Here is a 127,214-nt window from a genome sequence, read left to right on the forward strand (position 1 = left end):
CCTCCAGGTGTCCTGGGATCCCAGGTATCACCTTCCTGTCACCAAAGCCTGCCAAGGCACCAGGCTCAGACCCTGACAATGACCCAGGGTGAGGGCTGCTCTCTCCATCTGTTGTGTTGGCTCCAAGGAGAGTCCAAGGAGGCTGATCAACCCTTTGGGGTTAGACAAACCTGGAACATCTCTCAGGAGCATGCATCCCTGCCCTGCCCTGCCCTGCCCTGCCAGGGAAGTTCCATGCCTGCTGCCAGGAGCAGGAATAGAGCATGTGCTCTGTCCTGTGCAGGGAGCTTGGAGACAAGAGACCAGACCTTGCTGTTTCAGTTGCTATATAGGCTGTGCTACAGAGGACCTGTAAGTATTTTGCTTATAATTCACTGTTTTTTGCCTTCGGACTCATAGCTGACACCCCACCTGCACTGGGAGCCTGCTGCCAGCAGCCAGCACAGCAGCCAGGCCCATTCCCGTGAGAAGGCACAAAATCCCAGGTTTCTGTGGTGAGCTCCTGGGGATCCCTGCCCAGCCTCTGGCGGCAGCTGGGTAAGGTGAACAGACCAGGCATTCACAGTGTGGAGAGGAGAGCTGGGAATCCTCCTGCCACCTTTGCAAACTGAGTCATCTCCACAGGGGCGCTGCTTATCTTATCAGTATGCAAGCGAGGACAGAAACCGCGGAGCAGCAGTGCCCCATCCTGTGGCACTGGTGAGCAGGGCTGCCAAACTCCCCTCTGCAGTCACAGTCTGAACCTGGCAGTGCCTGTGCTGCACAGAAGCCCGTCTTTGTCCTCTAGGTCTATTTATCACAGAGTATGCTGAGATGGAAGGGACCCACAGGGGTCATCGAGTACAACTCCTGGCCCTGCACAGCACCATCCCCAAAAGTCACACCATGAGAGCACTGTCCAAACGCTGCTGGCACTCTGTCAGGCTGGTGCCGTGACCGCTGCCCTGGGAGCCTGGCCCAGTGCCCAGCCACCCTCTGGGTGAAGAACCTCTTGCTGATGCTAAACCTAAACCTCCACTGGCACAGCTTCAGGCCATTCCCTCGTGTCCTGTCCCTGTCACCAGAGAGCAGGGATCGGTGCCTGCAGCTCCTCTTCCCCTCACAAGGAACCTGCAGTGAGGTCTCTCCTCAGTCCCCTCCAGGCCGAACAGACCAAGTGACTTCAGCCACTCCTCACATGGTTTCCCTTCACCATTCTTGTTGCCCTCATTTGATCAAGTTGGACACAGGCTGTGCCAGGAGCAGCCTTTGGTGGTGACTCAGGTCCACATCAGCCCTACAGGGGTGCAGCACAGGCGTGTAGGCGCTGGGGCAGCAGTCAGGTCAGAACCAGCAGCTCCACATCGCTGAAAGCACGGTTACTCACAGCACATTCCTTCTGCCTCCATTTTAATTGACATTTTTATGGGTAGTCTGGAGCCAAGAAAAGACATTTTTAGAAGGTTTTCTCTAAAAGCAAAGACTAATACTGGGCTAGAGGTTCAGGCGATGTTTCAGCAGAGCTCTACCAACATTCACCACAAAAAGAGAAAGAGGAGATACCTTAAAACAACACAACCAGAATTATCTGTAAGGCGCTCTGTGATCAAGATGGTGTCCTAAGAAAAAGGGACCAGGCACATCCAAGTCTTTAGGAGATAAAAGGGAGAAAAAATACCAACACCCCCACTCCTGAGGAGCAGCTGAGGTCTTTGGCAAAATAGAGGCAATGAGGAATACTTATGTAATTGCTCTTTAGACGGCAAACCAGGGCAGGTTTCAGGAGCTATAAAAGAAAAGCCAGTTGTGCTGCAGTGTGTGAGAGATGAGGCACAGGGTCATTGGCCTATGGGGCAGTTGGGTCCCAGGACTTTGACTGGTTCCCTGAAGCTGGAGACAGGCAGTTGGGAGGTCAGAGTATTCTCTGGAAAGCAGCAGGACTCTTGCCATGGCCCCTTGCAGTGCCCATCCCATTGGTGCGTCAGTATGAGCAAAAGAGTTGAGAGTTACGCAAGTTTCTACTGATAGATCTAGCACAGGGGCTGGTCGAGCTGTGCTTGGTCAGAAATCATCTTTGAACTGCCAGTTCTAGGGATTTTGTTTGATTCAAAACTGGCCATAAGCACGTGTATGGTTGGTTTGCAGTCACTGGATTTCTCACAGGCTCTCAAAGAGCTCTCAGCTGTGTCACTGCTGCAGCCACCAGGAAGGTGGCACAAGGTGGAACTTTCATTACACACAAGAGCAGCATTTTGCTTACCTACCTATGGGCAAGGGGAGGCTGCCCATAGGGAAGTTCAGGCTTGGCAGAGGGAATTATGAATTTGATTCTAGCAGCACTACAGAACCTGTTTGCCTAATCAAATGGAGGGGTCACCCAAGTTACCAGAGGATCCAGAAACAGAAATTCCTGGCCTTGACCAGGAAACCTTCAAGGTTTCCAACCAGGGTTTGTTGTTGAGATGTGTTTCAGTCCTGCCAGGGTGAACAGCAGGTACAGAGTTCAGGTTGGAATGCCATGTGCCCTGCCTGGGAGTACAGACACATCCTGTCCTCCTGCTCCTGCCTTCCCAGCACAGGATGCTCAGGGCAGGGCAGGAGTGCAGGACCTTGCACGCCTTCTGCACAGACAAAAGCAGAACATTACACAGGCTGCCCTCCAAGAAGGCACTCAAAAAAGAAAGGATTTTTTCCTCTGCCCACTCAGAAATGAAGAGATTAAGTGAGAAATCCTGACTCAAGGAAAATGAGCAGGACTTTGGCACTGATTTCAACAGGCCCAGCTTTTCACTCCGAGAGCCTGCTCTGCTGTTGAGTAAGGAGATAAGCTGCCAGCAGCAATAGTCTGGCCTCGGAAATCTGGAGGGGTTTGTTGGCTGATTGCAGAAACAGCAAATGCACAGCTCACCCACAGTGCAGATGTAATTTGCCTGCCTTCCACTTTCAGGAAAGCTGAGAGTTCTGTGTTGTTTGTTGTGCAATAGGAAGACATTAATAATCGTGCCTGATGATGTTTAAGAATGGAGATAAAATTCTCTATTATCATGGATTATCAGTTTGTCAAAGGGTACCCCGGCAGACAGAAGCTTTACTGGGATGAGGTTTGCATTTCAATGAGCAATCTGCATGGAGAGCTTTCAGCTCTTCTGCCATCAGATCCAGACAGAAGCAGATCTGAGCTGAAGCATCCTTCCAAGATGCCCTGAGAGAGGTCTGATTCCCACCAGGTCATGGTCAAGGCTGTCAAGGCTAAAAAGTTGAGACTACCTTAGCTGTAGGGGATGCTATGCTGCAGGGTGAGTAATCAGGGGTTTAGAATAGCACACTGGAAAGACCACTTTTCCTGTTATTTATAAAATGCCGCAGAAATACAAACTGGAAGCACTAACACAATGATTAAACCTCAGTGCTCCCTCAGACCCAAGGTGCTCAGATCCTTTCCTGAAGGGAGCAGTGGAAGCACTCAATCAGCTGCCTTGAAAATACTTTAGGAGCTTTGCTGCGAGTCAGAGGCAATCGTGGCAGTATGAAACTTTGCACAGATCTGAACTTAAAACCACAGCTCAGCATGACAAAGAGATTATCACCCTTTTGCACTTTGAAGTCTCTTTCTGCAAGCACAGGAGTTGGAGACATCCCTCATTTCCTCATCTCCCTTTACAAAAAAATACTTAGATTTCCCCTGCATCAAAGAGCTGTGTCTTTGCCAAGCTACCAAGTATCTTGAGAGTCACAACAGTCTCAAGAGCTGATAAAGCTGTGCTTGTGGCTGAGGAAGTTCTGGGAGATGAAAGGCAAGCCACATCCCTGCTTTGGGCCTTATTTCTACAATCCACAAGACTCACACAAGGGACAATATTGGCTGCATAAATTCTCATGGCCCCGAGGAGCTCCGTGCAGGAGTCGGCTGACAGCAAAATTAAATTATTCTTGTGTACAGCAGCAACCCTCTGCCACGCTTTAAAGCAGACCTGAGATGCCAGCAGCCAGAGTGACAGAGTCACAAGACAAAACACCGTCTGCTCTCCATTTGCTCAAGGAAGCAGCCACCAGCTTGTGTGGCTGTACGTGCAGGGAGCATCTGCTGTGTGCTGGGAGTGCCATCGGCTCGGGCACACACACACACACACACACACACACACACGCTCACCAACTACAGCCTCACAACATAAACACAAGCTGCTGCTCAAGTGTAACGCTTGGCTGGGCTCCCTGCCACCTCTAAGGCACTGGAGTGGTTCAGAAACAAGGAGATTGCCGGGATAAAAGCAAGCAGCCATTGCTCCTTATCCCCATTTCTTGGGTAAAGGAAGTCAGTGTGTTGCACTTACTATGGAGACCAGATTCCCTGAAGCAGAAAGGCAGCAGCGGAGCCCTGGCTCCTCCTGCCTCATGCCAACCCTTCTTGCTGTAGTTTTGGCCCCTTTCCTGGTATGTGGTCCGCCATGGGTCTGGGGGACAGACCCTAACTTCATTCCTGAAGCCTGTTCTCTGCTTCTTTAGCCCTTTGTTGGTTTAGGCTGGACAAGCCTTATTTCAGTTGTTCCATGCAGAACAGGATGTGGGAGGAGGAGTGCTGCTATTACTTCTGCATGGGTTTGCCATTATGACTTCTGCTGCTCATCTGTAGCGTGATCTGCCACTTTCCTCAACTACCGTGTACAAAGCCCAGATCCAGAATTCCAGCTGTAGCTGCACCTCTGCTGACCGTGGTCAGAGAACTCTTTGTCTGGCTCTTACTGGTTCCACGGCTGTCTGAGGCTGTGACGGTGCCCTCGCACAGTCCCCTGCTGTGGGAGGGGAACGTACAGCTTCACTGCATCCAGGCAAAGCAAAGGCAGCCGGGAGCTCAGGAAGGCAAGTGCAAGGAGCACTCCCTGACAATATCCCCATTTATCTCTGTGTCTGTTTCTACATGGCAGGGGAAGAGGAGGTTGGAAAAGCATTTCCCTTTGTAAGTCACGGTGACCTGAAAGCGCCCCAGCACGCTGAGCCCGGCAGAGCTGCCTGCACCAGACAAAGAGCAGCGATGACTGTGGCTGCACACAATGATTGGAGGCAGCAGAGCCTGCGTGCATTTGACAGACAAAACCCTAATAGACCAAGCACGCAGCGTGGGTTGACACAGCTGCCACCCTCTCGCCGTCTCTCTGCTCTCCACTGAAGTGCACAGTTTGTGCTTTGCTGTGAGGGCAGAGAAGATGTTCTGCTGGCTGGGTTGTACCTTCCCTCCTTCCCTCGCAGGGGCTGAGACTCCCCAGAGCAAAGGGGTGAGGTTTAACCTGCCCCTTCTCCACCTCCCCTCACTGCCCTGGGGCAGGGGTTGCTCTCCCCAACCATCATTCCTGGTTCAACCCCACTGGTACACTGCCAGCCTCCACAGATGGCCACGGAGCAGGGTTTTCAATACAAGAAACAGTTGAAACAACAAAAACCCTGCTGAGGCTGATTCAACTCGTGAGCCTGCATCCCATTAAGCAAGTAATTTTTTCCAGTTGTTCAGCACAGGAACCACATGGTCGGGCAAGGCTTCCCAGGCAGTGGCTGGCCACGCTGAATCAGCTCTCCCAGCCAGGCTGCCGGCAGCCAACTTACTCCAAACTGGACCAAAGTTGCTCCTTCTACTCTAGGAATCAAGTCCTTGTGAAAACAAGTCCTTATGACAAGGACTTCCAGCCAACTGAATACTGAAGTCACCCTGGCCGTCCTGTTCCACCCCCTAGCAGCCCTCTCAAGACCACGCTGCTGCTTTTCAGTGCCAATGGAGACCTGCCCAGTGCCAGAAGGAGGGAGTTTCTTAACATCCCCCAGTTGGCAGGCTCCAAACGTGGTCTGGAAAACAACAGAGGCATCTGTGAGGCTCTGTGGGGTCCAAGGGGCAGCACAGCTCCCGAGGAGTGTGAAGGGGGCAGCCAGCTCCTGCACACCATCATGCTCCAGAGCCAGGGCAGACACATTAACTCATCTTTTCCTCCTCTGTATCATGTCTTGGACTTTGATTGCCTCACAGACAACTTCACACAAATCTTGTCCTTTTGAGACAGACTAAGTCATAGTACGAAAAAAATTTCAAATGCTTGTAAAACCTACAGCTGGTGGAGCAGCTCTGAAACTGTTTGTCTCCTTGATGACTGCTGAGCTTGTTGCTGAAGTGATGCAGACTCCAGCCAGGATGTGGTTTGTGCCATTCTGCATCTGTGTCACCCACAGAAGATGCTAGACAGAAGGAGTCATCAGCTGGGAGACTTCAAGCAGGACTTTATAAGAAAAGAATATATTTTTTAAGGGGGTTACATATCCCTAGGAATTTAAAGACCACAAAGTAAATTAGGAACTCAATTCCCATCCAAAAGGATAGGTGATAGGATCTGTACGTAACTGCACCTTTCATGGACTGGCTGCCTTTGAAAATGTGTCCTTTAGTCATTTAGCTCAAGCCACAGTTGCTTTTAATTTAGCTTGGGAGGCTTTGACTCGCAATTACTACTGACGTACATACTGCTCTCTGAAGTGAGGCACACTGAATTGTGCCTTTTAGTAACAATAGGATAAATATTAACTGGGTAACCATTTTGCAACTGTTAAGCAAAGTCTAGAGATATGGGAGTTTGCTTAACAAAACTGCTCAGAGGAGTTTGCCATAGCCCTGGACATACTTTTACTTAAAAGTAATTACCAGATTGCACTGGAATCACATGAAGATGAGGATGGTAGAATTACCAAACTGTTTGAGGCTTTGACCTCTGAAGCAGACTGATGGACGGTTTTGGATTGAAAACGAAGGCTCTTCTGCCCCGTGCAAACACCTACTTGCTGGAAACACGAGGAGCCGTGTAACTGATAGTGCCAAATCTGATAGAGATCGCAGAGCTGATCCAGAGACGCAGACACAGGCAAGGTCCTGCCTCTGCTCTGACACAGTTTCAAATGTTAACTGTGAAGCTCTGGATGACCCTTGGGTGTTGGGCTAACTACTAACCTTTAGAGCAGCCCAAAATGTCCCTCTCACCTCCATGGGGCTCAGCCTCCATACTTACAGATTTCTGCTGCTTTTATTTTTTTATTTTCTTTCACGTCTGAGTTACCAAAAGCACCCATGTGACAAATGCTACAGCATTTCTGTACTGCTAACACAGTTCCCTGAAAGCACCAGCACTGGCCTGATGCTGCACTTCTGCTCGTGTGCTCAGGTGTTGTTGCCTTCCCTGGGAACTGTGAGGTACCCATGCCAGAGCAAAAAATTAAACACTGTGTTTGGGTGCACTTTGTTTTTGCCAGGTTATGATGTTTTGAATGTGGATAGTATCACATTACAGAATAGTGTCTGATCTAGATAATCTGAAGCCAGAGCAGTGCCAATCTTGCAGCGATCCATGTCAACATGCTTATTCATGTCTCCTGGGTTAGGGAATGAGGCACTTTCCCTTCAGCCTGAGGCTGGACCAAAAATACCAAAGGGGCGCGGGCAGAAGCTACAGTGATAAATGAAGACATCACAAAACCAGCCCTGCATAAAACCGAGATCATGCTCCAGGCTCGAGCTGACTGCTGCATTTAGAATTACTGAATAAAGCAAGTACAAAATTTAGCAATTTATCACTGGGAGATATTAGCCCTGCCACAAGCCATTATAACAAAGCTATAAAGTGTTACAGTATGTGGAGGACCATGACACAGTTAAAAAAAAAAAAAACAAAACCAAACCAAAACCGAGAAAACCTCAACAAGTCATACACACCCAGGACTTTTTACTGAAAGAAATTTAAAACTTGATTTTACCAATTTTCTGGAACAGGATAGGAAGTTTTTAGCCCACATGAAAATGCACATTTTTAATTTTAGCTATGAACTGCATAACATTTAAACACTGATATAAAAAGTGAATCATCTCAGATATTTTTCTTCCTTCAGACTAAGTATGTATTTTGGAGATGGGCCACTGGCTATCCAGTAAACAGTGTACTTCACTAAATGACCCATTTCCTCAGCTAGACCATTTAGAGGAGATATTCATTTGCTTCCTGTAAGTAAGACTTGTGGAAGAATTTTCCACTGTGAAGCAGGTCAAGAGCCAGCAAACAGCCCTGAAGCTCTGTGCAAAACCCACAGGGCAGAGCGAGTTAGAGAATGCTTGCACTGAAGCAGCAGAAATGGGAAAGCTGGAATGGCAGAGCCTGCCCAGAACTGGCTGGAAACATCTCCCTTGACAGGAGGCAGTAGAAGTGTCACAGAAAGGTGTTGAGAGAATCACGTTTTTGGCTAAAGCTCAGAGGCAGCAGACTGTACAAGTGCAGGGGCCCTGCTTTGGGACCTGTGTGCTGCACGGTGCTGTTCCACCAGGACAGCTCCTGCTCCTGCTGGCCTCCTCCCAGCAGCACTCCCACGCCTGCTCACTCCCTGGGGCCGTTTGCACCCTTCAATTCCTGCAGGGTTAGGTTCATGTTAAAGAGAAAAGCAACAAAAAGCCAGCCTCAAATCTTTCCAGCTCTCAAGTGTTACGATGCAAGGACTCCCAGCATGAGAGAAAAAGCTGCAACCTTCACAACACTGCAAGGAGAACCACCAGTGTGGGTCAGGCTGGATCAGCCAGTGTACCCCAGCCCTGTTCCTGACACGGGCCAGCACAGGGCAGCAAGGAAAAGAGCAGGAGAGGGTGAAATCAGGAGGAATTCAGCAGCATGTTCCTTCATTCCCTTGGAGATGCTAAAGAAGACCAGGACTGGACCACAGACAGAGGTATACGACAGGACTCTCTCCTGACATGCCAAATCCTCCACCTCCACTTCGCCTACATCCAGTGTTCTCTTTGCCACAGACAGCAAGGCACCTGCAGTTCACTGTCCTCATCCCCTGGACACTGAAACCCTGGTGAGCCCTCACACGTCCTGGACTTCCAGACATTCTGGATTCCCAACAAATGTGTAAAATGTCCTGCTTCCCCTTGGATAAGACCTGTTGGTGGAAGAAAGGTCTCCTACCTAGAGCAGGGTGGAATCTTGCTGTTAGACCTGACTGAAAAACGCCCAGCAGACATTGAACAATATCACCTCAGAACCCATTTGTGGAAAAGTTTTGACCAAATGATGATATGACACAAGACTTTAAGCCAATCTGAGGTGTAGGGAAACGTGACAAGTGGGTGCTATTGTGAGAAAGCTTAGGAACACTGTGAAATTCAATAGTACTCCTAAATTGCAGATGAAATTGGACAATTACAGCTTTCTACTTTCATCAAGGACTCTGTAGACTCTTCAGAGTGCTTTCTTCTGTCCCCAAAAATGCTCTCTGACTGCTTCTGGTTTTCCTCCATCAGCTGATCTCACGCAAGCTGTAACCTCACAGGGGTGGTGATGTGGTTAAACATAATGAAAAACAGCCACAGAAGTCTCTGTGATCCTACTGGCATTTGGGTGAAGATGTTCAGCTAGTGACTGATGGGAATGCTAAAAAGTAATAGCTTCTAGAGTCTTTGGTGTGAGAATGAGCTGGTAGGTACCTTAACAACATTTTAAAGGGACATATGCTAATTATTAAAGTCAAATTTTTTAAAGAAACATAACAAAAAAAAAAATAGATAACCAGTCATTAATGGCCACCCCCATGCCAAGGAGCTGGAACTTGACGATCACTAAAGTGCCTTACAACCCAAATCATTCTATGATTCTATGAAAACAAATGAGAAGAAAGCATTTTTAAAACTACTTGTATTCCACTGTAGTTATTGTTGAACACCAGAGCTCTTTCACAGCTTTGTTGTCTCAAACCCAGTGAGGTAAAGGTTATGCTGTGCTGTGTTTGTGCTTTGGGACATTATACTTTCTTTGAAAGATATAATCTTGAATGCTTATGAGGTGTTACTTACTTGAGAGGAGAAGGCACATGTAGTAGAGCCAGTCATGTGTTACAAATAATAAATAAATAGAGCTGAAGTGTTAGCAAAGACTTTCAGTACTACAAGAACAGGAGCTTAAATCTTGAAGTAATTTCTGAAAGGCTCCTAGAAGTATGCATATGGACAAGTCATTCAGGAATCTTATTCTCTGACTAGAATAAGATTTGGCTTCCTTAGATTTGGCTCCTAACCTCCTCTTCGCTGCCTTTTCCAGGTCTATTTTCTATGTAAAGTGTCTTTTTGAGCAGCCTCCTTCTGTATTTCTTTAAAAATAAACTTCAGGTAACCATTCAAGCCTCTGAAAGGTCTGTGAGTTGGAGATAATCCAGCTTTTTTGATCATCACAGGAGCAGTTCTAGTCAAAAGAAAATAAAAACAGAGCCTACCAATGTCTGATTGAAGTAAGATCCAGACTCACATTCACTGCACAGATGAGTTTTATCACTTTTTTATGTAGACCATTGTTGCCTAGTTTATTCACTCCCATTGCCTTCTGGAAGAGGACTAATCTGGAATATTTTTACAAAAATGCAGTGTTTACACAGTGGCTTCTCGATACAGTCTTTGAAGGCAGAGGATCCAGCTGGAAGTGTGCTGTGTGCGACATTTGCCATCCGTCGTTTGAGAGCCCCACATCAATCACAGGAACCTGCAGCTCCCAGCATCTCGCGTGGCCCTGGCTGAGCTGAAGGGCTCTGTCAGCTGGCAGGGCTTCAAAGCACTGTTTGAGCAACTTTAGAGCAAAACTAGCTAATTACCACAGTCTGCAGCCAAGATGGGCTCTCAGATATTATTATATTGTCAAGTAAGGAACTGTGGCATCCCTAAAGATCTGAAGAAATTCCCAAACTAATCACTGTTGTATATACCCAGTTACATAGCAGAACATTAAAACACTATGATATTTCAAAGCTGGGGGAAAAAAAAAATTAAAAACCAAAACCACTAAATACCTGACCTCACAAAAATTCATTATAATGGATCAAAAGCAGCTTTCAATCTGACACCACTTCACTGTCCTCCCACACACCCACCAAGCAGGAGCAGCCCCTCCACTGCCAGCCAGTGCTCCAGATCCACCATTTCCAAGTCCCTTCGTCCCGTGGCCAAGGCTTTGCTGAGGGAACACAATGCCAGCTATGGGGTGTAGCATTTACCCCAAGGTAATTCCCTTTAGGACAGTTATTCAATGCAGCATGTGAGAACAGCACTGGGGGAAGACATTCTCACTCCAGTCCTGACCATCCACAAGCCAGAATCAAACTTGAGCTGGCCGTTTGGGTGATGACCCAGCTCCGTGGAAGCACAGAGTCTCTCTGCCGCTCTGTCACCACCGAGCACGCACAACACACATCAACAGGACCCAACAAATCCTTCCCACCAACGTGCCCCAAATTTATGTGGTGATGTCTGTTAGGGTACCTTTTCATAAGTACCAGTTCTGGCAACCTTCTCACTGGGGCAGTGCCATCCAGCCCACCAGGGATCCTCGGGAGCCACAGCAATAACAGTGTCCCAGCACTAACAGAAGGAGGCAGAGATAACAGAAACTCAATTTAGATAAAGTGATGCAACAAATTGACATCAAACAGGGCCAGCACCTTTGTGTCTTGGTTCCTTGGTAAATACTTTTAAGCCGACACGTTCCTTGCCCTAATTTCCATCCCTCTGAAAATATTAATTTATTATTGCTTTCAAATCAACTTTCATGTGAGATTTTGAAGCACTTGGCAATAATTCCCGATGAAATTAATTTAATATTGTGCAAATCCTGAACTATGCACCAGGATACAGAATGGGTTATCTGCCAGCATCTGAAAGCACCTAGCTCAGCACAACTTAAAACTGGACACATGCAGCTGGGCAGGGAGCACACGTGAGAACCTCTGTACAGTCAGCCTTAGAGAAGTGTAGAGCTGAAGCCATGTAGCCAGCTCATCCTGTAGAGGATGGAGAGGAAAATATTGCCCAGACCTGATGAGCCAGAACTGGGAGAAGGACGGTGGTGCTACAGACAGACGGGTTTCTTCTTGCTTTTTCAATTTCATTCACAAGGTTAAGGATGCTTGGTACTCATATTTACTGGGAATATTGTCCAGTCGCTCCCTACCCAAGTGGTGAAACATTATTCTGTGAATCCAAATTAATCCTTCTTAGGAGGAAGCTGGAACAAGATTCTTATGTAAGGGATTTGCATTGCTACTCGCATTTCATGTAAAATGGGGCAAATTTATTTCTGCTTTTAAAAAGAAACAGAAGATGCCCTATAGCCCCAGTCTAAAAGCAAAGCAATACCAAACTGAAAAATTTGTTGTGCAGATCAGGGAATCCCCATAAATTATTCTGCTGGAGAGCAGAGTCACGGATTTGCATAGAGACCCTAGGAAGTCGTGGAACTAGGAGGAAATACTCCCTCTTTCATTGGGACAAATGCCAGCTATTGGTGCATATCTGTGAGCTGTGAGATGAAATGAGTCCTGAAGGACTGTGGGCCCATATTCAAGGTGCCCTGGGGAGGAAGTGACTTGCAGCAGCATTTGCTCCTCTGGGGAGAAGAACAACTCACAGTACAACCATGTAATAACAGTTTTTTCTTCAAGATTCCTTCAAAACAAACCAAATCCCCCACCAGGCTCAGACCTGCAGGGAAAAGGCTCTGATCTCACCTGTGCATGCCAGAGCAGGCTGGGACACAGACAGGGTTACAGCACAGTACCGTGGTGGGGTAAAGCTTCTGCTGGGAGGAGCTCTGAATGCTCCAGCTGCTTTCACATGGCAAATAGAGCACCAAGCCCAAGGACAATGGGATATTAATTTTCATCCTGACATGCGGCAGCCAAGCGAGAAGGGCAGTCAAAGCAGGCAGAGGGAAGAGCTGCTCAAAGATGACTTGGAGATGACTTGAAAGCCACTCACCACTGAGTGGCCATTCCCACCTACAGGGAACCAGAGGAGAAACAAACCCTGGGAGTTAACAGGGTGCCGGGGCAAGGCAGAGAACTGAAACAAGCTGCCTACAGCAGAAACCGGTCCTTCCAATTAAAGCCCAGATGAAGCTAAGTCTCGGTTTTAAAATGAGATTTATACCGTTTTTCTCCCATGTTTCTGAGCCTGCAGAAATCTTACCCCATAACACCGTGCTATTTCTTTATAAAGTGATTTATAGAGCTTAGCTTGCCTGAAAGGAGGAGGAAGACCAGCCTAGTTAGTTCAGAGAACCATGAAGGCTCCTGCGAGATCACATCAGCATTTCCCTCTTCAATTCCCTCACCAAACCCTGGAGAGCCGTGTGGACTTTAACAGCCACGGGCATTTATCGTGGTCACAGCTGTATCAGGTTGCCAAGGCCACAGGAGAGAGAGGGGAAGGCAACGTGATGCCTGGTGTCACATTGCGCTGCGGTTCAAAGGGAATCAGCTTCTGTGCAGGAGAAAGCCATTAGCTGGGAGCAGTGTGGATCTCTGTAATGGCAGCGTGGAGCAGGAGCCTTGGGCTGCCTCCAGTAGCGGCTGGGAGGGCCGAGTGAGCAGGTTAGTGCTCGGCTAGCCAGGACAGGAAAAACAAACTGCCTCGTTTTGTACTTCTACCTCTCACAGCATCTAAATGACACGTCTGCTCGTCTACGTTTTCTATTTAAACACAGTCAAAATAATAAGGAAAAAAAAGTAAGACAGCTACCAGAAAACAAACAAGCAAACAAGCAAACAAACAAACAAAAACATAGTGAATGAATCAGAGTTGTTAGAGAATGTTTTCAGGCACCAATTTAACTGGATGCAAAGACAAGTGCAAAAGCAGCAATCTGAAAACAGCAGTGTTTTACAGGTCATGATGCAGTTTCGCTCAGTTACACGGCTGTCAGCTCTCAGTGAAGCACAGCTGCTGGGGTTACAGCAGAAATTCACCTGCAGGGGTGTAAGGTGTTACCACGGGCTAAGTGTGTGTGTTCATTGATGAGCTGGGGTGCTGTCTCAGCTGCACTAACCAGCACAGAGCTGCCTGAGGTACGCCTGACATACCCAGCTGCCACGCTTCACATCTGCTGGCTTCCCAGAATACCAGTCCTTTATTTCCTTTTGCCTGCTCAGACGTGTTTTAAGCAACTTTCTGCATTTCATACCTCTTCAGATGGGTCTAACAGCAGAAGGAGGAACTTGAGTAATACCTGGGAGCGAAGACTACTCTCATCTCAGTGCAAAACTCCTTGCCTCATATATTATCTAAAAAGACTGTTCACAGCAGAGGAGTCAGAGATGAAGTGATTTTCCATTTCTTTCAATTTTTCTGAAGAGTTTCATGTGACTCCATCCCACAATGACAGTCTGTGCTCGCTGCTGCCTCCGAGCACGTCATTCTCCCCCAGAGAGATTCAGTGTGACAGCAAGGGAGGCAGCACAAACCATACTTTAGAGAAAGGGAAACCAGAACGTGGAGTCATAAGGTCTCTTCCCCAAGGCCATCTACTGAAACCAGTGACGGTTCTCCTGGCAGGAGTGGAGCTCCCAGCACACGCTGAGTCCCAGAGACAGCACAGGAAAAGCCATGCTGACAGCCCTCCTCTCAGACTGGACAACGCCCTCCAGAAAGGTTTTGTCAGAAAGCCTCACCCCTCTGCACTGTCCCTGAGGATGCTTCCCCTGCAGATGGCTGCAGCAGGGAGCTGGGTGCCAGGGCCAGGCTCGGGCACAAGGCTGGCTTTGAGCAGCAGGTCAGACACAAGCTCCGATAGCTCCTGCGGCACTGAGCAGGGAGCCTCACTCCAACAGCCAGAAACAAGGCGCTGAAGCACAGATTACAAAACCTGTTGCCACAAGAGAGGCCTCCAACATGTGGCCCTCCAAGCTGTGATATGATTAGGGGGCTGTGGAACACTTGTCAAGGGCTGGTCTTTGTTAGAAAAGCCTGCAAGCAACATTTATAGCAAAGCAGCTGCTGTAAGCTTTGCGAGTCCAGCTGCACACAGACGTTATAGGTATGAAGATACAAACAGTAGCTCCAAAAGAAGTTCATTTTGACTGGAGGAGGTTGTTCAGCTGCAGTGGCACATCTGAGGGAACCTCTGAAAAGCAGATGGCTCTGCTATGTAGGTAGGAGCTGGAAGAGGGCATTTGCCCGAGCCCCCCCCAGGACTAGCCAAACATGAGTATACCCGTTTTCAGTAGATGAGCAGCCAGAGAGGATTGGTGCTCTATTGGTTTGAAACCACTTCTTTGGCTACACTGGTGCAAAGCTGCTTGCAGGTCAAGCCTCAGAAAAAATGTTCCTGAAGCGCAGTTTCACTGGGAGAGCCAGAAACCGGCTTTAATTCTCTTCTCTCACTTGGAAGGGGGTACTCCTAATCCCTGAATCTCTGCTGCCTTATTTCTGTTATCAAGAGGTACCTTGGGGTACAGCTCTTGGGGTACAGCCTGCAGCTCCTCCACAGCAGCTTTCCCAAAGGCACCCAGGGCTGTGTGACACTGTGCAGAGGCTGGCACAGGCCCGTGGCTGCTGCCCTGCAGCTCAGGTGCACCCCAAAGGGTGAAGAGGTCTCTGCAGGTGTGCTCTGCTCCCCCAGGCAGCTCCCTGGGGAGGGTGAGCTCATCCAGGCTCTGTCTGCCTCCACTGCCAGGATTTCTTCTAATCTCAAACATCTGAATACCCGTGTCAAGCAGGTATGTGCAAGACAATCAACAACACAAGCCTTGCTGCTGATGCCAAGGTCATCCCAAGCCACACGATTTACATCTGTTAGCCAGAAAGCCTGCAGGTCATGTTTGCCTGGGGAAAAAAAGAGGCAAGAGTGGGGATGAATTGTGGGAAGGATTGCTGACCTGGCAGAGAGGAAAGTGCAATTCAGCACTAAAAACAATGGTAACATCAGGAGATCTTTGGAAAGGTTCTCCTGTTATGCCAGTGCGCACCGGAGAGGTGTCAAGAGAGATTCCTACAGGAGCAAAGCATGCCAGCACTTCATAGGAATTAATCCTATGGGCACAAACACAGCTGCTAAATGCAAAACGTTTGCAAAAATACAAGCTATGGCCCACAGGCTGATCTACCCAGCGTGTCACACAGCCTCTGCCACGCTGGGTTCACAGACTGGCTTCGTGCTGACAGCCTCAGCAGAGAGGTGACGGGTTACGGACACCTGCCCCACCTGATGTGCTTTGGGACAGCATTTCCCTGAAGCATCTCCTCAAAGAGAGAAATCTACAGCTGCAACACACATCTCTGTGGGCTCCTGCTGAGGGTGGAGGAGGCTGAGGAGGGGAACTTCAGTGGAAAGATGTAGCTTCCCGTGGTTAGTAGCACTCTTAGTCCAAAGGCAAGAATAACCTGGACTGGAATATCCTCTTGGACCACCATCTATCACCAGCAGCTGTCTGCACTGTTCTCTTCTCCAGGTCCCAATTCATCAGCTGAATTTACACATTTACTGAGTTATTTTTTGCCCTTTACATAACTCAGCAGCAGCTCTGGTGGCTCCTTGCTCTGAGGGAGAAGCCCTTTCCTTTTGTAAGACTCTGCACAACCCTTTCAAGGGCTCAAATAGGTCAGTGTTTTTCCTAAGCTCTAAACAGAAATGAAAACATAGACAAACTGCTATTTGACCAGCTATGCAAAACAAAACCTCCTTCAGCAGGGTATGATTTGTGGATTAAAGTTTTTTCCCTTGAGCTCAATGCAACCCAAAAAATCTCTTCCGGCAGCTTATCACAATTTAGCTAATTCCAATCCTTAAAAGACTTCTCTATCTCAGCACACCAAGGAAGGGCTTTGTCAGGGACTTTCCAAGAGCCCTTGGCAAACCTGCTGCACACATGGCACAGCACAGGCTACTGAGCTTCACAGAACGCCTGAGATGCCAGAGTGAGAACTCAAGGGGTTGATGTCAGGAACAGAACAAGCCTGGGCATTATTTCACTCTGAAACCCCTTTCCTGTCATCTGGAAACTCAGTGTGTTGTACCAGAGGCATGGAAAACAGGGGGCTTCAGCTGGAGCATGCTGCTCCTCACATCCAGGCTTTGGAGGGGTGACAGCCACTCCCTTGGGTAGAATGGAACTGGTCAGTGAAACAAAAATTACAGAAAATAGCTCATAGCATCTCTCCTGATTTCCAGTTGCTTCTTCACAGGCTACAGCTCTTTTACTGTCCAAGACATGCATGAACACGAGACTAAAATGCGTGCTGTGAATTTGTTGGGAGAAAGCAGGCTATGAGCCTGCAGTAATAAAAGACACAAACATTGCTATTAAACGCTGTCACAGTCTTCTTTGGTAATTTTTGTCTGTTCATAATAGTGCCATTTCATAGTCCTCTTAAAACCCAGAGACTATTATCATGATGTAATCTTACCAGTTTCACAAACAGGAATGAAAATACCTGCAAGTCTGGATAGGCAAATAGAATATTTTCATTATAATTAATCTAAAGAACAAGATAAACTCCACAACCAGCAGAAAACGGACTCACATTAACTTATTTTCAATAGAGCTACATATTGTTGAATGACCCAGAATTAGGAGCTTGAGTTCTCTGAAAACATACCTATGGCTCCTTGAAAAAGCAGAATATCACATGAAAGTACTCATAGCACACACAGAGTTAACCTTTGTGTGCTACCCTCTCAAAGAAAACTGGTTTTGAGATGTATTTGTTTAAACAAGTTAAGAGAAATGTCAGAGGCCATTTCACCAACAGCACATGACGACAGCCTCCTTCCTCCTCTATCAGCAGAGAACAATCACACACTGGGCACCGAGGGCTTACTGATGTTGAGTCAGAGCAGGAAAATCCATCCAGAAAATACATGCAAATGAAGGAAAGAAAAGTCAGGCTTTGTGTTCTGTTTTCCCCTCTTCCTCCTCTCTTCCCTCGAGCAGCGTGAGCCAAGCAGACACTGCCTGTCCCGCTGCTGCTGGAAGAGGCCCATGGAAGAATTTGGCACATCAGCAGCCTCCTCGGTTCCCACAGCTCCCATGTGGGTACCGCTGGTAAATCGGATGTGTGGACAAATCCCAGCGAAAGTTAACGGCTTCTGGTTATCTCAGGGCAGAAAACTGTTTTCCAGGAGTGGCAGGAAACTGTTTTCCAGGAGTGGCAGGAGCATCAGGAAACAGCACGCCATCCCAAGGACGGGCTTGTGCATAAAGCACAAGGGCTCTTATATCTACTCCAACACGAGATTTCCTATGACCACATGGACAAAGCATTCTGGAGTTTCCCCCCAGCCACAGGGGACACGGGAGGCTGCCTTCCTTCAGCTCACAAGGCTTGTTAGGTGGAGAGCATGATACGGGCTTGCAGTGAATTCCATAATTTTTTTTCCCCACTGCTGAAACTGCCAGTGGCTTTGCTCTGCCATCCTTTGACAGATGGATCCATTGCCTGTCGCAGGGGCTCTGCAGCACCTCTCCAGGCTGCAAATGGACAAACCACTCCAAGAACACCACCAGCCTCCTAACTCTCTCTAGTTTTTAAGAGCAGTGCTTACTCAAAACAAACTAACAAAAGAAACGCTACTTTTGAAATTTCTGATGACATGGTTAACTTTTTATTTTCAGGACAGGATAAATGCCAGGTGAGATGCAGTGAGCTATTCTGATGCAGTACCATTTAATTTCTTTCAAAAGACTTAGCCATAATAACTGAATCCTCCCACCTCTTCCAGGAACACCAGCATGGCTCCAGCCTCAAGAAAAGATGCCATGGGTCAAAAGATGCCACTGCTAAAGTCAGGAGAGTTCACCTGTCCTCATCAGGGAGAGTAGAGGATTCTGTTGAGTCAGTAGTGGTAATCAGAGAAGCTGATTAAAACAGATTTCTTCTCCCTGCCACTGCACTATTATCTCCTGTTAGTGTTTTTTATAGCCAATCCCTCTTTCCCATGTATTTTTTTTTAAACTTGCTCTCCTAAAATTATCACAGTTGCTATTCTTTATGTACAGCTTGTACTCCAGAAGGAAACCAGAGGCTGAGCAAGCTGTGTGTGACCCCGTCTGTACCATGAAATGAGCCAGGACGCTTTTCTCAGAACTGTGACCCCACCAAGATCCCCGGAACCCCGAGCTGCCTTCCCCTGGTGTGAGCACCAACCACCTTGCAGATGAAGCCCATTGAGTTAGTGTCAGGGCAAAGCAAGGGGAGATTTATTAACAAATGAATTCCTGCTATTACAAACCACTTCCACTGCCCTACCAGGGCTTTTAAGGGCTCATGACAGGATAAACCATCTCCATTCCCAAGAGTGCAGTTGAAGGCTGGATATTTGTGATTGCTGAGTTTTTACTGCAGCTCCCATTAGCTGCAGCAGAAGCTGTGAGTGTTTAGCTCCTCCAAAACAGCAGTTTGATGAGGGGAGGCAGGCTCCACACCCTGGCTCTGGCAGGAGGCTCCAGATGCAGTCAGTGAGCTTCAAACTCCCGATGTGAGGGGCAAGTGCCAGTAAATGCCCAGGGAGACCTATTCCAAAGTGTGGCCATGGGCCCTGAGCAGGGACAGGAACAGGCTGCACCTGCCAAAAAGAGGTTTGATTCCAGTTCTTCCCTGGTACCTGCAGTTAAGGGCAGCCAGGAGTGGGCAGAACATTCCAGGTCTGGGGTGCTGTGGGACATGTCTGATCACAGCTTTAGCTTGCACCAGCCCACAGCACAACTGGAGCAACAAGCTGATGTGCTTGTGAGGGCTGGACCTCCTCAAACTCCACAGAAGCAGCAGTTTCAGACCTAAATTTAATTGGCAAGAGGAAGATTCAATAGACATCTGCTTTCAGGCAGAAAGTGCTTTAGAGAGAGAACAAATACTTCAAAGTAACTCTCCTGCATCACCTACAATTCCTCCTTCTTATCTAAATGCAATATCAGCAACCCAGCTATTGATGCTCCACAGGGGGTTAATTATTTGCAAGAAATGACTGTTGGCTGCAGCCGGCAGCCAGTGCTGGGTAAGGTCCTCTGGGATCAGGCTACAGGCTGCTTTATGGCTTGACATCAGAAGAAAATCACCTGAAAATAAGCCTTCTTGTACATGATCAGATAAATGCACTTGTCAAGCACAAAGCTGAAATCTCTTCAGTGAAGAAGAAGTGGCATTATTTTTTTTTTTCCAAATGCTGATACAAATTATGAAGTCTAAATGAACTCATGAAACACTTTCCAAGCTCCTGTGTCTGCCAGACTCATACAGACTTCTGTGGGAGGTCTGTTTTGAAGAAGGCTATTTTCAGCTATCCACCTGAGGGAAAAAACCTCAACCAACCAAAAAAAAAGATTTTGTCTCAGTATGATCTAGTCCTACCATGTGATGCTGACTGGTGTGTGATAAAACTTCCAGAGCTCAGCAGGTGTTTGGGGGTGACTGCAGCCACCCATTCCTCGTAACAATACACAACCACAGGAGAAAGATCTGAAACAGCAGCCAGGGGAACAAGCGTGTAGGAAGGTAGGCGTGAAGATGAATGATGACAATAGATGAAACTTGTGCCAAACATGATTTACAGTAGAGAAACTGAATTCTCTTTCTGGGTGAGACTGGTCCCTGTTAGAAGTTCTCCTCCATCACGCTGATAGTGACACACACTGAGATGCCCTGGGACAACTGGTTGACCCCAGGAACCCCAGGCCAGAACACCCCTCACAGCACATTTTGTCCACCTACTTCTTGCACATCGTTGCTACTACATTTGGCAAAGGAAAGGGATTTTACTCCTTCTCTTTCACAGTTCCTGTTGTCACAGAGAAGCTAAAAATCAGCACCAGAGCCATGACTTAAATTCAAGCAGAACCAATTCTTTGGTGGTTGCACAGCCCAAACACTGATGACACAGGAGAAAGTTCCAGCTCACTGCTGGTACTCAAACACCAAAGCACTCGCAGCCCAGACCTTCTGGCTGTCAGATGTTTCAGAACCACGTCCTAAATATAGCCATGACCCTAAATATACCCCATGCACTCTCTGCAGAGAGTGGAACACCCTGCATGCACCAGCTAGACAGACCTATGGCAGTACTGGTGCCAGTGCAGGATAACCAACACCTGCTTATCCCAAACTGCTGCACCCCTGCACACCAGCTAGACAGACCTATGGCAGTACTGGTGCCATGTGCAGGATAACCAACACCTGCTTATCCCAAACTGCTGCACCCCTGCACAGGCTGCTTTCAGAGTTAACTACAGAGCACCAGGAGTTAGAGCAGCAAGGCTGCTTAGGGCTAACAAGTACAACGAAATGACATAAAGGAGATAACCTGGGATGGAGCTACCAGGCAGAGAAAAGGATGGATACAGAGTCCCTGCACGTAGCCTGGCTTCCCCTCAGGGAAGAGGGAAGGCACCATCTCACCCAGCTCCCTCCTGGCTCTCCTGGAGCGCCTTCCCAACAGCAGGCAGACAGGCTCGTGCAGCCCCGGGCAGCAGGCACAGCCCCACATTCCCAACGTGGGCAGCCAGCCTCCCCTCCTCCTGGGGGGATCTCAGACCAAATAAAACATTTCCCTGCAAGAGCTGCATGTACCAGGAACTTCATGGTCCAAGGAGCAGCACGCTAACCTCAGAGCTTTTTCCCCAGGAGCTGGGGACGGTGGGTTTATGAAAGCTCGGTCCTTTCACTGTCTGTGCAAGCTGGTTTAATTCTTGCAAACCCTACCCACTCTATTACTGAAATTGGAGCAGCCTGGGCCAGGAGAAGCACATGCTCAGCAGCACCAAGTCTTACTTCTATAAAGGGAAAGAGCAAAACCAAATCAAACTCCTTACTACTGAAAGTTGCACTTTGTCTGTGTATAGATATTAAATATTTTGGAGGATGTCTCTGTAAATTGGTGTGGGAAACTGGCAGTTGAAAAATACAATAATAATTTTATTACTTTTTTCTGAATCCTCAAATCTTGTGCTCTGCTCTGTTTTCTAGTACAAGGCAATAAGAAACTAGAAAAAGCCCACCACAAACAACCCAAAAGATCTGATGGGTGAGGCTTCTCCAAAGAGATCTGAAACAAAATGGTCTGACCAGCCCGTACGAGGGCTGCCCTAGCTGCTGCCATGACTTGCACATGCAAGGACTTTAAACCTGATTGCTGCCAAAATGACGAATCATTGCCTAACTGACCAGGCCTTGCAAACGAAGCGTCATTGGCAAAGGGATCACCCTCTACTGGTTTTTCAGTTCCCTGGTAATTTTTTCACTGCTGCAACTCCAGTCCCCAGAGAAGGGCCAGAAACACCCCAAGGTAATGACCCAGCTAAACATGTCTGTATTTATAGCACTATTATTTCCCCTTTAGTACATTTCAGAGTACAGAGAGAGCAATCAGACCCCTCGAGGATTATATTCCAACATTTGTACTATAAATATTTATCTGACTGACTTAATTTTAGCTTTACCTAGGTCTTTCAGGGACACAGAGTGGGCCTTAACTTGGGAAAGCAGAGGAGCAGCACAACATGACCTTCTCGTGTTGCAGGCAGTTTCCCCTTGCTCCAGCTGGGTTGCGTTACCTGAGCGCAGCCGGCCCGGCCCTGCCGTGTCACTGCTCTTCCCAGAACGGATCCCAGGACTCTCAGTCCCTGGGGGATGCTGCATTTACTGCTGAACCCGATCACAGGGAAGGTAGCGTGTTCCATCTTACTTAAGACCCTTTGCCATGACATTGAAAACCTGGCACCGCCCAAACTGGTATCGTTCCAAAGAGGGAACTCCTCTCTGACTAGTGCAGCACATTGTCCTGAGAGAAAAATGTGCCTTCAGCTACTAAAATCAAAGAGAAATAAAATCCCAGTCCCATCTTGGTAGTAAATTGCAAGTCAGGATAACAACGTACCTTCTGGAGCATGACTTGACTGTCCGCGGCGGTGCCTCACACCTTGTCCCGTGACCCACAGACTCACAAGCAGCTCCCTTCTCCAGCCTGGTTTCTCAGCAGATGCCAGATCCCACCCAGGAGTCTCCACCCCAGCTTACCCGGCACACCTGTGCTGCAGGAAGGCTTGTGGGAAGGTGGCCCAGGTTTCTAGAACCATCTTTCCCCAAAGAGGCGCAGCAGCTGCCCTACCCGACCGTGGCACGCGTGTGCTCCTGTCCTCCATGCCTCCTGTCCTCCGTGCCTCCTGCCCTCCTCCATGCCTCCATGCCTCCTGCCCTCCATGCCTCCATGCCTCCTGCCCTCCTCCATGTCTCCTGCCCTCCATGCCTCCTGCCCTCCATGCCTCCATGCCTCCTGCCCTCCTCCATGCCTCCTGCCCTCCATGCCTCCTGCCCTCCATGCCTCCTGCCCTCCATGCCTCCATGCCTCCTGCCCTCCATGCCTCCCGCTCGGCCCCGAGCCTGTGCTTTCAGGCGGCCCTTAGGGCTGGCACGGGCACCCTACTTGGAGGCAGGTGTGAGCAGGCAGCGCAAGCAGAGGAGGAGCCCTGCAGTGCCCACTGCCCGCTCTGCCAGCCGCAGCGGGGGACCCCGGCGCTGCAGGCTGGGACCAGCGCTCGCTGCAAAGGGGAGTTCAGAGACAGCTCCAAAACAGCGCTGCAGGAAGCAGGGCAGCAGCTCCAGCCCCGATGAACCACCTCGGGGCTCAGCTAAGCACACCCACCTCAGCCATCTCTCCCAAGGGTGGCCTGGTATCACAGCTGGCTTCTGGATGGTTTTCCCTCCTGCGGTTTCCCGGCCCAGTTAGTACCACTGCCCTGAGGATGCTGAGGCAGTCCAGCGTGGTCTCCTCAGCTGCTAACAACAAATTTACCCTAACAATGAACTCGTGACACGTATTTACACTGCTTCACTGCCAGGAGGAAAGATCAAACAGGAGTGTGATAAACTGAAAAAGTAAGCTATATACAAAACAGCCTCAGATCTGCATCCCCGTGCTGCGCTGCAAAGTTACCATGAGGCTGGATGAGGAAAAGAACCCCAAATTAACTGAATCACTCATGTTTGGCCATTACAGGCACTTCATCTCAGCAGAAAATGTAAACACACAAAGTAACCTGTGCCAAAAATACAGTTCCTCCTCTCCTCCCCCTGGTTTCAGGGTGGAGACGGATTCCTCAGACACACACTTGCAAGGCCAGTGTCCTCTCTACTGCTTTACAATCTCATCAGATGCTGAGGGACCCTGCAGCTCTCAAATGAAGGAGCCTAGTTCAGGAACAAAGTTTCCTCTGTTTAAAGAGATTTTTATTTTTTTTTAAATTTAACTCTGACCATTTCAGTACTCCCACTTACACTATGGTCCCACAGGTAAGTCAATGACAAGAGGAAAAACCCAGGCTGTGGGAGCAGGAACAGTTTTGTCAAGTGGCTTTGGCTTGTTTTGTCAGAAGGTTTTATTGCTAAAGAAAACATGGCACTGAGCTGCACCTTGAGTCACGTTTTGGTGCACGAAATACTCCCACAGGCTGCAGTTCCCACTTGCTCTCCCTGCACAGGCCAATGATGAGGAGCTGGCTGACTCCCACTGCACCAGAGCCGGGAGGAACGTGAGGGGTGGTGACTGCAGGCACTGAGGTAATGGCAGGAGACATTTCGCTCTTGACTTGGGACTTTAAAATCCTTCCTTCTCCAGACAATTTGCTGAATTCTCGGTGCTCAAGGTGGTATGAGCCACACAAATTGCCACAGAAACTCTCACTGTGAGTTTCACCTACCCTAGGGATGGTCATTGTCCAAGGAGGTAAAGTCCTGCCCGCTTCTGCAGCAAGGCTGGTTAACCCCAGCTGGGCAGCAGAAGGGGCTGGCACCTCCTCACCTCACCTCACAGCTGGCTGCTCCTTGAGCTCTCAGTGACTTTTTGTGGGGTTTCACTAACTCAGGAACAGATCTATGCCTTAAAATCAGTACTATTAAGAGCAAGTAACATAAAGTCAGCTTTGTGTTTCCTTTAAACGCGGAGCTGCAGAATCCCAACGTGCAGTTGTGTCACCACAAGCAGAGGCTCACTCAGTTCCAGAGCCCAGGATGAGAAGCCAAGGATTGGAGTGGAGGATATTGTCCCCAAAGTGCCCCCACCATGAGACTCCAGCCACGCCGACCCACTGCCAGGACAGCCCTGTCCCACCCCCCCAGGCTCCCAGGAGCTCCGTGGCAGCAGCAGCAGCCCTGAGCAGGCTGAGCAGCAGGAGCTGCTCCACACCAGAGACCCCCAGAGCCCCCCGGGCAGGGCAGGGAAGCAGAGCCTTCAGACCTCAGCACATCCCAGACCCCTTCAAGGGAAGGCTCCTCTCTCTTCCCTGTCCCACAGGAGCTGGTGGCTGTGGAGATGAGCAGCATTACGGGAGGAGATGCTGTGTCCCTGATCTGCACCGGCAGTGTCCTGCAGCACAGCCAGGGTCACAGCTTCACGGGCTGCTGCCACAGCCGGCACGGATCTAAGGGGACAAACTTACCCTTGAGGGCTCTTTCAAACAGGATGCAAGGATTTATCTAAAATACCGCAGAAAACAACATTTCCACCAGACACCGTGTGAGAGGCGTCTCAAGGCCGAGGGCAGGGCGCTGGGCTGGCAGGGCGGGGGTCATTGCCTGCTTCGGCCACTCAGCCCAAGCAGCCCTGGCTTACAGCGCTGCTTGAGGGACAAGGGCCCGACAGGCAGGGAGGGGTGTGGGATGCCTGGGGAGAGCAGCCTGCCTGCCAGCCCCTGGCTTGTGAGGAAACCACATCTGCAATGCAAATTGACCGTGCACGGGCAAGTTACAGTCCCAGACAGCCTTGCAGGCCTGATCTTCTCTCACTTCTGAAAGGGAAACGGGGGTTCTCACCACTGATGTTCTTACTGTAAATGCACTGCCAGCGGCCCACTAGCAGAGGAGGGATCACCTGACTATTCTAAATGCAATTAAAAACATAAAATAAAATAAAATAAAATAAAATAAAATAAAATAAAATAAAATAAAATAAAATAAAATAAAATAAAATAAAATAAATCCAAAGTCTTGGGTGTGCCCCTGTCACTCTCAGCCTGTCAACACCATAAGAAGATGTTTTGATGTTGCATATCCACAGTAAGTAGATTCTAGCCCCGTGGATGGGAGAAGTCTGCTCCTTTGGTGAGACCCAGTCAAATCACGCAGGTGTCAAGGTGGAAGATAACAAAGGATCTTTCTTAGGAGCAGTTTTACAATTGCCCTCAGCACTTGATACCTAAACCACTTGTCTGTGTCCTAGAAGGTTTATACTTGTGCAATGAACCCGAGCATTAAATGACTGATGCACCTGGTCCAGAAAACAAAAAGATGACCAAACCCCCCAAGTCCTCATAGAAATATAAATGTGTCACATCAGACAGCAACCAAACCTCCCGTGGAAAAACACACGACACGCAATCTCTCCAGGCGAACAAAAAGACCTTAATGCTGTTTGCTGCTGGCAGAGCTGCGTGCAGCCCTGTGCTGCTCAGAGCCAGGGACAGAGTGCTGCAAGCCACCCACCGAGGGACGCGCTGGCTCCTGCTGCAGGTTACCTGCCACTCCCACGGTCCCACCAGCCCCAAAGGTGGTGCAAGCCCAGCTTTGGGCGCGCTCAGTTGGGTTACCTGAGGTCACCACCCCGGGCACGTTCAATTAATTATCTGTTGTGCTGAAATAACTGCGGCGGCGTCGAAGGGTAACATCTTTAATACACAGAGCTAGCAGCCCAGCATCTTTAATACACAGAGTTAGCAGCCCTCAGAGGCTCTATCTGGCCTCGCTCCAACTGGGAATTGTTTGAAGAAGCCTTCAAGCCTCTACCAGACCTTCCAGACTCTCACCTCCCCTCTTGTATCGCCCACAAAAAGCACAGGAAACCTTTGTACCTGCACCAGAGGTGAGTGAAGCAGAAAAGCCCCCTCAGCAAGCTTGTGCACCGGAGCACACCAACCTCCAAGTGGTCAAACACATTATGTGATAAGAAACACCAACAGCCACTGAATAATTTATGTGGTAAACTATTTTTGGAGCATCCGATCGGCTCTATTGGCTCCCATCACTTTTGCTGAATCAACAGCCCCCATCAGAGCATATGCTGCAGTGAAAACAAGAGCGCTGTGACAGGTTAGCAGAGACATTTACTAAATTAAACGCTCGCTCCGCTGAGCCGTAGCGCGGCGCATCCGTGGAAATCCGGCAGCCGAACGCGCGCTGCCTCAAGCAGCGTCTGGGCACACACCGTCTGTCCCTGCAAGGCTTGCCATTAGCATAACCACGTGTGCAGCTATAAATCAAAGCGAGGGAGAGCAGAGCAGGCTGGCAGAAGAGCAACAGAAAGAAAATACATCGCAGGCCATTTTGCAAGAGGCGGCGATTAACTACTGTCGGCTAAAAGCGGCCACAGAGAGAAGGGCTCCGCGCCTCGGCGGCCTGCGGGAGCGGGAGGAGGCTGGGCACAAACAAGGGGTTCAGCTGCTCCTGAAAACGGGAACAAACACGACAACGTCGCTTTTTAAAGGTACTAAAACCGTTGCTAAATACACACTTCACGTCGGGATTTACCACAAGCAGAATGAAGCGGCCGGTGCTGAGTCCCGTAGAGGAGTCAGAGGATCCAAAGCCATGGGGAGATGCAGTCAGGAAGCACAGGAAGGGCCCTGCGGAGAGGCCACTCTGCACAGCTGCCCTGGTACCCCCCAGGGCACTCAAAAGCTGCTGTGCCCACATCCACACAGGGTGGAATTTCCATGAGCCACCCCTCCACTTCAGGAGGCAGTGCCTTGGATTTGCTAAGGGCGAAATGACCAGGTTTCACTAGAAACATTCTCCAGGGACACCCCTCACTCCTACAAAATCCTTCCTGCCACCACCTTCCTCTAAGTGGTGGCTGGGAACCACGCTTCTGGTTGTACAGAGTTGGCAGATTTTCAGAAAAAGAAAGAAAACCAGCCACGAAGTGCTGCCATTAGACAGGTGACAGCAGGATCAGCACTGGGGTTGGGAACTTCTCTTGCGGGTGGAAGAGCACAGAGGGCACACCAGCCCCCGTGCTTGTAGCCAGCTCCATGGAAGCACCTGTGGGATCACCTGGCAGGTCTGTCTAGAAACAGCCACTCTCGTTTCCCCAGGGTGCGTGGCTTTGGAGAAGAGGAATCCCGGCGTATGCCGGGGCCTGCAGCCCGGGCTGTGAATCCCCCTCATATTTGGTATTAAGAGAGCACCAGCGCTGCAGGGGGGAGTCTGTCTCGTTGTGTCCCCGATCACGCTGAGGCGCACGGGGCTCACAAGAACACCCTGGCCCTGCAGGTTATTTTGGGGCGGTGAATCAGCCCCGGAGCTCCTGCCAGCGCGCATGACGAGGCAGGAGAGCTGCCAGCTGCCCTTCAGCTGCCGGAGCAGCTCCTCTCTGCACAAACACGCTGGCACAACACCCACTCTCTATCTGGCATCAGTAGATTTGACACTGCTCGACACTGCCCTTAAGTACAGGAATCATTCTGGAGCACAACAACAAAGTCACACGCAACAGGTTTAACCGAAGCTGCGTATTTTCCTGCTATGGAAACCAGTCACAAGAACCAAAAAGCTGCCCAGTGACAAGAATTTTGTGTGCTGCTCTCTCCTAATCTGTCCTGTTCCCTTCTGAAACCCTAAAACTGATGAACAGCAACATGAACTAGTTAGAGCTGGCCCACAGCAGCAATCTCAGCTTTTCACGTCTAAGCTCTGCCAATGCATCATCAAGGTCACGCTAAAGCACAAGGGTATTTCATCTCCCACCTCCAAATGACCTCATGCAATGTGCAGCCTTGCTTCATCTTCACTAAACAGACTCCCCACATACAGACAGACAGCAGAACTTTCAGTTGTAAGGCCTAAAGGCACCTTTTTTTTCCCAGAAGGGGGAATAATCCAGGGATCTGAGCAAATGGGAGCTGACAAGTGCTTGGTGGTCCACAGCTGAATGAGAGAGACACCACCAGTTTAGGAAAATGCTCAAAAAGCATCTATGTAAATTGCAGCCCTTCCTTGTTTACAAAACGTAGAAAATGTTCTGACTGAAGCTGTAGCAAAAGGTGAGCTGAGACTCAGAAAACCTCTGGGAAACTGGAGACAGTTAAGCAGCACAATCAGCACTGTGACACCACAGGTTAAAATCTGTCAGAAAAGCTTACATCAAGTTTATCCTGACTGAGAAGACAGATGTCCATGTGCAAACCTATTTTTCTATGAACTTAAACCCGCTGGTGTTTCACGCCAAGCAACACGATGACCAAGGCACTCAGTACCCTGCACTGCAGAGTTTTGGCTTTAGAGATTTGCTGCTCTCTACATCTCAGCAAACATTTTCCTGCTTTCTAAACCATGAAAGGGCTTGTAAGGCAAGCTGCCATGTAACACCGGTCCTGCCATGCCACACCATGGCCCCACGCTCACCGCCTGAGCCCCAGAGAGCCTTCACACACAGGTGTCGTGGGCTGAAGCTGGGCCTGTCTGAATGTGGAGTTATTTACCAGCAAACGTGCTCAAAACCAGCAGAACAGGTGAAACCCCAGCTCTGCTCACAGCTCGCAGGACCCTTCCCACAAACCACCTTGGAGCCGAACGAAATCGCGCCTTGCCTGCGAAACGCTGCGCACGCCGTCACTCAGGCACCAGCCAAAGGCTTCAGGCTAGGAACAGCCCAGCCTGGCAGGAGCAGCAGCACGGGGCGAGCACACAGCCCCAGGTGGAAGGATGAAGCAGTGAGTAATGGGAGGCAGACACGTGTTGGAGCTGCACGGGCCCAGGAGCTCCTGACCCAGCCGGGCTCCAGCAGCACCGGCTGCGCCGCTGCCTCCCGAGCCGCCGGGCACGGCGCTCTGGGGACACGCACAGTCCTTGTGCCTTCCTTGATGAATACAGATTTTTATTTTTTTTTAGCCTAAATTGCATTAGTATGTATTCTTTCTTTTCTTTTGTTTATTTCATTTTTTTTTAATGCATGTTTTCAGTTTATTTTACAGCCGCCTTTGTTGCCAGTTTTAAAGCACATATATTTCTGTGGCTTGGAATGAACCATCTGGAATAAGGATTTGAAAAACACATCCTTCTGGCAGACAACTAGTGTACTTCTGAGTAATTAGGGTGTTTATAGAAAGCCAGGGCATGCCTGAGTTTTATTTTTTTATTTGTGAACCCACTCTTCATTAATTGCCACATTTCCCAAAGAGCAAGAAATAACATTCTGCCTCTGTGAGCCTTGGCTGCAGCAGCCCCCCGTGTGAGAGACCAGGATCTGACACAGCTCCAAAGGCAGGGACTCGCACCCCTCCTGCACCTCTGCGGGCTCTGCCCAGGGCAGGTGGGTCCTGCAGATGTTCAGACAGGCCCAGCTTCACCCAACAGAGCCCCTCGGTGAGCTTAAACCCCTGCAGGGCGTTCTGCTCCTTCCCTGCTCCCAAAACAACAAGGCTTTCCCCCCTCTGTTTAATTTCAGATTTCCTTTAATCTTAAAGCTTTTCAGGCTTTTGAAACAATGAGGTGTAAGAAAAACCTAAAAGCTGGACGTGTTCAAGAGCAAAGCCCTTTGAGAAGCCAATCTACCTAAAATCTCTAATAACTTTGGGAAGGGTGTATACTCTTTTAAAATTTTATAGTCACAGTCTGCTGGGGAAAAATAAAGAGTTTGCTCAGAGTTCAGCTGCACAGTGTGCAATGCACCAGTCCCAAACCACACCCAGAGATCCCCTCGCACAGCTCTAATGTGACACCTTAACTGTGTCAAAAAGCTGGAGAACTCATCTCTGGATCCCTGGCAACAGAGCTGAGCTGCCAGCACGCCTTGGATGATGTTGTGAAACAACAGAAACCTGCTTGGCCCAGGAAGGTCTGAAGGGATTTAATAAATTGTGAAAGGAAGGCAAGAAGGAGAACAAAAACAGGGGTAAAGAGAGACTCAAAAGGAGTCCATGACAATCAAAATAATTTCCCTAAACAAGCTTTCTTCCAGCTTATCTGGGAATTGTATTTCTGTGCAGGAAAGCGAGTGTCAGATGAAAACTACTGTCATATCCACAGCTATATCCAAACTATGAACTGTCCCAAGCGTCCAGCTCAGCATTCTCAACCTCTTCCAACTCACAGCCTCAATTCTTAACAGCAGCGTGAGCTCGTCTGCATTTCCAGCAGAAGCCTCTTCCCAGCCATCCAGCTCCTCTTAGTTACATGGTGTGGATCACTGGCAAGTAACTTCTGAGACAGAAATCAGACTGAAAAACGCTGCTCCACGCAGTGTGAGGTGTGAGTGTTTGTAAGGAACACACTGCAATCACAATGCTTTGCACATTTATGTAATTCCCATCATGGAAATCCAGAATGCCCTTAATAAATGTCATTGCACATGTATTAAGGACATTTAAATAGCTTGGAAAATCTCAGATAATCCAGCTTACTCAAAAATTTTGCTGGCTAACTGAAGGGAAAGTTGCCCCAAGAAAAACCAGGAGCAGAGGTAAATAGCTGAGAAACACAGCAGCCCTGAAGTCCAGCAAAGTACAAAAGTGACTCAAGTCTTCAAACTGGCAGTGCAGCACTCAGAAATTTATTTTCCCCAGTATCTAGCAATGTTGTGCTGTGGCAGGAATAACTCTTAGATAGACAACCACATACATGGTGCTGTCTGCTACATGCCAACAGCTGCTCAAGTTTAGTGTTTGAGAAAGTCTGAGAGCCAGAATAATCCTATTTATTTCTGAGAGATCAAACAGGATTTGCAAAAGGGTAACATATCCACAGATTAGTGAAATGTTCTCAGTTTAAATGTGGTCACTCTGCAATCATGTCCAGTAAGTATTTTCATCTGTAGATTTAAAGGAAGTTTTTGACCATGAGAGACGTGAGAAGTGGAAAATACACATTCATATGTATGGATATATGTGAGACAAACCTGGGAGTGGTATTCATAAAACACCAGTCCCTCCTTACCTACTCCTCATGAATTCTGACTCACTCATACAGGAAGGTTCTTCTGCTATGAGCAAAGGGAACACACCAACAGCTCACAGCATCTCCTTAGCACAGAAAGAATCAACATTCTCTAGGAACTGACTTTTCTAAACAAGGTTTTCTTTGGGAGGAGGAACTTCAGGACACTATCAAAGCAGCAGTTGTTTAGAAAGATACGGTCCAAGCTGGTATTACCTACAATTAATTTATAACGAATCTAAAATGATGCCCAGATGCAAGTGTCCCGCAGGCAGCAGAGCCATGGAGGGGAGCACTCTCTCCAGCTGCCTCGAGGGGCAGCGGGGCTGATCTCTGGGGAGCAGCCACGAGGAAATGTGGGGATCCTGTGTCAGGAAGGCTCAGCTTGGACATTAGGAGGAGGTTCTTCACCCACAGGGTGGCTGGGCACTGGAACAGGCTCCCCAGGGAAGTGGTCATGGCACCAAGCCTGACAGTTCAAAAGGTGTTTGAATGCTCTTAGGTCTAGTTTTAAGCAGCCCTGGGAGGAGCACCGAGTTGGACTCCCCAGTCCTTTTTCTCCCTTCCAGCCTGAGATACCCTGTGATTCCCTGTGCCAAACCACACCTGCAGCGACAGCAGCTCCCTGTTCCAAAGAGCTTCCCAGAGCTCACAAGGGTCTAAACAAGGGCTGAGGGGTGAAACTTCCCTGTCTTTGCTCTTTATTCTTCGTGCACTGACATACTGTGAAAGCAGCAGTATCAGTCACTCAGCTCACAACAGAAAAGCCTGCACCCAAGGCAACTCTGAACCCACTGCTTCCAAAGGAAAATGCAGCCCCCTTAGATGATGGGAAAACACAGCTCAGTTTACAGCATCAAACCCCTGACGTGAGCTGAAGGGCAGCAAGGAACCCTTCTGAAGGAGCTCTCTGCAACACTCATTCTGAAAACAAAAACCAGCCATTTGCAAGGGAGATCCTGGGAAAACATTACCTAACCAGTCACAGCAGGCACAAACCTAATTATCAACCAGACAAGCACCATAAATAACCTAAATAGATGCACAGATGTTACCTCTGTGATAAGAACAGGGGCAGTTCTGCAGCTCATTCAGTCACTGCAGGAAAACTCCTGAATATTCATTCCCCTGCCCCATATTTTTTTCATCCCACTGGAATTAAGGATATTTAAAATCAGATGTGGCTATTTTAATATCCATCAAACGCTTTTATTCACAGCAACATCCTACCCAGCATGTCTACAGTAAGGGCAGCCAGATCAAATTAGCTGGCTGTCAAGATAAAAGTCAATATATTCCCTATGTATTCCCACTATCCATGACTGCAAGAGAAGAAAGTGCCCTTGGGTTTATCTGAAGATGTAATTCCATAATGGAATGCTTTGGGTCCGTGGGTAGCAGTGCCTTCAGGGGGCTGTGCTCAGCTGGGCTGCTCTGCCCTGACCCGAAGGCTGCACAGGCTCCCAGAAGATGCCGGTGCCAGGGCTGCTCCCTGCGACATTCCCTGGGCTCTGACAGCCCCTATTCAAACCTGCCCTGAGGCAGCTGCGTTGCTGCTTCCTGGCTTGTTTGCAAACTTTCGGAAAGGTTTCAGTCCAGACCTGAAATGAACACACAGACAGTGACCAGGCACAGCCTGTAACTGCAGGCTGCACTGAGTGCTGAAATAAAGACCATTTTGTCCTGATAACTTTAGAGAACATCTAGTAATAAATCCCTGTACTTTTCACTGCTTGTCTTTCTTCCCAAAAAGCTTCATTTGCACATCCTACTCAGGAAGGAGAAAACTTATTTCCTCAGGGAATCTTCCCCCCTCCTACCTGAGTAGGAGTATTTTTCTTTCACAGCAGCGCCCACCGGCAGTGAGAGGTCGGGGCTGAGCTCTCTTGACGCCGTGCAACACACCTGAATCTTTTACCAACCTACCATAAGTACTCACCAGGCACTAGAGCAGAATTTATGCACCCTCATTGCACCAACAGACAGACTGAGAGGCTGGGAAAAGGGAGAGCAAAAACCGTCTTCAAGTTAAATAGAACCATACATTAGACCCACAGCTAAAAAAATACTGGGGATAAGGCTAAGTTCATCCAAGTGACTTTAATTACAAGATGATTGTTAAACCAATTTAAGCTGAGAAAACACTTTCTAAAAGTCCACATTTAAATAAGACTTTAAAAGAGCAATTTACAAAAGATGACAGTGTAAAAAATTACTTCTTTTCATCTTTGTAATCCACAAAAAGCCTCATTTTTGGAAGCTAAAGTGAACCACTTACTTAGTAAAGGCTTAGTCAGCATCAAACTTACGAAAGTGATTAAAATATTTTCACTCTTAGGAGTGTAATAAAAATAAAAATAGCCAACATCTCCATTAAACTGATATAAAAGTAAACCCATTACCAATGAAATGGTGCTGTGTTTCCATATGCCAAATTTGTCATTTTAGAGGTATCTGAGGCTTTTGTGTGAAGGTATAGCATGTTACATCCATATGGAATGAGTCCCTTCCTGAACAGCTGGCTTCTTCCTGAGCATGTTAGCAGTGGAGAGCAGGTAACCTCATGTAAGGAACCAATCTCCCAGCAGAGGTCTAAACTAAGAGGATTACAGGGTCAAAATTCCAGCAGCTGGAGGACTTTATCTACACATTAAAGAGGCACAGAATCTCTCAGATAACTAAGAAAAAAAAAATGTTTCTCAGGCACTCAGACTTCCAAGCAGAAGTTTTTCACTTTTCGTTACCTGCAGTCTCCCCTGCAGTCAGCTGCTCAGCAGAATGGACTGGCACGTGCAGAACGCTCCCGTGCCTTCCCCACAGGAGAAGGGGAGGCAGAGCATCGTGGCAACAACTGCCCTAGTTAGAGATGACAAAAGCAAGATGGCAAAGTTGAAAGCTCCAACTCAGCCAGGGAATGTCACAAGCAAAATGCTCACAATGAGGCACTTTCTCCCTTCTGTTTCAGGAAAAAGCCAGATTCAGTTTGGCAGGAGAGAGATGGGAACCAGTCCCTCTTCAATAACTACCAGCTACTTTATTTCAGCTTATGTAACACACATCCACAACGTAAACTTTGCACAGCATCACTCAGTGGTTTTGTTTATAGGGAGTTCATCTACTTCTGCTTTCTCAACTTCAAGTCACATTCAGGCTCTGCAGGACTGTGTGAGAAAAAAAGGGACCACGTCAGCCAAAAAAGCAGCACAGATAACATATGAATGCTCTCTCACCAGTGAGAAAAACTGCCCATGGGTATTTCATCTCTGAAAGAAAGAGTGGAAAAGTTCACTTATTTCTTTTACTGCACTACAGCTGGTATTGCATTGTCAAATAAGGTGTTTACAGAAAGTGTAAACGCAGCAATATTCTGGTTCTGTCCAGAATATTCTCCTCCAGCGACATCCCAGCTAAACAAAACCATTTATAAAACCTGCCAGAAACAAGAGGAAGTGGCACCGTAAGAATTACATGAGATTCTGAGACTGTATTGTCATGGTGCATTTTTTGCACTGTGATTCATTTCACCTTTTAAAGAAGACTTTCAGCTCTGCTTGCAGAAATGTCAGTTTTGTTGAAATAAGTGCTTTTACTCTGACATTTACATCACTAGCACATGACTATTATTATTGTTGTTGTTATTATTACTGCTCGGGCAAGATGCAGATGTTAATTCTGGACTTCAATGCATGAAAAATAAATGTCTTCTGTGATCAGTTAACTGTGAAGTTCATGCAGTTAAAATGATTTACTCAAATACGGCAAGAAATATTTTTAGTCAGCAAATTATACCAGCACAGCAATGTCCTGTCCACTAAACAGGAAATAAGGAATATCTAGGGAAGAAACAGAGTTGTACTGTACCACTGTATGTTCTTAGCAAGCTCTATCATCACACCCTTGTCAGGGAAACTTCTCATTTAAGCATTCCACAGAGATTAGCATGGCTTCTCCTAATGAACTCACTGAATTACTGACCAATTCACCTGGTAACCAGCTACTACAGTTCTCAAAACTGAAATGCACTGTGGCAGATAAAAATCAGCACTGCAATGATCCCTGGTGCAACATTTGCTGCAGTGAGACAAAACTCTCAGAGTCAAAGGAAGTCAAAAAATCTTTATTCACACCAGAAACGCAGACTTAGGAATTTTCCTTTATCAAAATAAGCCCCTTATGGTTACTTACATCTGTGCTCTAACAGAACTGTACAATATATATAAACATATATATAGAAAAAAACAACAACAAAAAAATCAACTGCTGCGCTTCCCTAATCATCATCATCTTCCTCTTCATCACTGATCACGTATTTCTTAGGCTTCTTACTTGCTTTGTCATCATCATCTGCTTTTCTCTTTCCAGAAGGTTCACCTTCCTAAAGGCAAAAAATGGACAAAAATAAACCACCACATTTCCAGCTAAAATAGAAAACACACAGAACAACAAAAAGACCTCAAAGTCTTTCTTGCGAGAAAAGCAAAATTACTGGTTCTAGTTTTTCCATTCTGTGCTACTGTGGAGCAGGGCCGGGTCCACAGGGCTGGTTCTGTGCCAGCCCCTACCCCCAGCACCGAGTGGCTGCTCCCAGTGCCACACCCCAGACCAGGAGGGAGCAGGAAGCTGCACTCCGTCCCCTCGCTGGCCCTGCATCCACACCTGCTCTGCCTGAGCAGGGCATGCACAGGAGCCTCTGCACCATCTGCATTTACAGCAGGAGCAGGGGCACTCTCAGCAGGCTTCACGAGCACAGACACCTCCTCGAATCTGCAGTGAATTTTCCAGCATACAGACACGTTCCCTTCAGGCAGCCCCTGCAGCTTTGCTATGTTCTCCAACTATTTATACCTGTATGGCCTGAATCAGAGCTGCTGAAGCAAAGAGGGAATTCAGGAAGTGGGCAGGCATTTCACTCATTAGAAAGACAAAACTAAACTAACCATTCGCTGGCATAAAGAAAAAAAAAAAATTAGGAGGAATCACTGGCACTCAGAATCAACACCAGTTTACAGTGCAAGACATGTAACAGTGTATGAGGCTTCAAAGAGCTGGTTAAAGAACTCAAATCACTGAGTTAATTACCTGCTAACAAGCAATACCATAAAGACTTTTATAGGGTTGATGTTCAGTTTTTAGTTCATGGAGTCAACAGTTGATTTTTGCTCCATGTATTTATTTCCACAAGTTCAGTTTGAATCGTCCTTCCACACAACATTTTAAATCACGAGTTGTTAATGCAAAACTCATCAATTGTGACATGAGGAACAAGTGGTAACTCAGCTGTTGTTGAAAAAGAAGAGTATACTCTCAGGTCTAAGTAGCCTCATCCCTTTTTCCATTTGTTGGTTTTGGAAGTGTGGGTTTGGTTTTTTCTTTTATTTTTTTAAAAGCAACTTGCTTGGATTTTAAGGAGGAAAGATTGAGTTCTAGAACTTTAGAGTCCCAGAACTCTAAGGAATAATTATTTATCCAAAAGCATTTGATCCTATATTAAGTAAGTACCAGGAGAATTGCAGTTACAAAGGAATTTCAAGCATGGAAAACAGAAATTAACAGGGGTGGGAATCTCAACGATAGCTTCTTCCTCAGAACAAACATTCTCTTGTAATCTAGCTGGGCTATTGTTCAGTGAGTCATCTTCCTGTTCAGCAGAATATCCCCTTTAACTGCAGCAACAGTGAAAGTACTTGCTGTGTGCTGATAAAGTGCTTTATTAATAACAGACATTTGCAGTAAGGGTAACAAATCGTTACCAGCACAAAGATTTGTGCTGTGCTGTTGACTGACAGCAGGTGAAAGCCAAAGGAAGCCAGAGCTCCACACGTGTGGGGAAGCACTGAACACTGCCCCTGTGGGGACTGAACACAACCACTCGAGCACCACTGGGGTTTTCTGTGACGCTGCAGCACCACTCCAAGGCCCCAGAGGAGCATTACCTTCCAGTCACTCTAAAATGGAGGCTGCTGCTCCTCAAGCAGCAGAGAAATGCTGCTTAGTCCTTTCCTTCTGAGAGAATGGAACTGCCAAGTCCTCACATTGCTGTATCATGAACTAACACACCTAGTAAGAGTCTTAAAAATAAACAATTCAATTTCTACTACAAATGCTCACAGGGCTCACAAAATTACAGTTTTCTCTACATGACTCACTACGGCTTTTTTATTTTCTGAAATATTAAAATTTCCTGATGTATAATAAAAAGCTACAATCGACATCTTTAGAAGACAATTTTTACTTCCACTTCACATTATGACTCCTGTTAATGCAAATAACTCAGCTGACTCTGTAGGAGCACTAAGAACCTGCATTCAGCACACAGAAAACACCCAAGGGGCTGGGGAGTGAGGCCTCCCAGGGACTTCACAGGAAGCACAGAAATGAAAATGAGAGCAGCTTACTCCTTGTGTAACACTGCAGTGCTGTATCAGCAGTGACAGGACTTGAACTAAACCTCAAAAGCAATGTTCTTCACAAAGACTCATTTAATAATACCCCGCAGTCATAAATTACAAAGCAATAAAACACCATTTTAGATTAGGAAACAGCACTACTGCTGTAGCTAACAGTTAATCTGATCAGGGCTCAATGTTTCAGATGATACTGGGGTGATGGAAAATGTATGTTTAGCAATGGACAGTAAGTCTTTTTAACTCGTTTTTTTACCTCTTTTATTTAAAAAGAGCATGTGAAAATGTCTCCACTATTTCCATAATAAACATGAGAGGACCTTGTAACTTGGGTAATGCTGCACTAGGATTCCAACATTAAGTCTTCTTACTCCTTGCATAATTTTGGTAGAGCCATTTTACATAACTCTGCATAAATTTTTCCATCTTTAAATCAGCAATAACAATAGTGTCCTCCTTTGGGAATCACTCAGGTCTGTGAACTAATGCAGTGCATAAGAAATTGGTGATTAATTACCAAGGAAAGCACGCCAAGTCAAATAACACATTCATCACGGCGTAAATGAAACCACAGAAGTCCCAAGTTTAAACAGCAGATTTCGTGAAGGAAATGTTCCTCATTAAAAATGAGCAGCTTAAGAACAAAGTCCTTCTCTTACCTCATCACTATTAAGTTTCTTTGCCTTGAGTAGTCTTTGGGTTTTATCTTCATCTGAACCTTCATCACTGTCAGAAGAGTAGATTCTAGCACGTTCCTCTGCACATTCCAGAAAAAAATAAAAAGACAAATATGTTTATCTGAAACTGGTGAGGAAGAGAGAATATTAACAATGTCTTACATTTAGTGCCACAAAATGTTGGCAGAACCTAAGTCCAGAGCGAACAAACAAACTTACACAAATCAACATCTCTTCATGTATCAAACGAACTGGCAAAATTCTGCCTAACCAGGGCCCCCTGTGCAATCACCCTATGTGAATCACACGGGCCTCAGTGGCGAGCTGTTCAGTTTGTGATTACCTCTGATGCCACCCTTGTATCTGTTTTTGATAGCTGCCAGGCTGATGGCATCATCCCCCTCGTCCTCCTCGTCGTAGCGGTCGGGCTCCAGGTAACTGGCGCTCAGCCCGCGCTGGTGCTGCTTCTCCCGCATGCGGCGCTGCTGCGACTCCCGGCGGATGGAAGCCCTCAGCCGCTCCTCCTCTTTCTGCCCAAACAGACAATGCACTGAGGGATAAAAACCAGCTCAGCAGCACCTTCTGAAATAATCTCACAGCAGCTGCAAATACTCTCCTTGTTTTGTCATCTGCAAGGTTAAGCGAGCCACACCCGTGGCCTGTAGCTCTTGTTTAAAACTCCAAAACATTACTGCTTTTCATACATCTTACAATATTAAAAAAAGTCCAGCTGTATTACACTTGTGATAATTCAGATTAAACCAGCAGACTGGAGAGTTCCATGCCACAATACCTTGATCATTTCTGTGCGCTGAGACTCTGGATCACGGCCTGCCATTGGCAAAATGCGAATTTTCTGCGTCTTTGAACATCTGTCTGCCAGGGACAGAGTCATCTTCCTGTGAGTGGCACTGTCAGTGGAGTGTGGCCTGGTAAAAAATTGCTAGGGGTTAAAAACTTCCTTAAGGAACATATCCATTTTCAAAAGACAATGGTAGGGCCAGCCAGCATACTTGAGAATTCAGAGATTCATCTGCACAGAAGTAAAAGCATCGACCCTTTTTAAAAAGTATTTATGTGCACTGTAAGAGCTACTGGAGACAGCAAATCTTCTCTCAGTAAAATCACCAGTCCAGCTATTAACAGTTGCACTCAAAGATTTCTAAGGCATTTCTTACTCTTAATGATGCTACAATCCTACAACCTTTGACCCTTATCAATGTCCTCACAGTTCACATCAATATCTCAAGAAGCAGTTGCCATACTGATAGCAACTGTACCTCAGACAAAAGATTAATTTCAGGGAGTAATAACATTTTTTCTGACTCAAATGAGGATTTGCATGTAAAAATGTAAACTAAAACATATATAGAAAAAACCTATATGTAGCCTACATAATGCACGAAATGGCGCATTAACATTCCCAACTTAGACACCTAATGTAGGACAAATCTTTCTGAAAAACTGAGTTTGGAAATAGCACATTGTTACTAACCAGTGAAGCTCTGAAGCTTTACACGCTGGTGTATCTAATCTTTATATACTAGTTACAACACTTAATTACAAAAACAGTATCAACATTTGATACAGAACAGCAATTTACCTGAAGGTTAACTTGGTCTTGAACACAGCCTGTCCTTGCAGACCTGTCCCTTGTCTGATGAACAAATGATTGTGATCTCCTTGTAGCGGCGCCTTGTACACGTCAAAGACCTCATTGCCCAAGTGGAGGGACATGCTTAAAAGAGATTCCCACATCAGTTACTTGATAAAGCCACTGCAGTCTACTTTTCTGCCTCATTTCTAAATGGACAAAGCCTTCATGTTCCCTTTCTATATCTAGCCAATAATTATATTTCAATCTAAACTAAGCAGAGTATAAACCTTTCAAAGCACTGAGATAAAATAATTTGTATCGTGCAGGACTGATGTCAAAGTTTGCTGACCTTCCAATTTTGCATGCCACTGCAAGAAGTGCTCATTACTTCAGTAACGAAGGGTGCAAACTAACCTTCCATCTGACCATTTAACTATCCGTGCATTACTTTCTCTGATCTCATTCCCTTCCTCATCTCGTCGCATCCGCCATCGTATTGTGTTCTCTACCTGTAGGGGGAAAAAAACCAAACAGTTTTTCTAGCCGATAAGGAATACTGTGGTAAAATATACTCTGTATAGGTCAAGAACTGCAGTTAGAAAGGCTTGATAATTTGTGGCATAATGCAAAGAAATAAAGGTGAAAATTACTGCTTTTTTAGGTGAAATGCAGCTGTCAAGCTTTTTAAAAATTTCTGATTAAAATAGACCAACTTTCCTCAGTGCCCACACTTTCATAATCTGAAAACTCAAAACACCATTCCAAGAGATCTGAAATAGACTTTGAAGGAAAGTGCCTAGGTGACTGTAAAAGACAAAAGGAAAATTAATAATATACCTTGAGTTTTAACCTAGTTCTACCCTCTTCATCAAGCATCTCCTCATCTTCAAATTCATCTTCATAATATTGGGGATCAAAAGGTCTGCAACAAATTTTACAACACATTCTTTACTCTTCTAAGAAAATTAATCCAGGTTATTGCAGAGTTGTGCAAGTTAACAGGTGCTGGAGAGGTTTATTCCCTGCCCACAACAGCAGGCCCTGCAGTGTGGGACAGCCCTTTCTGCAGCCAGGAAATTCACTGCACTGATTCCCAGCCTGGGGACCCGACCCAAGTGTCCTCCTACTATCAGCTACAGCTGGTAACATTCACACCCTTGGAATGGTTCCAGCTGAGGGAAACAAGTCTGCCTCAGAAAATTCTGTCACCTTATATCAGCTTGATGAGGTCAGGGTTAAGCGCGGAACAAAAAATACATGAGATCGTACAGGGAAAATAGAACGAAAGAAATATCTTATAAATTAGGTGAATTGGGGATTTTCTAAGAGTACAGTCTTTGTTGGTTTTTTCTTTCTGTTTGTTTTTCAGTCTCAAAACCAATCAAAGAGCAAGGAAGATGAGATTGTTTTTCCTCTCTTCCATCAAAAAATCTGATGACTGTGCTGGGAGTGAGTGGGGGGAACCCTTTCCCTAACCTCCTTCCCAATAGTTCCCAGGCCGCTGCAAGGGGAAAGTGATAAACAGATTCTGCTACTGTACAATTCTATTTTCAGTCCTGTCAGACCTCCAGAGATCACCAGGGCTTCTCTCACTGGCAGCAGCCACTACCCATGTTTTGCAGAGTTCTCCCCTGAAACAGCTTGGAGCCCCAAGCCAGGGAGAATGACTGAGCTGAGGAGTGACACCAGCAACGCTGTGCTGCCAGCTAAAACTGCACCTTGGGAACAGGGCAAGAAAACTGCTCAGCAGAACACCCAGATTCAACAGCATTGTGCTGCAAGTGCTGAAGGAGGCCTCTAATAATTGATTTTGCTGCTCCTTATGCATTCCAGTAAATGTCTTCAGTTCGGGTTAGGTGAATAGAACAAGTAACCAGCCTCTCCATAAATAGTACATTTAATATACACAAATAAAAAAGGCCTTATTCTGAAATTCAAAATGATTTTAATCACTGGAAAGAGCATAAAGGTTGTGTGCATTTGCCTTTCACATCTCTGAGAGCCTAAACTTATGCTTAAAATTCAACTTATAGCACGTGCTTTCAATTAACCACATTTTTGTCTGGTTTTTACAGACAATAAATTATTCCATCAAGCTGAAATCCAACCTCATAATAAGATTACCTGATTAGAAAACAACAGCCATTACTATTGACCAATCACAACCCAAACATGCATCTTAATGTCAACAACTTTAAATAGGGCAAACACATTTAACTGCATTACTAAACAAAAGCAATTCAGGGAAACACTAAAAGACTTTATCAATCCTGTATTTAACGTGTGATTACCTGGGCTCCACACTGAGGAAGTTGGGCAGCTTCACAAAATACAAATCATTCCCCAAGTCAGTGTTTACTTTTGGTATTTCTACCTCTATTCTGGTCTCTGGAATAGGCTCTTCTTCCTGCTGTTCTTGACTCAGTCCATTCTCATCCTAATGAAAAAAAAAGAACAGGAGCAAAAGTGAGAAAAATCTATCTGGCTACTGCTGCTCTAATAATTACATTTAACTTACAGAAAAGTCATTCATAGACACAGAGAGATCAGGAAGATATGGATAAAAGAATTCAGGCATTTTCACTGAAAGTAATTCAATCCAGCATTGTCATGTGGCACTCACTTCAAGTGACTTCAAGCACCAGTGTACACTCAAGAGACCAAAGACAATAAAGAACAGCAAAGGAGCCAACAGACTTTTCAGCTGAGCACTGGAGACTGGGGGACACCTTCTACAAGACTAAAGAAGGTGTTTTTATCTATTATCAACAAAAGATGAAAAATTATCCTAAAAATTAAAGTATTTCTCAAATAGCTGCAATAAGGAACTAAAGACAGCTATGGCCTTGTATTTTACTTGGTAGCAATCAAATTATTCTTCCTATTTTTTTAAGTACAAAAAGTGGAGCAGGGATGGAGGAAGGCAGATAAATCTGATATTGCTATGTATAAAACTGTAATAATTCTTTCAACTGCGACAAAATTAACTGTAACATTACTTAATGTCACTACTCTTTTTTCACTACGTATTACCCAACTCAATTGCTGTTCTGCATTTCAAAGTGGAACGGCATGTTAATTATCTCAGAAGTCAAGTCCACTCACAATGGGCTGTCCTGGGGTTGGTGGCTTGTCTTCTCCATCACTCCCTGAGGAAATGTCATCAGCACCTCCAAACAGATCCATGACATCTGCATGCTCTTCAGCAGAAAAATTACAATTTTAAACCACACATATATATGCACACACAGCCCTAATGCAAGATTTATCACATAAGGAAATCCAGTTGAAAAACGGCAACAGAAGAGTTAAGATAATTCCTATTCAAGTAACTGAAGAGAAGTAAAGAAATTTCATTACACACTGTAGAGGTTTTATTCTCAGAAAATAAATGCCTCTTCCTCAGCGGGCAAAACCATCACAAAACACAGTACAGGTTCCCTGGGCTGCTCTGATTAAAGGAACCATTTTTCACTATCTTTTAGTAAAAATGCATGAAAGAACATTTAGAGAAGAGAAAACTTGACAGAGCTAACTGGAGAGGATCAGCGTGTGCCTCCCACACAGAATTCCTGATGTCTGTTTTGTTTTTTCCGTGGCACCGTACAGCAAAGCTACCAATTCTATCAAGCCCTATGGCTGATGAATGGCACGCTCAAGAGGAAGATTAAAAGACCCAAATCCCCACAAATGCCCCCACCATTCACCTTTCTGCCCTTCTGTGTCACTCTCCGCTTCTGAATCTGATGCAATTGCTTTCTTCCGCTTCATTCGCAGAACTTCGTCCTCGCTATCGCTGCCCCTTGCAGACTCTGCTATGGAACATTATTATTCTCAGCAAATTAAAAATTTTGGTCCACAAATTTTAAAATTCCTCTCTATTAATAAGCTCTAAAAGCTTATTAATAATGCATAGGCTTTTAGCTTATTAATAAGCTTATTACAAGCTGCATTAAAAAAAAATTGCAAAGATGACTATAGCTAAAAGCTATGTAATTAATGCCTTTACACTGAAGTTTGAATCTTTTCAGGCCAATGTAAACAAAACAGTAAAGAGAGACCAAACCAGCAGCAAGTCATTATTTCTGTATTCAGTCCTACCAGATTTGTGCTCTTGCTCCTCCTCATCGGAGTGCTGGGCCCTTTCCTCATCATCAGAGTTCTGAATCTTCTCCTCGTCAGACCGCTGGGCCCTTTCATCATCGTCAGAGTTCTGCATCTTCTCCTCATCCGAGGCCTGTGGCCTTTCCTCATCATCAGAGTTCTGCATTTTCTCTTCATCCGAGTTCTGGAGTCTTTCCTCATCATCAGACACCTGTGGTCTTTCATCTTCATCCGAGTTCTGAGCTTTCTCCTCATCGTCAGAGTTCTGTTGCCTCTCCTCATCGTCAGAGTTCTGCTGCCTCTCCTCATCGTCTGACTGATCACTTTTGTCCTCCTTGCCCCATTTCTCATCCTCTGAGTGAGCTTTCTCAGAACCATCTCCCTCTGAATGATGGCTGCCTTCCTCTGAGCCACGCTCGCGCTCGTCCTCATCGTCGTCGTGCGCAGCCTCGGACGCGCTGTGCTGCTCCCCGTCCGACTGCTCGTTGTCCTCGTGCTCCGAGGCCTCTGAGCGGTTGTAGGATCTCTCAGAGTGGTTGTCACTCCCCGAGTGATGGGATGCCCCTTCATCCTCGCTGTCGTCTCCAAATAACTCCTTGTTACTGGGTTTTATTGCCTCCCTGTCATCGTCCTGGTCACTGTCGCTCCCAGAAGCATTGCTCCCAGAGCCAGCGTTCTCCTGGTCGGAATCTGAATCAGAGCCAGAATCGGAATCTGCAAAACAAACATCACCCTTTCAAGAGGCAGGATGTCCCTCTGAGGATGCACAAGAGATGATGTGCGCTGCTTTAACAAAACCCCCTGAAAACACAACCCAACCCCCAGACAGAACCTACAGAGAACTGTAATCAAGACCAACAAAGTTACCGAGAACACTAAAATAAAATGTCTGCTAATAAAAGTACAGCCAAAGAAAGGCACAATGAAAATGATGGATGTCACAGTAAATTTCAAAACACAAGCTGTGGTCTAGGATTCTAAAAGTGTAGAAGGAATAAAGAATTACACAAACGAAGATAGCAATTGGAATAGTGAGGGCTTAACCCAGTAACTATATAGACGCGGCTTATAAGATCTCACAAATCCAAAACTGTCACTGTATTTAATTCAAGTCATCCACCCAAGGAGGTTTATGACAATAGAGCTACTCCTCAGTGCCGAGGCTGCTAAATGCGGTTTCCAACCGGGAAACAAAAGAACACCTGCCTTTAAAAGTAATTTACAGGAACGCGGACATGCATTTTGAAAATGTCAAGGACTTAAACCAGGTGTTCCCCAGTTTCCAGAACTCAGCTGCAGGCGAACAACCTCCCCTGCAGGCACCGGTCCCCCGGCCCGCGGCTCCGCGCCGCTCCCTCCCTCCCTGCCGCCCGCACTCGGCCCGCGGCAGAGACGAGGCGGGGAGGACGGCGCAGCCCGCAGCGGGGGCATCCCGGGCGGAGGGAGGGGGAGAGAGAGAGAGAAGCGCTCCAGACCTTTGTGCTCGGGCTCCGAGTCCGCGTCGCTGCCGAACAGATCCGCCATGTCGGCCATGGCAGCAGCGCGGCCCCGCCGGCGCCGCGCAGTGACGTCACACTGAGCGCCGCCCGCGCGAGCCGCCCGCAGCCCGGCGGGGGCCGCTCCTAAAGGGGGCGCCTCCTCTTAAAGGAGCCGCGCCCGCGGCCGTGAGGGGACATGGCCCGGCCGGGGAGCGGCGCCGCGGGGCCACGAGCGGGGCCGGGGCCGGGGCCGCGGGTGCCCGGCTGCGGCTCCGCGCGCTCCCGGCGTGGCTGCAGCGCTCCGCACGAAGCAGCCGCCCCCGCGTCCCGGCGCCGCTGGCTCGGGCCCCACCGGGGCCGCTGCGGCGGCGCTGCTCCCGCGCTCTGCTGGCCCCGCCCTGTGCTGAGGGAAACCCGCCCCGCTCAGCGGCACCGGCTCGCTCCCGTCCCCGCCGGAGAAGGAAAGGTGTTGCTACAAAACACCAGGGTTTCAAACCAGTCAGTACGCTACTGGAAAAAGCAAACAAACAAAACCCCGAAGCCACAACAACAACAATACAGTACTTTAATCATCCAAAAATTAGTAACTGTTTTACAATCTGACAGCATATAGTGCTGATATGCTAAAATACTCAATACCTGTTTCCCCAACGGAAATTTAAATTGAACACTTGCTCGTTTGTAGCTTACAAACGCAGGATTACTCAAGCTGTAGAGAGAATGAGGCTATTTCTTTAAAATACAAGAGTAAATAGGTAACTGCTCTGAAATATTGGTTATGTTTCCACACTTAGCTTGGAACCAAGAGAATCAACATACGCGGTAATTTGATTTCTGCATTAAGCCAGAAGAATAATCAGTAAGAAAACAGTATCTCTTTCAGAAAAAAAGCCCTTGTGTTCACGGTAACTGGTAATCAAAGCAATACCACTCCTGCACCTACAATCAGTGAAGTCATATGCAGGATCTCACCACGCTCGATTGCATTACATCACTCTGTTTGTTGAGACTTTTGAAGATTCCTGGCTACGGACTGAATTTCTTCATTTATTCCAAAAAGGATACACACTGCAGGCACAAAAGTGATTGCTGTTAGCTGTTCCATGGGCCATGCCAAACGTCTTGCAACAATTTGGATGATTAAAACCCTTCTGGTTGAAAAAATTTGTTTTCCATGCCCAGCCTGTCAGGTGTCTGTCCTGAAAGTCACAAGCAGTGAAATTTTTAGCTGTTGTCTACAGAGCTAAACCATTTATTAGGGTCCAATACTATAATTTGTGGCAGGACACCTAAGAGCCGCAACTTAAATGGCCCTGCCTTTGATTGGAATATAAATAATTAAACAGCCAAACTTGATTTAGTAGAAGCAAGAAAAGGATTTGGGCTATTATATCCATAATCCAGCCTTTCACTTTTCTCCTTCATTTTCAAGTAGAAGATAATTGCCTAATCTTTTTAGGTAGTGATAAAATATCTCATGGTAGAATCCCAATACATGAACAGATTCTGTAAACATGCAGCCCTTCAACAAATGAAGGAAGACATTACAGTCTGTTTTTTGACACAAAATTATTATGGTGCCTAGCAAATAAAAAGTAAAGTACAGCTTTAGGCAACTCAGCACATGACATGCTTTGGCCATGTTTATATAGCAGTGTCTGCGTGTAAAAAGACACTTAACCTGTGACTGTATGCATATTGTATTAGAACTATTTCAAAGTTTATTTCAAAATCTAAAAAGTTCTTTGAAATTTACAAAAGCCCAAGCCAAAAGAAGCCCTTTTTGTTACTCATCAGAACAGTTCTGATGTTGTTGTGAGGTTACAGTAAGTGTAGTCTTTGGTTTTAACTGAATTAATTCTAATTTGTTTTTCAGAGCACATATTTATTTGTAATTCTAATAAAAGGCTGATTTAGAAATAGGGGAAAAAAGGTTCTTCCACAAGTATACACCAGTTATATACATCCTCACTGAAGGCACTATAGTTCAAAATTCTCTATAGAGCTGCAGCAAAATTTGAAGCCACTTCCAGAATAAAGTCTGTCTCTAAAGATCCAAACCAAGTTTTGCAGCAAATTACGATGTGGGTACAGTGTCAGAGCCTTGCTCTGTTTTTACAGTATATACAACCTGATGCAAAAATCTCAGTCCAGTATGTTTTCTACACATAAATTCTCACCACATTATGATCTTCGGATGAAAACAGTTGTCAGTTGAATTCTCTGTTGCTGTAAATACAGCCAAGCTGTCCTGTAGAAGATTTCTGTGATCTCAGAGCAAACTAGCACAAGACAGTCCAAACAAACCTACACCAAAAAGCTTCTAGATCTTCATATTTCCAAGTGTACTGTGATTATGTACAGAAGCTGAAGTGATCCTTGTTGCCTTACTAGTTTGCTTACAAAACTTTAAACACTTTAATAATGACTATGCCCCAGACATTTCACACTACATATTGGTTAGTTTTTGCATGTCTTAGGTAGTGTTTCAACATTAACATAGATATAGAATGGAAAAACCCTTTCTTAAAAGTGCTAATTCATTATAAAAAACTGTTAGATCTGTATGAAGTACAAATAGCTTAATGTAATGGAACTTAGGTCAGTGGTCTTACAGTTAAGGCTGCTTTTCCTGTACAGTTTTGCAGTATTTTAAATATGAATGTCCACTACTTCTAGAGAAATTGATACTTATGAATGTAGATAACAATTTTTAAACAAAAAATATAAACTAAATAATGGTGATGAACACATTAAATCAGTCTAAAAATGTATCCAATTCAGATACAGAGCAAGAGACAATTATGGGATCTTTTGAAAAAAGACTTTTAAGTATTTAGGTGTAACAGAAAAACTCTTATTTTGCAAGGCTCCTATTTTTTTTTTTTTCTTTTTCTGAAAGGCTTCCACTTTTGTATTAGTCCCTCTAATCTCTTGGGAGACGTCCTTAGCCAATTTATTTTTGTTTGGCTTAAAAGGATGTCTTTGAACCGGATCACAGTATCAAGAACTAGTAAAAAACAAAACAGTAGAATTACAAATAACATTGCTGTGAAAGATTTCTCTTCAGTGCACATGAACGAAGCTGAACAGCTCTACATGAGTCCAGCTGCTGGGTGAAGAATCCCTTCTCACTAACACATTGTTGTCAGGAATATACACACCCCTCCATGTAAATACACACCCCCAGATTTTCTTACAAACATTTCAGTTGGGTCAGTATCTGCCCAATGATCTCAAACATCCCATTCTTTGACTACAGACAATTATACCATTGATTTGCAACTACATTTTAAAAGTTTTAGATTTTTACATTTAGGAAGCACAGCCGAAGTCTTGAAATATAAAAAAAGTTCTTAAAAAAACCCGATCGAAACCTATAGTACAGAGACTGGCACAGTTACTGTGTCTCCATCCATCCCAAAACCGTGCTGCATACCAGCGGATGATTCTATTGCTTTGCTTTAAAAGGAATGGGATTTCCAGTCTTTTCCCTTCTAACCCAGGTCAATGTAGTCCAAGATTGCCAAAGCCCACGGTGCTGCCCGTGCTGACTCCACAGTTCTGGCATCAGCTTTGCTAATTGTCTCCTTCAACCCTTCTCTTCCGAACTGCAACAAGAGAGACAAAAAAGAGAAGTTTTGCTATATTAGTATTTTACCTATTTTTTGCGTTTCTATAACATGAACGGTTACTTTGTACCACAAATTAAGGCAGCTAACACGTAGCATTAGACAGCATTTTAAGCAAATAAGCTAAGCTTATTGTCTTATTCACCAGCAGTTGCAAATACTTACAAGGAAGGACTTGTGGGAAACATTAATCATCTTATGTCTGATAAGCAGATTTAGCCAGAATTCTTTTTTTACAGTTTTTGCAGTTTTTTAGAGGTGAATTTAATTTACATGGCTTCAAAAGAAACACATCAGGAGTTTCACAGTATAGCTAAGATAATTTATACACACACAGATGTTCCTTCCATTTACTAATAGAAACATTCAGTTGTCAGAAAATTCAAAAACAATAAAAAATTGTGAATAAAATAACTAAAAGCTCATATGCTATTAAGATTTGAGAATGTGTGATATTGATTGAATAACTGGAGTTTTCCTCAACATTTGTATTACTTTTGATGGGTTTTTTTTCACACTATCAAATTATGTTTTCCTTTTCTGTGCAGACTAAGCAAATGGCACTAAAGGTCTTAGAGGACATGTGAAGTACAAAATATAAAGGACATCTCCATTTTGTTTAAAAAAGTGAAGCAAGCACACCTATGAAAGAGTGAATCTGTTCTCAAATCCACTCCATGGAAGGCAGAGGGCAGAAGTTATTCATACCTGCTCCCATCAAACTGCAAGAACAGATGAAAAGAATTTCCAGCCCTACACTTCTCCAATCATGCAGTTAAAAGTACACAGACAAAGAACAGGGAAGTGGTACAATACAGTGCGAGCAAAGACAAAGAAGATGTAGATTTTTTTTTAGAAGAAACGTACAAAGACAGAAATGAGAGACTTCAAACATCTTGGTCTGAGTGCTCAATACCCAAGTGGGTATTCAGAGTAACCTTCTCTGTAGCTTCAGGGCTGGAGAGGTGAAAAGGTATTTGCAGAAACTTTTACTCGCATACTCCAGACTAAGAAAGCAAAGGAAAATAGTCAAGATATCAACAGAAGCATAGATTTTTGAACAGTCAAGCACTAATAAGAGATCTAGTGAGGAGGGGAAACCTTAAAAAGCTGTGAGACACCTGAAGCATTATGAAAAAAACCCCAACAGGTTTAGAATAGATTTTGAGAAACAGATATGCAGTGTCTGAGTGCCTTTCTTATCTCTCTGTGCTCTATTCTAGTTACTCATCCAGATCTTTCAGAGCTTTCTCCTCCACTCAACCTTTATTCAGAGGGGAATCACATCTTTAAACCAAATTCCAGTTTCCTGTGTTATTCCCTCTAATATATTCCTTAACTACTGCTACTATTACTAAACTGCCTGGCCCCTTTTCACACCGATGAGAGGTCACCATAAAGCACCTAAACCCAAAAGATTTAATTAAAGAGTTTTTAAATGCAGTTCTATTTTAATAGATGGACATTATTTTGTAGTTGAGTGCTTCAAGTATTTGACATTACTCTACGAATTATTTCCATTCATCTGCTCATGTACCTGAACACCCTGCAACTAAACAGAAAACATCAAGCAGCAACAAAAAAGTAGGAATAAAGCACAGGAGAAACCTGAAACTGATCTACTAATCTTGTGCTGTCCTGGTTTTACCAAGGGAGAAGGGGAATAACCAGGCACCTTTAAAGCCTGTGCCACACACCTGTTCAGTTAATAATGACAGGTCTTACCCAAATCATTGTTTTTTGTGATAGCTGCAGCTGCCCTGGCTCGAGGTCCCTGTTGTGTGAAATGGTATCCGAATTTGAGGATCTTGGTGTTTTCTTCAAGCATCTTGGCAATTTCTACTTCTGCAGCTGTGCCCAGCTGCTGCCTCTGTTAAAACAAAAGGTACACAAAGACAACAGAGCTTACGTGTGTTCATCCTGAAAGAGATCAAAATACTTTCCCTGTATCAGTCAATGAACACTCAGCTTCATTCTAGTTAATCAAATAGGCAGAAGGTCCTAAAATATGTTTGTACACTTTAAAGCACAAGATGGTGTTAAGATAATTAAACATAAAACACTTGAGGAGTTTATCACAAGCTGTCTTCTAAAAGTATTCAATTAGGATTGGCTAGGTTTAGCTATGGTATCACCACCTCACTTACCTGATTATCAATTTTGATCTCTGTCAATGTTTCATTGTCTTTCAGTGCATCAACCAATGCCAGAATTCCAACTCCAGTGATGAAGTTTGATTCTATGTTCAAACTTTTTAATTTTGTGTTTACTCTCAGCATATCTGCAAGAGCCTTTGAATATAAGAAAGTATCATTAAACTCTTGAATTTTGCAGCAGTACCTCACCAGGAATATCCACTTCCACCAATTAGTTCCATGTAAACAGCAAGTTCAGAGATGCAAGGTGTAACTTTGCAAGCTTTCACTTACTGAGACTGAGATGAGTCTTCAGACAGGCATTATCTACATACCCTTTTAAAATAGCACTCAGTCAAGAGAAAGCCTGTCTTTCTCTTGTTACAAACTAAAAAGCTACACAGAATATAAATTGTCTGAAATTAGCATATTGGACCAATTCCATTTTGTAAGCCTTCATAGCACACAATAAGCAATGCAGGCTGCCAAGCAAAGGCCAAAGAAAGGGCATTAGTCAACTGAGAGGAGAATTAGATATGGTTAATTTGTAAACAGGAGATCTGAGTTTGTAAATGCTTTTGTCTACAGATTTGGTAGGAAGAGGTATAATTCAAAGCTCTAGGCATAGTACCAGCATGTAGCTAAAGGCACTTTTATACCTGATGTTATTTCTGAGAAAGGGAGGAAGAAAACAGGAATGGCTAACTGCTGAGTTTACTGTCAGAAAATTTGTATCCTTTGCATTTTTTCTATCAAGTCCCCATACAAAAATACCCAACAAAACCACACCTGAGAAAAGAAGCCATTATAGATTTTTATTACATGTTTTAATACTGCTGAAAAGAAACTTTTTAATTGACTGAAACCCAAAGCTTTCAAATGGTCATTTGTTCATTTAATGGAGTCTTTCAAACTAGTTGCTTTTTTTTCTAATTTGAATTTAAAACAAGTGCAAAGGACTGTCCTGGCAAAACAATTAGTTTTGTTTTCTTACCTCTTTATTTGTAATTAAATAAGATACTGCTTTAATTCAACATCAAAAAAAATGACCTGGCAATAAATTATATTTAAGTTTCAATTGTATCAAGCTAGATACTTCAACTAATATTATGCTTTATATACCAATATTTTAAGACAATCTTTGGTAGCAGGAAGATAGAGAAACAGGTATTTTACAACTTCAACTAAAAGTCCAATTAGCTGAAAAATATTATGGGTGTTTTTAAGCCCTCAAATGTCCTTCTTGTAAATTGATTTTGAATAAACTATTAGCTACTGGAATGCACAGCAGGAACTAAGCAAGTAGGAAAGAAAGGAAAAAAGGAAGGAAGTTAGCAAAATGAAAAATCAGGGCAAGGGACTGGGATAAAGAATTCTTCCTCACACATCTGAGGCATTGCTGCATATTAAGTTACTAGTAATCATTTACCAACTTAGATACAAGAAAGGTTTGTTAAAGAAAACATACTTTACAGCGTAGCAGAACAGACACATTTTCATCCCTGAATATTTAAACTGGATTAAACTCAATCCCCCACTACTGCCTTTCCATCCTACCTTCCCTTGCAGCCCACTTAAAGCCGTTATCGTGAATACTTACAACAGCAACAGGATCATTGCTTCGGGTGGCTGCCAGGCTAAAATTCTTCACATGTGTGTTGGTTTCTAAGGCTTTTGCAAATTCTTTCAGCGTTGGAATTGGTATGTTCTTGAATTAAAAATAGCATTTCACTCTCTTGAGACAGACAAGTTTATCCCCTCCCCTCAACTTCTCCCACTCTTTCTCTCTTTCCAGCAAAATGTCCTACAATATTAACTACTGGCCTCCAGTAGTCTCACAGTGAAGACCTATCCTAGGATGCAATGGCTGTAAGAGTCACCAATTCTATAAAGCAATCATTTTTACAGTATAGTAGCAACCAAGCTTAAAAGGAATAATTTTAAAGAATTAATTAGGGTAGCAAATGTCTGAGTTGATTGTATCAAAAACTTTGATCTGTTGCCTTTTTAGGCAGTTGTTTTGGCTGGCATTTACCTGTTAAATAGTATTCTTAAATCATGGATTTTATTTCCCGCCTTCAAGTAAGGGGAACAAGCAGCCCTGGCTGCTGGCAAGGCTGTCCCTGGTGTCAGCACTGCAAGTCAGGGGTGCTGCAGTTCTGGTTTCTTTCAAGCAAATATACAAAAGCTTGTCACGTGTAAAAACACAACCGTTACACTTAGGAGCAGAACCTGCCCTAACTTCCACCAGCCCTTTTGTACAAGAATCAGAAGGATGTCAGGCACAAAAATCCCTCTGCTTGCAATACAAATTGAGAGCACATTGCTTCATGAAGGACAAAGGATTCAAAGTAGTTAACTCCATGATAATGAACTGCTGCCAGCTTGGCAGCAACAGAAATCTGGGCTGGCAGTGAGAAAGTCTAAGACTTTTTAAATAGACATTTGGCAAAAGAAACCAAGATGGCTTATCAGTTTAGCTGCAGGTTCTGAGCTCATACACACTACAACATTCAGCAGAAAGATTGCTGTACTTAGAATAAGCCTATCATATTCTCTTAGAGAGTTTTGCAGCTTGAAGTGTCTTCTACTGAGAAAAAGCAGCATTTTTACTGCAGCCTTCAGGTAATTACCTTGATGTTATTTAGATTAACTTCAACAAGACGAGAATCATTATCTTTAATCCTTTGCAGCGTCTCCTCCACGTTTGTGGGATTTGGTGGTTCATCAAAAACAGGCAACATTTTTTCACCTTTTACTATATCTGAAAAGTAAGGCATTGAAATGTAATCAAACAGGTTTCACACATTCATTGTGATTAAACATACTAAATATTTACTGTATTTAAAGATAATTTCATCAATCTTTACATCTCTCCCCCACCAAAACAGCGTACCATCATCTTCTGACCATATTTTCATAAAGTTTGGGTTTTTTTCAAAAGTCCTCACAGCCTTTCTGCTTTTTTTTCAGAAAGCACATAGGAGTTGAATTACCAACACAAATACAAAACCTAAGAACCAACACACACAATGCATGCTTATGCTTACTTCTGTCACCAAAAAGCGACTTAAATGCAGAGGATACTTTAGTGTAAGTATATTTTAATTCCACTCTTGCCAGAACTCTATTAGCAATGTTATAGGCATACACATTTCCAGACTAAAACTTAAGAGTCAAAAGGAATGTCGGTGTAACAGCAAAAAAAGTGAATGCTATAGTAACTGTGTGCAGTACAGAGAACTGATTTTCCTAGCACTCGTGTACACACTTACTTGAGAAGCTGTCTTTGTCAACCCCATTGCTGCTTCCTACTACATCACAGAACTGACTGTTTGTTATCAAGTTGGACATTCCCAGTATTGCTGAAAAAGGAGAAAAAGAAAAAAATAAGTTTTTATTGTTCCTGATTAATTCAGCTCAGATGCAAGGTTCCTTTAAATAACAAAAGCTGATGTTTGTACAATATAGTTAACAGTACAAAAAAGCCATTCAATATCTTAATAATTTGAAAAATGTAGAAAAAAAGTAATTATAGACATTTTATTTGACTTTCACATATTAGAAAGTTCTGACCTCACCAGGTTCAAGCACCAACTTTAAAAAAATGCAGCTTAATCACAAAATGAAGCTTTAGGAATATAGGCACATACAAACACATTGTTATACACAAGAAAAAGCAGTCACATACACATCAAAAACCAGCCAGTCTGAGGAATGGATTTAAAGGTTTTGAGTTTGAAAATCAGGTACCTTTGGCAGGCCAAAATAATTAACTTCCTCACAAATTATCACAAATCAGCAAAGGTGAAATGCTTCAAGCAAACTGGCAAACAACATTATCTAGTTTCTATCACAACTACAACATCAATACACCACCACATTAATTATACATCTTTCTTGTCTAAATATGTACCAGCCCATTCACCCTTCATAAACACCTCACCTGCAAGGTCACCTAATTCTGTGTCTGTGGCACTGGTCAAGGCTTCTTCCAGCTCTGGATCAAGAGAGAATTTTTCTTCTGCGAAAGACTGCACAGGTTTTTGCTTGGGGATAAATATTTTCCCTGGAGTAAACAAAATGGAAAGTCTGATGTTACTTTGTATTATAAAGCTAATTATTTTTCAAAGACTATGTACTTAAAGAATACATATTACATTTCGTGAATACTAGGACAACCACAGGCAACATAAAGGGTTCTTCTGTTGTTCCAAGTCAAAGATAAGGAAAGAGCATAAACAGGAATAAGTTTTCAGGAGTCTGGATCATTATTCCAACCTTATTTGCTTCTCCTAAGGATTAGAAAGTAACATATAAACCTCTATTACACATTTTGAACAGTCTAGAAAGAGTGTAAGAAAGATTTAGTATCACTAGAGAATGCTGAGTTTCGTCTCCAGGGAAAAAGGGACCCAGGCAGAACTGTGATCTGAATGTGTCAGAGAAAGACTATCACAAAGTTATCTGAAATCACACACCTGACTATTCACTGCAGTTTTTACAGCATACATGATACTTCTGATTTCAGATGTTAACCTCAGTTCTGAAGCAAAAAACCAAAGCTGCTTGAGAAAATCATGGTTTGTGAACAGCACAAAACATGGTAACAGATTTCTCTGCCAGTGACACCATTTCCTAAAATGATACTTAGAAAGGTCATTGAAGATTCAATGGCAAAATAAACAACAGTAAAATTACATTCTGCACCAACTTTTTGGTTATTACAGGCAGGTAACGGGAAAATTTCTTTTCGAAGATATGAATTAGGTAGAAGTCTGTGTAATTACCATGATTCCTGCATACACCTTTAGCTGGAAGGATAGGGTAGTAAATCAGAATATAAGAAAGCCTAACAGTCCAGCTGTGAATGGTTTAGAACTGGTCCTTCAGAACAAAGAAGACAGGTAAGGGGTGCTTAGGTTCAGGACAAATTAACACGGCAAACAAAAGCTCTTGTACTGATGCATTTGAGAGAAACGGCTCACAACTACACAACCATGAATCAAATCTTAGCTATTTAAGGTTCAAGTTTTTCAAACTTTCCAAGCTGCCCGAGCTATCAGCAGAAAGAGCAAGGAGAAAAGAGTTCCAATTTCCTTTTGTTATTTCCTGGGGTAGGAATTGGCATTGATAATCATCCTATGAAGTCTCAGTCCTAATTCAGGAGCCCACCCTCTGCCATTTCCATAGCTATAAAAAGTATTTCCACAGAGGAATCATCCTCATCACAGTTCAGTGAAAGTAGGTGGAGTTTAGCATCACTAAACCCAAAATCATGTATTCCATATCTTCTCTAAATTACAGGACTTTGTGGCAATTTTCCTTTTAGAGGAAGTCAGTGCACTCCCACTAGTACAGATTACAGAGAAGCACATCAGGTTTTTCTCTGTCAACACAGTCTGATGAACAAGAGCTGTTGCTAGCAACGTGGTATTTCTGTTCCTGGGTTGCTATCTCTTTGAAAATGTGTATAAATGGTCATTATCCATATTTAGAAGCAGAAAATAATCCTCCTTACATAACTATTGATTCCAAACAGTAGTTAAGTGCAGCTGACATGCATTACCACCCATACCTCAGCTTTGATGGACAGTGCAAAAGAAACTGTTGGTGATTCAGGATTAAAAGAAAACCTTCATAAATTGAAGGCTTATGTAGCAATTGTTTCAGGTTGTTTTGATATAAATGACACAATACATTTCTATCATTTTACCAGCATCACCTACTGGGGAGAGATTAACCTTTAACTTAAACTGTAGTTTATAGAAGAGATGCAAGAATGTTTGACAAACTTTTCATTAATCATAAAACACTCTGAACAGCATACACATGATCTGAAGCCTTTCAGCAGCTATGTTTGTGTTACTTTCCCCCAGTAATATGGGCTAGTAGAAATGTCAGGATTTTGGAGGACAAGGAAGGACAGCGAGATTCGAGTAACTGAGCCTTTGTCAGGCATCCCATTTGCAGCATCAGTGCAGCAGGAAGAGACCAAGAAAAAGAAATTGATCTCAATTAAAAGCAACTTGGCAAAAATGTATTTTAACCTAGTTCAGCCTTCTGACTGGTACACCCCACAGTGCCCACAAAAAAAGAATTACTTTTCCTGATGCTATTTTTCAGTAATTCTTAAATTCATAGGTTAGAAACGGCTGGTTCAAATATTTGCTTCCTAAGAGTAATACTAAACTTATCCATACGTGCCTGAGTCTTTAGAAAACCTAAAGAGAATAAGAAGCACAATCAGTTTTTAATAAAGTAAAAATGTTAAAAGCCACTGCCCTCCAGAAATGTTCACTGCAGCCAACTCCAGTCTCATGAGCTGGGTCAGGAGCAGTATTTGTTATAAAACAAGTCACACCCTTGAGTACATCATTTCTCATTCATTGGCTTCATCTCATCCTAGACCAGAAATCAGAGGTTTACAATGCACAGATATAATACAAAAGTAGATCCTTCCCCACTCCCCACTTCTAGCAAGGAATTTACTTTCAGAAGGGTAGGACCCCTGTGTCTCTGGGGACAGTGATCTCACTCAAGGCCTGCTGCCAACACAGTTCAGCAAGTCCCTTCCCCCCTCCTAATGCAAGCTTTAAATAAAACCAAAAACCGCTACACATCTGTGCAGCCCATGAGATGTGCAGCTCGCTTGGCCCTCAAGTGGAACATTTCCAAACAGCAGGGATTCGATTACATGAAGGAACATGACAGCTCCTTTCCATCCAGCCAGGATACTGCAAAGATTAAGCAATACAACATGAAGAGGCAAATTTCAGGGATGTTCACATCATTTTTGTAATAATTATATAGGCAGGTGTTCCATGCCTTTAAGCTAACATGTTAGATGAGGCACATCCAGGATTAAGTCACAGGCCTCCCCTGCTACAGAATGAACTTTCAGTTCCAATTTCCACGCAATTGCATTGCTCTAAAGGCAGGAACACTGGACAGTGTTTATTGAAGTGCCCTGGATATTTCCCCCACAGATTCACAGGACTTAAGATGGGACTGCACACCTTGCAGAGCTCAGGTCTGTTCAGTGGGGCCATGCACTGCACATTGCTGGTGCTATTCTCCCACACCCCGCACTAACAGGCAGCAGGCAGCCACGCCTTGCACAGCAGAAGGAAGTCTAAAATCCACTCTTGGGGACTTCCATTTGGGACACAAATGAAGGGCTACCTGAGAACAACTGAATACAAGCTTTTCTCATCACTGACTTCATGAAGACAAGTGAGCAACATCTGATGCATTCCTTACATCCTATGTTCCTTAAACTTTCCTTAGTTTGTAAATTTATATAATCCACACCTCATCAATCTCCAGTTCTTACCATGTAACAGACTTAGGTTTATCAATTCACTTGTAAGCACAATTTAATTCTGATGTTTTTAATTCAATTTACAAGTGAGTTCCTCAATGTCTTAGTGCAGAAGCAGAGTGTTATCTGCTATCTGATTACAGGCCACATAGCAGTGAATCAGAAAGCTGTTTTACATTAAGGCCAGAATATCACGTTATTTTGTTCTAGTGCTCTTGTATGGAGAATATCAATTTGACAAGCTGTTTCTGCAAAGCTCCTACAGGATATTAGCTTCACTTCACAACACGTAACACACTTCCTTTAAAGACTTTAAAGCGATTCAATGGCAAACAGAGAACACAGCATCCCAAATCCTGCTGCAACAGAAGGCGATGCTGATCTAGAGCCACAACTGAGCAGGGTGCCAACAAAAGAGCTTCAGCCAGGTGGCTACAGCTTCAGTCTGTTTTCTGGGTGGCAGAGAAGGGAAAAAACCAAACCAAGCCTAAAGCAGAAGTTACATGAACTGCAAATCTACACAGAACAAACACACCCTGGCAGGAACGCAAAGGGAAGAGACAGCCACAATTAGGAGAGTGCAAAGGCTAGAAATGCAAAGCTTAGTTTACACAATACTTTGCTAATGCCTTGCTCTATACAGCACAAAGTACATTACTATCTCAGCTATGTTTTTATCTCAGCTGCAATAATTCTCTTCTTCTGCTGTTCCAAGAGAAGGGAGAAGGAGGAGGAGCACTGGTCAGACTCAGTCAGATGAGTGCAACACACTTGAGGGCAACAGCCTTCAGTGCTGAAGCCTTGCTTTACTGTTTGATGAGAGCTCCTTCTCCCAGCAGTACACCCTGTAAAATCTGTATGACATACTTACATACACACACTGAGACAGAGCTAGTTTTGTTGCAATTATTACCACATTGGCCTCATGAATCTCTTGAACAATGGCTTACTGTATGGTTCAACACTTAATTGGAACAGAATGTGACTTAAATCATTAAATCATGTTTTAAAACAAAGTAAGTTTTTAAGGATGCTTTTAGAAACAAAATCAGGGCACTGGGAAAATGGAATAGAGTATAATTTAGGGATCAAACTTCACATTTCTTTAGCACTGTTCATTTCACCACAGCAGGACACTTTACATTATTTCAGACCTTCCAGATGCCACAGCACAAAACAAAAGAGGCTCCAAAGACCTGGAGAAATTACCTTATCTATCACTGAAAAGAGAAGCAACATTATTTTAATAACATGTTACCCCAAAATTAGGTACTTGGGCCATCTAGAATAGTATTTTCCTTCACACTCTAGCAGGAAAACAAGATTACCAGAATCAGTAGCAAGATAGGATATTTAAAATTAACCTAGGGTAAGCTTCTTTGATAACTCTGTAGACCAAATCACCATGCAGGACATCAGTTCTACTAAAATAGAAAAAGGAAAGAGAAGGATAGATTTTCCTCTTCTTGCTCCATGAAATGAATAATTGGAACAAGTTAGAGCAATGAGAACAGCCACGGACACAGAAATATTTTAGCAAATTCTGACCCAAAGAAACCAGCTGCAGCTCCAATCCATCTCTCTCCTCCCAAAACCTCTGGAACTGAAGGTTGTATTTGTCACGTTTCTCCTAAATTAACAGGAGAATCAAGCAAGATTTTCACCTACCCTTATTCCACAACTTGCTAGTGTTACTCCATAACACATATTTCCAGATGAAGTGAAAAATTATAACCCAGCTTAGTTGTCTGTTTGTCTGTTTTCATATTAATGAAAAGCAAATTAGGATACAAGCCCCCTATAGAAAAAAACCATCCTACACAAGTATTAAGTTGCACCCCATGTCCTTTCCAAGTTCTACATCTAGATAAATATAATGATTTCTTGATTTAGAAGATGAAGTTATTTACGTTTGCCATTTTTGTGCAAAATGGCAACAAATGTGGCAGCAAGTCAAAGCTCAACTTTCACGAGGGGAAAAGAAGAGGTTATCCCTCACCTACTACAACACGAGCTTGACCTTCCTGCCTCCTGCCCACTCAACAGAGCATCAGTTTGGATACTAAACATGTTTCCACATTTTTTGTTTTAATGAAAGTAATCTACATCTCATTTTTCATATTATTTTCTCTTCTCCTATAGCACTAAAATAAATGACAGAAGTTACTAAATATCAACTTTTTTTATGAGATACAGGAAATTTTACAAGCTACGCTGGTATGACTCATTGCAACATGCAGACAGACTATTTAGTAATACTTTATTTCATAAAGGAAATGACATTTGATCTTTCTTAACCAAGCTCTGTGTTACAGCTGGACCCTTCTGTTTCTCTACAAGATTCTCACAGATTTTATCTACCCAAGCAAATAGTTTATGTGTGCATGTAGATGTAAACTGACTTTAGAGAGCCATCTATGTGAAAGAGGCACTAGCAGTCAGCAGAAAATGTAGTATTAGAGCACATCCTCCTTGCCCAGCTCACTCCCTGAGGGAGCAGTGCACAGGATGCAAGGGATTCCCCAAACACCTATGAGCCCTAAACACAACAAACTCAATCACACTTAACCATCAGTCTGTCTCCAACACAGGCAAATGTGTCAGGAGAGCAGCAGAGGCCATGTGCAGCCAAACACAACATGAGCAGGTACTTGGCAGCAGCAGAGGTAGCACGGAGGCACTGCTGCTGTGGGGGCCTCTGCCTTCTGCAGGCAATGCATTGCACTGTTCTTACTTGGAACTCCTAGGGGTTCAGTCACCAAACCCTGCTCTGCTGCCAGCAAAGGAGCGCCACAGTTATCCCTCAACACAAAGGGAGTTAACTACAAAGCAGAATGAAAAACGCTCCATGAAGGAAGTCCATCATATGCAGTGCAGCACACTGTAAAGTCACAATCTCTCTGTTGCTCCAAAACAAAAGGAGCACCAGCATTGCCAGGTAAAGCTATCTGGCACAGGAGAGAAAATGCAAATACCCCCAACAAATTTTTCACCAAATAGACCCCACAACAATATACACAAACTCAGTGGATGAATGAAGACTCAACTCTGAAATAGCAATGATTCACACCAGATAATTAAATAGAATTAAAGGGTTTCAAACCCATAAGAAAAGAGGGGCCTGCTCATCTCGGGCAGCTGTAATACAACTTAGGAAACAATTTACTGAAGTATTGGTGCAGCAGATCTGCCCTGCCGCCAGGTGAGGTTCACATGGGCCAGGGCTCACAAGCAGTGCTCAAAGACTGTGGTGACAGCTGAAAGCCTGCTCCTACACACGTGACCTGCACAGGTCTGGGAGTGTCTGTGCCTACCAACAGCGCTCTGTAAGGCACAATAAATTTGGCTACTTCTGTTCCTGGTGGGGAAAAAAAAAAGCTGTTCTTACAACATTTGAGGAGTACGTTCTTTTTCAATTTTCTTTTGAAAAGGAAAATGCTTCCCATCAAGTCAATGAAAATACCAGACCCAAAGCAAAAATTTTAAATCTCATGCTTTAATAAAGTGTCCATGTTTCAGACCACAAACCACTGCCAGATTTCAAAACTTGTGATGTTAACTATATTAATTAGTTAGGAGTAACTGCAACCTTATTAAACCTTTCAGTAAGGATGCTAGAAAAACACCATGATTGCATACACCACTTGTCTGGCCTTGTCAGCCCACATCATCTTCGAACATTAGGGCCTACCACAACATATTCAACTGCTATTTCTCTAATCCAACACAGTGTTACAAAGGTTGCTGCCCGTATTCAGCACATAAGCCACAGGCACAATGACAGCACTTGTTATTATTGACATAAATCAGAGTTAGCTCTTACTTTGATGATACCATGCCCATCAGAACTTTGCAATCTATGATAAAATCTCTGAGTCTGATATCCTTCCTGGGCTGCACACAAGGAGCACACCAGGCCCAGAGGCACAAATGCCTGAACAGGAAGCCTCCTGGCCCTGCACAGGAGCAGCCATTTGGAAATGCTGCGAGTTAAAAGCATTACAGCTGCCAGCGCTTCAATCACATTTGGTTGACGGTAGTTCTGGCTCATCCACTTCAGAGGTTTCACAAGCACTCACACAGGAAAGGGCGGTGTTACCTTTCTTTTCTCTGGTAAAGGGCACATAGTCCTCCCTGTCCTTGTACTCCAGCGCCTGCTTCTCCAAGTACGCCAGGAGCCGTTCCCTGTCGAAGGGACCCGAGGCCTTCTTGGCAGTCTGGTCCTTCTGCCGGAAGCCTGCAGGCAGCAGCGCATTCTGCAAAACAAATGGCGCAAAGAACAGCTTACAAAGTCTGCATGAGCACCTGCTTAGTTTCATTTCCCTCTTCCTTCTCCCTCTCTGCAAGGTTCAGCCCTGATACATCATCTCTTGTAGGCAATCTTTGATCCCCTGCCAAATTCCTTTTTTTGGGGCAGGGAAGGACACAAGGTACTCTAGACATGGAGAATGTAATGAAAATATAGCACACTGCACTCTCAGTAGGATTGCAGCAATTCTTTAAGTACAATAGCTCCCAGCACTCAATTTGCCAGTTACTTTGCATTTCTTTGTTAGAATTAGCACTGTTTAAATGAGCAGTACTTAATAAAAACTCATCTATTTACAGTTTAGACATTCAGCAAGAGACTATTTCCTCTGTCCCTTACACCCACGTGATTCTAAGTCTTTAAGACAACTGACTCTACTATTATTTTAACACAGAGTATTTCTGGTTTTGACCTAACTTGCTGTCCACAAGGTGGACTGTTTCTTTGATAACATCAACATATTTCAAGTAAAGAGAGAAAAAGAAGGATATTAGTACAGAATGACCAGAATGTATAGAAATTCTGACTGCTATGAAAGACAACCAGTCCCTTTTGCCAGTTCTCCTCTGTTAAAATATCCATAAAGTCAAAGTCATTTAAAATATCAGTAAAATCTTGCAGCGCAACAATAGGTGATAATAATATCCTGAACCAACTCCTGAACATCAAGATTAAACTAATCCTGGTTTTATTAAAGCAAAACCAGAGAACCTGAGGTGAAAACACAAGTCTTGGGAGACTGACATTAGCTCCAATATCTGTAGAGGACAACTCAGGTCTTTGTAGCAGAAAGCTGTAATACTCCTTATTCAATATCCCATGCTGACATAATCATTCAGGAGCTTAGCAATTATTTGTCTTCTCTTCACAAAGCCAGCATGAGGACAGGAATAGATATAAGCTACCAGATACAGGACCAGGAATCATTAGGAGACGTTGGCACCCTCCCACTCCCATCAAACTCCACAGCAGGAAAAATAGAACAAACACGGATGCAAAAGGGCTGTTTACCAGACAGCACTGGAAACAGCAAAGTTGAACAGACCTTTCTAAATAAACTTTCTTTGAAAGAACATGAACAACAGCAATTCTAATTTATAAATAAATTCCAGAACTGCTGTTTCCAACATCCCTTCTTATGTTCTCCTGCAGCTGTGTCCACCTTTCCAAACATGAAATAAGCATTATATACACTTATTATATATATATCTGTGAGATCATCAGCAGGCTATGGAAAAACTCTGCCCAAAAGTATATTGTACGAAGTCTCAATTTATTTTAGACTAGTAATGGAACAAATGAAAAAAATAAAACTTCTCTTGGCTAATGCTTACCTCGGGGTCAAGATCATCCAAAACAGTTTCCAGTTGTTTCAGTTCTTCTTCCGAAAGTTTGCCAAGAATTTCATCCTCATCGAGATCTTTGTACTTGTCCAAGTCCTTTCGAAATGGGAGCGTCATGACTTGGGCAGTAGCAAGTTGCTCAAACACTTCAAGTCTTAATTCTTATCCAGATCTATGAAAAACTTTCAAAAAGAAATAAGCAGAGTTAAGGCAAATATCCCAACCACAAAGCATCTTCAGCCTCCACATACATCTGTGAAAGGAAAGCTTTGTCACCCAGTATTGGTATCTGTCATTCTATAGCTGACAAGGAGCACCTGGAAGCTGCTTCTTCACCACCCCACCAGGCCTTTGTCTATCAGTAATTAAGCTATATTTATTTCCAGATCAAAGTCAATACCCAGTCCTCTTGACAAGAACTCCAAAGCCATATTTCCCACAGAGCAGGGCAGGTTTTAGGGCAGGAAGGAGGAGATCCTACTATTTAGGAGTCCAGTTTAATGCCTTCGTTTTTTACACATAATGAAGCCAAAAGAAGAGTTAAGATGCTCTACATTTATTGTTGCTACAGCAGTTCCAGGGCACTTAGGGATAACTTCACTATAAACAAGGTAATTGGTTATTACTGACTCATATCCCTGCATATTACCTACAGAGGAAACAAAGGAAGTTTGCCTCCAAGTTAATTATAGCACTACCATCGAAGCAACATTCTGTTCTGTCCAAGGAAAATTACAATAGCTTGATGAAAAGCACAGGAAATACAGCTCCTAAGTGGTAGCAATCCAGTCAATCCTACTATCATAAAATAATAAAAAATAAAAATAAAAATAAATAAACTGTGTGACAGATCACTGAATATTATATTTAGAGGAAACCGGGGTTCTTCAAAACGTACAGTCTATATAGCATTTCTCACAGAAAAGGAGAGTGCAGGGTATGTTTTTTCTAACATACACAATTTTTGAGCATTTGTCTTGGAAAAAACAGTTAATCACAGCAGTGTTTAAGCAGACAAGTTGTTTCCCCTCATTTTTCTGAAAGAAGTTCTAGGACTCTCCTTTTGTTCAACCAAATTCTTGCTTCAAGTTGATACGCAGACAAAAAAAAGGTAATTGTGATGACTGTCTGTAAGTAAGCAAGAGAGTCCATGAGGCATTTGAGAAGCAAAAGCTAAATACATACATTCCTGTTCATTAGTCTCTGTAAACCCTTTTTTGGCTCTATAGAAATACTCAACACAGACCAGACACAGTAAAAATCACATTTTCACCAGGAGTCCCTATTCAAGGACAGAGGCTCATACCATAAATAAAATTGCATTACCTCAAATTCACACTTACACTGTCCTTCAAAACCACATCAAATTAGTCATTGCCTCTAAAGCAGCAGGAAAAGGCAGGCTGTGTATACATCCATGCTATACCATGGAATCCTGCTGCACACACGATTCCTCCACCTCAGTTGTTTACACCCAGAGAGGTCTCCCTGGCTGCCACAGTTACATTTGGTGACATTTTCACTCAGAGACACTAAACAGACATGAGCACACAGAGGTTCATCCACACCGTTCAGTCAAGCATACCTGTAAAATTAATCTGGTTTTAACAACTGCCTTTGCAAGAACGCTGAATTTCCAGGTTTTGTCAACATCTACACCTGAATGAGGAATATATTCAGCTATTTTCAGGATGTCTGCTTTTAAAAAAGTATTGCTGATATAAATACCAGTGCTTTATTTTGAACTACAGTTCACACTGACGGGACTGAAGCTGACCTTTGCACAGTTCTCTCAAACATAAGGAGGAATTCCCATTTTTGTGGTAAATTACATCAAAGAACTCTGTTTGTCTTCCTCTGAACTAAACCAAATCATGCTGGAAGAGCCCCTACAGAGCTAAGGACATCCAAGTTACTGGCTGCAGAAAATGCAGAGGGTAGCACACCTATGTTTTCCTAAGCTCCAAAAGTAATTAAAGGAGTGCCTCTGTGGCCTAGAGAGCCACCTCCTACAGTTTTCATAGTCTGGGAGTCTTTGTTTCTCCAGATGCAAGCAGCTGATGGACAATTAGCTGATGCCACACAATCTGCATGTGAACTTCTCATTCCTGGAGCCTTAATGTTTTGCCCTTCCTTACAGTTCAAGCCATTACACAGGATCACAGGAGAAAAACATTTCCTGCAGCTGATTACACATTGCTCTTTGTGACCAGGCTGCGCCATCCAAGCCCTACATCAAGACACTGCTATTTACCACATTTCTGCATGTGCATTTGCATTCAAATATTAAAAGGTGCAGCTTTAACAGGTAATTATAAGGAGCAGAATGGTTAGCAAGATGCAGAATAATGCTGCCCTTACTCTGAAAGAGAGTAGCACTGCATAACCATACATTATCTTCACGTAGGTTATATTTCCTATCCATTAATTGTCACAAAATGCTGTCATCCAGAATTAATTACCTTTTATTTATTGCATTGGGATGTTTCATATTGGAAAACTACTCATCCTTTGTAATACATTAATTAATTTTGAGGTCACAGCCCTTAGTCTCACTTATTTGTATCTGACCAAAGATGTCATGTCAGATCCTCAGGTACAGTGTTTGCACACACACAAACACAAACAAAAGAGAAAAATAAAGCAGCAGAACAACAACAAAAAAACCAGTTTCTGTAAATGAGGTTTCACTTCAGCAAGAAGAGAATCAAATGTGGCCTGGCAAACACAAATTTAAAGAGTTTTGGACATATTTTCTAATTCCTATCAGGGATTTTTTTTTTTTTTTTTAATATGAAAGCATCCTTAATGTGAGACACCTTTAAAATGCATGATGGTAGCAGTGGTTAGCGTGTCTGTAGTACACCCAGACTGCTTGGCAATGACTCTCAGAAACATTCCCTACAAAAGAAAACACAGCATATACAACACTTGCATATAACACGCTAAAAATCAGGTTTTAAAACATAGTGTAAGGAACTCCCATTGCCTAAAAAGGGCATAAAGGCCAGCTGAAGCCCTAATCTAATCAAAAAAGCCTTTCACCTCCCATTAAACACACTTAGTGCTCTATTTGCTTTCCATCACTTGCTGTAGCAGTTCAGCATAGAGACACATGCGTAACAAAATACAAGCTTTAAGAAGGAGCAGTTACTTGGCCTGTGAATATTTGTGGCACATTTTATACATACACATACATTCACACACACACACACACACATATATATATATATATATATATATGTGTGTGTGCGTGTGATCTTACTGCAAAGTCATGGGCAAAACTGTAACCATCAGTTTTGGCTTTGCAAATACTTTTTTCATGAGCAGAGCTAGTTTACTTCTAAGTATCCTTCTTAGCTTTACCACGAAAATGTTGCAGAAAAGTCCAAAGAGATAATATTCTTTTTCAGATATATAACTATAATGTAAAGTTCTTCACTCCAGCAACTTCACAGTCACATAAGAAACATTTAGAGAAACGGAAAAAAAGCCATCACTTCTAGTCAATCAAATGTCAGTTCTCTGTTAAGCAGAAGAGAAGCTGAAAAATCAGAAATGAAGAAATTCTGCTGGACATCACAGAGAAAAAAAATCTTACCATTATTCCCTCACCTAGGAAATCAATGAAGAACTAAAGAAATGAGAAAACAGCAGTAACTTTATGCCATTTTATAATTACCTGAATAATCACTTGACAGACTGTCAAGCAGCTTTCACGTTCCTCTTATCCACAAGTCAAAACATTTTTTTCTCCCCTCCTCTCTGAAAGTATACTTTTAAATACCAAAAGGTTCTAAAAATAGCAAGCTTCCAATTATCTTTCAAAAACTCCACCCCTTGCCTTCCCTGAAATTGTTATATTCAAGAACACAGTTTCTTGGGACCCAAACAGGAGAAACTCTTTAGATATGACTTGCCCACAGGAAACGACAGTGTTGTTAAAGTTCCACTGTAAATGGCTTCCGTGACTTGGATTTTAAAATAGAATCAACATCATGAAAAACAAACTGAGCTGGGTTTGGCCAGCACATTCGCAGAGTTCACTTTAATCTCATTTGCTCCTCTGGAGCCTCCTTCCCCCCAGCCTCTGGGCGAACGCTGCGGAGCAGGGGGGTCTGCAGGGCTGTCAGCATTCCTCACCACTCAGGGCCCCAGACCCTCCCAGCTGCCTGCAGGAGCCTCATCTGAGCATTTCCCCAGGGAACCCCTACGATGGCAGCAATTCTGTTTTTCAGTGTGCGAGACTGCACAGAACTGTTTATGAAGAATGTGCTGCACTTGAAAGAGCTACCTTTACTTACCAAAGCAAGGAGAAAAATGAGTAAATATAAATATTACCATAATCCAAGCAGGTTCCTAAGGATATTTTTGTAATGCCTTGTAAGTCTGCTGAACAGCCCAACGCTGCCTTTCTTAGCAGAAAGCCTTTAGAAACCCACCTGAGGCTTCCAAACACCCAGCCCGGCACAGGAGCTGGGTTGTCCTGCCCTGGGAACAAGCAGATATCCCCCAGCCCAGAGGCTCACGGAGCCAGCAGGTGGCAGCTCATCTTTGCCTACACTTCTCATCAGGGTAATCTGTGTTTTCCAGGCAGGAAGAACAACTATTCTGGGCCATTTTCCTAGAAAAGCAAGCCCAAGGCTTCAATCTGTTCAAAGAGACAATTCATTAAGCGTTATACATGGAAAACTGAGCTTCTCTAACCTCACATTTGTCCACATAGTGACCCAGAGAGTGGAGGGGAACAGGCAGCTACTGCCAGAGTAACTACACAGACCATGAAGGTGCTTCCATAATGAAGGAAATCTGAACACATCTGTGTTTCCAGTTCCTACAAGCTCCTCCTCCGTATCAGAGGACACCTGCAACCAAAGCCCACTTTGTTCTTTTATATATCCTGTGTACAATGACACAGAACTGGGACACAGCTCTCTTGCAGACAGGGCGCTCTGAGTGATGGCTGAGCTGCCAAGCTGGCATTGTCCCATAAAAACTTACTCCTGTGTGCCTGTTTCTGAAAACCGGTCACACACGTTGCAGGGCTAGATGCACAGACCCAGTCAGCCCAGGCAACAGCAGGGGTGACAGGCCACGAGCCCCAAAGCCAGGACTTGGCACGCTGCACAGGGCATGCGAGTGGCAGCAGTTCAGCACACCCATGGCACTTCCAGGCATGCTCACCAAACTTGCTGCAGGGCAGGTGTTACAATCTCAAATAAATACAAAGCTGGGATAAGATAAAAATCCCAGGTGCCTGGAGAAGTTCTTCTGTCAGGAATCACCTCTTCAGCTGTCCATTCTCTCTCCCATTATGCAGGAAGTTACTGACTGACCAGGGTGAGGGATGTTCAGGCATAATTTTTTACCTGGATGTTCTTCGATAGAAACCTGCTGCCTATTAATATACAGTATCTGCTCCTGGAGGAACTGCCTGCTGGTGTTTTAGTCAAAAAGAAACATTAAATGCAAGCTACCTGAACGTTTATTGAAACATTCAGTTATCTTTTATCCATTGCAGAAAAGTTGCAAAACTTACAAGCCTGGAACAGAGCAGGAGAAGGAATTTAATTCATTCCCATTCTATTACTTCAGGAAAACTTCTGAGTACAAGTCAGTTTCAAGTCCTCCCTTACATCACTGGCTGCCTTTCAAGCTCTCTACACCTGACACCGCAGCCAAACTTGAGTTATGAGGATTGATCCAATACATTACAGCAAATTTAAAGCACACGGCAGCCTCCCGAGATCATCACTTATTTTAGCACATCTTGCGCCTACCCAGAGCGCCAGGCTCTCAGAACAGGGCCCCGAAAGCTCCGTGCGCAGCTCTCGGGCCAAGCCCTGCGCAGGGGCGAGCGGGAGGCTGCGGGAGCTGCCGGGCCCGGTGTCGGTGCACGGAGCGCACCCCGCCCCGGAAAGGCATCCCTCCGTCACTGACTGCGGGGACCCGAGTGCTGTGGGAGCCGTGGAAAACACATGCAGCGAACTGAAAGAATTACGGGCACCAGCTCTACGGGCGAAGTTTCCAAAGTCTCCGTTTTCGGGACTCGCAGCGGAGCGGGGCGCTGGCCGAACACCCAGCCCAGCCCCGCACCTGGGCGCGCCCCGCAGCCCCCCAGCCCCTCAGCCCCGCGCCCACCGCACGGGAGGCTGCCCCGGCAGGGCCCCGCTCGCCCAGCCCGACCCGACCTCCCCGCTCCCCAGCACCAGCGGGGCCCTCCGGGAGCCGCCGGGGTCCGGCCGGGTGGGCGGCAACCCAGCCCCGTCTTCCTCCTCCCGCGGGGCTCCCGCCGCGCCGTGGCGGCGGGCGGAGGGCCGCACCCGCCCGAGCCCGGCCCGGCTCCGCCCGGTCCCCCCGGTCCCGTCCCGGCGCGCCGCAGCCGCTCCCCTCACCCGGGCGGCCGCCGGTCCCCGCTCGCCCAGCCCGACCAGCAGCGCCGCGCCTGCGCATGCGCCCCGCGCACGCCGGGAGCCACGGACCCGCCCGGGCGCAGGCGCGGACGAGGGCGGAGCCCCTGGGAGCGGCGGGGCCTGGGCCGGGCCGGACCCGGTCCGGTCACCGCCCCGGTCATGGCCCCGGTTTCGGTGCCGGCCATGGAGGTGCTCAAGGCCAGGTTGGACGGGGTCTGAGCAACCTGGGGTGTGCGAGGTGCCCCTGTCCGGCAGATCGGGGTGATCTGCAAGGTCCCTTGTGAGCCCCGCCGTGCCCGTGGTGTGTGTGGCAGCCCCTCCCCTCGGGCACACCGCGTCTGTGCTGCCGGCGGGGGAGAGCGCCGGGGCCGCCCAACTCACGGCTGCCTGTTCGGCGCTCCACGGCCTTGCAGATCTCTCTTGTAGCTTCCTTCCTTTGGAGCATTCAGGCTCCTCGTCTTCACCTCTCCCCACGTTCTGTTTCTTCTCTGTCCAGAACATGCCGCTTCCCGCTCTGGGCTGTCAGACGGAGTCCAGTGCCCTGTCACTCCCTGACACACAAAGGGAGCAATTACGGGGACACAGCGGCTTTTCCTGGGAAGCTCCGCGGCAGAGCTCCTTCAGCGCTTCTGCTGACACGGAGCAGGTGGAATGCGAGCTCCAGCGTGCCCTATGTGCTGGTGTGTGCTTTATCAGCAGGATTTTGTGGACGTTTCAGCTACCTACTAAACACTACGTTGTAGTAAACAATATTCTGTATACGATTTTTTAAAGGTTTATAATGTGAATAGAAGACCTGGACAACAGTGGAAGTTCCACTGGTGCTGAAACAATGTGCATGCACAGCAAGAGCAGATGCAGCGTGGAGCTCCTCGCTGCTGGTCACTGAGCAGAGCACAGCAGGGAAAAAGGCCTCCAACATAATCCTAAACTCATTAAAACATAATATATTTACTCTCTACAATGCTGATGTGATAAAAATGCAGAATATTGGTTCAAAGTATATGGCTTGGGACAGAAATAGCTTCCTGCCTAGGGAATTCACACGAGATGTAGATAGGAAGGATATTGTCAGTAAAGTAGATGATAACAAAAAGTGATGCCTGACCCTCTGTCCTATATATATTTTTTAATGAGTGGCCAAACTCAGATTGAAACAAATTGAAACAGAGGAAATCATATTTCTTCCAATAGCAGCAGAGCAGCATGGTTCAGTCCCGGTTCTCTTGAGACACAGCCCGAACACTTTGAGAACTTTATGTTCTGATGCAAAGCACATTCCCTTGAGCTTACCCAGCCTTTGGTAGGAGGCCACAGGGGCAGGAGGCCACTACCTATGTGTGTGTGGAAATTTTTCCCTTTTCTTGTGGATGGCTGTCCTATGGTAAGCCCAGGGCGCACCTGCTGAGGCATGTCTGGAGATGAGCTCAAGCACCGATCATCAGACTCACAGCATTCTCAGCCCCATCTGCAGGAGCCCACACTGTGTGACATGCTCTGCTCAGCATCTGGGACCACCCCTCATAGGGCTTTGTTTCTCAAGTAGGCCATTAAGACAGTTTAGACATATCCCAAATGTTGCATTTCCCTGGAGACTGACTGTATGAAAGAAAAAAGTGGTACAAGAAACATGCCCAGTGTATATTGGTCAGCTCCAGAAGGCCCCTGTCTGACCTTGGACCTCTGACCCTTTAGATAAAGAGAGAAATTCAATCCTGAAGAAGAGGTCCTGCAGATCCATTCATTGAGAAGGAAGTGGAACAGAAAGGTCGTCACTATTTGCAAACCCTGTAAAGAGAGGAGCACAGTATCTGTTGGATCCTGCTCCTATCTGAGGTGCAAACCACTCTGAATGGGATGATGTAAAAGAGGTGGGATTTGGCCAAAATCTCCTCATTCTCATCCCAGAACAGACAGCAGAGCTGGGGTGGATGGAAGAGAACCACATCTCTGTGGATGGAGCAGAGTCGTGTTGCCTTTACTCCAGGGTGTCTCCAGGGCAGTGTGAACCAGCCTAAGGCACTTCTGAGCAGGCTGCCTGGAGCAGAGCGGGGATGCAGAGCTCTGTAAGGGGGCACAGAAGATGGTGAGGTGCTGAGGTCTGGCCCCAGGCTCAGCAGTGGTCATCTTATGTCCTGTGGGCAGCCTCTTCCACCTTTCAGCCTTCAGCCTGTTCCTGGTCCCAGTGGAAAGCCCGCCAGGTGGGCCCCAGACTTCAAATAGCCATCTGTTCTGTGTCTCACCTTCCACACCCACAAAATGAAAATTGTGGTTCAGCTGGATATCTGCTGCAAATTAACTGGTACAGATAAGATATTTATTATTGGTGTTACTACCATGGCAAATGCAGTGTCTAAATCAAAATGCATTTATTCAGGATTTATAGTGCTAAGGATGTAGAAGGGTTCACAGGAAGCAAGTTTGGATGACATAACAGAGGACTTGACATTAGTGTTATTTAATGTATTACTGTACCTTGCCTTATTAAAACAGTCTAAGAAGATCCTATTATCTGTCAAAGCAATGCAACTAAAAAATTCCAGTCTAAATATAATTGAGGATTGACCAGCTGAAATGCTGCTGGCCAATGTTTTGAGGCCTGAACCATCAAGGTCTTATGAACTGATGCTTCTTACATAGATTGGTTTTCTTTCAAGGCCATTTCAGAAGTATCTCCCCAATTTAGTAATTTTACATGTGAACAAGAGTAAATTTTTGTCTCTACCCTAGGTCTGAAATTTGCTGATCAGGAATTGAACCCCAGGGATTTTATTTACAGGTCACAGAATTTGATCAACAGCTGGTCTCTAAGGGAAGAGATCAAAACATGCACAACACAGTAATCAAGTCCAGATGTTGTCTAGAAGACAAGCTCCAGTTCTAGCAGGAATTAATTAAGCAAAGTCTTACAAGCTGTGTCATAAGGAAACCAGATGAAAACAACTGCCCCCGTGGTTTTTTGTTTTAAAAAATGCAACAAACATTTTGAAACAACTGACCACATTTTGGCTGCAAATAGCTCAGTGAAATAAAACTTGCTTTTGGGTGCCCCAGTTAATGATTTACTGGTACAACCTGCTGGCAGTAAGCCCAGTTTAGTGTTGGGAAAATGCCAAACATGTACCCTGCATTCACCATAGAGCCTCTGAAACAAACTGTCACTGGGTGTAGGGAAGGCTGAGCCAGGAAATGCATTGTTTTGGGATCCACAGGATCCCAGCTCTCAAAGGCATCCCCCAGAGTGGAGTAAATTCTTTTCTAGAGTAGTTGTTCCCTTATATGTTATATCCTTAGGGTGTTTACTCTGCCACTGCGCTTCTTTCAACAGGTCAAATACGTAAATAAAAGTAAAATTAAAAGGCTAGGTGGGCAAAATGTTATGCAAAGGTTCTGTCAGGGAAAAAAGGACTGCTTAGGAGCCTTACCCTGCCCTCTCAGACGTGTCAGCCTGGGAAATCCCACGCATGGGAAATATGGTCAGTGTAGGTGGCCACGGTAATTTGATGTAAATGTATCACAGCAGGCATAGCCCATAAATGGGATCTCCTGTAGCCCAGAGATGGGATAGAGCTCAGATTCATGAACTGTAGCGAATACATTTGTCTTTTAATGCTGCAGTTTGGGAAGAATGAAAGATTATCTAGTACATCTGCATTTAATCTATTTACTGTCTATGTTTTTGTTGGTATGCCTCATAAATACAGGTGACCTGCACCTTTTCTTAAACAGAAACTGATCATATTTCTAATTTTTTGATAGCAAATTCCATGCATGAGGTATAAGGAAGAAAGAATCATGGAACCACAGCCAAAGAAGAGCAGAATCTTGACTTCAGCCAAACTCTATACTTCTTGCAGAGGATTGTTAAATTTTTAACAGAAAGTAATATGAAGTGAATTTGTCATCAGATATAAGGCATGCAGATGAGAAAGTCAGCATGGGAGGATTTATTTTCCTTCATATCAGCTGAGGAAGAGTTTCAACTTAATAAATACATTTTAAGGCGTGATGGGAAAATCTGAGTGAAAGAACTTGTAGGAGTTTATCAAAAAACAAACACCCCAATGTTAACTTTCGCTCTGTGTAGATAGCATACATTTCCCTTTCCCAGTATTTGTATAATTATGAGTGACTCATTCAAGCCCTGATCCTACAGACCAAGATTAAATCCCAAAAGGGGATTTCATCCATGTCGATAATTAAATCCACATTTGTCTCATGGCTGAATGAGACTCGTTTGCAGGGAAGCTTCAACCCCACCACCAAACCAAGAAATTGCTCTTCAGCCTGTGCCACCAAGTTACAGAACAGAAGATTTCAAAGCAATTTAGTTCAGCTTCCCTGATGCTTTTGGGACTGAACAAACAAAAGCACAGATGCAAACCCTGTTTTCTTTGAATGCTTCAAGGCAGGGAAGGAAAGGGAAGGACTGCAGAATAAATTGATATAATTATTTTCCATTTCTGTTGATCTGATAACATTTTACATCTTTGGCAGAAAAGCTGCTAAGTAATGGCTGGATATGCCATTTTGTGAGAAGTTTGAGGCAAGGAGGTTCCAAGCAGGTAACTGCAGCTATGGATGATTTTTCTACACTCTACACATTTTTGTGGATACAGGTGTTTTCCTTAGCAGCAGTGGCAAAACACCCATGGTAACCCTTCAGCCCCTTGTATTTAGCTTGAGTTTCCTTCTCTAAGTCTTGCTACAGATGCCTGAGGTATTTGGCAGGGTTTGGAGTTTCCTAGTTGTACTTTTTTTCCATAGGAAAAGTCAACTCTAGTGCAGCATCTGCTTCTTAACAAGGCAATGTCTTCATTTCCTGCCAATGTGAAAAGCAACTTAAAGACATCCCAATTATTGGAACAGCTTTTCTGCTGCTCGTGACTCATCACTTAGTGCACAGAACCAAAGGCCTCTGTTCAACTAAATCATGACACCCAGTGAAAGCATTCTGATAAATTAAATTACATACATGCTTAATTAAAACGGGTTCACTCAAATAGTATTACATACAATTTCAACCAATGGTTAACTTACTATGGAATAATAGGATAAATATAAATTGAATTGCCAACACAGAAGAGAGGAAAAGCTTCAAAATGGTCTCAGAGGCCAGTACCCTCTACTCCAAAATCGGCTCCCTGGGGTGACACATCTTGGTTCAGGGTGAGGGCCAGCAGGTTTCTGCTGCAGGACCTGTTTGGCTGGTTCGGTTTGCAGCGGGTGTTGAGAGGAGCAAACCGTGTTCTTAGGGATCAGCTGCCGACACGCGTGCCCGGAGCTGACCAGCACGGCGGCAGAGGAGCCCGGGCACCACGTGCAAGGAGCGCGGGCAGAGCTGTGCCCGGGGCAGGGGCGGTGGGCGCGGCTGGCAGAGCTCACAGGGCGGTCTGTTTTCATGAGCCGCACGGGTGAGGGGCAAGGCTGAGGCCGCATCCTGCCAAGCCAAAGGCGACAGGGAATACGTGGTTCGGTGGGACCTCACCTGCAGGCTTGGGGCAGACAGGGGCAGAGAGGGCTGAGGGGGGCAGGGGGACCGGGCGGGTGGCCTGGCCTGGCCGGGGGCGGGAGTGCCGCAGCTGCTGGAGCCGCCGCCGCTGGAGCCGCCGCTGCCGCTGCTGTCGGGCCGGTGCCGGTGCCCGCGGCTGCCGCTGTCGGACTACGAGTCCCAGCGTGCCCGGCAGGGCCGGGGCCGCGCTGCGCAGCCGCCGCGCCGGGCACCCCACCTGCAGCCGGGCTCGGGGCGCGGAGGGGCGCGCAGGCGGCGCCGGGCTCGGGCTCGGGCGCGGAGCGGCGCGCAGGCGGCGGCGGCCAGGCGCGGCCCCGCGGCGGGGTAAGGCGGCGGCCGGGCCGGGCGGGACGCGGGGCGGCATCGCCCGCGGGGGCTCCGCGGGGCTCCGCGCGCCGCGGGGCGGGCGGGGCGGGGGCGCGGCGGAGCATCCCCGGAGCGGGGCGCGGATGCGGAGCGGCCCCGATCCGACCCCGGCCGCGCCCCGGATCGCCGCCGGAGCCGTGCGGGGCGCGGCGGGCTCGGCCGGGCGGCCCCGCCACGCCCGGGCTCGGCGGCGATCGCGGCGCCCGCCCCGGCCGCCTCCGGCGCCTCCGCGGCTTTGACAGGCGGGTGCGCGCCTGTTTGCCGCGGAGCGCCCGCATCCTCCGGGTCACGCGTGGGAGGACAGAAATTGGATGGGGCGGTTTAATAAAATACGTAAAGAAGGTGTTTGTGTCGATGATGATGAGCTGCCCCTCCTTGGAGATCTCCTGCCTTTTGTATGTCACAGATACGGCTGGACCGGCGGAGGGTGGTTGTGCTCCGCCGCAGGGCAGCGGGTCAGAACAAACGCACCAGTGACGGGTTCAGGAACAGGACCTGATTTAGGAAGTTTAGGAACCTTTCCAAGGTCCTGAGGAGCAAAGTGTACCCTCAAAACATGTACATTGGCATTAGATATCACGTACTGTCTGTTCTGTCATCTTCTAATTAAAAATTATCAGGGTGCCCTAATTCAAGGGGATTTGCTGTATGTAATGGAAACCTTGGGGGGATTTCTTCTGCTAGAGTGAAAATCCACAGCTGATCAATGAGAAACATGTAAAGATAACTGAGGACTATAAACACCAAAAATTAAATGACAACTGGTTAGATTAACATAACCATCCTGAGCTTAGCAGTGACATAAACTTCTGAAAATAATTCTAGCATTATTACTAATGAGACAAATTCAGAAATTTATCAATATCAAATATAAATTTAAAAATAATTGGAAGAAATAATTATATTTTTATTCCACGAATGATATACTGTGTAGTTCTATGCTTTTGAAAGTGTTTAGTAGAGGAAATCTTCATCAAGTTATTGAGTTGCTTATTTGTAGTGAATAGATGCAATATTTCAATTTCTTATCACATGAAAGCTTTACTTTACCTGATTATTCTCAGAAATTGCCCTTGAACCTTCTCTGTTCTGCCCTTCACTCTTGGAGAGAGGAACGTGTAATGGGAAAGACACACCTGGGATCAGCTGGCCTAGTACTCTAATTCTTTGCAAGGGATACAGTTAGTAGAAAACTGAACTCAAGCTCAGGGATGCACAGTGATGTCCCACTGAATTATACTGACAATATCACAGTCCTTTCCATGTTATTCTGCACTCATCTGCTGTCTAACAGCCTGCCCGCCTTTGCGCTGGTGCTCTACGCTGTGCACATCTTAACTGGTTTCCACTGTTGAAGTTTTTACCACTGGGAAAGAAAAATGAAGACTTATGTGATTCATTTTAGTGACTTCACCAACCTAAATTCCTAATGTGTCTTTTTCCCCATTTATCCAGCTTGGTTGTATGTCTGAACTTAGCCAGTAGCCGCTCTCATCTTGATAACCTAAATAATTTTGTTTGAAGTGGTGTGCTTTGCTCTCTGATTGCATACCTTTTCTTCCTTCCCCAAACTAATATTATTTCCAATATTTTACAACTTCTGGCTAGCCATGTTTATGCATTTCTGCTGTTATAATCTTTCTTTTTTTTTTTTTTTTTTGGTAGCATTCCTATATTATTGAACCTCCTATTTTGCTGGCTTCCTGTAATTGAATGTCCTTTTGACTGAGGTTGAGGTGGCTGTGCAGGGTTTTTCACTGAGAGCCCCCAGGCAGCATCCTGTAGCCACAGGTATTTGCACATGGTGGGTTAATTGTGGGGTGAATGCCTATGCTCTGCTTACTGACCACAGCAGACAAGTGTAGTGGTGGCTTCTGCTTAACAGAGGGGTTTGGTTATCGTCATTTGGTGCCCCAGAAATCTGTAAACATAGTTTTTAAATCCTTCTTTCAAAGAGCAGCTGGGGCTGAGTGTCCAGCTGCTGTGCTAAAAGAGGGAAATCTGAGAACAGTGGTGACAAAAAGGTAGCACTTGGTTTGTTATCTGTTGGCAGCACAGGTGGAACAATGCTCGAGTTTATGTTACCCAGTGTCCTTTTTTCCTGTTGATGTTTCCAAGATGTGGGAAACAAACACTGGTGTTGTTTCCAGGGCTGGTCTGATCTATTTCGTTGTAAAAATAAAAAGTCAATTTCCAGGTAATTCCTTCTCCTGTTTGTTGTTTCAGCTGTTGGAATGTGCACATCCTGCATGGTTTCTGGCTTTGGTTTACAGATAAAATGCAGAAAATGTTGGTAGTTATGATGTCTCCGTACATTGTAAGGAGAGAAAGCAGCTTAGGGCAGATGCAAATAGAGGTTTATTTAGAAGATACTTAGCAGTGGTCACTATTCAGGATCTCTGTTCTGCAGTCTCCTACCCAGCCTTTGGGTCTCTCCACTGTGTTTTCGCTTGGCATATGTTTTTCTTTTAAAAGATCCACTTAAATGTACGAGATGGCCATGGAAGAAGGGACCCATAGGCAAAGAAATAGCTGTCCGGTGCTTGACACTTGGAAGATGGTTCAGTTCCTTATCTTGCCCCAGACTTCCCATCTGACCTTGCACAAGGCATTTCTTTCTCCTGCCAGGGCAGTGGAGAGGCTCTCATGTGGCTGATGGGGTTCAGGGCTCCACAGCAGCTGGTTCCATGGAAATAGGATTGGTCAAGGATACCAGAACCTGGCCTTAGGTTTGCCTTTCCAAGTTTGCCTCTGTGCAAAGCTGCTGGTACTTCCTCCCCCAGTGTGTGCTTTGCTTTGCATTCGTGTAGATGTGCTGTTTACAAAGACTACAGTTCTTTACACAACACAAAAGCTGGGACTCTGAACTGGATGAAGACACCACTTGGTAAACATCACAGCTATTCCTGTAATGTGTATGATCCGTGTTCCCCTGGGGACCACAGAGCCGTGGGCTGCTGTGTCACAGGACTGGGAGATGTCAGCTCTGGGGCAGTGCTGACCAGGGGGTACAGATCTTTACCTGTTCCAAGCAAATCAGCACCTGTCTGCTGCAAACCCGCAGAGTCTGGTAGTTACTGAAGGAGGTTAAAATTTCATTGGTGCCGCACAGAAGACAATGAGGCCATTTTCTTCTGCTTGCTATCAAATGGGCACTTGCCCAAGGGACCATCCATCAGCCACCACTGGTACAGCTCAGCAGCAGGGTGCTTCTGTTCACGTCAGAGTGAGCATGCAGATGACAAATTGTGGGTGGAGCTGCCACTTTATCGTCTATTTTGCCTGTATAAAAAGACTCTGTCCTCCACAGTTCTCAGCCATGCACTTCACACCACCCTCAGCTTCAGACAGTGACTGTTATGTTTTTATCTTAGAAGAGCTAATTAACATTGCACAGATTGTGAAACCATGACTTAAGTTCTGTAAACTGGAGAACGCTACCTTCCAGTTCTACAAAGTTACCAGCTGCAATGAGCAGAAAGATTGTTTCATTGGTTTATAACTAAACTTTACCCCTCTAGAAACAAAGGGGAGCGTTCATCTGCAAGATGAAAACAGGACAGACAAACAAGTCTCTGGTGTTTTCTTGTACTTGATGCATCACTGAAATGTCAGACCACTATACACAACCCCACCAATGTCTGCAAGGCTTATGTTTGTTCTGTCATCCTCTTCTTGGAGGTAGGAATTAAGTGATTTAAACGCTGGCTTTTTAAAAGTAAGACTTAAATCATCATACGATCACTGTATAATTAGTCATCATATGTTTGTCTGGAAACAATTCTAATGGTTACGATCTAAAAATATCATGATACCCAGAAACAAGCTATAAATTCATTAGGCATTGTAAAGAAATACTTCCTTTCCAGGACTCAATTTCATGTTTTGAATGGTTATGAGTAATACCACTAATGTTATTTTAGAAACAACCAGAAATTGGTCATTATGTAACATTCTGCATCAGTGGGAGAAGCATCAACGTTTCATCTTTCTGTAATCACCAGGGGAAAACCTTTCATGTTATCTGAATCAGAGGGAGTACATCCCTTTATGTCTTCTATAAATAATGGTGCTTTCATATGGGTAATTTTGCAATATACGTGGTGGTTATTTTTTTATAAAGGGCATGACTGAAGTCCCATTACAGTGAATTAATGTCTCACAATTTATTTGCTTGGAAGTTATCAATCCCCATTGAAGCAGCCAACTGTGATGTAAACTATAGAGCAGCATAAACATTACCAAGGTTCAGAATGCCACATCCAATTATCAAGCGGAGTTTTTCATCACTGAATGATTATCCTAAAATTTCAGGCCTAGTCTAATATTAGGACAACATAATTGTAAATTATTCACTGCTATCTATATAGGACTAAACCAGTTGCTGGTAACAGAGCATGAAGTAACCCTACATTAGCTCTGTAGAAAAGCAGCATTTTAAATATACTGGGATGTTGAGGGATTCTTTGCTGCAATATCCAAGGATGGCAGCTGGGCTGGGAACAGAAGAGGTTTGGACACACTGTCACTGTCCCAGCGTGAGCCCTGAGGCAGTGCCAAGTGCAGCTGAGCTCTCCCCACTGCCAGCCCCAGAGACACCCTCTGAAGGACCCGATTCTAAAGTCCTCAAACAGGTGATTTATTCTGAATCCCAACGTGACCATGCTGTGTCATGAATGTAAAAGGGTTAGAAAAGGTGACTGAATTGGAGCAGTTCAGTACTCCTCATGTTCTGAAGTTCTTCTGAAATTCTTTTGGGGAAACAGACAGAAAAGTCAGGGGATTCTGGAAGAAGCAATACTTTTCTACAGGTCTCTCTTCCATTTTCTACCTGTGTGAATTTCTTTGACATGTCTACTGTATCCACATCAGGATAATAAGTAGCAAATACCATTCTCATCATGCACACACAAACCCCAGTTCTGTAATGCTGTGTTCCTGCCACACTTGTGTTCTGTGCTGGCCCTAATGCATTCCTTTTTACTTTGCTGAGATTTATGAACGTCCAACTGCAAAACATGATCTCCCAGTATACATCCCCCATATGTTCATGGTTAGAAAGTATATTGGTACATTTGTCTTGCCTTTTAAGTATAAAAATTTAAAAGGAACCAAGGAACCTTATTTATATGTCAGACAATGGAGTATTTCTAATTTTTTTTTTTTTTTTTTTTTTTTTTTTTTTTTTTTTTTTTTTTTTTAAGTTTTAGTTTTTAGCAGCTCAGCCTTATTTTTCATAGATATCCCCAGACAGCAGAGATGTTCCCTGTCTGGCACTGGTTTCAGTGTGTTGGTGAGGACACTTCCTTGCCTGGACAGCACGGGACAATCATCCTCCTGCTACTGAGCATCTGCTTGTGTTGCACAAATACGGCTCTTAATCATAATGGCCCCAATCCTATTTATTTGGTCCAGTATCAATTTAACTTGGGATTAATTCCACCTGGTTTTTATTTTCATGTTTAACTACAGGACTCTATTTTAAAAAAAGGGAAGATTTTTTCCCCCACATTTACAGTCCAGTTTCACAACTGTTTTTCAAAGCACAAATATCCACCACTGTGGATACAGAGATAGTTTAAAATAGGTCATGCATCAGGATTTCCTTTCTAAAGATCAGTTGTCATGATTTGCAAAAATGAGAACAATTTCTCAAACCTGATTATTACAAAAAATCTTTTTCCAATAAGAATGCAAAGAACTCTATTAATAGATTATTTCCCATTCATTGCATCTCTCCATACTTCATAATGCACATTGTCATGCAGCTTCATTCTTAGCTTGTACACACTTTCAAACCTGGAAATTCACATCCTCTGGATCACAGTATTCTCCTCTCTGCAGGACCCCAGAGACAGATGTTTCTCTAAGCGTGTAGTCTGTGTTTTAGATAGCAGGACTGACCTGAAGTGTGTTTGTAGCTGCTGGTCATAGGAGATTCTACAGTTCAGGTTGTTCCAACACTTCCTAAGGGATCCAAGCAAATGCAAGTGGGACCCCTGTGACGTTCAACATTAATTCAGCAGAGGAGTGATTCGCTCTCAGAAAGAAACATCTGTATCAGCAGTAGAAGATTACAACAGTGTTACGGTATCAGCAGAAACCACAGCTTGGCTCCTCTAGAAAGCTCTTTCAGAAGTGGATAAGCATAACAAAAAAGTACTTATGGGACATGTCAAGGTGCAGAGGGGTTATGTCACAGCAGGTGTTAGCTACGCTGAGCAATAATGATTTTATGTAGGCTGACTAATGACACCCTTTTTCTCTTTGCAAACATGGTTTGAATCCTGATGTTGATAGAAAGATGTGAAAAGCTGCCCCAAATAAAACTGAATGTATTTCTTTCTTTAGAAGGAATCAGAAATACAACTATAGCAAGGGTTCTTTGCAGCTCACTGTGAAACCTCTGCTCCACAAAGGTTTAAAGGCATGTGGGTAGCAGAAATGCCTCTTACAGTTCTGCCCCATCCTGAACAAGCACAGATCTCACCTGTTGGGCTTTGCTGATTAACAGTGGGGCCTAGGCCCATGAGAAATTGAGATGCTTCATACTGAAACTCAGGGGAGAATAACAAATGGGATATGTGCTCCCCCATTCCTTAATCTCCTTCACTCTTCCCAGTAAGTTTGAAGGGAAACTGCTCAGTGTCATCCATGGTCCCTCATCCTGCTTCCCTCAGTGTCCCTAATGCAGTGTAACATTCAAGAGTGTGTTGTCTCTGTGGTTAGATTGGACATCTCCCTTCTGCTGTGTGACACCTGATCTGCTTTTATATGCTCAAAATAACAGCACCAGGGAGCTCTGGGTTAGAACTGCTTTTTAACTAGTGAAAGTTTTCATACAGTAATCATGAGAAAGCAAATCCAATGGATGTAGTATGCAAGAAGTAAATAGTTGTGCACACTCAGGCCACAGTAAGGAGCTGCACAGACAGCACATGGCTGTTTACATACACAAAATTAACAGTATCAAATCCAATTAGGAAGGTGGAGATCGCTATCATCACATTAGACAGCAGTTTCCAGAGTGTGTGAATCAAGAGTTCAGCATTTCCTTCCCAGTCTGACTGATGCTGAATTGTTGGACTTGTTCCCTTGATTTCTGATAGTGTGACTCTGGTGAAAGGTCGATAGCATAAATGCAGGACGTGAGCAATGGGTGTTCCAGCCCAGCCTGCAGCAGCCTGTGCAGCACAGTGAAAGCTCCAGAAAAGCTTTACTTGCTTTCAGGGATTGTGGACAAAGAAATTCCCCAAGCAGTGTCTTCTGCTTTTGTTCAATCACAAAAGAGGATTCTGTTGTGAAAGGGAAAATAATAAGGGAATTTCTGTTGCAAATGTGTGCAGGCAAGAAAAACACAATTCCAGGCTCTTCCGTGCACTATCAGTCTAATAAGGGTTATTCAACACAATGCTTCATGCCATGAGAGAAATTAGGCTGCTACATCTGTGATACCTGGGTTTAAATTTCCCTTTGGGGTGTCCCTGCTGGACATAGTCAAACATCTTCTTCTTAATAATTGGAAGTCACAATATTGAGAGCTGTCACCTGTTCAAAGTGTCTCCTGGCACGTCTTTCCTTCGTGGCTGAGCACTTGGGCAGTTCACAAAGAATTTGGGGTGTCTGGTGCACACAGTCACACCCTGCAGTGCCTCCCCCGAGCACCTGGGTTCAGCTTTGCAGACCTCACAGAAGCTCTCAGATCCATGGCCTTGCTGATCCCAGTGACACATTTCCTCTCTGTAATCCTGCAGTGCTGCACATCCGAGGGAGAGGTCCTGCTGCCAGCTGTCCTGCACATCTGGACTGCTGACCCTCAGCCAGGGAAACTCTCCTGGACTCTTACAAGTTGCTTTTTCCTACAGTATTTAATTACCCTGACCTTGGGATTACATTTCTGTCTTTTCCAGGGATGTGATTAAACTAATAAAGTAATCATTTAAACTTAAATAGTTTTTAACAGTTGTAATCCCCTCAAAGAAATTTTTTAGCTCAGTTAATGACTGCTAGCTGAAATGTTATGTTTGTAATGAGTTTATCCAAAGGAACTTAGAGAAAGCACCTGATGCCTTAGTGCAGAATGTTGTAGTGCAGCTCAGTTTGGTTTTACAGTTTAAACAAATATACTTAGCATTTTAAAATAAAATGCTTTCATTTTTTAACAAGTAATTCTGATTAAAAATTGCATGAATGAAACACATGTCTAACTAGTGTTCTTCTTAATCATGAAGTATACAAAACCATTAGCTCTTTTGTACTGTTTTTTGCCAAAATATCCCCTACATTCATCACAGATGATGAAATTTTGGTATTATAAGAAAATTTCACAACAGTTGTAACTCTGTGAAACATCAGATCTCAACTACCTCCCTAAACAAATTCTCAATTTAAAGATTGGTTGAATTCTGTCCTGACATTTGGAATGGCTTCATGATGATGTTGTGCTAGGAAAACAGCAGCCACAAACAGAGCAGGAATAAGGAAAAAAATAAAGTGTGTAGACAAAATAATTTTTTCTTGGAGTAGGATATTTAAGTGTTTCATGTCAAGGCTTAATGTGCCTTGCAGTAGTCATAGAATTCCAGGTATTTCAAATTTGTAAATCCACCAATTATCCCCTTCCCTTTCAATAGATTGCTGATTTCTAGTCTTTTTGATAAAAAGAAAAATGAGATATATGTTTTAATATTTAGTATTGAAATAGTGAAACTTGTAAGTAAATGAAATGTTTTCATTTGGATTTGGAATAAAAGAAAAACAAAAATCAGGCTTCCAGCTCATATGACAAGCAAGAGAACCCACATGGATTTTATCAGCTTACAACAACTAAAAACCTGGCCAAAGGAAATTAGAGTTGGGGTTGATACATAAGTCAGTGGTCGGTGCCAGTTGGCTGGTTTCCATATCAACCATGACTCTGAAATTTGTGAATGCAAAAACCAGCTGTAAAACTGCACAGCTAACTGTGTCATTTGGAGAGTGCTGGTGCTGCTGGGGGGACCTGGGCACACTTGGGAGGGCCTGGAGCACACTGAAAGTCCCCAGTTCATGCTGTTTCTGATCAGAAGTTAATTCTCTTTCACTCTGTCCCTTTACAGGCTGATTCTGATTCTAGAATTTGTTCTGGAAAATTTAAAAAAAAAAAAAAGAACAAGTAAAGACAGAGAGTCCTTTGTCATATTGTCATATGACAGATAATATGACAATGACTGTTGTGGTCATGCAAATGAGATCTTCTTGTTCCTGGTTGGTTGGGATCATCTAACAAGGAATCATATTCAAATTTTAAAAGAGTTTGTGAAATACTAAGTCCCTATTTTTTTCATGACTGTTTTGAAGTTCTGCAGGTCCCCCATGTAGCAGACAATTGCAGATGATATTTTGAGCTATAACTAGCATCTCTCCTTACTCCAAGAATTTTGATGATAAGTTCTATCATTTGTATGCAAAGATGTTGAAGTAAGACTTACTACCAGTGTACCTGAAAGATGCTTATGTAACCAGAATGTGCTCAAAAAAAGTCAGCCAAGATGATGTGGGTTAGCTTTTAGCCACCGGCAAAGCTGGGATAAGATAGAATATCTCAAGGCATAACATTCTGGTGCTTGTTTGTCAGAGTTGGACTGTTGTCTGTGACTCTACCACTTTGCTTTGCTTCTGGCCAAAAGAGCAAACAGATACTGTTTCCAAACAAATGAAATAAACCAGCTATATTTCTATGATAAAGGCAAAGTTGCTAATATTTTCCTTACCTATGTCTCGAAGCTGCTGTTTGCTGCTGCCCCAAGCATACTGAACCCGTCCTTGCTGTTCCTTGGCTACTGCTGGCCAGGACGTCCCACACCCCCCGTGCTGTGCCAGGACATCTTGCTGCTTTGTTTTCATTAATAAGTGTCAATGTGACCCTCAGCACGTGGACTCTCAGCTAAATGGAGATGCTCACAATGCTTTATTGTTAGCAGCGAGCGAGGCCAGGAGCCGGGTGCCCCTGCATGGTTGGAATCCTGAGCAGCAGCAGGCGCCGAGCAGTGCAGCAGGAGCCATGGCTCTGCCCTTCCGGAAGGAGTTGGAGAAGTACAAGAATATCAACGAAGATGAAATACTCAGCAAGCTCTCAGAGGATGAGCTGAAGCAGCTGGAACATGTTCTCGATGACCTTGATCCTGAGGTTAGTGATGATAATTGCAACCCTGCCTGTTAGAAATGCCACATTTTTAATTTGTATTCTGTTACAGTAGGGACAGTGTAGCCTAAGGTATGAACAGCTCAGCTACAGACATTTTGGTTGTATTCCTGCTGTGATGTGCTACTTTTCCAAAAGTCGCTGTGCTCTTGGTCTGTCCCATGTCTAGTTAGACACGAGCTTGTCTGCAATCTAAATCTTTAATCATGTTGGCACACTGCAGCACAATGAGAAGCTTTTTATGGCTGCTATTTCTGAGCACAGCAATAAACAAACATAACCTGTGTTTATGGAGATCAGGTCTTTTGAACTTCTGAAATCTATTGACCATGTAGTTCAGCGCATATATTTTTAGCTGAAGAGAACATATTTGGGTGTGATCAAGAAAAATAGGATCCAGCTACACAATTGTCATTTTCCAGAGAGTAAGAATTGTTGGGATATTTGAAGACATTCTCACAAAGAATTTAAAGATCTCTTGTCTGAGAACCACTTGATCCTACAATAATGAGGTTACAGTAGCAAGTGTGCAGGGAATTGTGACTGTACCTACCCAAAAATATTCAAAATTATGTAGGAGTTTGAAAACTGGCAGATAAAATGTTCTATCTGGAGGCAAAATGAATTTGGAGAAACACAATAGATTTATAGCTTCTAGTTCTATAACACCAATTTGCCTGGAAATTAGGGGGGGCTTTATTGTTCTCTCCCTCCATGTTGCCACTTCCCACACTACTACCACTTGTACATTTTCTGGTATTGTCAAGTATCTGGCATCTCAAATGGAGAGACAGAAAACCATTAAAAAAGCAACACCTACCAACCAAATAAATAAGGCCATGATGCATTTGTAGTCAATGCTATCTATATATGTGCAGTGAACTTGGAGCACTCTGGGCACATTTGTGCATGCACAGGTAAAATGACTGGTGACTTGAGTTCACTGGATGTGCTCAGAATTTCCAGGGTATTTGCCATGGATCAGATTTACTGTGCATGTTCTGGCCAGTGAGGAAATGTTTCTGTTGGCTTTACTGCATGTGCAGTGCGAAGTCCACCTACCTGTATTTCTTTCTGGGATTTCCTGGACTGAGACGTGGGGGCCTTATGCATATTCCTATCTTACAGGATGCAGATGAAACCACAGGATCCCACAGCTACGTGTTGAAAGTGGGAATTATCTGCTGGCTTCCTCATACTCTGAATAGCTGAAGTCTACCTTATTCACCAGTCTCTTTAGTGCATGCCATTCATTTCTGAAGTCTGAGGGACATCTGCTTTAGAATGAAAGGAATGGTTTTTTTAGTGAGAGAAAAATGGTGAGGAAAAAGAGTAAAGGAAATATTCAGAAAATGTATCCTGGTCTATATACCTGGACTGCAAACTCTCTTTATAATATGTGTAACAAAGGACTCTGACCTTACTTAGTTCTTTGGTGCTCTGACTGTGAATATGCTTAACAAATATTAATGGGTAGTAAATCAAGAAGACTGAATGATACGCTGGGTTTTGTGGTTATATTTAGGTGATGTGTGTTACTGCTGTCACCCAAGAGCATTATGCAAAGAATGATTTCACTTAAAAAACAACAGCACTGATATGAGATTTGGAACACTGTGTGAAGCTGCCTCCTCTCCTTTCCATGCCCCTCTCTCTCACAGAATGCCCTGCTGCCAGCGGGATTTCGGCAGAAGGACCAGACCACTAAACCTGCCACGGGCCCCTTCGACAGAGAGCGCCTGCTCTCCTACCTGGAGAAGCAAGCGCTGGAGCACAAGGACAGGGAAGACTTCGTACCCTTTACAGGGGAAAAGAAAGGTACTGTCCATCCTCGTGGTGGCACTGGGTCACAGACTGCCTGGCTGCAGCCTGCACTGCTGCCTGGCTCTTCTGTGGAACGCACTGGGACACACGAGGTGAGCGCTGTTGCAGTGCAGGGCGAGGCTCAGGACTCGCATCTGGAGCTGCTGCAGCTCCAGATGCAGCGGTGCTTTATCTGCTGCTGCTGTCTGTCTCGCTGCTCTGCAGTCCCGGTGGCAGCCCCATGCTCTGTGGCAGGTCAGTGGCCTGTGGGGGGTACAGGAGCACAGGAGCACCAGTCCAGCAAAGGGCTCAGTAGCTGCTCCCTGGACAGCCAGTGCCTCTGGGTGCACTCAAGCACAAAATGCCCTCACCAACCCCACAGGCGCTGTTCCCTGTTAAGGGTGCAGGGGTATTGCAGTGGGGGAGGCATTCAGGAAGAAACACATAAATGCCTTTCTGAGTGAATCTTCCTACAACTGCTGGAAGTAACAGCTCAGGGAATACAGTTACAAAAAATAAGTATTTTTCCACTTGTTTACTGGTACATCTGGCAATGCTACTCATGCAGACACTTTCCCTGCTACCCTTGTCCTACAGCTACAGGAAAAAGAAGGGGAAAAACAGGAAAACCTAATTCTAATAATTTAAACACTGGTAGGGTAACCTCAGGGCAGGAACAGTTGTAATTTAAACAAACAATATTCCTTTAGCACCACTAGCTCCTTTTCCTGGTTTACAAAAAGTGGACAAAAATGCTGGCCTTAGGCAACCCTTTCATTTAAGAAGGAACTTCCTATGTCTGGGTCCATTTCTGGCTATGGAATGGATTTGCCATTATTTCAATGGGATCTGCTTAAGGGAAAGCAGATACTTTAAGAAAGTCAAGGGCAGCATTTTTAATATTACCAAAGATGTAAAATGTTATTTATATAACATTTCATAGGCCAGGAGTTGTTACTATCATTACATTGTGTTCTCAGTCTTTGAAACAACTTACTTTTTCCCCCATCTGCTCTTCACAGGGCTGATTGTGAACCCACTGACACGCAGTGACAGGGCAGTGGTCAAGCACACACTGTGCAGGAAGGAGAGCACTTTGCTGTAGTATGGATTTATTGGCAATTGGTTCCAGTCTCCTGCACACTGCTGTGTCAGAGCAGTACAGGTCACTGCTTGCAGGTCCCTAGATATTTATACCAACACCTTTAGTCACGTCTCACTCTACTGATATTTACAGACTTAAGATTAAGATTTTGCATTTTTCACTGTCGTTATATCTGAGATCTCCAAATAAGCCTGAAACATCAGTGAACAAAACACAGCAGTGTGTGGAATTGGATATACCCATAGGACTGGCCCTTGATCTGTACAAAATGAGTCCCCGTATTGTCCCTGACAGTGATGCTGTATGCACTGGGCTGTTTATTCCATTTCAGCTTTCTTTTGATGAAGCTAAAGCACTATTATTCCTACATTTGCTTCCAGATTCCCTTAAAGTGCTTATTAGTGCTGCTTATTAGTTCCTGGTGTCTCTGGTGTGGAAATGCCACTGCTTTGCAAACACGACCAACCACACATTTCACTTTCCCCTAGCACAGAGTGAATACAGCCCTCCTAGCATTTAAAGCTGTTCTTAATTTGGCTTTTGATTCACTCTGTTCATTTACTTCAAAATTACAATTTCAAGAATTATTACAATTATGAGGTAATGACAGCATTTTAGGCTAAAGGAATTATTCCCTTAATTTCCTCTGTTCTTTGTACAATACAAGTTAATGACAAAATCCTCAGTATCAGCTTTAGCAGATTAAGTTAAATGAAAACAACCATGTGTTCTGTGATTTCTGCAGCCATTTTACAGTTAGATAATCTAAACACACAGAATTATACTACATTTTCTTTGAAGTCAGAGGCCAAACACTATGAAAATACCCTTTGTTTCTTTGTTGGTTAGAAATAACTGAATTAATGCAAGATCTGATGAGGTCCAGTACCTTGACAATTGAGAACTGATGGGCTGCCCAGTGTCATTTTTGTGCTTTGAGAACAAAGTTGTTTATTTTGAGCTTGGCATATCCTGAATTGGTACTGGAGTGTGAGTCCTGCTGCCCCTCTGTGGCTTGGCAGGAGATGTCCTACAAAAACCAGACTTCCAGCAATGCAGAAGCTGAGCCTTATAAAACATACAACTGAAATCTCCATCTGCCAAATGCACTGAACTCCTCCCATGGATTGTATGATAATCCTGCTAATTGGTTGAATCTGGTGAAATGTGATGAATGTTGTACAAAGTCCATGTGTGGCTATTCCTGGATCTTAGAATCCATGCTCTTAACTGCAGAGTTACTTATTTTGACACTCTCAATTGGAAAAACATAACAACAGGATGGCTGTATTAAAATATAAATTACTTGATTAACATTTGTAAGAAGATATTTCCCATGCAAGGAAACAAAGCAATCCTGAATGACATTTTCAAGATCTGATACTTCATGCTAGATTTAAAGTCACTTTAATTAGAGAATAATTAGTATTCTTCCAAAGCTCAGTAATTAGTTCAGGAAAAATAATTTAAATTTCTAAACTGTATGCTCAGAAGAATTCTAAAGAAGGATATGTCTTGAGGAACATCTTATTACTCACCTTCTGCATGTTGATGTCTCTAAGGTGTATTTACAAATTGGCAAATATTTATATAGACTTGTGGTAAATTATTTCTTTACACTCTAGAAGCACTGTGATGTAGCCATTCTGTAAATAACCCCAAATTAATTTGATGCTATTTCTGCTAGTTAAAAATTAAATTCTCAAGCAGCTCTAAAATGCATCCAGTTGTGTATATTTGGGAGATATTGATGCCAATTTGCCATTTGGTATTTATGACCAAGGAATATTTGTGTGTCAGTAGGATTAGAGTATGTCAAGTGTTGTTTGAACATTTGTCAGTGTTTCGTATTATGATATTTGTTTGCCACCGGGAAAGCATTTATTTTTTCGAGTTTAGGAAGTGGGATGCCTCTACCAAAAGTAAAGTGACATTTCTACCAGTTCTTACAGTTATCATACAAAGCTAAAACTTGGAAATTCACTGATGAGCTGAAAGAAGGTGGCATTTAAAATATCCTCCTTCCAGACTAGTCTGTGGTACATCATGATTTTTCATCTACTGTGACTGTTTCTCCTTGTTTGTTGTTAATATTTTATTAGAGAGTTCTTGACCAAGAAGCAATACAAACAGCTGCTGGAGGACAAAACTCAGTTGCCTGTGTTGGTCTCTATATGCTTAGCAACCATAAGGTTTTGATTGTCCTAGAAAACAAGCCAAAGCAGATTCCAGAGCTGACAGGGTTATCCAGAATGGTTAAAACACAGGAAGTGTTAAATATGAGCCCAAGACAGGGGGGCTGATTATGCAGGGAATTGCCTTGTTTTTGATTGTAATTGTGGTTTCAAGAGGTTGGAGATGTTTGGCAAAAACAATCAAATGTATGGGATGCATTAGGGTTTTGGCCCTCTGCCATAGTGCAGCTTGGTAACGTACAAAAAGGATTTCAGCCTGTATGGGACAGATCTCAGATTTCAGTGGAGACCCGAGGTTTGCCCGAACCGGGGCTGAAATGATCGCAGGCACACACCCAAGCTGGCCACTGAGAAATGTTTTCAGACTGCTTAACCCACATCCTCCCTAATGCAAGTCAGGGCTGGGTACTTCATTTGAATGCCCCATTGTGTGGTTTGAAATGATCTGGTGGCTTTCAGGAACTCTTGTGCAACATAGATGTCTGTAAGTAATGAGCCGCGGAGGCGAAGAGTAAGGGCTGATAAATGGGGCCATGGTGATGGGAAGTTTGTCAGTGTTTATTTTGTGTGTTTTGGATTTGTTCCTACTTGGGATAGTGGTTGTAGAAATGCTTACATAGAACACGATGGTCTGTGGAATTACTTAGATTGACCCACTGCACTTAACACACACAGCTGGGACAGGTGGTTATCAAATTTCCATCACTTCCACGTGAAGTATCATTTTCAAATTCATGAATGACCCAAGAAAAGAAAAGGTGGGGAACGTAAGGGGCAGTGCAGGCACAGAGTATTCCAGAGCTCTGTCAGTGCTGCGTTTTCTCTGCAGTCTGTACGTCTGACCTCAGCTAAGAGCCAAGTCCTGCTGTGATGCAGACATCAACTGGTAACAGCTTTTCTGCTTCTGCTTTGTTGCAGGGGTTATCTGAACTGTATGGTACTAATGAAACATCATTTAAAAAGTTCTTCTGTTGTGAAATGTCATTAGCTATGAAAGGTTGTTTTAACGATTGCTATTTCAATCCTTCACCACCATCCCTGTTTTCTACAAGGTCTTCTGCTCCTTGCCAAACCATTTCATTTTGGATCCGATCCAGTTCTCATCAAAGTCATGGAAAAACTCCAGTGGATTGGGCTATTATTATTTGTGGTTGGAAAGGGAAGGGGAACATGCTTGTATGTGATTAAATACTAACATTTTCAGCTGATTGATAAAAGGGAAAGGGAAGAAAGTACCAGAGAACTTTTGGCCAAACCTGTGTTTTCGGTTGCTCTGGCAGAGACCATCTATGTTGCATGTGGTGCTGAGCCAAGCAGAGTATCAATACACAGCACCAGTAATAAGGACAGTCATTTTCAGAAGGTCAGAGTATTAGAGTAGATGCTAATGAGTTCCAATTCCACTGTCTCTAATAGACTGCTTTCAAAAGTTAGGGTTTAGTATAGAGACACTGCATCTTTCTTGGATTGACATGGCAGTCATTTCACCCCCGATGCTGAAATGGTTTGTTTAAATTTTTGCCACCTTTTTCCTATTCTTTAGGGCTTAAATTTAGCACTGATGTTTGTCTCTGAAGGCATTGAAAGCGTTGCAGTTGCTGACAGTAATGCCTCTAGCCAGTGCCTCTCACTGCTTGCTTTTCTAAGACTCTCTTTTAGTTGCTCACAACTTTGCCAGACTTGCACAGTTCACAGTGAAATTTCCCATGCTGAGAGGCTGCCTCGAGTTGAATTTTTGGAAAGTGTCAGCAAAAAGGACTTAGCTGATTCCAAGAACAAGATTAGGAGAAAGCACATTGTTTTATCCATCTAGAGTAAATTCTTCCAGCTGTTTTTTTTATGACCTGCAGTGCCTCCATGCTTTGAAGAGAGGACTTGAAATGTATGCCCTTTGGAATCCCCAGGGAAATATACTCAAGTCTGGCATCCTCAAAATATTGTGCTTTCTTGTACATCCAGTTTGTTCTAGCGTTCTCCAAATATTCCCCCATGCTGTGAGCGTTGGTCAGAGCTCCTGCCTGCCTGTGCAGGCAGCGCATGTGGCAGCACAGCAGTGCCCAGAGGGACCTGGCGTGCCTGGGGTCTCGGGATGTTCTTGAATTCCTCATCTGAGAGGCCCCTGTCACACCAGGACCAAGGGCAGGGAGACTCCCTCCTGCTCTGACAGAGCTCCCCTCCCTTTGTAAGGGCACTGCAAAGGAGAAAAAATGAGTACAGAGCCAGCAGAGAGGCTGGGGCAGAGAGGGGGAGTGGGGATTTTGAGGGGCTGTATGAATGTTCCAGGATGAAGGACTAGATGTGGCAGCTCTGGGGAAAGGAGATGCACAGAAGAGCAGTGGTAAGGAAGGGAGAACAACAAAGGGAGGTGAGGGGAAGGGTCAGGACACAAAGACTTTCAAAACCGAGGGACACAGGGGATGGGGAAGGCAGAGGGGCAATGAGGGAAGGAAAAGAGGAGAAGAATGTGTTGAGTGGGAGAAAAGAGGCCAGAAAGGAACATAACTAGTGTGGTATTCAGCCCTGCTCACGTTTCAAGGGTCTTTGATGTCCAGAAGGACCTGAAGTGCAGTGGCACAGTTTGAGTTTCTTCCTTCTCTACCACCATTCCACATCAGACATAAGAGCTCTCTGCTCACTTGGTGGAGTGGGTAATGCAGGAGGTAACCCAGGAGATAATCCAGGAGGTAGCCCAGAGGACTCCCCGAGGGCTGCATCCTAACTTGTGATAATCCATGCGAGGGTCTGAAGAAATTCTGGGCTTCATTCTGTTTTAAAAGAGTCCAAGTTGGCTTTTGTTTATTTTGTTTGAGCAAGCATACTTTCCAGGAGAGTTCTTTGAAGGGTGTTGCTGCAGTGGCAGAATCACAGCATGCTGATCAAAGTCAAGGATACTGGTGCAACTTAAGTTCACTTTTTGTGTTTATGCACAATAGATTTAATAACTTTGGAATGCTTATCTTTGCATCTTTCCTATTCCATTGTCATAATTTGTAAGGCATAGAATATGCTGACACTAATCCAAGAGCAACAGAACAGCAACAATTAGGATACTGCATTTTTATTACTACTGGCGTTCAGCTTCATGCTTACTTGAACTTGGCCTGTTTTCTTCTTCATAATACAAATTTATTCTTGGTAAGAACTAATTTAGCTCCATTTTTATAGAATATTTTTAGGGAGGGGTTTAAGAAAGTCTCAACAGAAAAGAATAGTGTAAAATGAAAAAAGCAAATCAGGTGCCTGTGATTTATGCACGGCAGATTTCCAGGATTATTGAATTTTGCTCCCAAGGTCAGTGTTGCATTCTGTAATTGAGAACAAACAGGCACTCACTGTAGTCAGTGATCCATTGAGGAGTCAGAAGTAGTAAGTGTAACCAGGTATTTTCTTGAAAATACAATAATCTGAGCTACACTTTACAGGAAAAGAAAGTACATTATTGTTTTAAAATTATGGCAGAAAATGCCTTCGTATTATAAAATTAAGTAAATATCCTTAAAAATTGTTGTTAAACAAAAGGAGATTTTTACAGCTAATATAAATGGCTTATTTCCCATTGCCCTGTGTTTTATTGAGTTTTAGCTTGTACAGTTTTGACTTGTACAAGATGGGAATAAATACCAAGTATATACTAAATAAAAACAAATACTAAAATAAAAATTGTGGCAATTTATTCATACAAGTCAAATGGTATGAGAAGGATGGAATAGAGGAGACATACCAAAAATGCTGCTCCAAATGCTGCAAACTATAAATAAAGGTAAAATCCTCAAAATGTTTTTAGATTGGACTTGCTACTAAAATCCTACCAACTGCACTATCCAAATTCCTTTTTCTCCCTCTCCTTATATAAAAATAAAGAAAAAAACTCATTTCAGGAAAATACACTTGAAGCAGCTCACTTAATAAATCCTCCTGTATGTGCATATGCTAGTTAATTATTAGTGTATAAGAGGGTGGGGATCTCATTTCCTCGCTTTGCTCTGACATTGCTTTAATGGGGGCATTTACAAAATGCAGGAAAAGAGACCTGGCTGAACCAAGTGGCCAAATGACATCTATGGTGTCATGACTGTTCCCAGTGAATTTCTTTCTTTGTAGAGAATTTGCCTTCCTTTTGCCTTGGTCCACATTTCTGTGTCTTTCTGTAGTGCTTTTCTCGGAATCCTCCTTCCCTCTGGTTGTCAATGGTTTTTGTTTCCCATAGCCTCTTTTGAGGAAAACATGAACTGTATCGTATTTCAGTTTCAATAGAAGTCTTGTTTTTGCAGTGGGTGGAAAGGAGTGAGTCTGCTGTTAAACTGAGACAAGACAAAACTCTGCTCCCTGCACTCACACTCACAGAGAACCTGGTTTGTAATAAGCTGCCTCAGTCATCAACCAGGTCACCCCAGACACTCACCCCTGCTTGGCCGAAAGAAGGGGAGAATTGCAGTGAGGCACACTTAAAATTTCATACTGAAAGAAAGCACTTGGGACTCTACACACTTTGGGTTTCTATGCTTGTGTAAAAATAAAATGATATTTTACTGCAATTGAATTTTGGTTTTCCATTAAACAAAAAATATATTATTTTTGTACAGAAGTGTGATTATTTTTGTCTTGTTAACACCAAAGTAGCCCAAGTAATGTACAAACAGAACTTTTGTCACTGTGTTTTTCATTGGTAGAAAGTTTAGCTATTACTGTTAAGACTTACCACAGAGCATTAGCATATTCTAGAGACAAAAGATAACACAGCCAACATTAATTATACCACATAGAATAGAGTAATAATAAAGTACCTTCTAAAACACAGTGTGAATATAAAGAACACCAAGAGCAGCAGCCTTTCTTCATAAATCTCACTTTATAATAACAAAATGTCACTATTCCTCCAAGGCTTCTTCCAAATAATAAATTTCAAGTTGGACCATTGAATCAAGGAAGCCACAATCCATATTTTATTTTGTCAGTGAATTCCATGGTGCACTGGATAATGAATTTACAGTGTACAGATGTGGGACTAGGAGACACCTCCTGAATCTTTAAACTCTGTCCTTAAATAAGGAAGGAAAACTGTTTGACAGCTGTCTATAAACAGATACACGGTTTTGCAGCTGGTGGACAGGTAATAAATTCCTAATAACATGTTGCATACAGAAGTTTTTCTAACCTCCATCTGCTGTGCTACAGCATCTCTTCACAGTGGAATGTTCTTATCTAGATAGCAGTAAAAAGAGTATTTTTAAAACACCACTGGATGCCAGCAAGGCCCACATACATTAAAGATATATATCACTATCTTTGACATGACCTTGCCCCTTTAAATATTTCATATGACCAATAATAGAATTTTTTTTCGAAAACATTTGCCAAGAATGCGTTAACTGAAACTATCTCTGGGAATCATATACACATTTAACGAGATTCAGGCTGTTATCCAAGCATTACATATGCCTGAAACAAATGTTTAGAATTGTATTCCTATATATGTGAACTGGACAGAAGAGGTATGAGCCTCTCCAGGTTTCCATTACCCCTCAATTTCTTGCTGTGCAAGATGCTTGACCTTCACACATCCAAAGTCCTTAGAGAAGGACCACCTACACCACATTGTGTGTCCAGCTTAGTCCAAACTCAAGGTCCTGTGTCCCCCTACACTGTTATGTGTGAAAGTGCAGGCTTGGATCAGTATTTGCTAAAAGTGTGACTCGGGTTTGGGCCTGTGAAGAATCACTTACTGCCTGATGGAGATGCTTTGTCTCCACGAGCTGTGGCCCTGTGGAGTTTGCTGCTACAGAGCAATGTTAGCTGTCAGGAGAAAGATGAGCAGGACTCCCTCAATATCTCAAACAACCTACTGAATACTTGAAACTCATGTGGAACCACCAGTGATCTGAAAGGAAAACACTTTGTGGACAGTGTTCCTCACTCTTGATTGCTTACTCGGATATTCTGATTGATTTTGGTTTTCTAGCTTCCAGCACAGTTATGATTTTTTTTTTCCTTATGTCAAGCTGGCATTAAGTTAAGTATTGGTCAGTGGTGTCTGGCAGCTGCCTTCCAACACTTCAGATTAGGTGGTGGCACAGAGAGAGTCTGAAGTCTGACCACCTGTGCTGCTATTAAATCTGGAGAGCATGACTGACCTATCTTTGCAGAGTGTTTCTTACCCCAGATTTCCGCTTGATTTTTGTTTGATGCTGTGGGGTGGCTGTCCTTAATGCTGTGACCCAATGCATTCACAGTTAAAACAGTTCTTAGTTTTCAGCCACCAAAGGCTTTTTTCTGCTTGAAGCTTTTCCTAAAAAGATTACTTTCTTAAAGTATCACGTGAAAAATAAATCACACCATGATACTACTTTGACTTTCTACATACCTTTTTGTCTAGTTTTGTACTCAGAACTGGTTTAGCCTTGGTAGAAATATCTCTGAGGTAAATAATTTAAATTGTTTATCAATAAACCTTGCCAGTTTCAGAAATTTCCATTGAATTTTTTTTCTGAGCTTATTCAGTGACTTGAGTCATGGAAGCAGGTCGCATAAAAATGGCTGTAGACAAACTTGTAAAAAATATATAAATTAGTTGGAACTTACTACACAAGGGAAAAATGAAGCCACAAAAGGATGACAGTATTGAAAAACCAGAGGCAAAGCATTTGTAATTCAATACGTAATATCAGAATTACATTTATGAATGGTAACAATATGACTAATACAGTTAAACTATTTTAGAGACATTGCAGAAAGTCACAGGACTAGATGTAATGCTTCAAGCATTACATCTAGAGTGTACAAAGATGCACAAAAAGAAAATTGAAAGCTGACAGCGGGCCAAAGCTGCCTTCACCAAAAATCCTCAGAGCTTCATTGCAACGGGATTAATTAAAGCATGCTTGAGAAGCAGTTGTTAGGGACAAGGCGAGGGGAGCTATCGCACAGTGGACAGCGGACCATGGGAATTCACTCAGTTATTGGAGAACGGGCACTGTCTGTTGCCTGTGGCATCATCCAGTGCAGCACTGACTGTAGGGCTAGGTCAGGAAAGCTGAGTGGAAGTAAAGCCCAGCAGTGCTGGTGACTCGAGTGCAGCTGGAGCTCTGATTTAAAGGGCCTCGCTCCAAACATTCGCAGTTACATCATCACAGTACTGAGGTTAACCATCATAGCAGCCTGAAGGAGTAGTGGAACTTGTGTCGTTCCTGGATTTATCCTGCAGTTTCCTCATTTCAGCAGATGAGCCAATGACCTCAGTCTTGGGGGAATATTGCATGGAAACACACATCTGCTAATGCAAAGCTATCAGCAGGATACAGAGAGAGACAAATACGTCAGGAGCCTTTCTTGGGCAACATGTGGTTCAGTTCAGAGTTTTCAGGCCTGCAATAATGACCAGGATAAGGCTATTTATGTGAATGGTCATCAGGAGACACAGAGAGAAAATACTCTGGAGGGGCTGGGAATTAAACTGAGTTACTGGAAGAGAACAGGTTTGCTGAGCTTTCAGGATCACATGTGGAAATTCATGAACTGAAAGATTCTTGCAATAGAATGGTTTTAACTGCTCTTAGTGCCTCATTTAAATATAAGGATGAAACTTCTGCAAGCTTTTTGTGTAGATCTGATTCTGCCTATTTAAGGACACAGGACCTTCAGAAAAATCCCAGCTGGGACTCCTCCTGAGAGCAAATTTCCTAAAATAACAATCACCAACACAGAGCAGTAATCTGCACCTTTTATTTTTAGACTTATTAAGATCCTGGTGTGGAGGATAATATCAAGTAAGAAAGAGAAAAACATGCATGCGATAATATTTCCAAACAGTTCCACTGTCACAGACCTATTCCTCTGCTGCCAGGAGGCAAAGAAGTTATTGCAATAATTCATTACTCACTGTGGCTCTTTTTCTTATCTTAGGAAAAATATTTATCCCTAAAGAAAAACCCGTAGAAACCCGCACAGAAGAGAAAGTGACCCTGGATCCAGAACTAGAAGAGGCCCTGGCCAGTGCTTCAGATACCGAGCTCTATGACCTTGCAGGTTAGAAAACATGTAGATATGATCCTCCCACATGTCCAGCTCTTCTCTGCCCAGACCTGCCACCAGGAATGTCTCATGATGCCCCCTCAAGCACCTGCTGATCTTCTGGCAGGTGGCCAAGCTGTGGGCCACACATTGCCCAGGATGATTGAAGTGTGACTCGAGAGCTGCTGCATTTCAGACTTCTCTGCTTAAAGTTGATGTGTCAGGCCAGGGGGGAAGGTGAACCAGCTCATGTGATTTGGGGAAGGGAAGGGTGGACAGTGGACTGTAGGCTGGGGTGCTGGCACTGTAATGGAAGTGACTGATCCTACTGTATCTCAGTGTTTGTAGCACACTACTGCTACCTCCGCTCAACTCTGACATCCCAAATAGCCCGATAAACTTGTCACAGCATGCAGTGGACAAAGATCCTGAATCCATGAGGAAATTTGGAATCTAGCCCCTTGAATGATAAAATTGGTTGCCAGGTGATTAGACCTGAGTGTCTTCACCACTTCTGATTATTTTCCAAGCATATTAATATCAATGTGCTTCCATAGGCAACCCTGGTGCGAATGCCAATGTATAAAGCTCATCACACGTACAGTGAAATTCTCAGATACACCAAGCAATAGAACATAAGAGTAATAACAAGTTCAGGTTGTATATTAGGGAAGAAAAGTGGTTAGGAGTGTAGCATTGAAACGATTCACCCAAAGAGGTTGTGGGATTTCCATCCCTGGGTGTTTTCAGACTCCAGCTAGACAAAGCCATGGCTGACCTCGTTAATGCTGGCAACATTCCTGCCTGAGGGAAAGGCTGGACAAGATGATCCACAGTGGTTCCTTCCAGCTGGCACTTCTGGGGTATGCATTCTACATTGATTCAATTGTTCGAAAATCTATATTGAAGGTATCTGTATCTCCAGAATTTGGAGCCCCAAAGACTCTCCCTACAAGCAGGCATGATGCACACAGTTAACATTTTATCAAGGGGGTTTTGTTTGGGGAACTAAACTACAACTTATAGCAGACACTTTCCTGCAGTCTGTGTTCCTGCCATTAACATTGTATCCTCTTGCTGGTGTTTACACATTTCAGCTGTTCTTGGAGTGCACAACATGGTCAACAACCCAAAATTTGATGAAGCAGGAGCCCGTGGTAAAGATGGAAAAGGAATTGTGAGAAGTAAGCAAGTAGATTTCTCTTGTGGGCTGCGTGTCATCTTTAGGGGCTTCTACACCTCTGTGTGGGGTCTGTTGGTCTAATTTGGTGTAATGTAACTGGGCCTAACTTTAATTGATCTAATTAATCATGAAAGGTGACTTTTTAAAAGTAAATACAATCTTAAAATTCATTAGAATAACAACAGTAGTATACAAACAGATCATTCCTAACGAAATTTGTTTTCCTAGAAAGCAGTATCAGGCTCTGCAGAGGTGTTTGAAAGAGCGGGAGTATTTAAGAGGCCAAGACATAGATTTCCATTCCATTTCAGTTTAGGCAGCAGGCAGAAAACAGTGAGCTGTAGCTAAGAGTTGGCCACAGCTCAGGCCAGGCCATCTTGCCCCAAGTATCTACATTTACACACCTGAAAAATGACTTGTAACCACTGGGCTCAGACGTGGCAGAATCCCTGTCAGAGTCACATCGGTGACCAGAGTCACCTCGAGCTGCATCCACAGGGAGACAAAGACTGCATGGATGTGCTCCTGCCCCAGCCACTCCCTCTGATCTCCCACCTCCACCTGGCTCCTGAGGCTGTGTGTGTAAACAGCGCCTGTTCTGGGGTTCCCTAGGGACACGGGAAACGGGATCGTTCCGGAAATCCACCAAGAGAAACAGCTGTAGTTATTAAAAACAAATCCAGAAATGTTTGCACTAAGTAAACAGACCTTTGGTGAATCAGATCTTAGCTCAGCTCCTCCCTGGATGGAGGGGGAAATGGGTACATCTGAATTCCAAGCTTTTCTTGAGAGCTGCCGAGCCTTGATCCAGAGCTTGTCACCTCAGGCCCTGGGATACCAAGTGGGCTGAACTTTACTTTTTAAGACAAAACTCTGGAATGCCCTTTCCTAGGGAAACAGTACTAAAAAAATGTTTTTTTCTTCTAAGGCCATGAGAACAGCAGCTGTCTTTACCAAGGGCTTTCCTTTCCATCTTCCATTGCTAAAGGAGAGGTGGGAAGTAGACAGGACACCATGTCACTTCATTTTTCTCAGGATAAAGCTGCTCTGCAAGCCTCCCCAGTGGGGCCCTGTGTGAGCTGCCATCTATCTCATAACAGGCAGCTGCATGCATTACTAATCCTCATAGATTTCAGAATATTTTTGTTGTACTGAGTCAAAAAGTCAGCTATGTGAGTCAGCTAAACTATGCTCTAATCACAGACCTACGAACCAGAAAATCCCCATCCCATCACTGTATTCCTTGGTCCAAAAGCAATACCTTTCCTTAGCCAAGTGAAATGCTTCAGTAAAAAATTTGCTCATCAATGTGGCAAAACAGAATCATGATTAAAAAGCCAAGAAAAACTCATGGAAAGCAACAAGAAGTAGAAAATGAAAATTCCTCCTAACTCTAGACTGAGTACACTGTGATGTCTAACCAGAGGACAGGATGCTTGTGTTTCCTCTGTTCCAAGTCCGGCAGGGTGTTTCTATAAGTGCAAAAAATGCTTTGCTTTTTTTGTTAACTTTCTATCCTTGCATCCAAGGTGAATTCTCTAAATGTAGTTTTCAATTCCCAGCTCTCTAGGAAGGCTGAAGTGTTATTCAGGGATATGTGAGGTCTCTCAGGGAATTAGTAAAACAAAAGGTTTGGCATCAAAGGGAGCAGAGTGAAAACCAGCTCAAGATCTGTGTATGACCGTCTGTACTATGAGTTCTAAAAAAAGATGTGGTTTTCTACTGGCCCATGATATGGCATGAACTTTTACCCATCGCAATGAACAGCAATGTGTAGTACACTGAGACTTGAGCACAAGTCTTCAAAATCTCTCCCTGTCTGCGGCACAAAATAAAAGGATTCAAACATAGTTGTGGTCAGCAACATATTCCTTTCTTGCTTCTAGTGGCTTGGGTGGTCAGGGTTAATAAATTAATCTCCACAGCTATATGTGTGGAAGTACTAATTGTGTTCTAAGCTATGATTTTTATGCATCTCTGAGAATATTTATAGCTCATAGCTTCCAGCACTAAATACCATAGTTCTTTGGAACATGACTACTCAAAGATTTCATAAATCTTGGTGCTGGCAGACAGACTTACTTTTCATGCTTTGATAGTTTTGTTATTTAGAAAGTGCAGATGTTGCAATTTTACAAGAGCTAATTGAATTTATAGTAAGGCTGATAGTATCAGCTGAGAGGAGGAAACTGAGGGGCCTCCTGCTCATGTTGCTTTATGTAGCACAGTCTATTCATAGCTGCAGGGACATTTTCTCACTAATGGGCAAGTTCTGAGCACACCTTTCTTTACAGGTATTAGACAAAGTGCAGAGCAGCCCTTGCAGTATATCACATTCCAAACAATAGCCTTCAAAGCTGCTTTATACAGGGATTGTACAATTAATTGTACAGGGATTTTGTATATAAAGTAGGAATTTGCCCATGACAATGCTGCTCAGCCTCCGTGACCACAGCCTCCAGTGACAGCTCTGGGTGCACAGGGGGTGCAAAGGGCATGGCAGGGATAACAGGGATAATAGTCCTGCTTGCAGTTTTGTGCTTCTCATAAACCCTTCCTGGATTGCTGCAGAACAAAGCTAAATGGGAATGGAGCAGCCGGAGTGATGATGCCTGTTCCTTGGTTGACATTTCATGAGATTTTGTGTTGCAGATGTGGTGAAAGGTGAAAAGGTCAAGCCCATCTTTGAGGAGCCACCTAATCCAACCAATGTGGAAGCAAGTTTACAAAGGATAAAAGCAAATGATCCTAATCTCACAGAAATTAATCTCAACAACATAAAGGTAGATGCTGTGGTTTCATTTATGTCATCGTAGGAGAACTTACTCAAATATTTCCTGTGCCTGTGCCTTTTAGCTTCAGATTTTTTCTCTTTTTACTGTTCAGAAAAAGCAGGACGCTCAGGGAAGGGGTGGGGAAAGGAGTGTTGTAGAGGCTCCAAGGTCATCAATTCCTGATACTGAATTAAATGCCAATTAAAAGCCCAAGGGGTGACTCCCTTTGGCCGCCTTTCTCAGCAGATTGCAAAGGAAGATCTCTCATGGGTGCTATGTAATCATCACTGGCCAAATTCAATTAGCCCACACAGGCAGTTGGAGGAGGAGCTGGCACGTGGAGACTGAACAACTGGCAGAGGAATAGGAAAGCAGCTCAGCCATGGTCACGTGCTGGCCTTGGCCTGACCCAGTTCCAGCCTGGCGCAGGCGCTGCCAGCCTCTGGGGGCCACTGTGCCCAGAGCGCGCTCTGCCCCATCAGACATGCTCCTAAAAGCATCAGGGGTGTTTCACTTGTGTAGACTGTGGTTGTTCATCAGTCAGTTTCATAATAATTAAAATCAGCAGTGTGCCTGGCTTTCCTAATTACTGGATTTGTCTTCTTACCCTAGAATATTCCTATTCCAACGCTGAAAGAATTTGCAAAAGCTCTGGAAACCAACACGCATGTGAAGACATTCAGCCTTGCAGCTACTCGAAGCAATGACCCCGTAGCTATTGTAAGTTTTAACAATAAAGGAAAAAAAGAAAAAACACAAAAAATTTTAAGTAGGTCTATGTCTGCTTTAAGATACATTCTTTATTTTCCCTTGCAGGAATTCCCTATGGCTATGCAAAGCAGAAATATAATCTCTTCTGATCTACCTCTATGTTCTTCTAAGCATATTTTGTTTTATTTCTTGTTGGTACTAAGCTATGTTTTGCAGATTCCCTGTTATTCCCTGAAACTTTCAAGAGTTATCTCACGTTCCCCCTTTTTGGCCTTTCAGGCATTTGCAGATATGTTGAAAGTGAACAAAACACTGAAGAGTCTGAATGTAGAATCCAACTTCATCACTGGGACAGGGATTTTGGCACTGATTGATGCACTGAAAAAGAATGAATCCCTAACAGAGATTAAAATTGACAACCAGGTAAAGAGAGACCTTTGGGGAAGTTCACTTTTGTTTCTCTTTTATATGGATTCCCAGAGGGTTCTATCAGGGGACTCTGGCAGAGTCAAGACAGCCTCTGTGGCTCAGTCATTCTGCAGCTCATGTCTCCAGTCAGTGCGACCAAAGAGTGTAAAACTTCTCAATAAAACTACTCAAAGCCAAATACAAAACCCAGGGCAAAATCTCTAGGGATGGGATTCTCTTTGTAGTTTGCAGCCCAGTACTTAAATACAACCACTTACTTCTCTCTCATATGAAAACAAATGTTTGCTTTTCTTTTGGGAACACTTCATGACATCGTCAACAGAGGCAGCAGCTTGGGACAGCTGTAGAGATGGAGATTGCCAAGATGCTGGAGGAGAACTCCAGGATTCTCAAGTTTGGATACCAGTTCACAAAACAAGGTCCAAGAACCAGGGTAGCAGCAGCTATCACTAAAAACAATGATCTGGGTAAGATGCCACTAAATTTACTCATCATTTCTTTGTGTGAGCCAAGCCCTGACCTTCCCAGGCACAACTCTTCCTGTCTGTACATTCAGATGGAATTTTGACTACAACATTCAAGCTGCTCTGTGTGAGGGAGACGCAAAGCTCCTCAGACTCTAGGCTAGACAACAGCAAAGATCTTACTGTGATTAGGAGCCACTATTTTTCTCCTGCTCCTTCTGGGGAGAGGAATTATTTCAGCCTTTTCCATGGAGTGTCCTAAATTTCTGACTGCTCTATCAGCTGTTCTGGGCAGCAAATGAGGAGTCAAACCCACCCCATTTTTTTCAGAGGACACAGAAGTCCTGGCTTTGTTGTCCAGCCCATGATGGCCCAGGCCTGCCCAGCCAAGGGAGCAAACCAGTCCCTCCTGCCTCCCAGACATGCTCTGCCCTGTGTGCTCAGTACACTGAATGCAAAGGAGATGACTGGGCAGAAGTTTAGAGTGAGAAGAGGGAAAAAGAAAATTAAACTTTGCATTTTTATTCAATTTTGCTTCAGACTGAGGTATCAAACCATGATGTCTTTGTGGGTTTCTCTCTGTGGAAACAAAGATAAAAGTTGAGCTATAACCTTTTTCTTTCATACATACTTTTGGTGTTTTGAAATTTTATTTTTTAGCAATACCTAAGCATTCCAATTATATACTATTTTTCATACAACTATCAGTGTCCCAGAAGGGTACTTGAAATATCCTGTCTACAAAGAGAGAAAAACTGTTTTCTCCCTTTATTTTACCACTTGCCATTAGACTTACGTCCTAATCTTCATTTTCCTGTGTTTGTATTGTTTGGTTTTGTTCAAGATTTTGAATTCCTAGAGGAATTCAATAAAATAAATGAAGGAAAAAAACCACTGAAAGCAAACACAAATGACTGATGCTACGCTGCAGGCTTTGGAATAATGCAGTCTGTTTGCCAAAAAGGCACAATGAAAATAACCTCCTCTTAGTAAAGTAATGGGATGTTTAGCAATATATTGTTATTATTGACTTTCTGTGGTGAAAAGCATTCATTCATCAAGTTCTACTGCTTTGTTCTGTGCTTCAGCTGTTCAATATCAGAAACAGGACATGACACTTTGACATAGCACTAAATTTTGTATCACACAAACAGGAGAGCCTCACAAATCTTATCTAGCCAGGTCGGAAAGGACTCAATGCATTTTATTAGAATGTGGAGTAGCAAATGCTGCTCAACTAAACCTGCTCTATACCAGGTATAATGTATCTTAAGTGCTGCAAAAATTCACATGGGTCTGCTTGTCAAAATAATCATGCCCATAACACAAAGATTACCACTCAGCTTTGCTAAATGGCAACTTCAACCTATGTGGTTTCCAGTGAAAACCAGAGTTAATTAACTGACTATCAGATGGTTGATGCAGTCAAAGCATGTGATGTTTAAACAGGTAATTTTAGGTCCAATATGATATTATTTTGCCAGTATTCACTGATATCGGTATTTAAGAGTACTTCAAATTATTTTCTTAAAAAATATGATTATTGCTTACCTACAGTATACACTGTGCAATTACAGAAGTTATTAATATTTGATGCTTAAGGCTTAAATAATCCAGAGCCATACAGACTAGAGCAGACCGGTATCAATTTAGCTGGAATGCAGTGGCTTTTAAAAGAACAATAAAACTGTAATAAAAATCTAAATGGAATCACTGGAAGGAAGTGCAAGATTTCTTTATCATCTAAAACCTTTAGCTCAGAATGTGATTTTTATGGAAAATGTATTGGAAATGATTGTATGGAATTGTATGGAAAATGATATGACTGCATGGTGAAATTCTACAGTCTGTGATACAAAAAAATGCAGTTTAAGTACAATTGTTTTGTTGGGCATTATGATCTATTAATTATGGTATTTGTGGGCATAATTCTGATTTCATGTTACTGGGAGCGGGGGTTGTCTGTGGGAGAAGCCCAGGTGCTCTCAGGAAGGCAGTAATGAGTCTCTTTCCTTGTCCTGCTGGTGCAGTTCGGAAGAAGCGGGTGGAAGGGGAGCGGCAGTAGCCACAGCATCGCGGGCACCAGGCAGGACTGGAGGCCACCACCAGCTGCAGTCTCAGAGTGCTCACTGCTCAGAAGGGAAGGCACTGGAAAACAATTACAGTGGGAGTTGCTGATTTCTGTTAATGTCTCCTTTTCACCTTGAAAACAGAGCCTGTTCATTGTCAATTTTCACAGTTAATTTCATTCTTATGACAAAGGTTCATAGTTGGTTTGATTTTAATGAAGGAAATGGTTTGCGGTATCTGAAGCCAATATGCAGCATCTTAACTGTGTTACTCAGCATAATATATAGTGACTCTGACCCTTCTTTTAGACACTTTTTGATATATAAAAATATGAGCTTGTATATGGATAAGGGATTCTCTGCTGAAAATAGAAGTTTTAGGGCCAAGTTCTGCAATGCCTTATGTTTGTGAATAATCCTTACTTATGTGTAATGTCCTGCTGAACTGAATCCTGCAATGGGCTGCTCCCAGGAGTAGAACTAGTGGTGCCAGTACAGGTTTGCAGGTTCACCCCTTGAGCCTCTCTCCTGCAGTGGGATCTGGGCAGCTGGAACCACCTTGGAATGCACCTGTCACCCTTGTTGAGTCTCCACCCGTCCAGCTCCCCGTGCAGGATCACGCCTAGACGTATGAACACTGTCAAAGCGGATTTGTTTACATAAGCTTAGGTTAGGTGGATCATTTTGCAATGTTACACTGATGTTTTTTATTCTTACTCCACATTGTAAAGTAATATTAGTGCTGCCAATCCTATAGACGTTGAATGTTTTGGGGTTTTTTTTCTAGGCCAACAAGTTTTTGTTTGCTACTAGAATGCACTGAGCAATATTTGTTTTGCTTTGAGCCATGAGTTTGACTTTTTTTTTAGTTCTGGTATTTTTGTACATTTGTTAGCTTTATAGGACTGTTCTCAGGACCTTTTAGATGAAGATTAATTAAATACTTAATCCAGGAGAGCCACTGTGCTACCAGTAAAAGACATTAAAGGGGTAGTTTTGACAGCTACATAACTGATATTTATGTGCTGCAGTTGAGGTTTGTCCCTGAATCACAAGGCACATGGGTATTTGTGCCAGTGTTTATCTGAATAAGGGCAGATTTAAGCACATGCATAAATGCTTTGCTAAATCATGGCCTTAACTTACATGCTGGCCATTATCCTAACCCAGTGGAAAACACTCACAAAGCAGCAGCTAACCCCAATGCTCAACAGTGTCGAAATTTCAGTAAGAATTCAGTCTGATGTTTCATTTTGTGTATTTTACCATCTAAAACTACTCTCTGCCACAGTTGTATCACTGCCAACAGCTGTCTAACAGCCAGAGGTTCATTTTGGTTACAGGTGTGCATGCTGTGAGAGCGAAGGGACGCTCAGATCAGGTGTGTCACACACCCCAAGCTTTCAGAAAGCCGCAGAAATGCTCCTGCGGCCAGCGCTGTTACCTGGGGCACATGGCCTCTCTGAGAGCAGGGATGAAGCACTGCTGCTTGGGGCAGAGCTGGATGCTGCAGGATGTCACTGCAGGATGCTCCTGAGCCAGCAGGGACTGCTGTGGGGCACTGTGCAGCTGGGCAGGCAGGGATCAGACCTGGGGAGCCCTGGAGCAGTCGGTGGATGCTTGGCACCCTTCCCTGAGTGATGTTTTCACCTTGCTGGGGTGTGAGCTAACAGGATGAACCCTCCCTCTGTGCCTTTTATAACGGAAATGGGTTGGTCCGAGGCAAAGCTCTTCCTGTTGGATGCAGGTCTTTGTAGTGGGGTCCAAAGTGAGTAACACTCACTAAAATCCCACTTAAAATACTTGGCTAAAGTCGTTTGCTGAGCTGGGATATAAAGTGCAGTAGCCAGTTTACCTCCCTGAGAGCTCCCAGTCTCAACAATTTCCACTTCTTCCCTTCCTCAGATTAACTGAAACTTTTGCTTTGCAAGTTAAAAAAAAAAGCACACAGGGGATTCTTGCTAAGGTTTTCCCTGGATCCATGCAGGATTTGCTGTGAAAAACTTTGATATCCCATTTAAAGAAATCACAAGTTCTGTAATACAGTCATAACTCTGCATGGGCTTAAATAGAATCCTTAAAAAACATTTGGATTGCAAGGGGAATACTGGGCTTTGCACCATGAAGTTTCATGCGTGGGAAGAATCCTCATCCACAAAGCCTAAAAATTATGTTACTGAAAACCTTCAGTGATAGGAATGACTCTGCCCCTAATTAATTGTTCTTTTCCTTTGATCCAACCAAGGGACTCCCAATTACCAATCTATTCTTTGAAGACTTTTTAATGGCTATTTTTTCTTTACGAGTGGTACGTATCTGTGTTTAAGGGAAACAAGTGCAATCCATTTCTAGTCTTAATTGCCATTGGCAGTGTTGGTATTTGCATGCAGCGGTTTCTCAAGGATGGGTTGGTCTGACCGCTTCGCGGTGTCTGCATGTCCTGCCTAGCTTTGCTCAGAGCCACGTGCGCGGTTACGCAGTCAGGCGGCTCCACGCGTGTTTTGCAGCCCCACTTTGCACCACGGACTGAGGTACCTGGCTGGGGAAAGCCCCGTGGGCTCTCCATCCCTCCATCTGCCGTGCCCTTTGCACAGCCACGGTTTCTCTGCAGGGAGGAGCCTCGCCCTGGAGGGATCATCTCGAACACCAGCCCTGCCATGAGCGAGCAGACAGGGCCAGAGCTGTGCAGCCCATGGCTGGGACCTGGGAGTCTGGCTCCTTCCAGCATGTGTGAGGAGAGCTCCCAATCCCTGGCTGTTTTCTCCAGGCAGCTGCTGCCAGCCCCTGCAGGGAGCTCAGTGACCAGGGATGTCTTTGTTCTGCCTCTTCTGCGTGCTCCACACAAGGCCTTGATTGTCACCAGCCTTGAGTGTCACAGGTCAGACATTGCAGCAACATAAAGATCTGTTGGATTCAACAACAGCACGCAGTGGTGATGCTTGGAGGCAGATTTTCATACTAATACAGGATTATTTAGCTGGTTAAAAATCTCTGCAACTAACATGAAGGGGGGCAGGATGCGACAAGTTATTTCATATCCTACTTTCAGACAACACCTGGCATTGTCAATGCTGAATGGGGAACAGGGACAGAAGAGTCCTTTTTTCTTAAACATTCAGGAGTAACTTTGTCTATTATTGCACATTGCTTTTCATGTTGACTGCTTCAGTTTGGTTTGTATTTTTTATACAGTTTTTTCATGGGAAAGCTCAACTTTGTGCATGTCTTAACATCCATGTGAAGTGTAGCGTGCACTGAGGACCATATGTGTACATGTATAAATGATGATGTTATCTCTGGAACAAAAGTAATTGCATGCGCACAGTGTGGTGCATATTACTCAAGAGGAAGAGAATTACCACGCTATGTAACAGTGACTCCCCAGCATTGTGGTTTTTCTAAATAAACCTTCAAAAAGGATTTGAGTTGTGCAATTTTTCATGACTTGAGTCAAGCCCCCCCTTGGTGCTCTGACATCAGATTAAACAGCATTCTCCACTGCGGCTCTTGCAGGTTTCACTCTCCTGGATTTCACCTTCTCTTCCCAGGTGGAGAGACGTGTATTTCCTGCCCTCTGTTCCTCACAGTGTCCCAGCGATTTCCATTTGGCACCTCATTAGAATTTGACACCAAGACACACCGATTTCTTTCACATCATCTGCAGCTCTAAGGTTCAAGGGACTCAAGGCATTGCAGAGTACCTGCCTAGAGGCATGGACTGAGTTAATGACAAGGTTAACGTGGCCCTTAGAACCTGTGCTGCATGATGAAAGAACTACCAAATACATATAACTGCACAGTGCATAAGGACAATTGAAAAGGAAATGTCGACTCCCCATAGACAATTTGCTGTCCACAATCCCAGAGAACTTCACAGTTAACCCACAGAGAAACAAAACATTTTCTCTACCTATTTTAAGATGCCTTTACTTATGTCAGTACTTTAACTGTGAAATCTCACAGTATCTTTATTCTTTTCATCTCAATGTAAATAAGTGGATGAGACTCTTGAAGAAAATGAGGAAATCTCATACTGAAAGAAGAGGAGGTGTCTGTGTCCCAGTAAGTGGTTCTTTTGGGATCTGCAGAGCCTAAATCAGAGGAGTGCTCATGGGAACTATGCAGCACAATTCCCAGATCCTCAGTCATAAGGGAATCAGAGAATACAGCTACAGAGAAGATCGTGAGGTCATGCACTCCATTTCCTATCTCCCAGATAGAGTTTTATTTCTACATAATTCATAGCTTTTACATAAAGACCAGTTTTGATCCTGCATCCCTTTCATTACAGGGGTTGTGTTTGGTTCCCTTGGGATTTTGAATATAAATGCAGTACATGCCAAATAACACAGATACTGTTTCCCACCTTATCACTCTGCACCTTTATTTTAGGAATCAGTTTCTTCCCTTGTACTCACTTTTTTCAGAATGGAAGTTTCATACACAGTCGAAAAATAATGACTTTACAAAGAGAGGATTGATACCATTCTTAGTCTCTGAGCATGCATCTTTATATCTTTCCTATTCCAATCAGTTCAATCCTCTTCCAAGCCTGAGCAACGACAGTGCAAAGCCCAGTGCTTCATATCCTACCAGGAATGCCAGGTCATTTTATCCATGAATATGATATGGAGCGACAGCCTGCACTGCAGGAAGCTGCATTTCCCACTGCCCATCCATCCTCCGCTGTTGCCACACCAAAGGTTTCTTGCTTGTGTTCTTTTGATGCATCTACCCAAAAGTAAAATCTCAATTTTGAATGAAACAGAGTCTCTCGGGAGTTTTAATACAACATCAAAGAATGGGGTGCAAGCTGACTAAATCTTGTGCCCTTCTGCAGGAGCTCCGACCTGTTGGGTGACGTGTTTCTCTCGCCACAGCCAGGAGCTCTGTGCTCTCTGCCCAGCACAAGCTGCTGCCAAACCTGCAGCAGGCTGGCACCCAAATGCAGCTCAAGGAGAGCACAGAGAGAAGCCACGGGGCAAGTACTCTGCTGGGGATGAGGTTGTTGGACAGGAGCCACGAAACCATGCAGTTCTCAAATCAACGTTTTGGATATTTTAATACAGGACATCATTTGCACATTAAACCCAACGATCTGTTTCAGCCGTAGCAAATGTACTTCTGTCTGAATGGAGCAGAGTGGTGGTCAATGGCCTTTGAGGCTTCCTTTTGGAGGAGATGGCAGAGGGGCAAAACACCAGTAAAATTGTGCTCAGCTGCTTCCCAGCCACAGCAAAGTGCTTTAAATATTCATGCTTTTCTCATCTATTCCCATAAAGCACATGAGCACAAACAAAAGCAGCACAAGGGGCCTCCCTTAATGAGGGTCCATTTGTTTCTGCCTGACTTTATTGAGTCTGACATGAGGTAGACTCATTCAGTGAGCAAGGGAGGAGAAGACAAGGCAGTCAGATAAAGCAATTGCAGGTATTGTTTCACAGTCAATCTTTTCTGATAATGACTGTATTGATAATAAATTGAAGAGAATCTGGAAGCAACAAGGGAAATTTAGGTTAGATGTTAGGAAGAAGTTTTTTATGGCAAGAGTGATATAGTACTGGAACTGTCTGCCCGGGGAGGTGGTGGAGTCACCATCCCTGGATGTGTTCAGAAAAAGACTGGAAGTGGCACTCGGTTCCATGGTTTATTTGAGGTGTTCGGGCATGGGTTGGACTCGATGATCTTAAAGGTCTCTTCCAAACCTAGTGATTCTGTGATTCTCTAACATTTCCTAGTTGCAGAAATGTTTATTTCCCAGCTGTCACCACAGATGCAGGTCACCTAAAAGCTGCTTAGATTTCAATCTGTGTTGGTGAGCACTAAAGAATTTCCCAGGTCTGAGTATCTTGCATTAATTCTGCCACTTGACCATGAAAAGGCTGTATACTCGTCATTCATCCAGATCAGCTTTAAAAGCTTTCAGATGATGATGGTGGAGAAAGAGGTCACTGTGCCCAGTGTCTGGTGAACCAGGGCGCTGGCATTCATGGTTAGTTTGTACTCAGCCATGTTGGCACCCTGTACACACCGGTGTTCCTCACCCACATGAACCAGATTGCTTAGAGATCTAATGTGGTTTTGTGTTATAACAGTTCATGGAACGCTGCACTCAGAGGAGCAGGACAAACAGAGCCACTGGCAGGAACTGCTACGGAGGCTCCCCCCACCCTTCGGATGGTGGGCAATGCCAGGCAGCACAGTCACTCTATTGTATCCATGTATTTTTTTTCCTGCATGCTTTTAGGCTGCTTGAGGGGAAAAAAAAAAAAAGAAGAAAAAGAAAAAAAATATGTCATTAATGTGTCAACTCACTTGAAAATAAGAATAAGCCCTCAAAAGAATCTCCTTAAAATTTTGTTCTGCAGAACCAATTGTTCTGTGGCTGCTGATGAAAGCTCCAATTAAGCTCTCTCTGCCTTCACACTCCAAATGTGCTGGTTGATCCAGGTGAACTACTTGACATCTTAAATGCACCACAGGGAATTTTATGGCATCTCTTTAGAGCCTGGAATAGTCAAGGGCACTTTTACTGAACCTGGGCCTGGTTACCTCACATTTAAGTTGCCTTCCGTTTTTACAGAGTACTGATCTCATATGCATTTGTGGAAAAAACTAAAGTGCCTGACAGAAGGGAAATGGAAGTTTGACTGTCATGAGCGGACAGCAGCTGTGACAAATCCAGCCAGCAGGAACATAAGTGGTTATGTCACCTGCCAAGAGCTGGGGTCCCTTCCAGCACCAGGGATTCATGGGGTTTGAAAGATCATTTCTATGATGAGAAAGACTGAAGGTTTAAACAAAGATATGTATGACATTTAAATAAAAATGCATTTTCTTTCATTTCATTTCATTTCATTTCATTTCATTTCATTTCATGTACATATTTCATTAAAATGAGACAGCTGTACTTAATATTTTCTAAATATTTCCTGTTATATCTCTGTACCAATGAGAAAATCCAATTAAAAATATTATTTCCCTTCACTCTTCTGAAGCTTTCAAACTGACTCCATAATTAAATGAACAAGTCCTAACAAGTTACTTTTGATATTTGCACAATGGAAAACACTGTTTCCAAGGAGAAGCAGCGTGATCCTGCATGCTGAGAAGTCAGCAGGGACTCCAACCTGCACACAGCCCGTGCTGGAAGGGCAGCAATCTCCAGAGACACCGGCTGAGGCACCTCAGGCGGCTCCTGTGAAGGACTCACATAGACTGTCTGGATAGCTTGGAGTCAGAATGAATCATTGCAGGAATATCCAAGGAGATCTGGGTGTTCAGGACGAGACTTGCACAAGGTTTTGCTCATTGTTTGTCCACCGGTGCACACAGTCATTGCAGCATGCAGCTGTGCCACTCACAGCAGTGTCAGGAAAGTCAAAGGCCAGGTGGGTACTTAAATCACCTAGTGGCACAGGTCACAGCTCTGCCCTGTGAGTTGCTGTCAGTGCCTGCTGCTTTGAAATTATTTGGTGCTTTGTAATGATTACATTTGGTCTCATTTTTCCATGAGAGGGACTTTTGGGGCCACTTAGTCTGGCCTCTTCTGTATCTGGTATCCCTAAATTGCATGCCAGTACGCAGCCTATAATTTAATCAGACCAAATGCTTGCATCATATAGAATAAAAGAAAAATGTTGACACAAGAACTGTGCTTCAGAGAGTATGTGATGCAATGGCAGGAATTAATTAGGTGTGACATATACAGATATTTTCATGTGCTGAAGGTAAAAGGCACCTGCTACAGAGGAAATGAAAAGCCTGATGTCTCCATCAGCTCAGATGGGTGAAGAGAATCAGTTCAGAGTTGATGATTAAGTTTACTTCTGGACACATGAGCAGTTTGGCACACAAGATCTGCCAGAGATACTAAAAAAGCATTGGCACCAACATTCTGCATCCTTTTCCGGATGCTCACATTGAGCCCAATCAGTTGCTCTGCTTGGAACCTGACAAAGAAATCTCAGCAGGCTAATTTACTTGAAAATGTTTAAGCCCATGCCAAGCTAATCAGCCCTCTGGATGACCCTTTGAATCTCCTTCCCCTGAACAAAGCTGCCCTGAATTAAATAAAAATTTGCCCCCAAAAGGTTTTAGATACCACAAGGCTATGTAGAAGGGGTGGCTATCAATGGCTCTTGCCCTGTAACTGGTACAGGTGACATTTCAGTTTCCGGACCATCTTCAAATCATTAATAAATCATAGTTTGCTGCATTTTGCCAAGCACTTTGCTGCAAACGTTAAAAAATACTCAAACAAAGACTACTGCACGTATCCTTCACACACTACAGAGGTGGAAACAGGTAGACACATTCAATGCTTTTTTTCTCATTCACCCAACAAAATGTTAAAAAGCGATGTCCCCTTGATATTCATTGTAGGAGTTCCTGTAGATCCTGATGCACTGTCAATGCCTGTCAGTGAAAATTTATCTGCTGGCCATGCATTTGTTTTCCAGTGGAGCTCATTGGGGCTGCAGTAATGCTGCTTGCCTTCTGTGAGTCACCAAAGCCACTGGGGAGCGGTGTCACCCTCTCTGCACAGGGACAGCCAGGCACCCCAGCACAGCAGAGGGGAGCATGAGGAGCATGACTCAGGCTGGAGCTTCCAGGGGCAGTGATACCATGGCAACTGTGCTTTAACCACTGACTTACTCAGAGTCGGCAGCCTTTAATTAATGGCTTGATTCTTGCTCCCTCCTTTCTCCCACACTCGGAATATTTACTGCACTCCCGAGGCAAGCCACTGGAACACTCCAAACAGACAGCAAAGAGCAGGGACTACAGCTGCTCCAAACAGCATATGGGAGAAAGCCCTGGTCTCCTTGATGAATCAGGGCTGGGTACAGCTGCCGGCTGCCTCAAGGAAGGGCAGTACCAAGGCAAGGGTCACCAGCTGGATCTGCCTGGAGCTTGTGTGCCCATCACTAGAACTCAGATTCACTGCCAGTACCTGTCAGCCTTAACCTGAGAAAGCCCCTTCAGCATCACAGCTAGGAAGCAAAACGTGGATTTGGAATTAGAAGCTCCCAAGAATGCCCTCATGCTGGTCTTGGGAGGAAGAGGCCAAGGTTTGTTCCCTCTCCTCACAATGGGATGACTCAGACCGACCACAAATAGGTTTATGTCTTCTGGTGAATGGACAGTATGCCAGTGACCTTTAGGAATCCGAACTCTATAGGCTAGAAATCAGTTCAAAACTGAAGACAGAGTTGGAAATGTTGAGGTTTTTCTACTGTTTCAGTATTAGCTGAAAGTCTACAGTAGCAATCATTCAGGAAAAAAGGTTCAAAATCAAAGACAACAGGAAGGCTAACGTGCATGCTGGTAATTTTCAGCATTGACACTTTTAAAATGCTTCCCCCCCTACCCTACTCCTCAGATGCCATTAACTCTCTCTCTCAGAAAACACACAGGGTTCAGGGTTCCTGATGAACTTGCCTTACAAGGGAAAAATTACTGCACTACCCAGAAGAAATTCCTGAGGATAAGAGGTTTAAAGAGCTGAGGGCTTATTTTGGCTCAGGGAGAAGCAGAACACATTTTTTTTTTCTCTAGAACGTAATTTTCTCTTTAATAAGCTCTAGACAATAACCTGTTTAAGTACAGAGAAGAAACATGACTTACAAAATATTCTCTCAAATTAGAGACAATTTCTTGTCCTGCACTTCATACCTGAGACACAGAGGGGTTTGATGCTTACAAGGTAGAAGTAACCTATTTATAGGGATTGTTTCCCAGGATGACACAGGGAAGAGCAAACCTGCATTTCAAAATGACCAGTCCAGTTGTAATAAAGAACATGCAGGTTTTGTTGTTTTGACCTAATCCCATTTACACATGCAAACTGGGAGGAGAATAATGGTTTTAATTTGAACACACTGACTTTCAGACTGACTTGAAAGATTTATGTGTCACACCACAGACTAATCAGGGTTCATGCTCTTGTTAGGGGATGAAATAATAAAACAGGCATAAACTGATACTGTTTGTGGCCACAGACTGGCCTGAGACTCCTGAAACTCAGTGTGGAACAGAAATTGCCATCCAGGAGCATCTACACTGCTCTCTATAATGGCACAGCTGAAATAACAGCAGCCTCAACCCCAAACCAGATGTAATCCCCCAAAACAAACCCACATGCAGGGAAGACTGAAATCTCTGTAAGAAAATGCTGCTACTCTGCCAAGATCTGGGTTTATGAGGTCTAGAGAGCCTGAGAATACAGGCAGCACAAAAGACCAACCTGGATGTAATAGCTGATACCCTAAAATGGAACTTTACAGACTGTCAGTAAAGGTAGGTTTTGTACACAGAGGATATGCTGGCAGGAGGGATGATAAGGAGAAATCCTTGCAAGCAAAACCATTTGCTAAGAGAATTCCCGATTAGTGACTGCAGCTAGGAAAGGAACTAAATTACCAGGATGGCACTAAGCTACCATGATGTTGTCCCCTGGAAACAGGTTTTGGTGCAATCAATTTTGGAAAAATAAATTCACTTCAGAGCTAATCCTCATAGGCTTCACCTTTGAAATGTTATCTCTGAGTACACATTCTACTTGACTTACTTGTATATTAGATTTAACATTCAACAACAGAAGCTTGCCTGTTTACAGAACCAGGTCAGGAGCTGGTCACAGGACTACAGGATGTTACAAAAGGGACCTAGGGATATAATCCAAGTGAGGATGAGTAATGGTACCTGCTTCTTCAGATGTGCGTCAAAACCGACCATCATTAAGAGGTTTGGACTGTTAATCTTAAGATTTGCAATGCTGTTAGATTTTAAGTTATTCAGGGTCAGAGAGAGTTATGATTCATAAAAAGGCTTTTAAGAAGATGAGTCTAAGCCCTGCACTGGAACAGCTGATGTGGTGCTCTCACTTTGTAGCTCAGATAAGGTCAATTAAAAGCTACAAAACTAGCCCTAAAGATGCATGTGCATTTGTAACAGCTATTTGTAATTTACAGAGCTTAGCAGCCTCAGCTGAGTGGGAGGCCCCAGTGTGCCATGCAGAGATCACATATCTAGCAAATGCATAGCTACTATTGCAGAAAGATTAGAAACTAAACCAGCAGGATTATTATTTCTATTTTAGAGCTCAAAATTACAAACACACATCTGTCTTCACTGCACCTACAAGCCAGCAGCATTTAACTTCATGTATTCTGGTCTCTCCAGTGACCTCAAGCCAAGGTCCCTCTGAAAGCCAGACTGGACCAGCCCAGGTGTGACTGAGTGCCCACGGACCCCACTCAGCCTCTGCAGCACAGCAAGGACTCCTCACCTCCTGGGCCTCCACCCACTGCTCTCCATAGAAACTCCTCTTTGTTTGCAAGTGTTTTCCCCACAGAAATCCCTCCTGGGTCACCAGTACCAGCACAGCCACTGAACTACAACTCGGAAGCAGCTGCAGTCCTACTGGGGAGAATGTCTGCCCAAAAGAACTTGAGTTTCTTGTTTCCACCTTCAGATTTAACGCAAATACCAAAGAAAAGCACCAAATCCTTTTAATAAAGAAGAAAGAAAAGGAAGTTTATGAGTTCTTAAACAAAGCTGAAAACTGCTGGTTTTTTCAGGACACCAAAGCACTAGGGAACATCATATGTGTTCATGGTTGGGATTATATAAAGAATTAAAAAATAAGTAACTAGAAATTAAAAAATTCATTAACTAGAAATGATCTTTTTTGGGGAAAAGTAGCTATTTTTTGGACAGAAACATTGCAACTATTTCCAAAAGGTTTACAACTATAAGTGCTCTCTGACTTCTATTTTGAAACAAGTCTAATAGCTGCAAACAACCATAGATTTAAAAGGTCACTGCATAATTCAATCTCAGTGATTAACATTTTCCTTTTTAGTTATGACTACACTAAAATAATGATCTCAGTTCACAGGACGATTAAACACCTATTAATTTATGGCAGTAAAACAGGTTGAGGAATATTTTTATAACCAAGCTAGCTGAAGTGTAGGTCACACAACCTTATCATTCAAGGTGCCAATTAAAACAAAAAAAACCCAGTTCTTTTTCAAACTCAGATTTTTTCCTACTCAAAACTTTGAAATAAGATTCCAATTTTAGTATCTACTTCTGAGCCAGCATCTCAAAACTACTGCTGAACATTATCCTGCTTATTTTAAGCATTCATTATTGCCCTAGGAGGCAGATAACTGTTTACTATGAGAGTTCCCCTGCTGGTTGAGCCATTTGTACAAATATTCACCGTGATGAGTAACTGCACTTGATACAGGAGAAGCCTGCAACTTCCCGAAAATTATCCCCTCAGAGCCACTTGATATCCATGGTTATATCTTTCTGTAAGAAACATGGTTTTAGCAGACTTCTCTTGTTTTTTCTTTAATTTATTTCTCAGCACTAGCTTGGACATGAATAGACATCTCCATCAAACAAAAGAGCAATCAATCTGTAATATTCTACTCCAAATAAGTTCTTTCTTTTCTTGCATTTTGTACTTTACATTTCATACTAAGGCACTGCATGAGTGAGCAGAAATATACTGATAGTATGAAATGCTACATTTAATGAAGGAAAATTAACCTCTTACCCTGACAGACAGTTAAACCAGTAAGTAATGAAAGCAGATGGCAACTATGTCATATCACTTAAGAGAGTAATATATTCAGTACTTCTTGTTTCTCAATCCATGCATTAAATACTGCTGGTCAGCTTGCCAAGTTTAATCTGTACCACTAAATACATGGAAGTGGGGTGAGGAGGCAAGTTCAGCCAGCTTTTTGCAGCTTCACGTTATCTCACATTATGTTGAAGGGGACAGAGGCAACAAAAGGGTCTGAATACCCCATCCCACAGTGTCATCCTAATCCCTGGGGACCCATGCACAATGAGGCCCAAATCTTGATAATAACAATTATTTTTTTCTTTACAAAGTCATTGGAGAGGCACAGACACAGCTTTACAGAGACCCTTGCTCCAGAGGGCTGATATGACTCTACTTCTGACATGTGCTTGGAGTCCTTGAGCTTCTGTTCCCAGCTGTGGAGCTGTGCAGGTGAGTGAGCTTCATGTTTTGTACATACAAGGTCAAGACACAGCTTTTGATATATTTGCTCTTCTGATGGGATTCCTTTACCCTTTTTTTGTCTCTTTCACTTTTTCTTTCCTTTTTTTAACGTGGCATGTTTCTCTAGAAGCAAGGTACCAAGCTTGTGCTATGTAATAAAGTACTTGGTGCCAAGTTAGTGATCACACTGTATTTTGTGATGGAGAAATGCATCTTGGCAGCTGTAACCAGTGTAACAAACAAACATGCTGCAGGGTTTTATATGATTTTACAACAAAGTCAACCTTGAAACTAAATGCTAATTAATTCCCTGATTGCTCCCTAATGAAAAACCTACTTGGGATTCTCACCAGGAAGCAGCAGTAGATTGATCCTGAGAAACTGAGGATACCTTTTCAGGCTCTTCACATGCATGGAGTTAGAAAATTATTCAGAGCACCTTGAAAGTATTGCTTAACAGGAAAGAAGATGTGGGGCAAGTTCGAGCAAATTTGTGTGACTAAGAACAGCACAGGTATTTGCATAAACTCTGGGCACTTTCAGGTAATTGGCTCATTTGCCACCTTGAAAATATTTGTTCAGCTGCTACAACTGACAGGACTCTCACAGGACAAGGTAGGTCTCAAACACAGCTCTGTTCAGGTGAAATAGCTGATGGCAGCAGTTTGTTCTGCAGTTCTTCCACTCCATCAGGTTGATGGCCAGCAGCAGAGTTCATCTCAGGAAAGTGAAAATCCTGGTGCCAAAGAATAAAGCGACAGATTGGAATGGTCTATTTTAAAAAAGAGCTGCCATGTCGAGTTAGTATCATACAGAGATTTGCTGCACAGTAACAAATGGATGTTGGACTGAGCTTGGAAACTCAAGCCAAAAGTATATGGAGTATTTCATCCAGAAAAAGGAAGAAAAAAATGCTTTTCTGCACTGAATTGCAGGGAGCAAGCATTCCTTTTATTGATGTTCTCCATTTTCCTCCCTTAAATTTACGTTATTAAGGACATAAGACAAAATTCGAAATTCAAGGGAAGTAAAGAGGTTTTACATAAGCAGCAAGCAAATGAATGTGTTCCTATTCAATCCAGGTTTCACCCAAATGGATTAAATGTATCAAAATGTTTTTCATGTTTATTATAAACAAATATGAGATATAATGTCACCCGTACAGTCTAGATGAAAGAGAGAGTCTGCCTCCTTATGCTGCAGCTCTGGCCAGTTAACTACCTTCATCTACAAGTCCAGTGAAAAGTCATTGTCCAGACCTCTATATGCATACAGCCTAGGCACTGACATTAGCATCTCACCTATCTCTGGTTTAATATTAGACATAACCACTGCTTCAGGCACTCCAAGGGACTAACTTCCACTCTGCAATTAGCTGCCTGTAACACTGGCTTGAAAGTCCAGAACTCATGTTTAAAAATTCCGAGCAGGAACTAATACGTACCTGGTTTCTACTGCAATAGTCTGGGCATTTCCTTTCTATATTCTTCCCTGTAGTAATAATGCCCCAGACAGTCTTCCCATAATTCACTGTGTTTTGATGGGATTTCAGAAGTGCTGAATAAAAAAAGATGAGGCGCTAATATGATCATTTGAAAAAACCCCACACTTTATGGCTAGCATCAGCATCTTAATTAAGGAGCTCTCAGCAACTAGAAACAGAGATGTAAACAATTTCTGAGAGAGCTGTTCAGTACAAGAAGCCTTTAGCTGAGCCAAATCAAGGAAATTATTTAACTGACAGTATTTGACAGATATATTTCACACAGAGCCTCTCAAAGGCCTTCATATACTCACACATGCCACATATTCATACACACATAGACAGAACTATTGCCAAGAACAATCACCCAAAGGGTGGTGAGCAAGAAATAGGTGGTCATTGCAGAAAGCATATAAATAACCAGTCCTGAAGGACTCCCTAGAAGGGACTCTGCATCTGAAGTTATCTGACTTTCTGTCTTCACTTTATCTGAGTTCACAAACCACAGCGATGCTTAAACAAACAAGCCTATCCCTAATTAAGTGTGTTAATGCAGGAAGAAATGATGGTATTTGCATATTGTGCAGGATGATAGAAGTTTACACTACATAGGAAAAGCACTATCTTCCGTCATTATGAAAATATGAGAACATGAGAATATTCCCAATAGGACACACTTAGGTATTTGCCAGAAGAGTTAATTATGTACAGGTAGGATTATATATCCCTTTGGACAATTGCTCTTCAGTGAAGCATGGAAACCTGGAGTGTTCTTCAAATACCCTGGGAATGCTAAGAACAAAATCCTCCCAAAAGACACCTCTCCCTTTACATAAAAACCCTTCCTCGTTTTTGTTTTTGCTTTTTACCTTGCAGGTAAAACAAGTCATGTGCTGACACAGTTTTCAGTGGCCCAGAAAAACAACCATCTGAGTAAAACCAGTACACTACGCCATGACTTACTGGCTGAGGAGCCAGCGTCCCTATGCTTCCAGCAACACTGCTGCAAAGGCTGAAACCTCTGGCATAGAGACACAGACTAAAGCTCAAAGCAGTAATGCCTCAAGTTGCTTTACCACAAACCACCTTTATCCTTTTATTAACTCCTGATGTTGTATTCCAACTTAATACACTGTTGGGGTGCTCTGGAGCTCCTTCAGGACCTTCATACAGGACCTTTGCTACATGACATTCCTCCCTAAGACCCACAGAGCACAGTGGAGGTACTGCTTAGACAAGCTCAGAGATCTTCACCCTGTCACAGAAAAACACCCTTCGACAACAGTTGCTATGTTAAAACCTCGAACTCATGTAAAGGAACAGTACAAGAGATTGGAAGAAATAATCATATAAATTAAATTTAGAGGGTGTGTGACAAGATAAGCATCAAAACATTACGTTTCCTTCAGAAGTACAGTTCTCCATCTTCTTGTAAAAGCTAAGGACATTGTTGGTGTCAGGGAGCTCCAGCTGCTGTGCCATAGCACTGTTTGAAAACTTCCAACAGGTTCATGCACAGAACAGGCTGAGCAGCTGCCTCTGCTGGATGCTGACTCTGGAGCCCCGCTGTGCTCAGGGCTACCTGGCCACCAGGAACATTTCCCTCCCAAAGGGGCATCAGGACACCGGCCGGGCAGGAGGAACAGCTCGATCTTCCATTGGGATCAACCAGCTGGTCACCACTCGAGGGCAGCATTTCAGTAAAATAAAAAAAAAAACCAAACAGGAACAAAAATGAAGGATACCAAAGTGCCAGACAGTGTTAGCTCGCCATGAGGATTTTGTTTGCAGGCTGATCTCCGAGCTTTCTGTAGCTATTTAAACAGGGTGGCAATATGAGCAGAGTACTGAAGTATAAGCAGTGAAGGAATATGAGGTCCATACCAGATAAATCTCATCAGGGACTGTACAGTTTACACATGGCTTAGCTACATAAAGGAAAAGCAGATGCACCCACATCCGAGTCTCTCACCCTCCTCCAATGGGAACAATTTATCTGAGAAAGGGAAAAAGTTTTCACTCAGAGTAGTCAGATTCACTCTTTGACCAGATCTGAGAAAGTTCTTGTACAATAGTGACTTTAAAAACTAAGGAACAGCACCCAGGAACTGTCAGGATACAAAACAATCACCTACTTGGATGATCATCACCTTCTCACTTCGAATAATGCTATAGCGCTTTTAAGGCCCGCTGCCCAAAGTGAGAAACTTGGAATAAAAGCATGAATGCTGCTGGTTTAGTGCTCTACTTACACCAGCTTAAAATAGTCACAGGCCAAAAACACACTCCAGTTTTGAACACTGAATGACAACATGGGCTACGAGGCCAATTAGGTCAAATTAAAATATACCAACAGAAAGAAAATAAACACTGGTAAACTTTGTCTGGAAGGCAAAGAGAGCTCTTGGAATAGAAACTTGCTAAACAGCTTCAAATGCACCCATGTCATTGTTTTGCCTTCTTATTCCAGACACATTTTCCTTCAAACAAGGACAGACTGAATTCCTCTGCATTCAGACAGAGGACCGTCACAATGGCCACCACCTTCAGGCCTGGGGTGCTGTAGTCCAAGGCATCCTCTGCACTCAATAAAGACAGGTGATTTCAGAAGTGACTCACAGCACATCAATGAAGGTGCCATTAATATCCATACTACATCCCGATTTGCTGTGTTTGCTGTAATTTAATCAAAAGAGGCTAAGGTAGTGGTTAATTGCACTGAATTTGAATTCAGCAGGAAAAGGAAGACACTGTTGTTAACTCAGCACCAGCAGGCTCAGCAGTGATGGCAGAGTGGGATAATGGTGAGGATCCTGCATATCCAGCTTAGCTGTGTTGTAGGTGCATGTGAACAGAGGAGGCTTATGGGAAGCAGCTGTTAGCATGGACAGTTCAGGCCATGTAAACAGAAACATACAGAAGCTAAATTAAAAACATGTTGAAACTCAGAAGTATTCTGCAATGGCTAATTGGCGATTTGACATTAATTTCACTCCAGAAACTGAAATCAAATATCCCACCATGAGGTCCACTAATAATGGAATGACTCAGAAGGTTCACTGTTCTTTGCACACACTTACCTCCATGTTTTCAGCACTATTTCTGCCCTCCTTCCCTTCCAAAATGAGCATGATGTGCTGCCATCATCCTGCAGCAGGACTTACATGGACAGCAACAGATTAGTAATAAAAAGCAATTCCCTCAGCAAATCTCTAAGGCAGCTTGGGAAGTAAAAGGTGAGTTGGCAATGTCTCGTGCCACTGATGTGCTCCACATTAGTGGAGCAAAAGGAAATGTGCTACTGAGGCACTGTGAAGTTAGTCAACACTGAGCCATCTGCTAATCTCAGGCTGCACGTCATCAGCGAGGCATGAATTTAAAGAAGGCTCTAGCCTGACATTTCAGTTCCAAATTGAGTACATTTAATCCAGTAGTCATTAAAGGACAGCATACTATCCCAGGGCACCTTCCTAACAATTGCTTCTTAATGTACAACAGTGATTTATGTAATTTATGATGTTAAAGGATATAGATGATGATGATGCTCCAAATGTTTCCTCCTTCTGTACTGTTGGCTTCACTGCCTGATAACTTATTAACCAGAAAAAACTGTAAACAGTTTAATTTCAAGGATTTTATGACTTCAAGGGAAAAGTTGATAAACCATAAAAAGGGTAAAAACAAAATATGAGCAAAAAGAAAGCCTGAAGGCCAGAGATTATCCCTGAAGAGCAGTGGAGAGCTTGTCCCACATCCTCCAAAGCACTGTCAGCAGAAACTCCGTGCCTGCCAAGTCCCTCACGCTGTCCTAGGTGCTGCCTGCTGGCCCCATGTCCCAAGGGCTAGTACAGCCATGGATGGTGTCCTCTTAGACAGAGATGTGCAGAACATGGGGATTTCATCCTACACATTCAGCCCACCTATTTTCAGTGAAAACAACTATGAAATTTACAAGAACTGCCTGTCCTTTCAACATGCACAGGTAAGAAGCAAATATCAGTAAAAAAGATGTAGTTAAGAAGGAGAGGCTGAGTGGTATCATCACTCTCCAGGAGGTCACACCAAAGACCACACAGCTGGAGAAAACAGAACATATCTGTGATAGCAGAAGCCAGCCCTCACCATGGGACCCAAACTGATTTCATCCTTTCCTGTGCAAAATTGCTCCCACCAGAATGGGACTTGCAATGCTCACATTGCCAGGTGGCAGATGATGGACTAGTAAAGCTGGAGGCACTGAAGAATGAATAATCACGCCCCACAGTCGAGCTTAGAAAACTAAGCTGCTGCAAAAGGTAAGGAAGGGAAATTAATAAAACTTCACTAGAACTTTATACAAAGCCAAAAAAGCTCAAAGAATGCTAACCCACAGCATATGATATTGCAATGTTGTCTTGTAACCTTAATACAGAAATCCACAGTAACCCCTGCTAAGAGCGTTAAATATTAATAATGGCTCCCAGCTGCTACTGCTACATAATGGGCTTATTTTGATGAGGAAGATGTGCATGGCTTAAGTAATGTGCATCAGTTCAGATGATCCTACTTTCCTTTTGAAATTCATGCAAGACCCTTCTCTCCTTGCTGCAATTAATTGAAGAACCCAGGGCTATTTTTCTTAAAAGGCAGGATTTGTCTCTGATCTTTGTCCTACATTACTTTTTTTTTTTTTTTTTTTTTTTTTGTCAGAGGTTGCAATACAAGCAGAGGTGGATGGTTTAGCTTGGTACACGACTCATTACC

General features: G+C 43.9%; 3 protein-coding genes across 8 annotated transcripts; 1 reads left to right on the forward strand and 2 right to left on the reverse strand.

Annotated features, from left to right (window-relative positions):
• Positions 1-35,814: 35,814 nt before the first annotated feature.
• LEO1 (LEO1 homolog, Paf1/RNA polymerase II complex component) lies at positions 35,815-46,079 on the reverse strand. 2 transcript variants are annotated; one of them, XM_040077641.2, is made up of 12 exons: positions 45,975-46,079; positions 44,497-45,213; positions 44,103-44,207; positions 43,501-43,595; positions 42,687-42,832; positions 41,233-41,317; positions 40,810-40,904; positions 40,402-40,536; positions 39,592-39,727; positions 39,142-39,328; positions 38,781-38,878; positions 35,815-36,092 (listed from the first exon to the last, which is right to left on the reverse strand). In XM_040077641.2, exons 1-12 carry the CDS (start codon positions 46,030-46,032, stop codon positions 35,988-35,990), a joined length of 1,962 nt encoding a protein of 653 aa, XP_039933575.1. In that variant the 5' UTR covers positions 46,033-46,079; the 3' UTR covers positions 35,815-35,987. The 2 variants fall into 2 exon arrangements, with proteins under 2 accessions (XP_039933575.1, XP_039933574.1); XM_040077640.2 differs by having other exon boundaries at positions 44,103-44,210.
• A 440-nt stretch (positions 46,080-46,519) lies between these two features.
• On the reverse strand, positions 46,520-86,782 carry LOC120758918 (tropomodulin-3). 4 transcript variants are annotated; one of them, XR_005703066.2, is made up of 11 exons: positions 86,764-86,782; positions 64,712-64,902; positions 63,168-63,324; positions 55,691-55,813; positions 55,020-55,109; positions 54,378-54,508; positions 53,345-53,452; positions 51,757-51,900; positions 51,335-51,479; positions 50,477-50,616; positions 46,520-49,588 (listed from the first exon to the last, which is right to left on the reverse strand). XR_005703066.2 is itself a non-coding variant. In XM_040077662.1 (10 exons), the coding sequence occupies exons 2-10, from the start codon at positions 64,835-64,837 to the stop codon at positions 49,557-49,559; spliced, it is 1,056 nt and encodes a 351-aa protein (XP_039933596.1). In that variant the 5' UTR covers positions 64,838-64,902; positions 71,116-71,175; the 3' UTR covers positions 46,520-49,556. The 4 variants fall into 4 exon arrangements, 1 of the variants encoding a protein (XP_039933596.1); XR_005703064.1 differs by lacking the exon at positions 86,764-86,782 and adding an exon at positions 71,116-71,175; XR_005703065.2 differs by lacking the exon at positions 86,764-86,782 and adding an exon at positions 67,540-67,640.
• A 188-nt stretch (positions 86,783-86,970) lies between these two features.
• LOC120758917 (tropomodulin-2) lies at positions 86,971-111,354 on the forward strand. Of its 2 annotated transcripts, XM_040077659.1 has the most exons (9): positions 86,971-87,179; positions 88,856-89,012; positions 100,197-100,319; positions 101,402-101,488; positions 104,140-104,270; positions 104,874-104,981; positions 105,252-105,395; positions 105,724-105,868; positions 107,896-111,354. In XM_040077659.1, exons 1-9 carry the CDS (start codon positions 87,054-87,056, stop codon positions 107,928-107,930), a joined length of 1,056 nt encoding a protein of 351 aa, XP_039933593.1. In that variant the 5' UTR covers positions 86,971-87,053; the 3' UTR covers positions 107,931-111,354. The 2 variants fall into 2 exon arrangements, with proteins under 2 accessions (XP_039933593.1, XP_039933594.1); XM_040077660.1 differs by lacking the exons at positions 100,197-100,319; positions 101,402-101,488.
• The last annotated feature ends 15,860 nt before the right edge of the window (positions 111,355-127,214 follow it).

This window comes from Hirundo rustica, chromosome 13, assembly GCF_015227805.2.
Source record: "Hirundo rustica isolate bHirRus1 chromosome 13, bHirRus1.pri.v3, whole genome shotgun sequence".
NCBI lineage: Eukaryota > Metazoa > Chordata > Aves > Passeriformes > Hirundinidae > Hirundo > Hirundo rustica.

Coding starts and splice junctions, on each gene's coding strand:
- LEO1 (XM_040077640.2), bottom strand. CDS start 46,032: ATGGCCGACATGGCGGATCTGTTCGGCAGCGACGCGGACTCGGAGCCC. Junction 43,596..44,102: donor TGACACAGAAGGGCAGAAAG/GTGAATGGTGGG, acceptor TTTCTGCTGAAG/AGCATGCAGATGTCATGGAT. Junction 41,318..42,686: donor TTCCTCAGTGTGGAGCCCAG/GTAATCACACGT, acceptor AATTTGTTGCAG/ACCTTTTGATCCCCAATATT.
- LOC120758918 (XM_040077662.1), bottom strand. CDS start 64,837: ATGACGCTCCCATTTCGAAAGGACTTGGACAAGTACAAAGATCTCGAT. Junction 55,110..55,690: donor AGAATTAGGTGACCTTGCAG/GTGAGGTGTTTA, acceptor CTCCTTTTTCAG/CAATACTGGGAATGTCCAAC. Junction 51,480..51,756: donor AGATCAAAATTGATAATCAG/GTAAGTGAGGTG, acceptor TTGTTTTAACAG/AGGCAGCAGCTGGGCACAGC.
- LOC120758917 (XM_040077659.1), top strand. CDS start 87,054: ATGGCTCTGCCCTTCCGGAAGGAGTTGGAGAAGTACAAGAATATCAAC. Junction 87,180..88,855: donor TCGATGACCTTGATCCTGAG/GTTAGTGATGAT, acceptor TCTCTCTCACAG/AATGCCCTGCTGCCAGCGGG. Junction 105,869..107,895: donor CACTAAAAACAATGATCTGG/GTAAGATGCCAC, acceptor CTGCTGGTGCAG/TTCGGAAGAAGCGGGTGGAA.